This window comes from Salmo trutta, chromosome 19, assembly GCF_901001165.1.
Source record: "Salmo trutta chromosome 19, fSalTru1.1, whole genome shotgun sequence".
Taxonomy (NCBI): Eukaryota; Metazoa; Chordata; class Actinopteri; order Salmoniformes; family Salmonidae; genus Salmo; species Salmo trutta.
The window spans coordinates 29,275,305-29,397,200 of NC_042975.1; the positions used below are offsets into that span (position 1 = coordinate 29,275,305).

The window sequence follows — 121,896 nt, forward strand, 5'->3', positions numbered from 1 at the left end:
CACATTTTTGTCATAGTAACACCTCATAACAAGACATGGTATCAATAATGATTCCCCAAATAGCAGCTTCTTGTCAATGGTGGGGTTCGTTTTGCATGGCCAGGTGCCCCAGGTGGGCGGAGTTTGGTCATTTCAGATCATTCCATTCAGTGATGCCAACTTAGCAATTTTGTTGCTAGATTTAGCAACTTTTCAGACTACCCTGGCAACTTTTTTTTCAAACAGCACCTAGCAACAAATTTAGCTACTTTTAAACATTTATTTGGAACTTTTAGCAAATTTTGAAAAGTGACTCAAACGCTAAAATGCACGCATTTTCCCTCTAAATGACACAAAAACTATTTACTCTGTCACACACAGTCACAACACACGTGCCTGGCAGCAAAAGTGCATTGTGAGTGACATCAGCAGCAGGCGCTCAGCTCGTGCACAGGCAGCAGTAGGCCAGCAGCAATTTCAGCAAATTGCAAATCATTGTTGGCTGACTGCAGCAGCAGTAGCATGGGTTCGACGAGCCAAACCCAATGAATATAGTTGGTCACGAATGTTTGATCTTGAACAGAACTTACAACATCAATCAACATGTCTCAATCAAAATTGTACAGCCAGAAGTACAGAAAAGAGTGGGAGTCTGTACCTGAACAAATGTCAAATCTTGTTTTTTCCGAGATGGCCAGTCAATTTGAGTAACGTTATTGTGTATTCTACGTAATGACGCAGTTTTACATTATCACGCAATGACATCAGAACGTCATTTAGCAACTTTTAGCAACAAATCAACCTGCCTCTAGCAACTTACCCTGAAAATGAATTGGCAACACTGATTCCATTGGTCCTTAAGTGAAACTTCACCCACCCAGGGTACCGGGCCATGCAAAACAAACTCCACCGTTGTTGCTAGCTATCTGATCGTTCAGAATCACAATAACACATGGTCTCCTGCCCCATTCAAGCATGCACATCGTTTTCATGACATTGTCAGCTAACACTCTCAATCACATAACGTTGGAAATACACATTGAATAAATCCTAAAATCAATCCAAAACCAGCCAAGTGTGACCCTCTTCGCACACTACATAGCACTTGCACTTGACTGGCAGACATGTTGAGGGGTTAAACAAAGATTATTCACTCTTTTCAAGCCATAGCATGTTTAATATTTTCCCCGGTTTTCTATTTCTGTCAGGAAAAACATTCCACTCACATCCACCACCGCACCAGTCAGAGTTGTGACAACTCAATCTGTGTTATGTCTTATTACATGAATCATAGATGAACTCTTGAACTACAGAATATGGGGGATTTACATGGATACAGCAGCCCTCCTCCCTTCCGCCCATGTCACAAGCTCACAGTGGATTTGAGCAATGCTCTGGGAATCAAGGTAATTTGCTGAACATCAAAGCAGGGGAAATGTTAGCATCATTATCCCCAAGTGGCAGGCCATTTACATCTGATTGACTCGCGTACGCTAAAATCCATTACCAGTGTTAATTCTGTGAGGGCTAGGCATTGAGCCGCCTCTGATAACCAATTAGTCAGAACTATTCCTATCTCAAAGGATAGTCCTGTGAGAGTGACCAGGGGTCATGTAAACAAACCAATGCTTTGTTGGAGACATATTCTTTTGATTAACGCCCGAACACAGTCAAGGTAAATTGAACCAGCATTAGCTAAACTGACTAAGTGTGGATGTGGATGCGGATGTGGCAGGGCTTGCAAACTCTTACAGACTACAAAGGGAAGCACAGCCAAGAGCTGCCCAGTGACATGAGCCTACCAGACGAGCTAAATAACTTCTACGCTCGCTTCGAGGCAAGTAACACTGAAACATGCATGAGAGCATCAGCTGTTCCGGACGACTCACGCTCTCCGCAGTCGATGTGAGTAAGACCTTCAAACAGCTCAATATTCACAAGGCCGCTGGGCCAGACGGATTACCAGGACGTGTGCTCCGAGAATGCGCTAACCAACTGGCAAGTGTCTTCACTGACATTTTCAACCTCTCCCTGTCTGAGTCTGTAATACCAACATGTTTCAAGCAGACCACCATAGTCCCTGTGCCCAAGAACACTAAGGTAACCTGTCTAAATTACTACCGACTCGTAGCACTCACGTCTGTAGCGTTGACATGCTTTGAAAGGCGGTCATGGCTCACATCAACACCATTATCCCAAAAACCCTAGACCCACTCCAATTTGCATATTGCACCAACAGATCAACAGATGATGCAATCTCTATTGCACTCTACACTGCCCTTTCCCACCTGGACAAAAGGAACACCTATGTGAGAATGCTATTGACTACAGCTCAGCGTTCAACACCATAGTGCCCTCAAAACTCATCACTAAGCTAAGGACCCTGGGACTAAACACCTCCCTCTACAACTGGATCCTGGACTTCCTGATGGGCCGCCCCCAGGTGGCAAGGGTGGGTAACAACACAGCCGCCACGCTGATCCTGAACACGGGGGCCCCTCAGGGGTGCGTGCTCAGTCCTCTCCTGTACTCCCTGTTCCCTCATGGCCAGGCACAACTCCAACACCATCATTAAGTTTGTTGATGGCACAACAGTGGTAGGCCTGATCACCGACAATGATGAGACAGCCTATAGGGAGGAGGTCAGAGACCTGACTGTGTGGTGCCAGGACAACAACCTCTCCCTCAATGTGATCAAGACAAAGAAGATGATTGTGGACTACAGGAAAAGGAAGACCGTGCACACCCCCATTCTCATCGACGGGACTGTAGTGGAGCAGGTTGAGAGCTTCAAGTCCCCCCCCCCCCCCACACTGCTGCTATTCTCTGTTATTAGCTATGCATAGCCACTTTAATAACTCTACTTACATGTACATAATTACCTCAATTACCTCGACACCGGTGCCCCCCGCACATTGGCACATTGACTCTGTACCGGTACCCACTGTATATAGCCCCACTATTGTTATTTTCTGCTGCTCTTCAATTATTTGTTATTCTTATCTCTTACTTTTTGGGGGATTTTCTTAATACTGCATTGTTGGTTAAGAGCTTGTAAGTAAGCATTTCACTGTAAGGTCTACACCTGTTGTATTCGGCACATGTGACAAATACAATTTGATTTGATCTGATAATGTGATGCTTGGCATGGGACTGGCGTTACTGGCTCTCCTAGAGATTTCCAAATGTCTAAACAAACGCACAACCCAGAAGTCACGCCCTGATCTGTTTCACCTGTCCTTGTGCTTGTCTCCACCCCCCTCCAGGTGTCGCCCATCTTCCCAATTATCCCCTGTGTATTTATACCTGTGTTCCCTGTCTGTTTGTTGCCAGGTCGCCTTGTTCGTTCAAGCTTACCAGCATTTTTCCTGTCAGCGCCTATCGTTTCCCAGCCTCTCTTTGCTAGTCCTCCCGGTTTTGACCCTGTACCCGCCTGCCGTCCTGTACCTTTGCCTTAACCTGGATTTTCGACCCCTGCCTGCCTTGACCTGTCTTTGCCTATCCCTGTTGCTACAAAAAAACAGTGTTACTTCGACAGTCTGCATCTGGGTCTTACCTTGATTCCTGATAAATACATCAGTCTGGTCTGTGCAGTGTACAGGGTGTTCTTGAGGTGTCCTCTAATCACTGAACCTGTCATGTAATGGGTAGGATCAGGAGAAAAACATGTATTTTTTTTTATTCAGGGGAGAACAAATAATCAAAAGGTGAGGGACTTACATGTTTCAGTTAGATCTTGAAGCATTATAATCACTATCTTTTGGAGAGACCATATTCTGTGTGGACAGGAAGAATGACTAATAATAGGTTACACTAAGCATTTTCAAATCATAGCTTGATGAAATACGCAATAGCACAACAATGATGTAATTACATGTCCTTCTCCATTCATGCTTCACATTTCATGGTTTCCGTGCATGTTGCATGTTTGAGTACCATACATTTCTAAGCAAGTATGTATAAATAGCCAAACAATATTGCACACTCGTGTGTCTCTTCGTCAATGTATGAAGACATGTAATCAATATATGCAATCTCTTTGAACCAGCAATTGAAAATCCCCTTGAACCAACACAGGAATCTGATTACTACCCATAGGGAGCTGTCATTTCCATAATACACAATAATTTGGTGCTGCTGAAATGCTCCTAACCAAGTGAACCCATTCTATAAAAGACACAGGGCTGCATGATTCCAATGGAAATACAAATACAGCACAGAGCAACATATGTGTCACGGTTGTCGTCTGGAATGGAGGACCAAAACGCAGCAGGAATGTGGATGCTCATCTTGATATTTATTTGAAATCAAAGTGAACACCAAAAGAACAAAACAACGAACTCACGAACAACAAAACAGTCTTGTAAGGCCCACACAGGCAAAACAAGAAACAATCTCCCACAAACACTAAACCAAACACATACCCATATATAGGAGTCTCAATCAGAGGCAACGAGAAAGCACCTGCCTCCAATTGAGAGTCCAAACCCCCATTAACCTAAACATAGAAATACAACTAACTAGACTAAACATAGAACTACATTAACATAGAACAGTGCCCAAAAACCCCGGAATACATAAATCAAATACCCTTCTACAAAACCACCACCCCGAACCACATAAAACAAATACCCTCTGCCACGTCCTGACCAAACTACAATAACAAATAACCCTTATACTGGTCAGGACGTGACAATATGTGCTCTTTTGTCTTCTATACTTGGGTAGTTGCCATTTAAAAAATATATTTCTTCAAAAATTTAAGAAAAAAACATATAGCTGTAATAAACTATGTCTAAACAACTCAAAATGTTATATGGCCTCCATAAATGTTGAGTTTATATCCATTTTAATGAAGCATGTCATGCATTAGTGCCTTTAATTTGTCCTCTGGTGTGACATCATTAATGTTCATATAATGCAGGGATGTCAAACTCATTCCATGGTGGGCCTAGTGTCAGCAGGTTTTTGGATTTTCCTTTCAATTAAGACCTAGACAACCAGGTGTGGGGAGTTCCTTACAATTTTGTGACCTTAATTCATCAATCAAGTACAAGGGAGAAGCGAAAACCTGCAGCTACTCAGCCCCTGTGACACCTGTGATATAAAGGTTTAATGACAAGACAATTATTTTTTTACTCATTATTTAGTTATTTATGTCTTTAAATAAGTAATCATATTCTGGCATTTCAAATGAAAAACATAGAATTTCCTTGTATAATCATGATAACCAAGTGTCTTGCTATTACATTTTGGGTAAGATTAACAGTAATATCACTAAACCTAGTTAAAAAGCAATTATCTTATATGTGTATTATTTTTATGTTACCTACCTCATGCTTAAGACAACACTTTTTTTCCTTTAATTTATTGGTGTCACCCCATGGGACGTTATGTCACCCCATGGCACATTATGTCACACCAATGGACAATACACCACAGGCAGTAAAATTTGACTTTTAAAACATAATTAATGACACTTTCAGAAGTTTCTGACCACTGTAAAAATGCTTCTAAACATCAGTTCTAAACATCAGTGATGGATCTTCATTAAAAGATTTGAAGTGTACTCATTCCAATTACAGGGCCTTGAAAGAGTCCTGTATTGTTATTTTACGTCACTACCTCCCCAACTCGAGAGTGGATTTGTGTGCCTGCTGCCTTTCTTAGATGTGCTACCCATTTCTCAGGCTCCCTCTCCAGAATTGAACTTTAATTCCCTGTTACCCGTGGTCACCATGGTTGGTATAGAAACTACCATTGAAAGTTGATAGGGCAGACAGTGCCAGGAAGGGTCACTAAAAGCGGCTGGGGCACCTGAAAGTACCCCATATGGGTTTTGGGTCTGATAAATGCACGTGTCCCTGAAGGTCAGCACTTGTTGGCATATCTTAGCTCTAGCATTTCCACAGTTATCTAAATAACATTGGAGCGATCAATGGAACAAAAACTGATTTAATGAGCCATTCAGAGTTACACTGTACCCACCATGTGTACTAAGACATGCATGGCTTAATCTTTGGGACAAGAGTATGCTACTGGCAGGATCAAGCAGGTAGCCCACAACAAAATGGAGGTTTACCTGGGCGCACAGCGAGGAGCAGGGGCACAGTCCTCCATTGATAGGGGAGACCCAAGCACAAGTGTGCGGACCCAGTGGTAGGCCCCGACCTACCCATAGCCAAGCTGCTCGAGAGGTGTTCTCTTGGTGGGTTTTTTGAGCATACAGCACGACAGAACCAACAACAGGGTTTGAGAAACGAAGTGTGTCTCTGATATCAGAGTGTTATAGGATGGTGCGCGCCCCAGGCATCGTTGCCTAGGCATGCCATGCCCTCCCCCGGAACGCTATCAGAGGACCACTGAGACAGACGGGTCAACTGGGTCTTGCTCGGAGTGAGGCCGGCCGGGCATATTGGAGAGCAGGGGGGTAACAGGCTCCAAAAGAGGCACAGCTGATGGGGGCCCTCCCAGGGTGTATCACCTTGATCAGTCAGGAGGAGTGAAACTGGTAGGACAGAGAGAGAGGGGGACCAAGGGGATGGATTGTCTAATGCAGGGAGTGAGAACCAGGAATGGGAGCACCACAGACAGCCCCCATTTTCTGCCTGTACCATCTCTAGGGCCAGGTTAAAAAAAATGACCCTCCACAGAGGGCAGAGACAGATTCAGAGGTCACCGTAGGAATGGTCACCTGCCGAGTGTGAGAAACAAGACTTGGGAGAATGAAAACATAAATATTGCACTCAGAAACACATAAAAGAATCACAATTGCAACAGGATGCAATTAGGTCTAATGCAAGTAAGTGTTATTTGATTTTTTTGAAACTAGTCTAAAAGGGTCATTATAGAAGTTTATTAATGGGTTATGTCCCTCGGAGTGACAGCTATTTTCTCTGGTGTGACACCATCTTCATGTCACACCAAGGGATAAAAGCTGTCAAACCGTTGGAAATCTCAGGCTGTATGGTCGATTTTGGGCCTTATTGTTAACATTAAGCCTTCCATATGATTTCACCACAACATGTTTTCATTGCTTTTTATTATTTTCATATATACTATACATTCAAAAGATATCACACCCAAGGACTAAGAAATGTACCCCTTTTATGGCAATGGCAGAGAAGTGTAATATTTTGATAAATATTTCTAATAAAGCTTACAATCTGTTCAGGCCATGTACTCCTGCCATGTAGTTTGTAATTCCTTATTGCAAGAAAACCCTCCCCAGCGCAATAGTCCCCTAGTTTACTCATGATAATACCAAATAGTTCTGATTGATTACATTTTGTCCACTTGGTGTGACACAATTCTATAAGTTAACAATGAGACCGCAGTTGGGCACCATTGTTTCTTGAAATACATTTCTGTGTACAAAAGTACTTTTTTCTGACTGGGCATTGGACACTGCACTGCGGTCATATGAAATTGCCTGTTGTTTGGACCCTGGATTGTAATTTCACAACAGCACATTCGATCAAACTGCAGCTTTCCTTTATCAGTTGATGGCATGATGCCAAATGTGTAGAATTGTATATCATTATTACCTTTTCAATCATTAATACCGTACAACAATGCATGCTGATTTTGTGATATGAGAAATATCTTTAAAATGCTGAGTAGACAAAAAGCTTTCTGACATTTACAAAGAGAAAGATAATTTCATCTCAATGACTTGCCAGTCTAATAAATGCGGGTCAGCACAAATGATGTAAAAAAAAATGTTAATTGTTGAATTTATATCCCTCTTTTGATTCGGCGACATCTTGTGGTCATCTTAAGGTCTTCTGCCATTCAAGACACATGTAAGGGATGAGAGAGGATCATTTTAGGCTTCTCCTTACAACATTTCCAGGTGTTTAAAGGCCCACTGCAGATGTTATCTCAATATTAAATCATTTCTGGGTAACAATTAAGTACCTTACTGTGATTGTTTTCAATCAAAATTGTCAAAACAATAGCTTTTTTTTTTTAGCAAAATACATTTCTCAAGCAAGAATTTGGCTATGACTGTCTAGGAGTGGTTTGAGTGTGGTCTGAGTGGGGAGGGGAAAACGGAAAACTAGCTGTTATTGGCAGAGAGGTTTGGAATTCTCTTTCTTGGTATCACCTCAGTGTTACTGACTGCCCGATCTCGTTGGTAGTGGACCTTGCTAGCATGTAAAATATCTGCAATTGTGTGACGTACCTGACTAGGTACCTTTAACAAGTGAGGCTGTTTGGCAGCAGTTCTTCCATTGTCAATTTGCTACCTAACAAGATTCTACATTACTTTTCATGTGTTATTGCGTGTCTCACTGCTTGTCATCTCCTTTCCAATGACATCAGTCACCAGGCATGCCAAAACTCCATCCAATCAAAACAGGCTGTCGGAACTAGAAGCACAAGCATTTCGCTACACTCGCATTAACATCTGCTAACCATGTGTATGTGGTTAGCAGATTGCAGGCGGTTTTTAACACTAAAAGGGCATTATCATCAATTTCGCTGTATCGCATTAGTAGATAGGCCTACTCACACTACTATCAGGGCAGGTCTGCCGGTTTTGACTAGCAGAAGTCACTTTTCGTGGCAGGTTAGGAGAATTAACTTGGCAGGTTAGGAAAAAGGTTAGGGTTCGGTAAAATTGGTCCCAACGCAACTCAAACATATCTAGCTACAACCAGGCCTGCCCTAAGAACAATCTTGGTTTCCACTAATGCGATGCAGCACCAATTTCACAATTTTACAGTTTTATTCTAACCTCCTAATGTGGAAATATATATAACACATGAAAAACACGTTATTGACTGCACGGGCCTTTAACACACTTTGGTTTTGATACTGTAATGACCTGACTAGATCATAAAGGAACAATTGTCCAGACAGAGAATTGAGTTTACGAATTGACGGTTTATTAACCCAACTTTACACAGGCTACTGTTTGGCCGTAGCCCACGCCAAATACATGAAAGATACCCCACAAACCAACCGTGACATTCTCTTGTGAAAGCCAGACGTAAGAGAGAGATCAATGGCTAAACCCGGTCTTAACTTCCAATGCTCCATCCCCCTGCCCAACCCCCCCTCCACGCTACTCCGCCAACCACCAGGATGCCCGGCATCAGAACATTCCAGGCATTCCCGTGATTGGCAGATAGCAGGTTGATTGGTTTGTCGAACCCCGCGAACACTGGTAAGTACAACACAACCCACTAATAGCCTAACACATAACACACAGCTGTCTGTGCGGGACGCTGCAATACATTTGCCTAGGAAAAAAAAACCACACGATTCAATACATGATTTACAATTACCAATAGAAATGCTTGAATTACAATGTTACATTTAATTTCGGAGAGTATATTTTACATTATCATTAGCCCGCTAATTTTGCCACGAATAAATTGCATTGAAGTGGCTACATAATTGCAAATGTACATTTTGTCAATCTGAGTGACTCCCACTTTATTGTCACCAAGAGACCATGAGAGTAACTTTCAACTGTTCTACAGGTATGTAGGTGATCTAATAGAACATATTGTGTTGTTGCAATATAATTAGGTAAACTGGTTGGAATTCAAAGATTTATTATCATTATTCACTACAAAGAGTGCAAAAGTCTGTCCTTGTGCTCCCAACTACGATATTGGTTCACTCCCCCTAGCGGAAGTGCCCGCAGCTTCAACATTATATCGTTGGTTTGTTCAGATTGAAAGTTGTCCACCTGGAAGCAGTTGGGAGAACATTGTAGACAGTTTTTCTCACATTTATTCTGGAGAGATGAGGCGAAAAGAAAAACGACTACTGCAGTTCGCAGGGTTGCTTATAGCGGCTCTTCTTTTCCTGCCGAACGTTGGTCTGTGGTCATTATACCGAGACCGAGTTTTTGAGAACTCGCCAGAAATAGTGGAGGGACCGGGTGGCATCCCTCAATTACAGGTAAGGTTGGCTCGTGCACCGTTTGCCTGGCTTGCGCTGCAACTGAAAAACCTATTGGTATCACCTCGGTGTTGCTGACTGCCCGATCTCGTTGGTAATGGACCTAGCTAGCACGCATGTAAAATATCTGCAATTGTGTGATGTACCTGACTAGCTAGCTTAACATTTCGCTAGCTCGACCATGTGAGGCAGTTATTCCGTTGTCAATTTGCTGCCTAGCAAGTTTCTACATCCCCTTTTCATGCATTATTGCGTGGCTCACTGCTTGTCATCTCCTTTGCAATGACATTAGTTTGTTAGCTAGTTACGCTACATTGTTTTTTTTGTGGGGCATGTTGTCTCTAATGTCGAACTTTCAGAAGAATGTGGGGGGATAATGCCAGCTAGATACTGTACGCTGGTGGATGTTGAAAAGGCCACGTAGCAAAGTCTGGAACTATGCGTTGTAACTTGTAACACTGCTAGACTTCAGGAAGTCTATGTGAACGACTAGGTTGTTGACCTAGCGCAAATATGCTGCGGTCTTAAATGTCTTTCTGCTGGGTCGGGTGTTAGAACACGCGCTAGCCTGTTGGCTATTCTTGCACTGTTATTCGGGGTATTGTGGTGTGAAACAACAGTTTGTTTTCACCATCCAACTTGCACTTTATTGAACCGGTAGCTATAGTCAGAGAACGAATTAAATGCTACACAGTCCAACTTTTCCCTGTAAATGTACAGCTTTAGGCCTATACTTACACCAGAGTTTCCAGCTTAATACTGTAATTTTGCTTTACAGCAGAGATGCTGTAATATATTTTACACTACTATGTTCCTTACGGTAAAACATTACAGCTCTACTGCTATAAATGTACAGGGATGCTGTAATGTGTAAGGAACATATGCTGTAATATATTTCACAGTACTATTTTGCAAAAGTCAGTTGTATTAATGATGTAAAATAAATGTATGGTATTTTACTGTGAATTCTACAGTGTTGTTGAAATTACAAAAGTCTTAGTGTATGTTGGGAAACGGAATATTGCAACTTCCTATTTGGAAGTGATACTGTTTTGATTTGGATACTATCATCAACCATGGGACCAGACTGTACAACGCCACTTGGGTAGTTTGTACAGTCAGTATTATGTGGGGAGTGTTAAAGTCCCAGTGCAGTCAATAACGTGATTTTCCTGTTTTATATATATTTCTACACTGAGGTAATGCTGTGAAAATGCTGATATGATCATGCCCATTTAGTGTAAGAGCTGTTTGAAAAGGCCGTCTGAAATTATAGCCTGTTTTGGTGGGATGGAGTTTTGGCCCACCTGAATTGGCAAATAGACCAATAAGAAAGATGAGTTCCAAACCTCTCTGCTGATTTAACAGCTAGTTTTCAGTTTTCCCCTCCCCACTCAGACCACTCCCAGACAGTCCTAGCTAAATTCTTGCTTGAGAAATTGCGCTTTGCTAAGAAGCTATTTTTGTTTATTTTTACCATTTTAATCTAAAACAATCACAGAAGGTACTTCATTATTACACAGAAATGATTTGATAATGAGAGAAACGACTGAATTTAGCCTTTAACATTACAGGGGGAAAAAATGAATATTCAAAGGCAATTACAACTAGAGGTAGGCCGATTTAATCGGATGGGCCGATTAATTAGGGCCGATTTTCAAGTTTTCATAATAGGTAATCAGCATTTTCCCCCCACTAAGCACAAACCAGATGCGATGGCATATCGCTGCAGAATGCTGTGGTAGCCATGCTGGTTAAGTGTGCCTTGAATTCTAAATAAATCCCAGACAGTGTCACCAGCAAAGCACAATCACACCTTCTCCATGCTTCAGTGGGAACCACATATGTGGAGATCATCCGTTCACCTACTCTGCATCTCACAAAGACACAGCGGTTGGAACCAAAAATCTCAAATTTGGACTCATCAAATCAAACTTTATTTGTCACCTGAACTGAATACAACAAGTGTAGACCTTACTGTGAAATAAACAGCGAGTAGCAGCGTACAAAACAATGGGGGGGGGAGTCAGATTTACACCGGTCTAATGTCCATTGCTTGTGGTTCTTGGCCCAAGCAAGTCTCTTTTTATTGGTGTCCTTTAGTAGTGGCTTCTTTACAGCAATTTGACCATGAAGGCCTGATTCACGCAGTCTCCTCTGAACAGTTGCTGTTGCGATGTCTGTTACTTGAATTCTGTGAAGCAGTTATTTGGGCTGCAATTTCTGAGGCTGGTCAACTCTAATGAACTTATACTCTGCAGCAGAGGTAACTCTGGGTCTTCCATTCCTGTGGCAGTCCTCATGAGAGCCAGTTTCATCATAGCGCTTGATGGTTTTTGCGACTGCACTTGAAGAAATGTTCAAAGTTCTTGAAATTTTCCAGGTTGACTGACCTTCATGTCTTAAAGTAATGATGGCCTGCCATTTCTCTGCTTATTTGAGTTGTTCTTGCCATAATATGGACTTAGCCCTGTTTTGTGAAATACCATCTTCTGTATACCACCTCTACCGTGTCACCACACAACTCAATTGCATTAAGAAGGAAAGAAATTCCACAAATTAACTTTTAACAAGGTACACCTGTTAATTGAAATTCATTCTAGGTGACTACCTCATGAAGCTGGTTAAGAGAATGCCAAGAGTGCAAAGTTGTCATCAAGGCAAAGGGTGGCTACTTTAAAGAATCTCCAATAAAATATTTTTTGATTTGTTTAACACTTTTTTTCTTTTTTTTGGTTACTACATGATTCCATATGTGTTATTTCATAGTTTTGATGTCTTCACTTATTCTACAATGTGGAAAATAGTACACATAAAACCCTTGAATGAGTAGGTGTGTCAACTTTTGACTGGTACTGTATGTGTGTGGCAAATTTTATTTCAGTTCATATTTAATTACTTAACATGCCTTTGCATAGTCCTTTTACTTCCTAACATAAGGTTTCTACAAGCAAGCGGACCTGCTGAGGTTACTACGTTTTTGAAGATTGTGTTCATATATATATATATATATATATATATATATATATATATATATTATAACCAGTTGATATTAGTTTCAATAAATTAATCTTAAATGGCACTTGTTTTTTATTTTTTATTGACTGAATAATATACAGTGCATTCGGGAAAGTATTCAGACCCGTTTGACTTTTTCCACATTTTGTTACGTAACAGCCTTATTCTTAAGTGGATCAAAAATATGTCATCAATCTACCAATGTTACCCCATAATGGCAAAGCGAAAACAGGTTTTTAGAATTTTATTTGCCAAATAAAAAAACAAAATACCTTATTTACATAACTATTCAGACCTTTTGTTATTAGACTTGAACTTGAGCTCAGTTGTTTCCTGTTTCCATTGATCAATCTTCAGGTGTTTCTCCAACTTGATTGGAGTCCACTTGTGGTAAATTCAATTGATTGGACATGATTTGGAAAGGCACACAGCTGTCTATATAAGGTTCCACAGTTGACAGTGCATGTAAGAGCAAAAACCAAGCCATGATTTTCAAATTACATGGAAAAATGGTGCCGGAAGAAATGGCAGCAATTTTACGGGCGCCCAACCAATTGTGCTATTATGTGGGGTTTTTTCACGTTATTTGTTATTTTGTACATGTGGAAAATAGTACACATAAAACCCTTGAATGAGTAGGTGTGTCAACTTTTGACTGGTACTGTATGTGTGTGGCAATTTTAATTTCAGTTCATAATGTTTCTGCAACCATATCTTACGGCAAACAAGAGCTTCTGGATATCAGGACAGCGATCACTCACCTCGGATTAGACGAAGATTTTTTTCTTCAATAAGCAGGACGCACAGGACATACTCAACACCCTCAAGCCAACATCCCAGTTATTTGCAAGAGGAAGATACGCAGGCACAGAGGACACCGAGCGGGAAGCCTCGTTAGGATCCGCCGACGGCGAGTGGGAAAGCTGCCGTTACCGTCAATATTACTCGCCAATGTGCAATTATTGGACTAAATTAGACGAGGTACGATCACGAATATCCTACCAACGGGACATCAAAAACTGTAATATGCTACATTTCACGGAATCGTGGCTGAATGACGACATTGATATTCAGCTAGCGGGACATACGCTGCACCGGCAGGATAGAACAGCACTCTCCGGTAAGACGAGAGGGGGCAGTCTGTGCATATTTGTAAACAGCTGGTGCACGAAATCTAAGGAAGTCTTTATATTTTTCTTGTCACAACTTCCGCCGAAGTCAGCTCCTCTCTTTGTTCTGGCGGCGTTCGGCGGTTGACGTCACCGGCTTTCTAGCCATCGCCGCTCCATTTTTCATTTATCCATTTGTTTTGTCTTGTTCCCTGCACACCTGGTTTTCATTCCCCAATCACACTACATGTATTTATTCCTCTGTTCCCCCTCATGTCTTTGTAATTGTTTTGTGTTACGTGTCAGTTTTGACACGCTAGACTGGTGTTCGTTTATTCCGTGTTTTAACACGAGGTATGTTTATTTGTTTGAACATAATTATTGTGACTGTTTGCGCGTTTTGCACTTTTGGCATTTGGCTGGAGGTTTCGACGCAGTGGTTTCTCCTGCCTTAATAAATTGTGCGCCTGTTCACAACTCTCTGCTCTCCTGCACCTGACTCCGCTCCCAGTACGCACACCATTGACATTTCTCGCCTGAAGTAGAGTATATTGTGATAAATTGCAGGCCACACTACTTGCCTAGAGAGTTTTCAGCTATACTTTTCATGGCTGTTTATTTACCACCAAAGACAGATGCTGGCACTAAGACCGCACTGTCAGCTGTATAAGGAAATAAGCAAACAGGAAACCACTCACCCAGAGGTGGTGCTCCTAGTGGCCGGAGACTTTAATGCAGGGAAACTTAAATCAGTTCTACCTCATTTCTATCAACATGTTAAATGTGCAACCAGAGGGGAAAAAATTCTAGATCACCTGTACTCCACACACAGAGATGAGAACAAAGCTCTCCCTCGCCCTCCATTTGGTAAATCCGACCACAACTCTGTCCTCCTGATTCCTGCTTACAAGCAAAAATTAAAGCCGGAAGCACCAATGACTCAGTCTATAACAAAAAAGTGGTCAGATGAAGCAGATGCTAAACTACAGGACTGTTTTGCTATCACAGACTGGAACATTTTCTGGGATTCTTCCGATGGCATTGAGGAGTACACTACATCAGTCACTGGCTTTATCAATAAGTGCATCGAGGACGTCGTCCCCACAGTGACTGTACGTACATACCCCAACCAGAAGCCATGGATCACAGGCAACATTTGCACTGAGCTAAAGGGTAGAGCTGCCGCTTTCAAGGTGCGGAACTCTAACCCGGAAGCTTACAAGAAATCCTGCTATGCCCTGCGATGAACCATCAAACAGGAAAAGCGTCAATACAGGGCTAAGATTGAATCATACTACCCCGGCTCCGATGCTCGTCTTGTGTGGCAGGGCTTGCGAACGATTACAAACTACAAAGGGAAGCACAGTCGCGAGCTGCCCAGTGACACGAGCCTACCAGACGAGCTAAATTACTTCTATGCTCGCTTCGAGGCAAGCAACACTGAAGCATGCATGAGAGCATCAGCTGTTCCGGATGACTGTGTGATCATCGTAGCTGACGTAAGATCTTTAAACAGGTCAACATTCACAAGGCTGTGTGACCCGACGGATTACCAGGACATGTGCTCCGGCCATGTGCTGAGCAACTGGCAGGTGTCTTCACTGATATTTTCAACATGTCCCTGACCGAGTCTGTAATACCAACATGTTTCAAGCAGACCACCATAGTCTCTGTGCCCAATTACACGAAGGCAAACTGCCTAAATGACTACAGACCCGTAGCACTCAGGTCCGTAGCCATGAAGTGCTTTGAAAGGCTGGTAATGGCTCACATCAACACCATTATCCCAGAAACCCTAGACCCACTCCAATTTGCATACAGCCCAAACACATCCACAGATGATGCAATTTCTATTGCACTCCACACTGCCCTTTCCCACCTAGACAAAAGGAACACTTATGTGAGAATGCTATTCATTGACTACAGCTCAGCGTTCAACACCATAGTACCCTCAAAGCTCATCACTAAGCTAAGGATCCTGGGACTAAACATGTCCCTCTGCAACTGGATCCTGGACTTCCTGACGGGCAGCCCCCAGGTGGTGAGGGTAGGTAGCCACACATCTGCCACGCTGATCCTCAACACTGGAGCCCCCCAGGGGTGTGTGCTCATTCACCTCCTGTACTCCCTGTTCACCCACGACTGCATGGCCAGGCATGACTCCAACACCATCAAGTTTGCAGATGACACAACAGTGGTAGGCCTGATCACCGACAACGACGAGACAGCCTATAGGGAGGAGGTCCGAGACATGGCCGGGTGGTGCCAGAATAACAACCTATCCCTCAACGTAACCAAGACTAAGGAGATGATTGTGGACTACAGGAAAAGGAGGACCGAGCACACCCCCATTCTCATCGATGGGGCTGTAGTGGAGCAGGTTGAGAGCTTCAAGTTCCTTGGTGTCCACATCACCAACAAACTAGAATGGTCCAAACACACCAAGACAGTCGTGAAGAGGGCACGACAAAGCCTATTCCCTGTCAGGAAACTAAAAAGATTTGGCGTGGGTCTTGAGATCCTCAAAAGGTTCTACAGCTGCACCATCGAGAGCATCCTGACGGGTTGCATCACTGCCTGGTATGGCAACTGCTCGGCCTCCGACCGCAAGGCACTACAGAGGGTAGTGTGTACGGCCCAGTACATCACTGGGGCCAAGCTGCCTGCCATCCATGACCTCTACACCAGGCGGTGTCAGAGGAAGCCCCTAAAAATTGTCAAAGACCCTAGCCACCCCAGTCATAGACTGTTCTTTCTACTACCGTATGGCAAGCGGTACCGGAGTGCCAAGTCTAGGACAAAAAGGCTTCTCAACAGTTTTTACCCCAAGCCATAAGACTCCGGAACAGGTAATGAAATGGCTACCCGGACTATTTGCATTGTGTGCTTCCCCCCCCCCCCCCCAAGCCTCTTTTACACTGCTGCTGCTCTCTGTTTATCATATATGCATAGTCACTTTAACTATACATTCATGTACCTACTACCTCAATTGGCCCGACCAATCAGTGCTCCCGCACATTGGCTAACCGGGCTATCTGAATTGTTTCCCACCACCCGCTAACCCCTCTTTTACGCTACTGCTACTCTCTGTTCATCATATATGCATAGTCACTTTAACCATATCTACATGTACATACTACCTCAATCAGCCCGACTAAACGATGTCTGTATGTAGCCTCGCTACTTTTATAGCCGTGCTACCGTATATAGCCTCGCTACTGTTACTTTTCACTGTCTTTTTACTGTTGTTTTTATTTCTTTACTTACCTATTGTTCACCTAATACCTTTTTTGCACTATTGGTTAGAGCCGGTAAGTAAGCATTTCACTAAGGTCTACACCTGTTGTATACGGCGCACATGACAAACTTTGATTTGAAATGAATTGTCTAGAGCTCTGAGACAGGATTGGATGATCCATCGCATCTCCCAAAAACATTTTCAACATCTGTAAAATGATAGTCTAGAAACTAAAGCTTTGGTTGTCTTCCTCTCAGGGTTCCTCATCTCTCTGGACCTCCTCAAAGTCCACCTCTTGAACATCAGACTTTGATGCCTCATCTTCATGGTCACTTTCCAACCTTGTTGAGGATGGCTCGTTGTCAGGCTCCAAAAGCTTCAAATTTGTCCGGGTGGCCACCAATTTTTCAACCCTTGTATTGGTCAGCCTGTTGCGTGCTTTGGTGTGTGTGTTCCCAAACAAGGACCAATTGCGCTCGGAGGCGGCTGATGTTGGTGGGATTTGGAGGATGATGGAGGCAACGGGGGAAAGAGCCTGAGATCCACAAAATCCCTTCCACCAGGTGGCTGATGAGATATGTTGGCACGACTGCCATATTGCATCTCCATTCCAAAGCCCTTGCTTGGAATTGTACTTCCAAGAACCTTGCCCTCATCCAGGCCAAGATGGCGAGACACGGTAGTGATGACACCATAGGCCTTGTTGATCTCCGCACCAGACAGGATGCTCTTGCCAGCATACTTGGGGTCCAACATGTACGCTGCGGCGTGAACAGTTGAAGTTTGAAGTTTACATACACTTAGGTTGGAGTCATTCACTCGTTTTTCAACTACTCGACAAATGTCTTGTTAACAAACTATAGTTTTGGCAAATCGGTTAGGACATCTACTTTGTGCATAAGTAATCTTTCCAACAATTGTTTACAGACATTATTTCACTTATAATTCACTGTATCACAATTCCAGTTTACATACACTAAGTTGACTGTGCCTTTAAACGGCTTGGAAAGTTCCAGAAAATGATGTCATGGCTTTAGAAGCTTCTGTTAGGCTAATGGACATCATTTGAGTCAATTGGAGGTGTACCTGTAGATGTATTTCAAGGTCTACCTTCAAACTCAGTGCCTCTTTGCTTGACATCATGGGAAAATCAAAAGAAAATCAGCCAAGACTTCAGAAACAAATTGTAGACCTCCACAAGTCTGGTTCATCCTTGGGAGAAATTTCCGTACGCCTGAATGTACCACGTTCATCTGTACAAACAGTAGTACGCAAGGATAAACACCATGGGACCATGCAGCCGTCATACCGCTCAGGAAGGAGACGCGTTCTGTCTCCTAGAGATGAACGTACATTGTGAAAAGTGCAAATCAATCCCAGAACAACGGGACAAAGGACCTTGTGAAGATGCTGGAGGAACCGGTTATAAAAGTATCTATATCCGCAGTAAAATGAGTCCTAAATCAACATAACCTGAAAGGCTGCCCAGCAAGGAAGAAGCCACTGTCTCAAAACCGCCATAGAAAAGCCAGACTACGGTTTGCAACTGCACATGGGGACAAAGATCGTACTCTTTGGAGAAATGTCCTCTAGTCTGATGAAACAAAAATAGAACTGTTTGGCCATAATGACCATCGTTATGTTTGGAGGAAAAAGGGGGAGGCTTGCAAGCCGAAGGACACCATCCCAAACGTGAAGCACGGGGGTGGCAGCATCATGTTGTGGGGGTGCTTTGCTGCAGGAGGGACTGGTGCACTTCACATGGATGCATCATGAGGCAGGAAAGTTATGTGGATATATATTGAAGCAACATCTCAAGACATCAGTCAGGAAGTTAAAGCTTGGCCGCAAATGGGTCTTCCAAATGGACAATGACCCCAAGCATGCTTCCAAAGTTGTGGCAAAATGGCTTAAGGACAACAAAGTCAAGGTATTGGAGTGGCCATCACAAAGTCCTGACCTCAATCCTATTGAAAATTTGTGGGCAGGACTGAAAAAGTGTGTGCGAGCAAAGAGGCCTACAAATCTGACTCAGTTACACCAGTTCTGTCAGGAGGAATGGGCCAAAATTCACCCAACTTATTGTGGGAAGCTTGTGGAAGGCTACCCAAAACGTTAGACCCAAATTAAACAATTTATAGGCAATGCTACCAAATACTAATTGAATGAATGTAAACGTCTGACCCACTGGGAATGTGATGAAAGAAATAAAAGCTGAAATAAATAATTCTCTCTACTATTATTCTGACATGTCACGTTCGTAAAATAAAGTGGTGATCCTAACTGACCTAAGACAGGGAATTTTTACTTGAAATAAATGTCAGGAATTGTGAAAAACTGTGTTTAAATGTATTTGGCTAAGGTGTATAACTTCCAACTTCAACTGTATGTGCTTCAGGCAGAAGTCTTCACGCTTGTTGATGTATTTCAGAACCGAACTGAAGTTTCCTCTGCTTGGAGCAACAGTGAAGTGGGCAGGGCAGTATGGATTTCTTCACTTACACCTGCAAGCAGAGTCTGAACATCAGACAGGATGGCATTGTCTCCCTCAATCCGTGCAATGGCTACTGCTATAGGTTTCATGCTACTTACCACTCTCTCCCAAAAATAGTGGCAAGAAAAAGTATGTGAACCCTTTGGAATTACCTGGACTTCTGCATAAATTGGTCATACAATTTGATCTTATCTTTATCTAAGTCACCACATTAAACTAACACAGTCTGCTTAACTAATTACACACAAACAATTTTACGTTTTCATGCCTTTTATTGAACACACCATTTTTAAACATTCACAGTGCAGGGTGGGAAAAGTATGTGAACACTTGGGTTTAATAACTGTTTGACCTTCCTTTGGCAGCTATCACCTCAACCAAACGTTTTCTGACAACGGCCAGGAGGAATATTGGACCATTCCTCTTTACAAAACTATTTCAGTTCAGCAATATTCTTGGGATGTCAGGTGTGAACTGCTCTCTTGAGGTCAGGCCACTGCATCTCAATCGGGTTGTCAGGACTCTGACTGGGCCACTCCAGAAGGCATATTTTCTTCTGTTGTTGATTTACTTATGTGTTTTGGGTCGTTGTCCTGTTGCATCACCCAACTTCTGTTAAGCTTCAATTGGTGGACAGAGCCTTACATTTTCCTGCAAAATGTCTTGATAAACTTGGGAATTCATTTTTCTGTCGATGATAGCAAGCTGTCCAGGGCCTGAGGCAGCAAATGAGCTTCAAACCATGATGCTCCCTTCACGATACATTAAAGTTGGGATGAGGTTTTGATGTTGGTGTGTTGTTCCTTTCTACCAACTCAACTTTAGTTTCATCTGTCCACAGAATATTTTTCCAGTAGCACTGTGGAACATCCAGATGCTCTTTTGCTAACTGCAGACGTTCAGCAATGTTTTTTTTGGACAGCAGTGGCTTCTTCCGTGGTGTCCTCCCATGAACACCATTCTTGTTTAGTGTTTTACATATCGTAGACTCGTAAACAGAGATGTTAACCTGTTGAGGACAGACGTTCCGCTAGCGGAACCCTGTTCCGCCTGCGGAACCCCTAGCCAATGGCCAATGGCATCGCACGGCGCGAAATACAAAACCAACTAAAATACCACAATTCAATTTTCTCAAACAATCAACTATTTTACACCATTTTAAAGACAAGACTCTCGTTAATCTAACCACATTGTCCGATTTCAAAAAGGCTTTACAGCGAAAGCAAAACATTAGATTATGATAGGAGAGTACATAGACACAAATAATCACACAGCCATTTTCCAAGCAAGCATTTATGTCACATAAACCCAAACCACAGCTAAATGCAGCACTAACATTTGATCTTCATCAGATGACACTCCTAGGACATTATGTTATACAATACATGTTTTGTTCAATCAAGTTCATATTTATATCAAAAACCAGCTTTTTACATTGGAATGTGATGTTCAGAACTAGCATACCCATCAAACTTCCGGTGAATTTACTAAATTACTCATGATAAACGTTGACAGAACACATAACAATTATTTTAAGAATTATAGATACAGAACTCCTTTATGCAATCGCGGTGTCAGATTTTAAAATAGCTTTTCGGCGAAAGCACATTTTGCAATATTCTGAGTACATAGCTCGGCCATCACGGCTAGCTATTTTGACACCCATCAAGTTTGGGGCTCACTAAACTCAGAATTACCATTAGAAAAATTGGATTACCTTTGCTGTTCGTCAGAATGCACTCCCAGGACTTCTACTTCAACAACAAATGTTGTTTTGGTTCCAAATAATCCATAGTTATATTCAAATAGCTCTGTTTTGTTTGTGCGTTCAGGTCACTATCCGAAGGGTGACGCGCATTTCGTGACAAAAATGTCAAAATATTCCATTACCGTACTTAGAAGCATGTCAAACGCTGTTTAAAATAAATTTTTATGCTATTTTTCTCGTAAAATAGCGATAATATTCCAACCGGGCAACGTTGTATACATTCAAAGGCTGAAAGAAAAAAATTGAGTAGTCTCGTGAATGCGCATCTCAGTCTCACTGTCCCCAGGCTGACCACTTACAAATTCTGCTGCTGTTCTTTTGGCCAAAGACAGCAGACACCCCATTCCACTTTCTGGCGGCTTTAGAGAGCCAATGGAAGCTTTAGAAAATGTCACGTTACAGCACAGATGCTGTATTTTCGATAGAGATGCAACTGAAGGACAACAAATTGTCAGACAGGGCACTTCCTGTATGGAATCTTCTCAGGTTTTGGCCTGCCATATAAGTTCTGTTATACTCAGACACCATTCAAACAGTTTTTTAGAAACTTTGGAGTGTTTTCTATCCAAATCTACTAATTATATGCATATTCTAGTTTCTGGGCAGGAGTAGTAACCAGATTAAATCGGGTACGTTTTTTTATCCGGCTGTGAAAATACTGCCCCTTATCCCAAAAGTTAAGAGATTTCCTTAAGTCTTTAGCTGACACTCTAGGATTCTTCGTAACCTCATTGAGCATTCTGCGCTGTGCTCTTGCAGTCATCTTTGCAGGATGGCCACTCCTAGGGAGAGTAGCAACAGTGTTGAACTTTTTCCATTTATAGACAGTTTGAACATCAAGGCTTTTAGAGATACCTTTGTAACCCTTTCCAGCTTTATGCAAGTCAACAATTCTTAATATTGGGTCTCCTGAGATCTCTTTTGTTCGAGGCATGGTTCACATCAGGCAATGCTTCTTTTGAATAGCTAACCCAAATTTTGTGATTTTTTTTTTTTTTTTTATTAGGGCAGGGCAGCTCTAACCAACATCTCCAATCTCGTCTCAATTAAAAACACATTTTTTATAATTTGACCTTTTATTTAACTAGGCAAGTCGGTTAAGAACAAATTCTTATTTTCATTGATGGCCTAGTGGATTAACTGCCTTGTTCAGGGGCAGAACGACAGATTTTTACGTTGTCAGCTCAGGGATTCGATCGGGCAACCTTTCGGTTACTAGTCCAACGCTCTAACCACTAGGCTACTTGCCGCCCCTCAATGATTGTACTCCAATTCACTTTTGAAGAAGTCATTAGCCTGGGGGTTCACATACTTTTTCCAACCTACACTGTGAATGTTTAAGTGATGTATTCCATATAGACCTGAAAAATGCTATCATTTGTGTGTTATTAGTTTAAGCAGACTGTGTTTGTCTGTTGTGACTTAGATGAAGATCTAATTTAATGACCAGTTTGCAGAAATCCAGGTAATTCCAAAAGGTTCACATACTTTTTTTTGCCACTGTACATCATCCAGGAGGATCCTCTTGATGGGGATGTCCATATCGGCAGACTGTGATATGGCCATTTCTTGGAGAGACTCCTTCACCTCCAGGAGACTGTCAAACATGATGACAACACCACCCCAACGGGTGTTGCTGGGCAACTCTTATTCTTCTCACTTTGCTTGGTGAGGTAGATTGCTGTTATAACTTGAGGACCCTTCACATACCTAACCATTTCCTTGGCATTCGACCACCCATCAGAGATGATTGCAATACAGTCTGCTTTCTCTATGATTTGCTTGACCTTCATTTGAACGCTGTTGAACTCTGCATCCAGCAAATGAGTAGATAAAGCATGTCTGGTTGGAGGGGTGTATGCTGGGCGAAGAACATTCAGAAATCTCTTCCAATACACATTGCCTGTGAGCATCAGAGTTGAACCAGTTGCATACACAGCTTGAGCAAGACATTCATCAGCATTTCTCTGACTACGTTCCTCCATTGAGTCAAAAACACTTCTGATTCCAGGAGGACCATGAGCTGTTGCTATCAATAAGGTGTCTAATTCATCATTTTCACCTCGAATAGAAGTAGAGGGACTTTTGTCAGAGGTTGCTTGTTGTGAGCGACCAGGGAACTTTATGCACTTGGCCAGATGATTCTGCGTCTTTGTTGCCTTCTTCACATATGATTTGGCACAGTATTTGCAAATGTACACAGCTTTTCCTTCTTCATTAGCTGCAGTGAAATGTCTCTACACATCAGATAGTGCCCGTGGCATTTTCCTGTAAAGATTAGAAAAAAATGAGTTTAAAAAAAATCCATGTACAGATAAATAGTTAAGCAGTTAGATTAAACAAATTCTTTGTAAGATAAATGTTTTAAAATGAAACATGTATGGAAACCCACATGGTAGCAAAATCTAACTAAAATTGTTAGAAATTGTTAATTATTTAAACACATTTTGCTGTAGGCTACTATTTCCTAGTTAACAAAAAATCATGTCTGTCATAAAAAAATATATTCACCCCACCCAGTATTGTAATCAAAACTTACCAGAAAGCGTGTATTCCTTTGCTCAGACAGTGTAGTAGTGTGGGCTCAATAGCAAGTCATTAGTGTGCAAGATCTTGAGAATCAGCTGTACACGTGATGGAAGAGTGCACTGCACATGTGATGGAAGAATGCACTGTGCATGCAGAGGGTTGCAATTCCATTGAATTGGGGAAAGTTTAACCAAAATATGGCACAAGACCTAGAATTGCATTGTGTATCCCACAAAAAAGGTTCACTGTTTTATAAGCTAACTTTTTAAAAATGAATTTAAGCAAAATTCCCGGGCTTACTTCCCATGGACAAATTCGGGAAAGTTTGCGGAAAGTTTCCGACCCTTGGCAACCCTACCTTATACTGGGGCGAAGGTTCACCTTCGAACAGGACAACGACCCTAAGCACACAGCGACAAGTCTCAATGTCCTTGAGTGGCGCCGTCAGAGCCCGGACCTGAACTTGATCGATAATCGCTGGAGAGACCTGAAAATAGTTGTGCAACAACGCTCCCCGTTCAACCTGACAGCTTGAGAGGATCTGCAGAGAAGAATGGGAGACACTCCCCAAATACAGGTGTGCCAAGCTTGTAGCGTCATAACCAAGAAGATTCGTGGCTGTAATTGCTGCCAAAGGTGCTTCAACAAAGTACTGAGTAAAGGGTCTGAGTACTTGTGATATTTTGGTATTTGTTTTTATTTTGATACTTTTGCCAACATTTCTAAAAACCTGTTTTTGCTTTTTCATTGTGTGTGTGTGTGTGTGTGTGTGTGTGTGTGTGTGGATTGATGAAGGAAAAACAATTGAATCCATTTTAGAATAAGGCTGTAACGTAACAAAGTGGAAAAACTCAATGGGTCTGAATACTTTCCGAATGCACCGTATACTGTCAGGCAAGGAACCACCAGCATCCCTAGTCATAATCTTGATGTCTATCTGTACAATGCACTAAGTACATTTCTCAGCCAATGCTGTTGATACAATATATTTTCTCAACCATTTGGTTTTAGGGATGTTTGGTTCTTGTTGTAGTATGCCTACTCTGAGTCACTCTTCACCAGTGAAACTTGAGATGCATTTTTTTTATACTGCAGAAATGCTTCAGTCAGACCTACTAATTTAGTCTGGCCTGATCCACATGGTTGTTTCTGATTTTGCTTTTCTACAGACCAAGATGACTGCTTGGCTACAGAAAAGTACAGATCGGCCATAACATATTGTGCTCGGGTTACTTTCATTGGCAGTTCTCCTAAAGATAGCCTAATCCTTTAGGAATCATGGGAACGGAAGACCTCTTCAAAATACACAGAAAACGGGGGAAGAGGGATTGATTCACTCTTTCTGACTTTTCTCACATACTCCGAGATCAGAGGCAAAATGTCTTCTTCTAGCACATCAGAGGAAGGATTTGAACAGAGGCATTCCTGTTCTTCAAGCACGTTCACAGACACTGAACTGTTTGAAGATTGAGATGCTGTCTTTGTCAGAGTTGCTGCGTTTCATGCTCCACTAGACCACGGCTTCTTTACAAACTAGAGGTCGACCGATTTTTTTTTTTTAAATTTTTTTTTTTTAATGATTTTTCAACGCCGATACCGATTTATTGGAGGACCAAAAAAGCCGATACCGATTTTTAAATCTGCCTATTAAAAACTTTTGTATTTATTTGTAATAATGACAATTACAACAATACCGAATGAACACTTATTTTCACTTAATATAATGAAACATGTTTAAATAATGCAAAAACGTGTTGGAGAAGAAAGTAAAAGTGCATTATGTGCCATGTAAGAAAGCTAACGTTTAAGTTCCTTGCTCAGAACATGAGAACATATGAAAGCTGGTAGTTCCTTTTAACATCAGTCTTCAATATTCCCAGTAAGAAGTTTTAGGTTGTGGTTATTATAGGACTATTTCTCTCTCTACCATTTTGTATTTCATATACCTTTGACTATTGGATGTTCTTATAGGCACTTTAGTATTGCCAGTGTAACAGTATAGCTTCCGTCCCTTTCCTCGCCCCTACCTGGGCTCGAACCAGGAACACATCGACAACAGCCACCCTCGAAGCATCGTTACCCATCGCTCCACAAAAGCCGCAGCCCTTGCAAAGCAAGAGGAACAACTACTCCATGTCTCAGAGCGAGTGACGTCACCGATTGAAACGCTACTGGCGCGCACCCCGCTAACTAGCTAGCCATTTCACATCGGTGACACCAGCCTAATCTCGGGAGTTGATAGGCTTGAAGTCATAAACGGCTCAATGCTTGAAGAATTGCGGCGAGCTTCTGGCAAACACACAACAGTTCTGTTTGAATGAATGCTTACAAGCCTGCTGCTGCCTACCACCGCTCAGTCAGACTGCTCTATCAAATCATATACTTAATTATAATATAATAACACACAGAAATACGAGCCTTTGGTCATTAATATGGTCGAATCTGGAAACTATCATTTCGAAAACAAAACGTTTATTCTTTCAGTGAAATACGGAACCGTTCCGTATTGTATCTAACGGGTGGCATCCCTAACTCTAAATATTGCTGTTACATTGTACAACCTTCAATGTTATGTCATAATTATGTAAATTAATTACGGTGTTTGTTAATAATAAATGGACTTCACACAATTCGCAACGAGCCAGGCGGCCCAAACTGCTGCATATACCCTGACTGCTTGCACGGAACGCAAGAGAAGTGACACAATTTCCCTAATTATAAGAAATTCATGTTAGCAAGCAATATTAACTAAATATATAACTAAATATGCAGGTTGAAAAATACACTGCTCAAAAAAATAAAGGGAACACTAAAATAACACATCCTAGATCTGAATGAAGGAAATAATCTTATTAAATACTTTTTTCTTTACATAGTTGAATGTGCTGACAACAAAATCACACAAAAATAATCAATGGAAATCCAATTTATCTAACCACGGAGGTCTGGATTTGGAGTCACAATCAAAATTAATGTGGAAACCACACTACAGGCTGATCCAACTTTGATGTAATGTCCTTAAAACAAGTCAAAATGAGGCTCAGTAGTGTGTGTGTGGCCTCCACGTGCCTGTATGACCTCCCTACAATGCATGGGCATGCTCCTGGTGAGGTGACTGATGGTCTCCTAAGGGATCTCCTCCCAGACCTGGACTTAAGCATCCGCCAACTCCTGGACAGTCTGTGGTGCAACGTGGCATTGGTGGATGGAGCGAGACATGATGTCCCAGATGTGCTCAATTGGATTCAGGTCTGGGGAACGGATTCAGGTCTGGGGAACGGGCGGGCCAGTCCATAGCATCAATGCCTTCCTCTTGCAGGAACTGCTGACACACTCCAGCCACATGAGGTCTAGCATTGTCTTGCATTAGGAGGAACCCAAGGCCAACCGCACCAGCATATGGTCTCACAAGGGGTCTGAGGATCTCATCTCAATGCCACCCCACACCATGACTGACCCACCGCCAAACCGGTCATGCTGGAGGATGTTGCAGGCAGCAGAACGTTCTCCACGGCGTCTCCAGACTCTGTCACGTCTGTCACATGTGCTCAGTGTGAACCTGCTTTCATCTGTGAAGAGCACAGGGCGCCAGTGGCAAATTTGCCAATCTTGGTGTTCTCTGGCAAATGCCAAACGTCCTGCACGGTGTTGGGCTGTAAGCACAACCCCCACCTGTGGACGTCGGGCCCTCATAACACCCTCATGGAGTCTGTTTCTGACCGTTTGAGCAGACACATGCACATTTGTGGCCTGCTGGATGTCATTTTGCAGGGCTCTGGCAGTGCTCCTCTTGCTCCTCCTTGCACAAAGGCGGAGGTAGCGGTCCTGCTGCTGGGTTGTTGGCCTCCTCCACGTCTCCTGATGTACTGGCCTGTCTCCTGGTCGCGCCTCCATGCTCTGAACACTACGCTGACAGACACAGCAAACCTTCTTGCCACAGCTCGCATTGATGTGCCATCCTGGATGAGCTGCACTACCTGAGCCACTTGTGTGGGTTGTAGACTCCGTCTCATGCTATCACTAGAGTGAAAGCACCGCCAGCATTCAAAAGTGACCAAAACATCAGCCAGGAAGCATAGGAACTGAGAAGTGGTCTGTGGTCACCACCTGCAGAACCACTCCTTTATTATGGGTGTCTTGCTAATTGCCTATAATTTCCACCTGTTGTCTATTCCATTTGCACAACAGCATGTGAAATGTATTGTCAATCAGTGTTGCTTCCTAAGTGGACAGTTTGATTTCACAGAAGTGTGATTGACTTGGAGTTACATTGTGTTGTTTAAGTGTTCCCTTTATTTTTTTGAGCAGTATACATACTTGTGTATTGATTTTAAAGAAAGGCATTGATGTTTATGGTTAGGTGCAACGACAGTGCTAAATCATCACCCGTTTGGCGAAGTAGGCTGTGATTCGATGAGAAATTAAGAAGCACCGCATCGATTATATGCAACGCAGGACACGCTAGATAACTACACATGGTTGATGATATTACTAGTTTAACTAGTGATTATGTGAAGATTGATTGTTTTTTATAAATGTAATGCTAGCTATCAACTTACCTTGGCTTCTTGCTGCCCTCGCGTAACAGGTAGTCAGCCTGCCACGCAGGCTCCTCGTGGAGTGCAATGTAAGGCAAGTGATTAGAGCGTTGGACTAACAAGGTAAAAATCTGTCTTTCTGCCCCTGAACAAGGCGGTTAACCCACCGTTCCTAGGCCATCATTGAAAATAAGAATTTGTTCTTAACTGACTTGCCTAGTTAAATAAAGGTGAACAAAAAACAAAAAAAACGGCCGAATCAGTGTCCAAAACTACCGATTTCCGATTGTTATGAAAACGTGAAATCGTCCCTAATTAATCGGCAATTCCGATTAATCAGTCGACCTCTACTACAAACTACTGGCGGGCGGCAAAGCTGGGTTCTGATTCTCATTTCACACATTTCTGTTTTTCCCATTATATTTCAGTCACTGGAGGCCAATTTTTGAAATGTGCAACTTTTTATTACCACGAGCACACTCAGGGGCCTTAGACCGCTGCGCCACAGCTAAGGCATCTGGTCCGATTCCAGGCTGTATCACAATCGGCTGTGATTGGGAGTCCCATAGGGCGGTGCACAATTGGCCCAGCGTCTTTGGGATTTGGCCGGAGTAGGCCGTCCATTGTCAATAAGAATTTATTCTTATCTGACTTGCCTAATTAAATAAAGCTAAATTTAAAAAAGGAGAAGAGTATCATGTTACTGGTAGTCTCTCACTGGTAGTCTCAACTTTCTCTAATTGCAAATTAAAGAACTATTTGGAGTTACTCAGCACTTGGTTGTGCGATATTGTTATGGATGTCTAATGTTAATGAGGAAAATAGTCGATGATCTTGTTCACTCATGCAGTTGCTGGATGAGTTAAAAGTTGGCAAAATGTTTGAAGCACTGCTTTTGTAATCAAATAAATCGGTGCTTCAACATAAAAATTATTAAAACTCATTCATGCATTATTATGATTTACCTCTGTTAATTTCCTTTTCCATTTTGCCGTTTGAGACAAACACAGGCAAGTGATCCTCCCATTGATTTCCTCTTAAGCGAACTGCTCATTGATTGCTGCAGTGTGACCTGCTGTAGGATGGCCTGCCCTGCACCGCCCCACCCAAGAGTGGGGCGTCATGAAGATTAAGCCTCAGCGAGACACTGATTTTCCTGGGTGTTACGTAAGCCACATCTGTCCCTCCACATTACAGCATCGCAGATGTGGAGCCCACCATGTGAATAAAGGAGAAGAGATGGGTTACTCGAGCGCACACTGAATTCTGCTTACTGTCCCTGCCATTCAGCATGCAAGGATAGCGGGCGGGAGATGCTTGTGCCTTAATGGAGGGGACTGGAGGAGAGTGGACTGAAATGGCTTTTTAGACAGAGCCTGGTGCTGATGTGGAGGAAGGAAGCCATGAAATGACAGGGGCACAGTAGGTTCTGTGTAGGAACATACAGACTGCACTTAGTGCTGGTATTACCTTGCCTCAGCAGTTAATGTTTTACCATATTTCTCTGATTTTATTACCCTGCTGCCTCCTCCAGACATGATAATAAGGACGGAGCTTATTTGAACAGCACTTCTCTCCGATGGGATTGGGGTGGTGCCAGAGAATACTCTGATCATGGCGGTATCCAGCAGAGCTGTAAGTTATGGCTGTGCCCTAGACACTGACTGCATATTTCTCACATTGAAATGTAAATGGTCCTGACCTGGTAGCATGGTGGTCTGGACCAGTCATCAAGAGGATGAGTAGGCCTTCCAGTTGTCAGTGGCCTAATGATCATATGGTGATGGGAAAACATGGGCCTAATTGTGCAGCAAGAGACATTGGGAAGAGACTTTGAGTCAGCAAAGGATCGAAGTTCAGAGGTTATATCTGGTCAATATCTCTTGACTGACAATCCTGTAAGACCATTCTCTCACCATACTCTGCTTTTGTCCCAGTCTCCCGAGGGTGCAGCGGTCTAAGGCACTGCATCTGTGCTAGAGGTGTCACTACACACCCTGGTTCGATTCCAGGCTGTATCACAACCGGCCATGATTGGGAGTCCCATAGGGCGGCGCACAATTGGCCCAGCGTCGTCCAGGTTAGGGTTTGGCCGGGGTAGGCCGTCATTGAAAATAAGAATTTGTTCTTAACTGACTTGCGTTGTTAAAATGAAATACAATTATAATAGAGATGGTGGAGAGGCCGGTTGACAGATATTGTAATTTCAGCATATCCTGGGGACTAGATGATAAGGGGGACAGCTGTCTGATAGGGTTGGCTGTGTGTATATTGCTTGCAGCGTCTGCCAACCTGAACCTGTGGTTAAATTGACCTCAGAATATTACAGTACTGCAGCCTGGTTGAAGTAGACTTGCTGCTTTAAAACCCACCCTTTTATTAGGGTGGCCCCAGCCTCAACCTAACAGCAAGCACCCCTGTAGCTAGCTACCCATTATTTTGAGTACATGCTTTTGTGTGTACTTACAATAAGTATTTTGGCGCAGTGTGCGGTTCACTTGTCTGTTATTGTTTGGCATGCGTGTACAGAAACAAAGCTTGTGGTCAAATGAGCGTAACGGGAAAGCATTTGCACTGAACCTGAGTCCCACAGGGCTGTCTGGGATTGAGTCGGCTGGGCAGTGGAGGAGATGAGAGGAGAGATTCTGATCAGGGCCAGGATGGGGCGGACTGACTGCAGGCATAGCTGTCAGTGTGAAGCAGAGTAAATACTGTAGGGAGTCAAAAACAGGTAGTTATCCTGTTTGTGAGGTACTAGGAGTTGGAACCTGCATAAGTAAAGTGGAAATATTGTGTTTTCAAATGACTAGGGCCTTCCAAACCCTTATGACAATTCAGCTCAACAGTCCTCTTTTTGAATATCATTCTTGGGATTTTCCTTGGTTGCACTGAGCAGATTTTTTAGGACTAAATTGTTAATGAGGGACTCATTGCCTCAAGACTCAAACTCACACCCGTCTTATTATTTTAGTATGCCGTATGAGTATGCTGTATGTTGCATGAGGGTCTTTTGATTGTAAAAAGGAATGTTATATGAATGTACACTGAAAGAATATCCATTAGTTGCCACTTGCCAGTATGATGCTTTGGTAGAAATGGTGGGAGTTTGTGTCCCTTTCATTCCATCGCTCTTGGCCCATCTGAAACCATTTGTGGTGTTATATCAAGATAATCTTGATCCTCTATTGTGGTGGCTTTCTTTGCAAGGTGTGTTGTGCTAGATATGATCTACTGACCTCTGGTGCTGCTGTACTTCCTCTGTGTCAGTGTATAGCCTGGCAGGCAGAACCACACCAGCTCTTTCCCTCTCACCACCTCCCTGTGTGTGTCCAAGCATTTGAGTGTGACTTGCCTTCAGGAGTATGAAGGCAACAACCCCTCCCACCCCTATTCTCATTTCCACTTCCAACAGACTGGAACAGCGAGGGGGAGAGAGACAAACCAAGATACTGAGCGTGCCTGTGGAAGGCCTGGCTATGGCAGTGGATCTCTGTAGACACAGCCCAGCGGGGCCTGCATGATGTCTCCTGCTGGGAGCTGGGGCTGTGTGGGGGGCCTTGCTAGGATAAAAATACCTAAAGGGGGGGTCTGAGTGCCTCACTGTCGGTTCCTGCCTATGGAATGTAGGCTTGGAACAACCTCAGTCTCACACCAGTCACTTTCCTCTTGGCTGAGCTCGGTTGAACTCATTTTGGGTCAAAAGTTCACTGTGCGCCACACTTTGAGAGAGGACTATAGCTTAAGGCCATGGTAACAGTTTACAGTGAGTGCACTTTGTTGGCAGGTGTTTTGGATCTTGTTGACTATCAGGGAGGTGATCTGCAGAGTGCAGACTTCCTTGGTTGGTTTATTTGTCTGTGAAAATGTTGAGGGGAGGCAGCTGATTGTATCTCAGGAGGGCATGGCTGTGCTGCGTCTGATCCATCTTCATGTGGGAAAGCAGAGCTCAGCCCTCACCCAGCAGGTGCTATGGAAACAGAAAGGCAAGTATTGACCGGCGGTTCTCTGATTCCCATCCTCATAGAGAATGCATGGGCAGTCCTTCTCTTATCAGGCCCCTGGTAGTAAGAGCTCTCTTCCAAATAAAGACAATCCAATAACACTCTTTCTCTCAGTCCTGGGGATCTGGCTGCGGAACTCAATCTGTTTACTAATCCGTACCTCCCGAAGACGGTTTTAATTATTTGGATGCTATACAGGTTCTTCCCCTACACAATAGATTTGATTCCAGCTCGAGGATAGGCAAGCGTTCTATACCAGATACCTGCCCATCGTCCTCGCAAGCACAGCCCCAAACTCAACAAAAGTAATTATTGCCTTGATAACCTCTGCATAATGTTAATGATTGCATTTCCGTTCAAGATTCCTAAATAGATTTTAGATTCCATTGTCTAAGCTCATGCTTAATGTCAGGGCATGTATACACATTTGCGAAATGAGGACAAACACAGTTTTGATGTAGACGTCCTAAAACCTGAGGCATATTTCTTGCACTTGTTTTTGAATAGTGATTGGTACATTTGTGGTGTTCTTCAGGATGAAAACCATTTCAAGCACACTGTTCAGATTCTCCAGACTTTCACGCTTCACTTGTGTATTCTGCTAATGTGCGTTCATTTGGTACGAATGGACAGAATATACAAATCAAACAAGAGTTGGTCGCTAGCTTTGTTTGACAGGCATTTGATGAAGACAAATATTCAGTTGTGTCCACGTCTGTCCAACTGGTGTCTTCTGCAGTTTTACATATTTTATTGAGGACTACAGTGGTCCATCTTTCAGAGCTCCATCTTAACACAGTTCTGTTCTCCCCATAGTTGAGCTAAGCTGAGGGGGTTGGCAAGGCTTAGTCCTCATCCTTCTGGGTTGTGCGTTTGTTTAGACATCTGGAGATCTCTAGGAGAGCCAGTAACGCCAGTCCCATGCCAAGCATCACATTATCAGAACAAATCAAATTGTATTTGTCACGTGTGCCGAATACAACAGGTGTAGACCTTATAGTGAAATGCTTACTTACAAGCCCTTAACCAGCAATGCAGTATTTAAGAAAATACCTTTAAAAAAATTAAGATATAAAAATAACTAATAAAAGCGTTGCAGTAAAATAACAGTAGCGGTGCTATATACAGGGGGTACCTGTACAGAGTCAATGTGCGGGGGCACCGGTGTCGAGGTAATATGTACATGTATGTAGAGTTATTAAAGTGACTATGCATAGATAATAACAGGGAGTAGCAGCAGCGTAGAAGAGGGAGGGGGGGGGGGCAATGCAAATAGTCTGGGTAGCCATTTGATGACATACCACAAGAAGCAGGACAACCAGAGGAGCCAGAGCCAGAGTGTGCGTCTGCATGTGCATGTATGAGACTGTCTTGCATCCAAAATCTGGAACTCTGAACGATTTGAGTTCTATGGTGTGACGGAGAGCCCAAGCAGAGGACGCAATATCAACCCCAGCCCTCAGTGCCACTCATAATCTGGTGTTTGAGATTAACGATGGACCACAGCTGGATGGAAATGAGGTTCGATTGTGATTCAGAGAGGGTGGTCCATAATCTTCAAATCCCTCCATTTACAGACCTGGCTAAGGTCACTGGGACCAGCTCTCTGATGCTCATCCAGTGAGCAGCCTCTGACAGCCAACTGCACCGTGCCATGCCACGAAGCTGTTCTGTCTGACTGGATGTCTGACCAGTCTTTTGTTTTGCTAGTTATTTCAGCCCTGAAGTGTTATTTGCCTGTTGCAAATTATAGGCGGCCGCTGCTGCTGCCTTACCATTTACTGATTAATGACAGGATGCAGTCGACACACACTTTACTTTATACATAATATTTCCTCCCCACACAGATACGATTTGCTAGGAACAGCCATCGGATGAGTAGACCATTAAGAGGGTACATTGAAGTTAATTAATGATCACTCAGCCTGGTAAAATGGGCCAATGTTTTTTACCACTCTGCTTTTAGCCAAATTTGTGCTTGATTGCAAATGCATCATGGACCGTTACTTATAAAGACTGAGTGCAGAACGAGAGATACGTCTGAGCGTTGCCCTATTAGTGTGTTTGTGCTGTGCCTTGAATACTGATGGAATGGAAAAGAGCCTGTGTTGAAACGAGTTTCTGCCTGCGTGGAGTCTTCTGATGGTGTTGATTATGACGGTAGTGGGCCTCACACTGATGTTCAGCGGTGGAAAGGATGCTTGTTATGCCTTTGTATAGTAAGTCTGGGCCAGTGCACGCATAGTAGGATGAGTAATGCTAATGTGCTCTAATGTGAAAAGGGGGATCCGACTGCTGTTGGGTAATGTAATGTTTGGTTTCATTTCCCTTACTTTAGTATTCAGTAGTTACAACAGCTTTTCTGGGTATGATTATGCCATTGCTGGCATGTTTGTTTTCTTCTGAGGTCCACAGTGGAGCTCTGTCTTCAACTGAGTAAGAGGGTATAGGAGGGCCACAAACCACCTTTCTCTCATTATCTCTTTGGCCTTAACGCTCCTTCCAGCTCTGTTTATCCCTATTCCCCCCCCCCTCTTTATATGTCTACCCCCCCACCTCTATCGTTTCTCATGTCACTACACATACCGTGAAAAGTTTTCCGAAGCTCCTTGTCTTGTTTCCGAAGGTCTTGTTAGAGCAGCAAGCCTCCGTGGAATATCATAACTCCGTGTTCTGACATTTTTATCAATAGGAAATGCTGAGGCACAATCTTGCTTCTGAGGAGGAGGAGGAAGCACAGATCGACTTGTCGGTCCTCGTCAGTGAAGAGGGGAAAGGCTCTCGTCGTAACATTTTGAGAGCGGCTCTCTTGAACTGAGGCTTGATCTCAGTGCCTGCCTCAGTACAGAAGTGTGACAGTGAGTCTAAGCTGGTGATTAATAAGGTTACCTGTCCGTCAGAGATGATTTTCTCTGCTTGCTGTGTGTCTGTGAGGATGAAGTAAATCTCAACATACAGTGGCAGTAGGGCCGCCAGATGCATACACAGTGAGACATGCAAAGCTTTTGAAGAGAAAGGAAGTATTTCACTACAAATCTATTATTGTTTTTAATTGGTGTTTGTGCCAGTGAACAAGTGTCTGTTCTGCATGTAGCCTAGGCCTACTGTTATCAACCTGCTTACAAAGCTGATCTGTGGTCAAACTGCTTTTATCCTTGTCAGAGGCATTGTATCAATCTATCATAATGTAGGCCTAACCCTGTAACATAAGGCCTGTGTAATTTGCTGTGCAGTGAAATCATGTCATGATGGATTGGATCTATAATGGTATATACATACAGCGCTTTTCACTACAGATGTAGTATCTTTAATTAAAGACAGTTGGTTACAGCAGGAAAATAATCATCACATTTCCAGCAACAGGAAATGTGGATAAGAATTGACATTTTTATATTGGTTGAAATATTTTTTCTGATATTTCAAACTGGAAATTACAAACTTCATAAGCCCTTTTAAAAGTAAAATACACTACAAGGTTTACATTTTCTGCGTTGCAGGAAAGTTATCTTGCAACAGGGTGATCAAATTAAGATCCAACATATTTAGGTTTCAAAAAGTGTGTTACATTGTTGTCTTGGCCTAACTCACTCCATCCCCCACCAATGTAGACCTTTTAATAATCTTGTTCCAGATTGTTAAATTGAAGCTTACTTTTGTTAGCGTGTCTACATTTTATCAGCTCTGGTTGAGTGTTTACTGCCATTCAATGGGTTTGAGTGGCCTTGCCTCTCATGCCTCTCCCTCTGGCCAGGGAACATGTAGAAATGGACATCAGGCCAGTGTGCAGTCCCCCAGGTGTATTGACGTCAGCTGTTTGACAAATAGATAAGTACGCAGCTCTGACATAACCTAACCAGGAGCACTACGACTCAGTACTATAGCCTAATTACCCCCCCCCCCCCCCCCCCACACACACACACACACACACACACACACACACACACTGCCCAACAGTTTTAAACTTTTACGTAGGCCTTTGATGTATAATCGGTTTGACAAATAGGCCTAGACTAGATAGTAGTAGCCTACATACATACATACATACATACATACATACATACATACATACATACATACATACATACATACATACATACATACATTGCAAATACAGTGTACCCTGCCCCAACCCCGAATACCAAGAAGTTGTATTTGTGTGTTTGTTTCTCATCACAGTGATATTACTTAGCAGACTGATTTGAGTAATTAATTGAGATCCATGCAATTTGGCTTTCAATTTACATGAACAATGTTTCACTAATTGCAACCTCCCATTGAGCTAATTATTTCCCCATTGTGTTGTGATCCAAATTTGTGACATCTGCCGCCTAAAAGGGATCATTTTTAGACCAAAGGCGATGACTTGGATTAATGGCCAAATCACTGCATGCATTTTTCAGTGGAGTAGAAAAGTGTGTGCGTTACCTAAGTGAAAACGAGCATGTGCGAGCCTTGGGATTGATATTCTCACAAGGATACAAGCTTGAAATGAAATGTTATACATTTCCATTGTGTGAACTTTGTAGCACTGAGTTTTTTTTTAGTAGTTTTACTGCTATGTATCCAAAATTCCTTGTTCTTCCATAGCTAAACCCAAGTGATGGATTGAATTGTACCTAGCTCATCTTTTCTGCTAGGGATTTTGTGTGTAAGAAGGACCGTGTGTGTCTGTCTATTTCAGAGCGGTCCATTGACTCTAGTCTGACCCAGTGCTAACCTCACTACTCTCTCACCTCGTGGCCGATGGACATCCTACCTGACACCAACTGTGATCCCTCCTCCCTTACTGAGATGGAATTGAGACATTGTGAAGCAGAGTGTTTCCCCATATGCATTTAGCAGATATTTAATATTGTCTTTAGGCTAACTCTTGTGTGAAATTAGTTTCAGGCTGACTGGTGTAGTTTGTTTCCCCTTGCTCATCAACTTTGATAGTCAAGAATATGTTTAGCATTATTCTAAAAGCCTACTGCAACACGTAGCATGTTTTTGTTTCCCTTACAATAAATGTGATATAGTTATAGTAAATACAACCGTCCTGTAACAGCTTCTTTTTACAAAGTAAAAGGTAAGAGAATGGTACCAACCTGCAAGGCGCGTGGTTAAGATATTAACATGAACACCAACGCTAATAAATAGGCATAACACAAACTCATCGCCCATTCATCCATCTGTGATTCATTCAGTAAGGAGAGAGAGAGAGAGAGAGAGAGCCGCATTAGTGCCTGGCTGGGTACCAACTTCCTACACCGCATTGTCTTGGCAGGTTAAATTGGGAATAGGTGTGGGGAAAAAACAGGTAAAAAGGCTCTAAATACTTGATTTCAAAATTGTGACAAATGAGCAATGTAAAATACAAACATTTAGGAAAAGTCAGGGAAGAAGCAGGACGTTTTTGTTGTTGAGATTATTATTATTTACTAAATCAAATGTCAGTGGCAATTGGCCTATGCCAGTTCTAGTGTTAAAGTCAAATTCGTTTTTCTATACTTGTGTTCCTTCATTCCCATTTTCCACTTCTGCTCTGCTCTCAAGCCTCTGAAAAATGCTGACCAGCATAGCAGCACGTAAGGCCCAGCTCTTGCATTTAATTATAACTGATGGCAAAACAAATCCCATAATGATTATTGGTAATGGTTGTGTGTTTGCAAGGTTCTCTGCTGTTGAAATGGACAACTGTTTGTTTATTTCCTTGTATGGTTATGTTTATGAATATGCTCTCAATGTGATGTAGACCTACTAATATAGCTACTTGAGCATCACGCCTCACAGGCTCTGGTATAAGGGTTGCTGGTTAGTGAGGTGTCCTGATATGTGACCCTCTGTTCCCGTTGTGTGTGTCCTGCATGTGATGATGCGTTTGACCCTCTGTACAGTATGTGTGTGATTCCCTCTGTGTGTGGGTGTATGTCCTGATGTTTGACCCTCTGTTCCTGTGTGTTTTGGCAGGGAGTAAAAGTCAGGCCCCAGAAGGATGCCCAGGTGGGGCGGGACGGCGTGCGGAGGAAGGACTGGCACGACTACGAGGCAATCAGGAGAGATGCTGCTCGCTCTGGTAGGACAGAACTTCAGGAAATCCCTCGCACACACTCACTCCCCTTTTAGTTTGAGGTTTGAAGCCCACAACTATACTGCAATAACAAATGATTCCACACAAGGCATTATATGTTTGTAGGAACATGAGCTTTTCAAAGGTTTTGATTCTAGCACAACGACTGTAGGCTATTAAAACTAATGTGGTCGACGGACTGCAAGACATTTCTAATGTCCTTATGGTTCATTCAGCAGGTACTGTACCTCAGACAGAAGGGATTTTAGCTGACACTAAGTCCAGGTACTTTCACTGTCTGTCAGAGAAAAGCAGATCATTACTGGCTAGAACACGACAACAGATGGATGGACCAAGGCATTTCAACCTAAGTTGACATTATCTTTGCACTCATGTCTGTTCTGTTCTCTCTGCGCGTGCGTGCAGGTAACGGGGAGCAGGGTAAGCCCTTTCCTCTGAGCGACACTGACCGGGTGGACCAGGCCTACAGGGAGAATGGGTTCAACATCTTTGTCAGCGATAGGATCTCCCTCAACCGCTCTGTCGCAGACATCCGGCACCCAAAGTGAGTGCGTGTTTCTCTTTAATTTACCCAGCTTGTCAACTCCACATTCCTTCAAAGGGATAAGTATAGTTTAGTCACCGTTGTTTCTTGGGCCCGACCGAAAAATCGGTTGACAGATATTATCAGCCGACATTAGCCTTACAAATTTTTATGTGAATCTGTCTTTATTCCACAGATAAAGCATTGATATTATACACATAGAATAAACAAATGCGTCTGCTCATTTACGGTAATTTTTTAAAATGTTCAATGGTTGCCTGAAGAGGGTGCTCTGAGTTGCTCATTGAACATAATTAAGCCCTAAGTAACAATGTGAGAGAGAGTCTGCATGGTTTGACGGTGAGTAGCTTGCCGTAGTCCGCGTATTTGAATATGTAAATAATAAAAAGTACACTTCACCAAGCAGCCAGCCCTGTCTTCATCACATTCTCCCTTAGTTAACATTAGCTTAGCTATCTAGTTAGCAAGGTAGTTAGCCAAGCTAGCTAGCAATCTGTGCTACTTATATGCTAACACTGGACTGGCGCAAAAGTGAACACTCGTCCATGGTACACAAATAACATGATTACTGTCTGGGCCTATTATTTTATACAGTGGGCTTATTTAGTTAGTTTTCCAAAATATGCTATCTGCAAAAAAGCAAGACAGTTGTCGCAGCTCTATCATTCAGGCCATTATTTGCATTCATGAGTTAAGAAGCTAACGTTACCAAAACAGCCCGGCAAGCATTTGCCTGCATGAACATTTTCAGTCATCAGCGCATGCCATTTGCAGTTGCAATCTATAGAAAATACATATACATTTTCTGTAAGAAAACATTGTCGTAATGAACAGCTAACCTGTGTTGTAACGTACACTCATTGCGAGGTTGCCATAAAGTGTTAGTTTACATGACCTTTGACTGTAAATACTGTAGTAAATCTACTCGAAACAAATGCTGACGATGACACCTAGTGGTGAGATTCCGAACGACATGTTACTGCTATTCAATGCTTATTTGTGACTCGCCACCTGGATTCGGTCTTATGTAACAACATTTGAAGTGGTGTTTTTTATATTATATAAAAGTAGACTCAGAGCTACAAAATGGTATATCATACGCTGCATTTGAGAAACAATGGGAAAGTAATTCTGCTTTGAAAGCTGATCAACTTGTAAACTCACTTTTGAGAAAATCGCCTTTTGAATGTTTTGCTATCTAGTGAAGAGCTCTTCTTTGTCTACACCCATTCAGCATCGTTCACACCCTTACCCATCTCGTTTCGCTCTCTAACATGAAAACAGCCTAACCAGCCTTGCTGGCAACAATTTAATTACGCTTTTGTGCTGACGTTTACTGACACCGGGTGTTGTACACACGTCACATCGTAACATTAGCTAACGAGCCAGCCAGCCAACGTTAGCTAGTTAACCTCTCTGGGGTATGTGGGACGCTAGCAGGGCGACAAATTCAAAACAACAAAAATCTCATAATTCAAAGTTCTCAAACATACAACTATTATATCCCATTTTAAAGATACACTTCTCGTTAATCCAACCACATTGTCTGATTTCAAAAAGGCTTTAGGGCGAAAGCATAACATTAGATTATGTTAGGACAGCGCCGAGACAAGAAAAACCACACAGCCATTTTCCAAGCAAGGAGAGTCGTCACAAAAAAACAGAAATACAGCTAAAATGAATCACTAACCTTTGATCTTCATCAGATGGCACTCATAGGACTTCATGTTACACAATACATGTATGTTTAGCTCGATAAAGTTCATTTTTATATCCAAAAACTCAATTTTACATTGGCGTGTAATGTTAACCTCTCTAGGGTATGCGGGACGAAATCGTCCCACCTACGTAACAGCCAGTGGAATCCTGTGGCGCGTTATTCAAATACCTTAGAAATGCTATTACTTCAATTTCTCAAACATATGACTATTTTACAGCATTTTAAAGACAAGACTCTCGTTAATCTAACCACACTGTCCGATTTCAAAAAGGCTTTACAACGAAAGCAAAACATTAGATTATGTCAGCAGAGTACCCAGCCAGAAATAATTAGACACCCATTTTTCAAGCTAGCATATAATGTCACAAAAACCCAGACAGCTAAATGCAGCACTAACCTTTGATGATCTTCATCAAATGACACACCTAGGACATTATGTTATACAATACATGCATGTTTTGTTCAATCAAGTTCATATTTATATCAAAAAACAGCTTTTTTACATTAGCATGTGACGTTCAGAACTAGCATACCCCCCGCAAACTTCCGGTGAATTTACTAAATTACTCACGATAAACGTTCACAAAAAGCATAGCAATTATTTTAAGAATTATAGATACAGAACTCCTCTATGCACTCGATATGTCCGATTTTAAAATAGCTTTTCGGTGAAAGCACATTTTGCAATATTTTAAGTAGATAGCCCGGCATCACAGGGCTAGCTATTTAGACACCCAGCAAGTTTAGCCTTCACCAAACTCCGATTTACTATTAGAAAAGTTTGATTACCTTTGGTGTTCTTCGTCAGAATGCACTCCCAGGACTTCTACTTCAATAACAAATGTTGGTTTGGTCCCAAATAATCCATAGTTATATCCAAACAGCGGCGTTTTGTTTGTGCGTTCAAGACACTATCCGAAAGGGTAAATAAGGGTTACGAGCACGGCGCATTTCGTGACAAAAAAATTCTAAATATTCCATTACCGTACTTCGAAGCATGTCAACCGCTGTTTAAAATCAATTTTTATGCAATTTTTCTCGTAAAAAAGCGATAATATTCCAACCGGGAATCTGCGTTTAGGTAAATAGACGAAAGAAAATAAAGCACGGGGTCGACTCGTGCACGCGCCTAAGCCCATTATCCTCTGATCGACCACTTGCCAAAAGCGCAAATGTGTTTCAGCCTGGGGATGCCTCGATATCATTCAGCTTTTTCCCGGGCTCTGAGAGCCTATGGGAGCCGTAGGAAGTGTCACGTTACAGCAAAGATCCTCAGTCTTCAATAAACAGAGACGAGAAGAACAAGATCTTGTCAGAGAGGGCACTTCCTGTAAGGAATCTTCTCAGGTTTTTGCCTGCCATATGAGTTCTGTTATACTCACAGACACCATTCAAACAGTTTTAGAAACTTTAGGGTGTTTTCTATCCAAAGCCAATAATTATATGCATATTCTAGTTACTGGGTAGGAGTAGTAACCAGATTAAATCGGGTACGTTTTTTATCCGGCCGTGTAAATACTGCCCCCTAGCCCTAACAGGTTAAGAAATGTTTGGCCTCCCAAACCTCCGGTGAATGAGCACATCAATTTACAGAAATACTCATAAACGTTGATAAATTATTCAACAGTTATTCAAATTATTATAGATACACTTCTCCTTAATGCAACCGCTGTGTCAGATTTCAAAAAAGTTTTACGGCGAAAGCAAATTTTGCAATAATCTGAGTACAGCGCTCAGATATCAAAGCAAGCCATACAGATACCCGCCATTTTGGAGTCAACCTTTGATCTTCATCGGAATGCACTCCCAGGAATCCCAGTTCCAGAATAAATGTTTGTTTTGTTCGATGAAGTTCATCTTTATGTCCAAATACCTCCATTTTGTTCGCGTTAGGTTCACTATTCCAAATGTAAGGCACGCGCTTACTAAGTCCAAACTAAAAGTCAAAAAAGTTATACTACAGTTTGTAGAAACATGTCAAATGATGTATAGAATTAATCTTTAGGATGTTTTTATCATAAATCTTCCATAATATTCGAACCGGACGATTCCTTTGTCTTCAAAAAAGAAAAGGAACACAGCTAACTCTCACAGGAACGGGCGCCACTGAGCTCATGTCATTTTCTCACTCATCTACTTCCAGGAGCTCTTGTTCTCTCCCTATTCACAGTAGAAGCATGAAACAACGTTCTAAAGACTGTTGACATCTAGTGGAAGCCTTAGGAAGTGCAAAATGAACCCCAAGTCACTTGAAAAACTACAAACCTTAGATTTCCACATTTCCTGGTTGGATTTTTCTCAGGTTTTTGCCTGCCATATGAGTTCTGTTATACTCAGACATCATTCAAACAGTTTTAGAAACTTCAGAGTGTTTTCTATCCAAATCTACTAATAATATGCATATCCTACCTTCTGAGCCTGAGTAGCAGGCAGTTTACTACGGGCACGCCTTTCATCCGGACGTCAAAATACTGCTCCCTACCCTAGAGAAGTTAAACAATAAACAGTGCTGGGAGCTAACCAACCATGTTCAATGTTCACTAGCTAACATTAGGCTCTAACTAGAACAGCACAAGGCTCTGGGAAATTAATAATATCACTTAGGGAGCCAGCCAGCTAACGTTAGCTAGCTAGCTAACAGTACACTTTAGCTTAAGACGTATAGCTTTCTAGCTAGGTGAACAATGTAGCTAGCTAGGTAAACAAAGTGTAAGTTCACACATGTCACACAACGTATTAGCTAATGAACCAGAAATCTAACAGTAGCTAGTCAAACAACAATGAACAGTGCCAACAATGCCACAGTGCTGGGAGCTAACCAACCATGTTCAATGTTAGCTAGCTAACATTAGGCTCTAACTGGAACAACAAACGGCTCTGGGAAACGAATAATAACGTCAGGTAGGGAGCCAGCCAGCTAACGTTAGCTTGAAATGAAGCCATTTATCTGTCAAAATTAGAAAACGTGTAATATCTGAATGTAACGTTAGTCTAGCATTAGCTAGCTATCTTACCTGTATACATCATCGTGCGTGGACGCGTCTCCCTGTCAGGAATGCCATACCACGGTTGCTCTTAGTTTGAAGATGAAATCCGGAGACCGGTGTTTCCTCCATCTCTTTAGCTATCATACTTTAATTCCGCTGATTTTTCAAAACTTGATCCTCCAGGAAGTGGAGAGCCACACGTATGCAGCTCCACCACACAATACATTTTTTTTTAAAATCAGCATTTGATAGGATTACCAACACAAGCTTCTGACAAGCTTCTATGGCAGACCAATCCGAACTCCTCTCTCGGCATGTCCAGCCCACTCATTATCTCAGCCAATCATGGCTAGTGGAAAGGTTGCCAGCTTTTTCTGTGGCTTAACCAACAAGGCTCGTAATTTAACAATTGTATTTGTATTTACAGATGGCATACGAGTGTGTTAAGGCAAATGAAAGTTCACATGTTCAAGAAGGCATTTCTGCTCAAAAACGCATTTTGATAAAAAAATATTTTTGATATTCAAACGGCTCTCCTGTTAAGTTGTGACATTCTACATATGCCTAGTTTCCTGAATCTGGTCACATTTGTGAACTGCAGTTTCAGATTTACTTTGAGACTATGATTTAAAAACGTAATCTGGCCAGTGACCCTTTGTGGTGGTTTAGCATATAGAGGATCTAGTTTATTTTTGGTAGAAATCCTGTAAACCACAAATAAAATGTTCTTAAATTCAATACATTTTTATATTTTGTTGAAAGCATCATTCAGAATATCTGTTTTAATCCTTTCACACAAAAATTTTATAAACCTAGGTCTGTTTTTTTCATTTCACCTCTAAAACAAAATATCGGCCGATTATATTGGCCGATATTTTGCTTCCCTAAAATGGGAATTTGCTTCCCTAAAATGGAATTCGGACCCAAAAATCCCGTATGGGTTGGGCTCTAGTTGTTTCACATGCTCCTGATGATGCAAAATGCATATGAGCATTAAGTGGAAGGTGCATTTCATTCATATTTGAAGATGTAGCTACTTTCCTCAAGCTATTGAGTATATTTATATGCACACTAATAATGTAATATTAAACTGATTGTGGCAGAAGGCCTAGTATGGCATTAGTCATCTAAACACCTTATTCTGCTTATCTTAATCGGTGTAAGGTCAAAATCGAAGTAAGCATATGCCAATTAAAACACCTGGTTTTCTGAGCAGTCTTTCAAATTATTAGTATATTTAATCAGCGTTCCAGTGGTGTATTTGATCAGTGCATGGGCCAGTACCATTAGTGCAAGCCTCCCTCTTATGCGCTTGTGAGTTCTGGAAATGTTTATATACTGAAATATCAATGCAACAATTTCAATTATTTTACTGAGTTACAGTTCATATAAGGAAATCAGTAAATTGAAATAAATTCCTTAGGTCCTAATCTATGGACTTAACTGGGCAGTGGTGCAGCCATGGGTAGGCCTGGGAGGGCATAGGCCCACTCACTTGGGAGCCAGGCCCAGCCAATCAGAATTAGTTTTTCCCACACAGAAATACTAATCAGTTTCATCAGCTGTCCAGGTGGCTGGTCTCAGACGATCCTGCAGGTGAAGAGGCCGGATGTGGCGGTCCTGGACTGGCGTACTTACACGTTGTCTGCGGTTGTGAGGCCAGTTGGACGTACTGCCAAATTCTTTAAAACAATGAAGGTGGCTTATGGTAGAGCAATTAACATTCAATTATCTGTCAAGAACTCTGGTTGACATTCCTGCAGTCAGCATGCCAATTGCACACTCCCTCAACTTGAGACATCTGTGGCATTGTGTTGTGTGACAAAACGGCACATTTTAGAGTGGCCTTTAATTATCCCCAGCACAAGGTGCACCTGCATAATGAACATGCTGTTTAATCAGCTTCTTGATTTGCCACACCTTAGTACACAAGGGGGCACATTAAAAAAAACGAATTGCAAAGATGGGCAATCCAGCTCATGAAGTTATACATATACAGGTAGGAGATACCAAATGTCATTTTTGGTGAGTTTGGACATTTTACAGCGACTGAACAAACAACATAGTGCAAATTAACAAAGTTTTGACGTATGCTTGTCTGAAGGAAGAACAGTACTGGCTCTGGAGCAGCATGTGTAGGCTACATGCTGTGTTTGTCTGGAGTCGCTAGGGCAATGAGCCTGCCTGTTCTACTCTGAGAGGAGAAGATGGACTGAGAACGAAGAGGAGAAAAAATGCAAGGAAATCAAGATGGTGGCATCTGTACAAATAACGAATCCAAAGGGCTTTGACTTCTCAAACACGGCTGAAAGCTGTGACAATATGATGCCCTGTCACCTTATTAATTCATCCACTTACTTAGATTAACTAGCAAATGAAAGTTGGGGGTCGCGTTAATGCAGAATTTGGTGTTTTTCACGCAGGAAACAAAGAATGCATAAGAAATATCTTGCAGATGTAAAATGCTTCTTATTGTAATTTATGCTCTAAGACAAATCTCGGGCTTCAGTTGCACTTCTCCACTCCGATGAGAATTCACTAACAGGCATTCTATCAGCAGACAGCGCTCTGACTGATGTGTATCTACAAACAAATCCGTGACTGGCTCAACTGTTCTGTGGAACTAGGGTAAGCTTCATAATGTAAAACAATAACAGATTTGATTGATTTAGGATCCCTATTAGCCGATGCCAATGGCGACAGGTAGTCTTACTGGGGTCCGACACATAACGAAAAAAACTTTACTATATATTTAACAATATTAACGTGTGTGTGTGTGTGTGCATCTATCAGTTACACATGCATTTCAGTACTTGCACACAACAATTAGGTCACATGGGGAGAGGCGTTGTGCCATGATCAATGTTCCTTCCAATTTTTCTGGGGCACTGAGCATATTTTTGGTCTTGTGAGTGGAAACTTGAAGGTTGTGAGAATTTTGTGCAACTTCCGGCGCGCATTTACAGTGAACACTGAAGCTGTAGCCTTACAGTTTTATTGGCTACTGTTTGAGCATAATGTAGGCCTACCAACAAAACCAATAACATTTTCACATGGAAATAGCTTTTGAGTTCTATGGTGGCCTACAGTAGCCTGTATGTGGTGTTCAGTGCAGTCCTACATGGCATAACTTCTTTACTTTGTCTGTAACACCATGGGCCAAATAGGTGACTGTACATTACATTGTTTATATGATGTAAGAATGTTTATATGATGCAAGAAACCACTTTAGAAAATATAATGTATTATTATTACCGTACAGAGAATTAGACAATGTAGGCTACCTGCCTGAAAATACAACACTTCCCCTTTTTTTAAATTTAGACAAGCTTTTTACCTGACTGGCTTTTCAAAGACAGCTTGACATGTAGCTTACATGTTTTGTGCTCCTGTAGGAAGCAGTAACTCCCCATTGCTGACCTACAGTCGAAGTTGGAATTTTACATACATTTAGGTAGGAGTCATTAAAACTCGTTTTTCAACCACTCCACACATTTCTTGTTAACAAACTATAGCTTTGGCAAGTCGGTTAGGACATCAACTTTGTGCATGACACAAGTAATTTTTCCAACAATTGTTTACATGCAGATTATTTCACTTATAATTCACGGTATCACAATTCCAGTGGGTCAGAAATGTACATACACTAAGTTGACTGTGCCTTTACACAGCTTGGAAAATTCCAGAAAATTATATGATGTCCATTAGCCTGTCAGAAGCTTCTAAAGACATAATTTGAGTCAATTGGAGGTGTACCTGTGGATGTATTTCAAGGCCTACCTTCAAACTCAGTGCCTCTCTGCTTGACATCATGGGAAAATCAAAAGAAATCAGCCAAGACTTCAAAATTGTAGACCTCCACAAGTCTGGTTCATCCTTTGGAGCAATTTCCAAACACCTGAAGGTACCACGTTCATCTGTACAAACAATAGTACACAAGTGTAAACACCATGGGACCACGCAGACGCCATACCGCTCAGGAAGGAGACGTGTTCTGTCTCCTAGAGATGAACGTACTTTGGTGTGAAAAGTGCAAACCAATCCCAGAACAACAGCAAAGGACCTTGTGAAGATGCTGGAGGAAACGGGTACAAAAGTATCTATATGCACAGTAAAACGAGTCCTATTTCGACATAACCTGAAAGGCCGCTCAGCAAAGAAGAAGCCACTGCTCCAAAACCGCCATAAAAAAAATCTAGACTACGGTTTGCAACTGCACATGGGGACAAAGATCGTACTTTTTGGAGAAATGGCCTCTGGTCTGATGAAACAAAAATATAACTGTTTGGCCATTATGACCATCGTTATGTTTGGAGGAAAAAGGGGGACGCTTGCAAGCCGAAGAACACCATCCCAACCGTGAAGCACTGGGGTGGCAGCATAATGTTGTGGAGGTGCTTTGCTGCAGGAGGAACTGGTGGACTTCACAAAATAGATGGCATCATGAGGTAGGAAAATTATGTGGATATATTGAAGCAACATCTCAAGACATCAGTCAGGAAGTTAAAGCTTGGTCGCAGATGAGTCTTCCAAATAAACAATGACAACAAAGTCAAGGTATTGGAGTGGCCATCACAAAGCCCTGACCTCAATCCCATAGAAAATCTGTGGGCAGGACTGAAAAAGTGTGTGTGAGCAAGGAGACCTACAAACCTGACTCAGTTACACCAGCTCTGTCAGGAGGAATGGGTCAATTCACCCAAGTTATTGTGGAAAGCCTGTGGAAGGCTACCCGAAATGTTTGACCCAAGTTAAACAATTTTAAAGGCAATACTACCAAATACTAATTGAGTGTATTTGAACTTCTGACCCACTGGGAATGTGATGAAAGAAATAAAAGCTGAAATAAATCATTCTCTCTACTATTATTCTGACATTTCACATTCTTAAAATAAAGTGGTGATCCTAACTGACCTAAGACATGTAATTTTTACTGTGGGACCTTATTAAATAGACAGCTGTGTGCCTTTCCAAATCATGTCCAATCAATTGAACTTACCACAGGTGTACTCCAATTTGTAGAAACATCTCAAGGATGATCAATAGAAACAGGATGCTCAATTTTGAGTCTCATAGCGAAGGGTCTGAATACTTATGTAAATAAGTTATTTATTTTGAATACATTTGCAAAAGATTCTATAAACCTGTTTTCGCTTAGTCATTATGGGATATTGTTTGTGGATTAATGGGGGGGGGACTATTTAATCATTTTTAGAATAAGGCTGAAGGGTAACGTGGAAAAAGTCCAGGGGTCTGAATACTTTCCGAATGCACTGTATACCGACGTGTAACTGCCAGTAGAGAATAGCTTATGTTCCCTAAGCTTGTTCAATGGCGTTGTATAAAGACATTTGGGTCTTAGTATCCAGGACCTTTTGGCTTCTTCTGGGTACATTTCCCCTAGTCTAATTTCAGTGAGTAGAGCCTCTGCGGAATGGGCTGCTGCCTGCTCAGTGCTCTTAACAGTCCCTAGCCATCTCGCTCCAAGCAGCCCATTGATGTTCCAACAGCCATGGGAATGACAGGTTGGCCCCTTAAGAGGAATTTAAGGGTCCGATCTGGCAAATTTGTGGCTTGTTAAATAACGTGTAATGAAGCGGTGGCTTACTGCTTGCCCGTTGCCGCAGTCACTCGCCCAGTCTCTGTGGCTGGCATCTCACTTTCCCTATTATTTTTTTTACGCTGCTCTACTCCCTTGCTCTGTCCATAGGAGCCCTGCTAAGGAGTCTGGTTAGGGAGTAGGGTTAGGCGGTATCCACATTTTCATATTGTTATGCCGTCCTTCTCTCACTCTGGAATTTATTATCGGTTTAGTACACAAGGGGGTAACAAATGCAAAAAAATGGGTGTCACCAAAAAATGCTAAAATTAGCACAAGTAATAGTGTATTTCCATGGCGACTGCTAGCTAAATATGCTAACGAGTGCAAATGTATTTAAAAAATGGTTTTACAAATAATCCAAAGACAGGCAATCCAATTCATAAAGTTATACGTATATAGGTAGGAGCTACCAAATGTCATTTTTTGTTGAGTTTGAACATTTACAAGCATTTTAAACATTTTAAATAAACAACATTTTGAGGAATGCTTGTCTGAAGGAAGAGCAGTACTGGCTTTCCAGCAGCATGTGTGGAGTCTGAAGTAGCAAGGGCAACGGGCCTGCCTATTCTGCTCAGAGAAGAGGCATCTGACTAATTTTGTACATAAGTTGCACTTCTAAACTCAGATGAGAGTTTCAGCACACAGTGCTTGGACTTATGTAGGTATTTTTCTCTGGTAATTTTCTTGGTCTAGCCAGCCTATTTATCTCTGGTAAAATGCAAGAGTAACTTAAAGCAAAACGTTAGAATGTAGCCAGCTACATTTGCTATGATAGGCCTAAACATTAGAAATATGATGTCCATGCATCGTTTTTGCAAAAAAGGCCTTGCTTTTTTTTTATTGTAAGCTCATTTACTCATGTGGCTGCAAGCCAAGTAGCGTTGCAGTTCTGTTTATCTGATGAAAATGAAGCTATTTTTTTTGCAGAATGTGTGGGAAAGAGAACTAGTTGCACATCCCAAAAACACTGGTTTTCAGTATAGAGCGCGACCTCTGTCAATACACAGCTGGACTCACCGTGCTCCCCCAGTTGTGCTATTTACTAACAAACACGTGACTGGCTCAACTGTTCTGGGGAACTACAGTAAGCTTCATAATGTAAAATACTGTGATAGGTGAAATGATGAACGCGATCTGCTTTATCTCCTAACGCTTTGCACAAGTTGACTGCAGGGTTTTACAAAAAAAAATGCTACAAATATTAAAATGTATTGAAAACGTCAAAAATAGTTTCAAAGTTATTGAAAAACCATCCTGTGGCTATTTCCAATACCCCAGTATACCGCCTTCGCATATTAGGGAGCAATAAGCTATTTCACTCTCTCGTTCTTTTTGTTCCTCTTTCTCACCCTCTCTCCCGCTTTCTGTCTCTCGCAGCACTGTCTGTGGGACCTGGGACCCTCTCTTTAGTGAAAAAGTGAGGGATGATGAAGAGGATGCTGTGGCAGGAGCTTGGCCTTCTGACAGCTGAAGTGCCACTGTGACAATCGTCTGTCAGGCCCATCACTCTGTGTCAGTTAGACCAATCAGGTAGCCACACCTGCTCTCCCATATCTAATCGGTGGTCCTGTCTGCCCTGGAGGCCCGCTCCCGCGTGGTGACAGTCATGTTGTCACCACTGGAATTGCAGAGTGGATATCTGGTCTTGATACATTCAATGTCTTTGTTTCGCTGTGACAGTATTCCAATGAAGGAAGCCACTAAATTCCATTGCTCCAGCGATACAATGCAAGGATATGTGGGTGTGCTCGTAATTGGTCTGAGTTGTCTCAATGTTTTGCAACAAATTAGATTTGGGCTAGTGCTATGCTCTAGCTCTCATTTTACTAATGAACCAGAAACTGCCGCTTTCATTATCTGCTATGATTACTTCAATATAGTAATCATATTATATAGCCTAATATTGTGATATCATTACTGTGTATCATTGCGTCCGGTTACATTTGTGTGTCATGAATACTAGGCCTACATGATAATACTAAAGTATTGTTGATCTCTCCAGAAGATAACTTTTGTGCAACACCAGGGCCTGTCATCATAAAGAATCTCACATTATGAGTGATCTAGGATTAGGTCCCATCCGGCCATGTAACGTTATTCACTATGCTCTTAAAAGCTAAAACTGATCCTCATACTCAGACACTTTATGAAGACCAACCCTGCACTACAGCCCCTCAGTAGTCACTCTATTTGCTTTTTGGCAATTGCTGTTTGTTGCTTATTATTTTATTTGCCTGTTTTTGTGTGTGTTTAGCTGTAAACAGAAGCTGTATGGGGAGAAGTTGCCCAACACCAGCATCATCATCCCATTCCACAACGAGGGTTGGTCGTCCCTGCTCAGGACAGTACACAGCGTGCTCAATCGCTCGCCCCCTGAGCTCATCGCTGAGGTCATACTGGTGGACGACTTCAGTGACAAAGGTACGCGCGCGCGTGTGTGTGTGTGTGTGTGTGTGTGTGTGTGTGTGTGTGTGTGTGTGTGTGTGTGTGTGTGTGTGTGTGTGTACTACCATTCAAAAGTTTGGGGTCACTTAAAAATGTCCTTGTTTTTTTTGGTTCATTTTAAAATAACATCAAATTGATCAGAAATACAGTGTAGACATGGTTAATGTAAATGACTATTGTAGCTGAAAACTGCTTTTATTTTTATGGAATATCTAAAGAGGCCCATTATCGGCAACCATCACTCCTGTGTTCCAATGGCACGTTGTTAGCTAATCCAAGTTTATAATTTAAAAGGCTAATTGATCATTAGAAAACCCTTTTGCAATTATGTTAGCGCAGCTGAAAACTGTTGTTCTGCTTAAAGAAGCAATAAAACTGGCCTTCTTTAGACTAGTTGAGTATCTGGAGCATCAGCATTTGTGGGTTTGATTACAGGCTCAAAATGGCCAGAAACAAAGAACTTTCTTCTGAAACTCGTCAGTCTATTCTTGTTCTGAGAAATTAAGGCTATTCCATGCGAGAAATTGCTAAGAAACTGAAGATCTCGTACAACACTATGTACTACTCCCGTCATAGAACACCGCAAACTGTCTCTAACCAGAATAGAAAGAGGAGTGGGAGGCCCCGGTGCACAACTGAGCAAGAGGACAAGTACATTAGTGTGTCTAGTTTGAGAAACAGATGCCTCAAATCCTCAACTGGCAGCTTCATTAAATGGTACCCGCAAAACACCAGTCTCAACGTCAATAGTGAAGAGGCAACTCCAGGATGCTGGCCCTCTAGGCAGAGGTTTTCTGGCCAGTGTCTGTTCTTTTGCCCATCTAAATCTTTTATTTTTATTATCTGAGATATGGCTTTTTCTTTGCAACTCTTCCTAGAAGGCAATCATCCCGGAGTCACCTCTTCACTGTTGACGTTGAGACTGGTGTTTTGCGGGTACTATTTGATGAAGCTGCCAGTTAGCTAACACAACATGCCGTTGGAACACAGGAGTGATGGTTGCTGATAATGGGCCTATGTAGATATTCAAATAAAAATCAGCAGTTTCCAGCTACAATAGTCATTTACAACATTAACAATGTCTACACTGTATTTCTGATCAATTTGATGTTATTTTAATGGACAAAAAAATGAGCTTTTCTTTCAAAAACAAGGATGTTTTTAAGTGACCCCAAACTTTTGAACGGTAGTATGTATACATACATACATACATACATACATACATACATACATACATACATACATACATACATACATACATACATACATACATACATACATACATACATACATACATACAGTACCAGTCAAGTTTGAATGCACCTACTCATTCAAGGATTTTTCTTTATTTTCACTATTTTCTACATCGTAGAATAATAGTGAAGACATCAACACTATGAAATAACACATGGAATCATGTAGTAACCAAACAAATGAAAATATATTTTGATATTCTTCAAAGTAGCCACCCTTTGCCTTGATGACAGCTTTGCACGCTCTTGGCATTCTCTCAACCAGCTTAATGAGGTAGTCACCTGGAATGCATTTCAATTAACAGGTATGCCTTGTTAAAAGTTCATTTGTAGAGTTTCTTTCCTTAATTATTAATGCTTTTGAGCCAATCAGTTGTGTTGTGGCAAGGTAGGGGAGGTATACAGAAGATAGCCCTATTTGGTAAAATACCAAGTCCATATTATGTCAAGAACAGCTCAAAGAGAAACGACAGTCCATCATTACTTCAAGACATGAAGGTCAGTCAATGCGTAACTTTTGAAGAATCTTAAATACATCATTTTGATTCGTTTAACACTTTTTTTTTTCTTTTTTTTTACTAATTTACATGATTCCAAAGGTGTTATTTCTTAGTTTTGATGTCTTCACTATTATTCTACAATGTAGAAAATAGTAAAAATAAAGCAGAACCCTTAATTTTTTCTTTATTTAACCAGGTAGGCCAGTTGAGATCAAGTTCTCATTTACAACTGTGTCCTGGCCAAGATTAAGCAAAGCAGTGCGACAAAAACAACACAGAGTTACACATAGAATAAACAAACGTACAGTCAATAACAAAATAGAAAAATCTATGTACAGTGTGTGCAAATGTAGTAAGATTAGGGAGGTAAGGCAATAAATAGGCCATAGAGGTGGAATAATTACAATTTAGCACTGGATTGATAGATGTGCAAGTAGAGATACTGGGTTGCAAAAGAAATGTGGTAGTTGGGTGTGCTATTTACAGATGGGCTGTGTACAGGTACAGTGATCGGTAAGCTGCTCTGACAGCTGATGCTTAAAGTTAGAGAAAGGGAGATATAATTCTCCAGCCTCAGTGATTTTTGCAATTTGTTCCAGTGATTGGCAGCAGAGAACTAGGAGGAAAGGCGGCCAAATGAGGTGTTGGCTTTGGGAATGACCAGTGAAATATGCGTACTACGAGTGGGTGTTGCTTTGGTGACCAGTGAGCTGAGATAAGGCGGGGCTTTACCTAGCAAAGACTTATAGATGACCTGGAGCCAGTGGGTTTGGCAACGAATATGTAGCGAGGGCCAGCCCACGAGAGCATACAGGTCGCAATGGTGGGTAGTATATGGGGCTTTGGTGACAAAATGGATTGCACTGTGATAGACTACATCCAATTTGTTGAGTAGAGGGTTGGAGGCTATTTTGTAAATGACATCGCCGAAGTCAAGGATCGGTAGATAGTCAGTTTTACGAGGGTATATTTGGCAGCATGAGTGAAGGAGGCTTTATTACGAAATAGGAAGCCGATTCTAGATATAATTTTGGATTGGAGATGCTTAATGTGAGTCTGGAAGGAGAGTTTACAGTCTAACCAGACACCTAGGTATTTGTAGTTGTCCACATATTCTATGTCAGAACCGTCCAGAGTAGTGATGCTAGTCGGGCGGGCAGATGCGGGCAGCGGGCAGCGATCGGTTCAAGAGCATGCATTTAGTTTTACTAGCATTTAAGAGCAGTTGGAGGCCACGGCAGGAATGTTGTATGGCATTGAAGCTCATTTTGGAGGTTTGTTAACAGTGTCCAAAGAAGGGCCAGATGTATACAGAATGGTGTCGTCTGCGTGGAGGTGGATCAGAGAATCACCAGCAGCAAGAGCAACATCATTGATATATATACAGAGGAAAGTGCCGGCCCGAGAACTGAACCCTGTGGCACCCCCATAGACTGCCAGAGGTCCGGACAACAGGCCCTCCGATTTGACACACTGAACTCTATCTGAGAAGTAGTTGGTGAACCAGGCAAGGCAGTCATTTGAGAAGCCAAGCCTATTGAGTCTGCCGATAAGAATGCGGTGATTGACAGAGTCAAAAGCCTTGGCCAGGTCGATGAAGACGGCTGCACAGTACTGTCTTTTATTGATGGCGGTTATGATATCGTGTAGGACCTTGAGCGTGGCTGAGGTACACCCATGACCAGCTCGGAAACCAGATTGTATGGTGGAGAAGGTACGGTGGGATTCGAAATGGTCGGTGATCTGTTTAACTTTGCTTTCGAAGACTTTAGAAAGGCAGGGCAGGATGGATATAGGTCTGTAACAGTTTGAATCTAGAGTGTCTCCCCCTTTGAAGAGGGGGATGACCGTGGCAGCTTGAATGAATGAGTAGGTGACACACCTACTCATTCATTCAAGCTGCCACGGTCATCTGTGCTGACTCACTCGCAGGCACCGGCATGCAAGGACTGAGACCTCAACGCGCACACAAACAAAACATACCCAAATGCTTCCTCAGTGTACAAGTGACTCATTTGTTTACTAGTGTGTCGGCTGTTTGCAGAGGGCTATCCTGCGGTCATTTTATTAATGAGGCTTAGACTACCGCAGCTGAGCACTTCTCTTCCAAGCCCCTCTCATCCTCCACCCTGCCTTCATCACACAATGTTTAATTCATCTTTAATTAGCTCCCGCTGCCACCGCCACCCTGGCCTCATTGACGGATGTGTTGACCATCTCCACTTTAGGAATTAATTGTTCAGTGCCTTTGCGGTAGAAGCAAAGAGATGGAATGACGTGGGGTCCTCACTGGTTCACTTAATGTTTTTATAAGTTTAATTCTTCAAAACCAATATTGCATTAATTTACATTACTCTTATATTTTTATTTGTTGTGTGTCAGTGGGGAGGGATTAATCATATGGGTTAAAATCCCTGTGTAGGGCCTCCCGAGTTGTGCAGCTGTCTAAGGCACTGCATAACAGTGCTAGGGGCATCACTACAGACCGGACTTTGATCCCGGCTGTATCACAACCGGCCGTGATCGGGAGTCCCATAGGGCGGCGCACAATTGGCCCAGTGTCGTCTGGGTTAGGGGAGGGTTTGGCCGGGGGGACTTAGCTCATCCCGCTATAGCAACTCCTTGTGGCGGGCCGGGCGCCTGCAGGCTGACCTTGGTCGGTGCAGCTGGCTTCCGGGTTAAACATGCAGGTGTTAAGAAGTGCGTTTTGGCGGGTCATGTTTCGGGGGACGCATAACTGGACCTTCGCCTCCCAAGCCCGTTGAAGAGTTGCAGCGATAAGACAAGATCGAAGTTGGGGGGTAAAATACCACAAAGAATTATCCCTGTGTTGCAAGATTTCCTGCCCAAACTTTCTCCTGACATATTTCAGAATTCACTTTCTGTCTAGATAGAATATTGAGCATGTCTTTGTTATAGGGGAGCGGAATAGGCAAGGCTATAATGTGATCTGCAGTGTCTTTGGTAAAGTACAGACTGTAAAAGCTATAGGCCACATACTATATAGACTTTTAAACGTGGGGTTGCACAGAGCATGCAATGCTGCTTGACTGCACACTGTATGGCTCCTTCTGGCACAGTGCTGTGGAGGAGTCATATTTGCTCAGGAAAAATGAACAAATTATTTTGCTAATGCTGTCCAGGGTCCGATTCCTATTCAGTCCCATAATCAATCCAGGTCGAGCGCCCCTTCTTCCCCTCCAGGGGAATTAGGAACTTAGACGTGGCTGCAGCAAATTGCTGTTTCCCCCACCGTCGGCCTCTTTTAGGAAACCCTGTGGTTCGCTGCCTGCTGTGTTGGGGCTTTGCAGTGTGGGAAACCCTGTGGTTCACTGCCTGCTGCGTTGGGGCTTTGCAGTGTGGGAAACCCTGTGGTTCGCTGCCTGCTGCGTTGGGGCTTTGCAGTGTGGGAAACCCTGTGGTTTGCTGCCTGCTGCGTTGGGGCTTTGCAGTGTGGGAAACCCTGTGGTTCGCTGCCTGCTGCGTTGGGGCTTTGCAGTGTGGGAAACCCTGTGGTTCGCTGCCTGCTGCGTTGGGGCTTTGCAGTGTGGGAAACCCTGTGGTTCGCTGCCTGCTGCGTTGGGGCTTTGCAGTGTGGGAAACCCTGTGGTTCGCTGCCTGCTGCGTTGGGGCTTTGCAGTGTGGGAAACCCTGTGGTTCGCTGCCTGCTGCGTTGGGGCTTTGCAGTGTGGGAAACCCTGTGGTTCCAGCGTGTTGCCCTTTCACTGCCACAAAGCCTTGGCCCATGGTGGGGTAGACCGGGTTGCCACAGTTCCCGTGTCTACAGCGCAGAAATTCAATACTTTTGCCGCGTGGTGCAATAGCCGGCCCAAACCGTTCCTTCGGCTTGACGGGAACGTCAATGAAATCTGCTTCCTCCTTGTCCGAGAGGCTGTATAAGTTGGGCATGCAGTCTCCGTCTGTGTGCGGTCGAGGGAAAGTCCCTACAGTGCACGTAAGACTCGGGGTTAGCGAGTTCTGCCTTTGCGTGCTCAGGCCCCAAGCAGGCGATACACGAAGAGTGTGTGTCCTTTCCTGCTATTGTAGCCCTGCATCAACATAGGCGTACCGGTGCTGGTGCAGGAGCCCTGCTCGGTTCTCCCTGTTCAGGGGCAGCAGGCTCCATGGCTACGAGAATAGTATTCCTTGGGCAAAAAGTGTAGGAAGGAATGCTGGTGTGGTTAGCTTGCTTTCCAGAGAGCTAGCCAAGTTCAGCTTGATCCTTGCAACATTGGCTAAGAAAGTCTTGAGCGTTTATTTCGTGGGCTAATAGCCTATCTAGCTAGCACAAAGCTACCCGGCGAAAGTGTGTGCTTTCTTGGTCTTACGTCGAGAGAGGTAGCAATTCTACCTTTCCAGGTAGAAATTATATTTAGTTCAGTGCTAGCCTAAGGAAACTGCATGGTGGCAGGGTTCGAGTTCAGGGTGGTATTCTCCCACCACCATGGAGCCGTGAGGCTAATCCTGTCGGTTTAGTTAAATTGACAATCAGCAGTTGTAACATCCATTTTTGGACTCCTAAATTCATGATATCTACCAATTTGATTCTTGAAGAATATAACTTAGAAATGCCTCATGAGCTTAGTTCAACTGTCGTGCCCCAGTTGTACACCAGTTGAACTACTGTAGCTAGGTAGCCTGTAGTAATTCATTTATTTGGAAGAATGCACATTTTGTTTAGGTTTGGTTACAATTGGCTTAGCTGGTTATAGGAAATAAAACAATGTAGTACTATTGATGAAACACATGGTAGGTATGTGTTTGTTTGTAATCAACATACTGGTAGCTATGGTAATTATATCCTTGTGTACATATTATGTAATTACAGCAGTACACAACAAACTGCTGCGTCATCTAGACTGTTTTCAGCTTGTTGTATCACAAGCAATGTTTGATCATTTCTATTTGTCTTCTGACAGCTACATTTTGCATTTTTCAACCAGAACCTTTTTCTTCCTCTTCAGTAAGTCACTGCAAAGTCAGTCTTTTGTTGTTGGACTTCTCAGTGTAACTTCCATTCTGCGTATGTTCTCTGTATCAAACTGTTTCCCTCACCTCATCACGAGATTTTCTATTTGAGTATAGGTGTGCAGAGTGCAAAACTCATGAATAGGAGATACACAGACAGTCCCCTCTTTGCCCGCTTCTCCCGTCCTCTGTAACATTTCTTTCTCCGTCTCTCTCTGTGGCTGTTAAACCTTGCTGTCTCGCTCTCTCTCCCTCTCTCCCTCTGTCTTTTCTGCCCACGCTCACCTTGTGTTGCCAGGTCTATCTTGTGGGCAGCTCTAATTTCATGGAGCAGCTCAGGCGTGAGGTCTGAGTCACAGATAGCGTGCGAGCGACACTTGCTCTCTCTCTTTTTTCCATCCATCTCCTCTTCCCACCCTTAGGGAGGGGCTCTGTTTTCACGCTTCATCCCCTTCCCCTCTCCTTCCTGGACACGCAGTTTGGTGGACACATGAGATGGAAGGGGCCTGGTACTGCGGTGGAATGGCTGTCAGTCACCTCAGGAATGCGTTAAAAAAAACGGCTAGGTCCTTTGGTCTCTGACAACCTGCAGGGTGGCATTGGAGCCCTGTGTGCTTGAACTCCGTGCCTACTGTTTTCATGCAGCATTTGTCATTGAGCAGAAGTGATTTCACGGTGCAGCAGCCAGAACAGCGCTCAGCACAGGAAGTTGTTCTGCCTGTCAGAGACTATGCAGAAAGTTGTCGAGTGGGTTGTCAGGGCCATACAGGGAGGATGCCGGACAGAGCTGAGGGCTTTGTGCACAGTCATTGGTCTGTGTGAGGTCGATCAGCTGATCTCTTTCCCTGTCACATATTGCTTCATCATGTTCTGCTTTTGTAGGGATCAGCAAATCCCCTCAGATCGCGCTAAGGGTTTCCATTTCTCTCACGATTTCACATGTTTTAAACTCATCCCCCGCAGCTCCTGTCAGAAAAGTGGGCCTCGCTTTTCTCCAAGTTGACATGGCAACCAGACTGCCACACTATATTCTCCCATGGGGTGATGCTGTCAGGCAGCTGTTTGACTGATGGCCCCCACTGGCCTTCTCCCATAAGCCATTTCCATGGAGATTTCCCCCTAATTGATTTAATCTATCCAGATTGGTCCATCTCCCCCCTGTTTAAATCACATCGGATCTATTTCCTGTCTGTGACATGGGGCTTTAGTGCCACAACATCAAATATGTTTATTTGTCACGTGGGGCAACGTCATTGTAAATAAGAATTTGTTATTAACTGACTTGCCTAGTTAAATAAAAAAAATGTGCTGAATACAACAGGTGTAGTAGACCTTAACGTTATTTGCTTACTTACTACAAGCCATTAATCAACAATGCCGTTTTAAGAAAATATTATACTATATTTACAATGAAATAACAATAATGAGGCTATAAACAGGGAGTACCGGTACCGAGTCAATGTGCGGGGGCACAAGTTATTTGAATTTGTACATGAATTTGTACATGTAGGTAGGGGTAAAGTGACTTGGCGCTCCGGTACTGCTTACCGTGCGGTAGCAGAGAGAACAGTCTATGACTTGGGTGGCAGGAATCTTGGACAATTCTTTGGGCCTTCCTCTGACATCGCCTAGCAGATAGGTCCTGGATGGCAGGAAGCTTGGCCCCAGTGATGTACTTACTACCCTCTGTAGCACTTTATGGTCGGTTGCCGACCAGTTGCAATACCAGGCGGTGATACCGGTCAGGATGCTCTCGATAGTGCAGCTGTATAACTTTTTGAAGATCTAGGGACCCATGCCAAATCTTTTCAGTCTGTTGAGAGGGAAAAAAAGGTGTTGTCATTCCCTGTTTGGACCATGATAGTTTGTTGGTGATGTGGACACCAAGGAACTTAACTCTCGACCTGCTACACTACAGCCCCGTCGATGTGAATGGGGGTGTATCCGGCCGTCCTTTTCCTGTAGTCCGCGATCATCTCCTTTGTCTTGATCATGTTTAAGGAGAGGTTGTCCTTGCACCACGCTGCCAGGTCTCTGACCACCTCCTGAAAGGCTGTCGCATCGTTGTGGGTGATCAGGCCTACCACCGTTGTGTTGTCAGCAAACTTAAAACCTCTTAGGGCTAGGGGGCAGTATTTTCACGGCCGGATGAAAAACGTACACAATTTAAACAGGTTACTACTCTGTCCCAGAAACTAGAATATGCATATTATCAGTAGATTTGGATAGAAAACACTCTGAAGTTTCTAAAACTGTTTGAATGGTGTCTGTGAGTATAACAGAACTCATATGGCAGGCCAAAACCTGAGAAAAAGTCAAGTGGGAAGTCTCGTGCTTGTAGTCCTTTCAAGTGATTGCCTTGACTGTATACAGTGACTTAGGGTTAATTTTGCACTTCCTAAAGCTTCCACCAGATGTCAGCAGTCTTTAGAACGGTGTTTGAAGATTCTATGGTAAATTTGAAAGGAATACCAGCTGTGGTAAACTGGTGTCCCATTATAAGGCATGGGCTCAAGTCACATGCAATGACTTGGGAGCGAGCTGAGTTCATATTCACTCCTAAAGAGAACGGATAGGTCCGGTTGGTATTTTATTTAAGGTATATGATAAAAACAACCTAAAGATTGATTCTATACATCGTTTGACATGTTTCTACAAACTGTAGGATAACTTTTTTGACTTTTCGTCTGGACTAAGTAAGCACGCGCGTAGTGGATTTGGATAGTGAACCTAGCGCGCAAACAAAATGGATTGTTTGGAAATAAATATGAACTTTATCGAACATTTATTGAGCTGGGATGCCTGGGAGTGCCTTCTGATGAAGATAATCAAAGGTAAGTGAATATTTATAATGTAATTTCTTAGTTTTATTGACTCCAAGATGGCGGGTTTCTGTTTGCTAGTTGTTAGTGTCATCTGAGCTGTACTCATGATTGCAAATTGTGCTTTTGCCGTGAACCTTTTTTGAAATCTGACAAAGCGGTAGCATTTAGGAGAAGTATATCTATAATTTTGTGCATAACACTTCTATATTATCAATGTTTACGATGAGAATTTACGTACTATGTGTGCTCATTGTGCTCAGTCACCGGAGGGTTGGAGGGGAAACATTTCTCAACATTACGCGGCAATGTAAAATACTGTTTTTGGATCTAAATATGAACTTTATCGAGCAAAACATACATGTATTGTGTAACATAATGTCCTAGGAGTGTCATCTGATGAAGATCGTCAAAGGTTAGTGCTTCATTTAGCTGTGTTTTGGGTTTTTGTGATGCATCTAGTTGCTTGGAAAATGGCTGTGGTGTTTCTTGTGAAGTTTATGTCCTAACAATCTAATTTTATGCTTTCCCTGTAAAGCCTTTTTGAAATCGGACAATGTGGTTAGATTAACGAGAAGTTTATCTTTAAAATGGTATAAAATAGTTGATTGTTTGAGAAAATGGAATTATGAGATTTTAGCTGTTTTAAATTTGGTGCTCTGATTTTCCACTGGCTGTTGTCAAAATCAATCCCGTTAACCGGATGAGAACGGGAAGGGGTCACCAACAGGTTAATGATAGTGTTGGAGTCATGCTTGGCCACGCAGTCGTGGGTCAACAGTGAGTACAGGAGGGGACTAAGCACGCACGCACCCCTGAGGGGCTCCCGTGTTGAGGATCAGCATGGCAGATGTGTTGTTACCTACCCTTACCACCTGGGGACGGCCCGTCAAGACGTCCAGCATCCACTGGTGTTGAACACTGAGCTGTAGTCAATAAACAGCATTCTCACATAGGTTTTGTCCAGGTGGGTAAGGGCAGTGTGAAGTGCGATTTGAGATTGCGTCATCTCTGGATCTGTTGGGGCGGTATGCGAATTGGATTGGGTCTAGGTTTTCCAGGTTAATGGTGTTGATGTGAGCCATCAGCCTTTCAAAGCACTTCATGGCTACCGACGTGAGTGCGGCGGGCGGTAGTCATTTAGGCAAGTTGCATTCGCTTTCTTGGGCACAGGGACTATGATTGTGTGCTTGAAACATGTAGGTATTACAGACTCGGTCAGGGAGAGGTTCAAAATGTCAGTGAAAACACTTGCCAGTTGTTCCGCGCAAGCTCTGAGTACACGTCCTTAATCCATCTGGCCCCGCGGCCTTGTTGATGTTGACAGGAGCGTGTAATCACAGTCATCCGGAACAGCTGGTGCTCTCATGCATGCTTCAGTGTTGCTTGCCTCGAAGCGAGCATAAAAGGCATTTAGCCAGTCTGGTAGGCTCACGTCACTGGGCAGTTCGCGACTGGGTTTCCCTTTGTAGTCCGTAATAGTTTGCAAGCCCTGCCAGATCCAACGAGCATCAGAGCCAGTGTAGTAGGATTCAGTCATAGCCCTGTATTGACGCTTTGCCTGTTTGGTTCGTCTGAGTGCATAGTGGGATTTCTTATAAGCGTCCAGATTAGAAAGGTCAGAGACCTGGTCATGTGGTGCCAGGACAACAACCTCTCCTTCATCGTGATCAAGACAAAGGAGATATTTTTGGACTACAGGAAAGGAGGACCGAGCACGCCTCCATTGTCATCGACGGGGCTGTAGTGGAACTGGTTGAGAGCTTCAAGTTCCTTGGTGTCCACATCACCAACAAACTATTATGGTCCGGGATATAATTATGGTCAGATTTTTCAAATGGAGCGCGAGGGAGAGCTTTGTATGCGTCTCTGTGTGTGGAGTAAAGGGGGTTTCCTCTGGTTGCACATGTGACATTCCGGTAGAAATGAGGTCAAACGGATTTAAGTTTGCCTGCATATACCGGGACTCAATATGAGCACATAACGAGACTCATTGTGCCAATAAAATGTCCCTCTGTCTAAATAGGGCTTTATTTTATTGGGGATTGCTTGAAAACTCGGCACCAGGAGTTTCCAACTGATGATGGAGCCCCATTCATCTCGACGGGACTGCAGCGAGACCACTGCTCTCGCCATGCGGCGCTATGTGATGGAGGCCTGTCATTTGCAGATTGATCATTCAATTACTTGCTCACACGGGCCCAATGGGATCAATTGAGTGAATGGCTCCAATGCATCAGACCCCCCATCCACTTACCCTTCCTCACCAACACCACCCCCACGCCGCCGTCCGTCCGCACCCTGACACATGCACCTCTCTCTTCGTGTTGTCGTCCTTTATTTTCTCTCCCGTTCTCCACTGACACTCAATCACTTGTCATTGCTTTCTGTCGATTGAGCCAGAGCACCAGTTACCCTAGTTGTAGCTTTCTTCCTGAGAACAGCAGGATAATAAACAAAAACAAGAAACGTCCCTTTTTCAGGACCCCGTCTTTCAAAGATAATTCGTAAAAATCTAAATAACTTAAGATCTTCATTGTAAAGGGTTTAACCTCTCTAGGGGAGGTGGGCCACACTATTCAACAGCCAGTGACAAATCAGAGCGCCAAATTTAAAACAACAAAATGTCATAATTCAAAGTTCTCAAACAGGACCATTTTATAGATACACTTCTCCTGAATCGAACCACGTTGTCCGATTTCCAAAAGGCTTTACAGCGAAAGCCAAACATTAGATTATGTTAGGAGAGTACATAGACACAAAAAACCACACAGCCATTTCCAAGCAACTAGCATGCATCACAAATACCCAAAACACAGCTAAATGCAGCACTAACTTTGATGATCTTCATCAGATGACACTCCTAGGACATTATGTTATACAATACATGCATGTTTTGTTCAATCAAGTTCATATTTATATCAAAAACCAGCTTTTTACATTAGCATGTGATGTTCAGAACTAGCATACCCACCGCAAACTTCCGGTGAATTTACTACATTACTCACGATAAACGTTGACAAAATACATAATTATTTTAAGAATTGTTAAGAATTAGAATTAGATACAGAACTCCTTTATGCAATCGCTATGTCCGATTTTAAAATAGCTTTTCGGCGAAAGCACATTTTGCAATATTCTGAGTACATAGCTCGGCCATCACGGCTAGCTAATTTGACACCCACCAAGTTTGGGACAACCTAAACTCAGAATTACTATTAGAAAAATTGGATTACCTTTGCTGTTCTTCGTCAAAATGCACTCCCAGGACTTCTACTTCAACAACAAATGTTGTTTTGGTTCCAAATAATCCATAGTTATATCCAAGTACCGCCGTTTTGTTAGTGCGTTCAGGTCACTATCCGAAGGGTAACGCGCGAGCGCATTTCGTGACAAAAAAATTCAAAATATTCCATTACCGTACTTAGAAGCATGTCTACCGCTGTTTAAAATATTTTTTTATGCTACTTTTCTCATAAAATAGCGATAATATTCCAACCGGGCAACGTTGTATTCATTCAAATGCTGAAAGAAAAAATTGAGACGTCTCGTGAATGCGCATCTCAGTCTCACTGTCCCCAGGCTGACCACTTACAAACAGAGCTCTTGTACTTTGCCCAGAGACAGCAGACACCCCATTCCACTTTCTGGCGGCTTCTGAGAGCCAATGGAAGCCTTAGAAAGTGTCACGTTACAGCACAGATGCTGTAATGTCGATAGAGATGCAACAGAAGGCCAAGAAATGGTCAGACAGGGCACTTCCTGTATGGAATCTTCTCAGGTTTTGGCCTGCCATATAAGTTCTGTTATACTCAGACACCATTCAAACAGTTTTAGAAACTTTGGAGTGTTTTCTATCCAAATCTACTAATTATATGCATATTCTAGTTTCTGGGCAGGAGTAGTAACCAGATTAAATCGGGTACGTTTTTTTATCCGGCCGTGAAAATACTACCCCCATACCACAACAGGTTAACCTCTCTAGGGTAGGGGGCAGTATTTGCACGGCCGGATAAAAAACGTACCCAATTTAATTTGGTTATTACTACTGCCCAGAAACTAGAATATGCATATTCTTTGATTTGGATAGAAAACACCCTAAAGTTTCTAAAACTGTTTGAATGGTGTCTGTGAGTATAACAGAACTCATATGGCATGCAAAAACCTGAGAAGATTCCTTACAGGAAGTGCCCTCTCTGACCATTTCTTGGTCTCCTACACTCTCTTTATTGAAAACTGAGGATCTCTGCTGTAACGTGACACTTCCTACGGCTCCCATAGGCTCTCAGAAGGCGGCAGAACGGTGAATGATGCCTTTGCAGGCCATGGCTGAAAAACAGTAGCGCATTTGGATATTGGTCGATCAGAGAACAATGAGACTGGGGGTGCGTGCACGAGCCGACACCATGTTTTGAACGAAAACAGGGTTTCCCGGTCAGAATATTAGCGTTTTTTTACGAGAAAAATCGCATAAAAATTGATTTTGAACAGCGGTTGACATGCTTCGAAGTACGCTAATGGAATATTTTTTGTCACAAAACGCGTCGGGCGCGTCACCCTTCGGATAGTGTCTTGAACACACGAACAAAACAGAGGATATTTGAACACAACTATGGATTATTTTGAACCAAACCAACATTTGTTATTGAAGTAGAAGTCCTGGGAGTGCATTCTGACGAAGAACAGCAAAGGTAATCCAATTTTTCTTATAGTAAATCGGAGTTTGGTGAGTGCCAAACTTGGTGGGTGTCAAAATAGCTAGCCCGTGATGGCGAGCTATCTACTCAGAATATTGCAAAATGTGCTTTTGCCGGAAAGCTATTTTAAAATCGGACATAGCGATTGCATAAAGGAGTTCTGTATCTATAATTCTTAAAATAATTATGTTTTTTGTTAACGTTTATCGTGAGTAATTTAGTAAATTCGCCGGAAGTTTGCGGGGGGTATGCTAGTTCTGAACGTCACATGCTAATGTAAAAAGCTGGTTTTTGCTGACATAATCTAATGTTTTGCTTTCGTTGTAAAGCCTTTTTGAAATCGGACAGTGTGGTTAGATTAACGAGAGTCTTGTCTTTAAAATGGTGTAAAATAGTCATATGTTTGAGAAATTGAAGTAATAGCATTTCTAAGGTATTTGAATATCGCGCCACGGGATTCCACTGGCTGTTGAGTAGGTGGGACGATTTTGTCCCACATACCCTAGAGAGGTTAAACACTGTTTCCCATGCTTGTTCAATGAACCATAAACAATTAATGAACATGCACCTGTGGAACGGTCATTAAGACACTAATAATTTACAGACGGTAGGCAATTAAGGTCACAATTATAAAAACTTAGGACACTAAAGAGGCCTTTCTATTGACTCTGAAAAACACCAAAAGAATGATGCCCAGGTTCCCTGCTCATCTGTGTGAACGTGCCTTAGGCATGTTGCAAGGAGGCATGAGGACTGCAGATGTGGCCTAGGGCAATAAATTGCAATGTCCGTACTGTGAGACGCCGAAGACAGACCTACAGGAAGACAGCTGATCGTCCTCACAGTGGCAGACCACGTGTAACAACACCTGCACAGGATCGGTACATCCGAACATCACAGGATGGCAACAACAACTGCCGGAATTACACCAGGAACGCACAATCCCTCCATCAGTGCTCAGACTGTCCGCAATAGGCTGAGAGAGGTTGGACTGAGAGCTTGTAGGCCTGTTGTAAGGCAGGTCCTCACCAGACATCACCAGCAACAACGTCGCCTATGGGCACAAACCCACCGTCGCTGGACCAGACAGGACTGGCAAAAAGTGCTCTTCGCTGACGAGTCACTGTTTTGTCTCACCAGGGGTGATGGTCGGATTTGCGTTTATCGTCGAAGGAATGAGCGTTACATCGAGGCCTGTACTCTGGAGCGAGATCGATTTGAAGGTGGAGGGTCCGTCATGGTCTGGGGCGGTGTGTCACAGCATCATCGGACTGAGCTTGTTGTCATTGCTGGCAATCTCAATGCTGTGCGTTACAGGGAAGACATCCTCCTCCCTCATATGGTACCCTTCCTGCAGGCTCATCCTGACATGACCCTCCAGCATGACAATGCCACCAGCCATACTGCTCGTTCTGTGCGTGATTTTCTGCAAGACAGGAATGTCAGTGTTCTGCCATGGCCAGCGACGAGCCCGGATCTCAATCCCATTGAGCACGTCTGAGACCTGTTGGATCGGAGCGTGAGGGCTAGGGCCATTCCCCCCCCCCCCCCCCCCCCCCCCCCAGAAATGTCTGGGTACTTGCAGGTGCCTTGATTGAATAGTGGGGTAAAATCTCACAGCAAAGAACTGGCAAATCTGGTGCAGTCCATGAGGAGGAGATGCACTGCAGTACTTAATGCAGCTGGTGGCCACACCAGATACTGACTGTTACTTTTGACCCCCCCCCCCCGTTGTTCAGGGACACATTATTCCATTTCTGTTAGTCACATGTCTGTGGAACTTGTTCAGTTTGTCTGTTGTTGAATCTTATGTTCATTAAAATATTTACACATGTTAAGGTTGCTGAAAGTAAACGCAGTTGACAGTGAGAGGATGTTTCTTTTGCTGAGTTTATATCAACAGGTTTTCCCTGCACTATTGCATTTTGATTAAACAATTTTACCCAAAAATATAATTTCCTAAATATTCACTTGCTGAAGGAAGAAGTCAGTATGGAGCCTAGCTAGATACAATCTTCAGTGTGAGATGTAATTCAGGACATTATATAGCAGGGTTGTTGTGGCTGAGACGGTGCAGAACATTCCCTTCTGTGTTGTTAGAGTTTAAATGTAATATACGATTATCTAATCAACACAGTCTAGCACTGGACAATTATTTTCCATGGAGGGCCACATTAGAATATATTTTTGCCATCGCGGGCCAGAATCATAATAGAGGTTTATACATCATTTGTATGACTGTGTTGAGAGATATATCTACTGTAAATCACGTCCAGATATGCAACTTTTTTACTTGCACAGAAATAAACCACATCCATGTTCTCCTTTTGGTAGGTATTTTCAATATTAAACATGCATTGAACTACATGGAGGGAAAGTACACTGCATTCAGCCCCACGGGCAGAACTCTTGTTAACGGGTATGCACAAAAATGCAAGAAAAAGAGGGCGCTCAACATTATATTTAAACTACTCAATCAGTGTGAGGAGTGAAGTCTGATGGGCATTGACTAGAGCAGTGAAGTCAGGTATAGTTTCTGACGTTGCTATGCACAGGATTGCTGAGAGGTGAGAGTCAGTAAGGGATGATCTGTGCCTTGACTTATATTTCATCACTGAAAATGTCTGTTCACATACATAGGTTGACCCAAACAGTACAAACATCTGAGCATGATTCCTAATCTTTGGAAAGTTTTGTTCATCGAGAGATGCATAGAACCTCGTCAGTGACATTGTTTTGAATAGTTCTCAAATCACTGCATCAGACTGAAGATCGATAAGTTCAAGTTGCAGGTCAGTGGGTGCGTTATCCACATTGAAGTTGAAAGGAGAGGAAACCAACAGCATGTCATTTTCCAACACTTTGAAATCCTCAAAACAATGGGAAGTCACCGTTCAAAGCACACAGCAGCAATGTATACTTCTCCCTGGTCATCTGTTAGGGAACAGACTAGTAATGTCGGAAGATGGGTGAGATGGTTGGCTTCTGCTTGGAGGGTCAGAAGGAGTAATTTTCCCTTGAAGGCTTTGACAAGGCTGTACATCTGATGTGCAAAAAGGCCCTTCCCTTGGAGTTTTGAATTCAGTTCATTCATTAGGGTCATGATGTCCACGGTGAAGGCAAAATCAGCCAACCATTCTTTATCTTGCAGTTGTGGGAAATCCACGTATTTTCCTTGTTGAGTTTTTGCAATTGAATCTCCAACTTCAGGTCCCACACCATTTTAAGCACCTGTGGTGGTTAATTTCTTTACTATCAAATGAGGAGAGACAAACTTATCACACAAGTCAGAGTTAGACTTAAACTAAATCTTTATTCACTTATTAATAAGGGAGCAGGTCAATACAACACACACAAAGTGAACCGATTGAGTGCTCTACAATAATGATGGCTGGTCGATGAATCACTCTCAGATGATTTGTTGAGAGCCCCGAGACAAAAGTACAAAGGTCTTTTATAGCAAATATGCACCCCCTTCAGGATACATGACAAACAACAGATGTATGGAATGGGTCACAAGGTTAACCTTTTGAGGATAGGGGGCAGTATTGAGAATTTTGGAAAAAATATGTTCCCATTTTTAACTGCCTCCTACACCAACTCAGAAGCTAGAATATGCATATTATTGTTCAGGTTTGGATAGAAAACACTCTGAATTTTCTAAAACTGTTTGAATGGTGTCTGTGAGTATAACAGAACTCCTATGGCAGGCAAAAACCTGACAAGGTTTCAAGCAGGAAGTACCCTGTCTGACAAGGAGTCGTGCGTCTTGCATCTTTTTATTGAAAAGTAAGGATCTTAGCTGTAACGTGACAATTCCCAGGGCTCCGATAGGCTCTCAGAGCCCGGGAAATAACTGAAGGTTTACGAGGGAGCCTCAGGCTGAAACACATTATCACCTTTTGTAAGTGGCTGCTCCGAGGACCTTTGAATGAGGCGCGTGCACGAGTCGCTCCTGAGGAGAAATTTTATTCGGCTGTTTAGGCTCAATGCATACTCCCGGTCGGAATATTATCACTTATCTACGAGTTAAATGGCATAAAAATTGGTTTTAAACAGCGGTTGACATGCTTCGAAGTACGGTAATGGAATATTTAGACATTTTTGACACGCCAATGCGCCATGCGCGGGACCGTGAAGAAGCATTCTGATAGTGTCTAGAACTCACGAACAAAACGTCGCTGTTTGGATATAACGATGGATTATTTGGGACCAAACCTACATTTGTTATTGAAGTAGAAGTCCTGGCAGTGTATTCTGATGAAGAACAAGCAAGGTAAGAACATTTTTCTTATAGGAAATGTGATTTTGGTGGAGGCTGACCTGGGTGGGTATCTAAATAGCTAGCCCTGTAATGCCGGGCTATGTACTTAGATTATTGCAAAATGTGCTTCATCCGAAAAGCTATTTTAAAATCGGACATATCGAGTGCATAGAGGAGTAATGTATCTATAATTCTTAAAATAATTGTTATGCTTTTTGTGAACGTTTATCGTGAGTAATTTAGCAAACTGTTATTAAATTCCCCGGAAGTTTGCGGGGGTTATGCTTTTTCTGAACGTCACATGCTAATGTAAAAAAGCTGGTTTTTGATATAAATATGAATTTGATTGAACAGACATGCATGTATTGTATAACACAATGTCCTAGGTGTGTCATCTGATGAAGATCATCAAAGGTTAGTGCTGCATTTAGCTGTGGTTTGGGTTTATGTGACATGATATGCTAGCTTGAAAAATGGGTGTCTGATTTTTTCTGGCTGGGCACTCTGCTGACATAATCTAATGTTTTGCTTTCGTTGTAAAGCCTTTTTGAAATCGGACAGTGGGGTTAGATTAACGAGATTCTTGTCTTTAAATAGCTGTAAAATAGTCATATGTTTGAGAAATTGAAGTAATAGTATTTCTAACGATTCAAAAATCGCGCCACTGGATTTCAGTGGCTATTACGTAGGTGGGACGAGTTCGTCCCACATGCCCCAGAGAGGTTAAGACTAGTATGAAAGATACTGTCTGCTGTGAATTATAAGTATCTGCTGTAAAAACAGTTCTCTTTGTGTAGAGACCAAGGTCTGGCCCTGGGGTCATCTCTCCCTGGTACCTTATAGAACAGAAACATTACCTCATGCTCTGGAATGCGGTCTCTAGGTTTTATCACCCAAAAGACATTGTAAATCTCCTGCCAGTGTTATCTCCCAGAGGCCCACTTTCAGTTCACACAGACACAATAGAGTTATAAGAACCCTCTATTCTGTTGCATAAAACAACCATTTGATGCAATAAAAGTATTATAACATCATCTTGCAAATTTGCTCTCACACACCTTCCCCAAACTCAGCCGTCTCACGTTTGTGTGGTAGGGGAGATCTACATGGCCCGACTCTCTTCCAACAGTGAGACAAACTGCATGTGGTTTAAAGATTTTGCTCTTATGAAGTTGACCACTTTAGTGACTGTATCCACAACATTGCTCATTTTCAGAACACATTTACAAGGCATCTCCTGATGAATAATGCAATGCAGGAAAATAATTTTCTGATCTGGGTTCAGCTCAGCTACTTGATCTTGTATAGTTTTCAAAAGGCCAAAGTCTGGGGTTATGCCTCGTAAGAATATCAACAACTGCACTGTGTCACGTGCTCACTGCTCTCATCCAGGGCCAAGGAGAAATGGGTGAAATCCTTTACCTTGTATTTCAGCTGTTGTTCCATATTCTCTGCAATGTCCTAAACAGGCTGTGTAACTGTTCATCTTGACAGGGAAACATTTTCAAACAGCTCTTGTCGGGGCAAAGTATTGCTGCAGAGTCAATTAAACAATCTTCAATGAATTTGGCCTCAGCGAATGGCTTGCTACGTTTAGCAATTTTGTGGGACAGTACAAAGCTAGCTCTCGCCATTCCGTCGTTTGCTGAATACAGTTTTGTGAAAAATCCTTCCTGCTTTTGCAACGGAGAAAGCAACTCTTTTGATGCACTTGTCCTCTGTTCAGAATACATATTCCTATATTTCTCTGCATGCTTTGGCTGGAAGTGTCGGGACAAGTTGTAGTTTTTCAAGACAGCGGTGCTCTCTTTGCACACTAAGCACACAGCTTTCCCTAATACCTCAATAAAGAAACATTTTGATGTCCACTCTTGCTGGAACACCCTACATTCATTGTCTACTTTCCTTTTCTTTGAAATCTTGAACTCATTTTTGCGCAATTTCTAGCTAGCTACTATTTGTAACTGACGTGTGTCAGCCTGTCAGTCACTGTCTGTCCTCATGCAGTTATTTATACGTGCCTTCAAAATAAATTTCCCACAATCGGTGGGAGTTTAATTTTTTTTTATTTTTTCACCTTTATTTAACCAGGTAGGCAAGTTGAGAACAAGTTCTCATTTACAACTGCGACCCGGCCAAGATAAAGCAAAGCAGTTCAACACATATAACAACAGAGTTACACATGGCGTAAAACAAACATACAGTAGAAAAATAAGTCTATATACAATGTGAGCAAATGAGGTGAGATAAGGGAGGTAAAGGCAATAAATAGTCCATGGTGGCGAAGTAAATACAATATAGCAATTAAAACACTGGAATGGTAGATTTGACAGTAGATGAGTGTAGAAATAATGGGGTGCAAAGGAGCTAAATAAATACAGTAGGGGAAGAGGTAGTTGTTTGGGCTATTTATAGATGGGCTATGTACAGGTGCAGTGATCTGTGAGCTCATTACACAATGGCAAGAATTCATTGGGCTTTTAATTTGAATAACAAATGTTTTTCAAAACTTTATCGCAAATTTTTTGATCTTAGCATGATTCCGCGGGCCGTATTGAATCAGGTCGCGGGCCGCATACGGCCCCCTGGCCGGCCTTTTGACCTGGCCTAGTCTTGCAGCATCCGCCTCCCATCTCCCTGTTCCACAGACGGTGTGTTTAGGTAGTCGGTAGAAATACTGTCCGACCTGCACTAACACATCTGGGAAGATGACACTGGGATGGCCTCCATATTGCTCTGTGGCATCTCCGTTCTGTCAACAACCTGTCATCACCATCAGTCATAACCAACCCCAAATAAGGCTTGGGCGTTGTTGTGAACTTGTTTTTCTCCCCCTACATAACACGACTGATCCTGTGTCTGATGACTTAAACCCTGGCATGCTCACCTCCCATTTCTAATAATCATTTAGCAACAGTGAATTAAGGGGAGGTTTTATGATTGTGTGCCCTCTGCCAGAGACAGCTGGCAGCAGGGGTGGAGCCACTTTGAACTTTATCACACCCTGTGAAATCTGTCAAAGGGTGAGAGTGGGAGGAAGAGATGGAACAGGGAAATGAAGGTGAGAAACATAAGGGAAGAGAGACTTGGTGATGGAGTGAGAAACTTCGCAAACCAATGGAGAGAATGTGAGAGCGAAATGGAGGAGTTGAAAAAAGACTGACTGCAAGGGGAGGTGATGGAGAGATGGAGAGAGAACGACAATAGTAAGAGTTTATAGATAGAGGTGATGGAGAGCTAAGTGGCGGTGCACACGCTGTGGAGATGTGTGGCCAGCATGGCCTCCACGGTGTGGCAGAAATGCCCTGAAGATGGCCAACCCTGCATTATTAATACCAATTCGTCTGTCTGATGCCTGCCTTATGCCTCCGCGCTTTGACTAATTATCGGGCTTAGCTGCTTGCATGGGGGGATTGTCTCGATCTTCATTAGGCTCTAATTTAATTTTCCCTAACACACCTTATACAAGGTTGGTGTGTTTGTTTGGCCCAAGGGCTGCAAGGGAGGTTGTGGTGCCCGTTCATGTATACCTGTTTGCTCGATAGAGTAAAGCCGTATTCATTGCTGCTCTTTAACAGAAAGTTATGTCTATTAAGCAGTTAACCACTTATCTCAATAAGTTGTCTTATCGGCCCTCAACCAATCATGCTATTTTGTTTTTTCGCGTTGTTCGTAACTTGTTTTGTACATAATGTTGCTGCTACCGTCTCCTATGACCAAAAAGAGCTTCTAAACATCAGAACTGGGATTGCTCACCTCAAACTGGACGAAGAGTTTTTCTTCAATGAGTCGGACACGAGGGATATACTGTTGACACCCGACCAGGCCCCTATCCCCGTGATTCGCTGGAGAAGGAAACGGCGATTCCGAGGCAAAAGATCAGGTTGCCTTGTGAGGACCAGGTGACGAGTGGCTAATCTGCCCTTGCCCTCTGTTCTGCTAGCTAACGTTCAATCGCTAGAAAATAAATGGGAAGAACTGAAAGCATGTATATCCTACCAACGGGACATTAACCTCTCTAGGGCAGGTGGCACCAAATCGTCCCACCTACGTAACAGCCAGTTGAATCCTGTGGCGCGATTTTCAAATACCTTAGAAATGCTATTACTTCAATTTCTCAAACATATGACTATTTTACAGCATTTTAAAGACAAGACTCTCGTTAATCTAACCACACTGTCCGATTTCAAAAAGGCTTTACAACGAAAGCAAAACATTAGATTATGTCAGCAGAGTACCCAGCCAGAAATAATCAGACACCCATTTTTCAAGCTAGCATATAATGTAACAAAAACCCAGAAGACAGCTAAATGCAGCACTAACCTTTGATCTTCATCAGATGACAACCCTAGGACATACAATACATGCATGTTTTGTTCAATCAAGTTCATATTTATATCAAAAACCAGCTTTTTACATTAGCATGTGACGTTCAGAACTAGCATACCCCCCGCAAACTTCCGGCGAATTTACTAACAATTTACTAAATTACTCACGATAAACGTTCACAAAAAGCATAACAATTATTTTAAGAATTATAGATACAGAACTCCTCTATGCACTCGATATGTCCGATTTTAAAATAGCTTTTCGGTGAAAGCACATTTTGCAATATTCTAAGTAGATAGCCCGGCATCACAGGGCTAGCTATTTAGACACCCAGCAAGTTTAGCCTTCACCAAACTCCGATTTACTATTAGAAAAGTTTGATTACCTTTCCTGTTCTTCGTCAGAATGCACTCCCAGGGCTTCTACTTCAATAACAAATGTTGGTTTGGTCCCAAATAAACCATAGTTATGTTCCAACAGCGGTGTTTTGTTCGTGCGTTCAAGACACTATCCCAATGGTAAATAAGGGTCACGCGCACGGCGCATTTCGTGACAAGAGATTTCTAAATATTTCATTACCGTACTTCGAAGCATGTCAACCGCTGTTTAAAATCAATTTTTATGCCATTTTTCTCGTAAAAAAGCGATAATATTCCGACTGGGAATCTGCAATTAGGTAAACAGCCGAAAGAAAATACAGCACGGGGTCGACTCGGGCACGCGCCTAATTCCTTTGTCCTCTGATCGGCCACTTGGCAAAGGCGATAATGTGTGTCAGCCTGGGGCTGCCTTGATATCGTTCAGCTTTTTCCCGGGCTCTGAGAGCCTATGGGAGCCGTAGGAAGTGTCACGTTACAGCTAAGATCCTCACTCTTCAATAAACAGAGACAAGAAGAACGACTCCTTGTCAGACAGGCCACTTCCTGCATGAAATCTTCAGGTTTTTGCCTGCCATATGAGTTCTGTTATACTCACAGACACCATTCAAACAGTTTTAGAAACTTTAGGGTGTTTTCTATCCAAAGCCAATAATTATATGCATATTCTAGTTACTGGGCAGGAGTAGTAACCAGATTAAATCGGGTACGTTTTTTATCCTGCCGTGTAAATACTGCCCCCTAGCCCTAACAGGTTAAAAATGGTAATATTTTGCTTCACCGAGTCGTGGATGAACGACGACATTAAGAACATAGAGTGCATAACCCGCCAGCTCTATCGGCAAGACAGAACAGCAGCCTCTGGTAAGACACGGGGTGGGGGCCTATGCATTTATGTAAACAACAGTTGGTGCACGATATCTAAGGAAGTCTCAAAGTTTTGCTCGCCTGAGGTGGAGAATCTTATGATAAGCTGCAGACCTCACTATTTACCCAGAGAGTTTTCATCTGTTTTTTTCGAAGCTGTCTATATACCACCACAGAGCGAGGTTGGAACTAACACCGCACTAAATGAGCTGTATTCCGCCATAAGCAAACAGGAAAACGCTCATCCAGAGGCGGCATTCCTAGTGGCCGGTGACTTTAATGCAGGGAAACTTAAATCAGTTTTACCGAAGTTCTATCAACATGTTAAATGTGCAACCAGAGGTAAAAATAAAATCTAGACTACCTCTACCTCTACTCAGCACACAGAGACACGTACAAAGCTCTCCCTCGCCCTCCATTTGGCAAATCTGACCATAACTCTATCCTCCTGATTCCTGCTTACAAGCGAAAATTCAAGTGGGAAGCACCAGTGACTCGGTCTATAAAAAGTGGTCAGATGAAGCAGATGCTAAACTATAGGACTGTTTTGCTAGCACAGACTGGAATATGTTCCAATGGCATATCAGTCACTGGCTTTATCAATAAGTGCATTGAGGACATTGTCCCCACAGTGACTGTACGTACATACCCCAACCAGAATCCATGGATTACAGGCAAAATTCGCAATAAGCTAAAGGGTAGAGCTGCGGCTTTCAAGGAACAGGACTCCAACCAGGAAGCTTATAAGAAATCCCGCTATACCCTCCGATGAACCATCAAACAGGCAAAGCATCTATACAGGACTAAGATCAAATCGTACTACACCGGCTCCGACGCTCGTCGGATGTGATAGGGCTTGCAAACTATTACAGACTACAAAGGGAAGCACAGCCGAGAGCTGCACAGTGACACAAGCCTACCAGACAAACTAAATAACTGCTATGCTCGCTTCGAGGCAAGTAACACTGAAACGTGCATGAGAGCATCAACTGTTCCAGGTGACTGTGATCACGCTCTCCGCATCAGATGTGAGTAAGACCTTTAAACAGGCTAACATTCACAAGGCCGCAGGGCCAGACGGATTAGCAGGACGTGTACTCCGAGCATGCGCTGACCAACTTGGAGGTGTCTTCACTGACATTTTCAACCTCAGGAGTCTGTAATACCAACATGTTTCAAGCAGACCACCATAGTCCCTGTGCTCAAGAACACTAAGGTAACTTGCCTAAATGACTACCGAACCGTAGCACTCATGTCTGTAACCATGAAATGCTTTGAAAGGCTGGTCATGACTCACATCAACACCATTATCCCAGAAACCCTACACCCACTACAATTTGCATACCGCACCAACAGATCCACAGATGATGCAATCTCTATTGCACTCCACACTGCCCTTTCCCACCTGGACAAAAGGAACACCTATGTGAGAATGCTATTCATTGACTACAGCTCAGTGTTCAACACCATAATGCCCTCAAAGCTCATCACTAAGCTAAGGACCCTGGGATTAAACAGCTCCCTCTGCAACTGGATCCTGGACTTCCTGACGGGCCGACCCCAGGTGGTAAGGGTAGGTAACAACACATCCTCAACACGGGGGCCCCTCAGGGGTGCGTGCTCATTCCCCTCCTGTATTCCCTGTTCACTCATGACTGCACGGCCAAACACAACACCATCATTAAGTTTGCTGATGACACAACAGTGGTAGGCCTGATCGCTGACAACGATGAGACAGCCTATAGGGAGGAGGTCAGAGACCTGACCATGTGGTGGAAGGACAACAACCTCTTCCTCAACGTGATTAAGACAAAGGAGATGATTGTGGACTACAGGAAAAAGAGGACCGAGCACACCCCCATTCTCATCGACGAGGCTGTAGTGGAGCAGGTTGAGAGCTTCAAGTTCCTTGGCGTCCACATCACCAACAAACTATCATGGTCCAAGCACACCAAGACAGTTGTGAAGAGGGCACGAGAAAACCTATTCCCCCTCAGGAGACTGAAAAGATTTGGCATGGGTCCTCAGATGGTCAAAAGATTTTACAGCTGCACCATCGAGAGCGTCCTGACGGGTTGCATCACTGCCTGGTATGGCAACGCACATTGACTCTGTACCGGTACCTCCTGTATATAGCCCCGCTATTGTTATTCATTGCTGCGCTTTAATTATTTGTTTCTCTTAACTTACTTTTTTTTAAATTTACATTTTTGGGGTATTTTCTTGACTGCATCGTTGGTTAAGGGCTTTTAAGTAAGCATTTCACTGTAAGGTCTACACCTCTTGTATTCGGCTTATGTGACAAATAAAATTTGATTTGAAGGAAGGCTTTTTAGCAGCCCCTGGAGATGGCATTACTGTTCGTTTTGTCTGAGACTCATTTGTCATAACTTCTCCTTTTGTATTTTTTAGGAGTTCTTTCAGGAGCCTGGGCTGCTGTGTTTATGCATGCGCTCGTGCAGGCCATCTGTAGTCGATGATGTGAGAATGTTTTCATTAAGCTGTAATTTTTTCAGTAATTATTTTGGGGCGAGCTAGTGCTGCTCCCTGCGGAGCCCTGGCTCATTAGCATCTAATGGTATAAATGATAATATGTGCCATTTAGCAGACGCTTACACATGCGTGCATACATTTTACATATGGGTGATCCCGGGAATCGAACCCACTATCCTGGCGCCATGCTCTACCAACTGAGCTACGGAGGACAACCATCTCAAAATAACTGTTGAGAAGTTGGATGGCTTAATGGAGTCATTGTTGTCATCCTAAAAATATATATATATATATTTTAATAGCCCTACCCTGGAGAGCAGAAGGCCCATTTCCTGCTGTTCTGCTAATAGGAGCAGCTCTGGGGAGAGGGAGACTTCAATCAGGGCACCAGCCGAATGGTTAAAGCAGCCCGCTGGTGACCCGAAGGATGTTGGCTTCACTGTTCACTCTTTTTAATGGGGAGCAGCTGTCTTACCCCTACAGCAAAGTACTTTGCCTCAATTGCCCCAGTTTAAAAAAAAAAAAACTATCTTCGTAATGAGTTTGTGGATGGAAAATCTTTTCTTTTTTATTGTGCTAAGGAGGATAAGTCGCCCTGGATGAAGGGAGGCAGATCTCTGCTAAACAAATTAATGATAAAATGCATTAGAACACATATCTTCCCACTCCTCTGCTCAGAGTTTGGGCTCATGAATATTTCATTGACACATTTTTTCTCTTAGCTGGAAATAATATTTAGAAAATGAACAAACAGGGATTTGAGTATCTCAACTGGTTTGAACTCGGAGCGGAGCGCCACAACTTTGTTCCTTTGCGGCTTCAGAGGTTCAGAATTGTGGAACTCGCCATACGTCCTCAGACTTGTTAGTCGTTTGAGACTGTGTGAGAGTTTGGGAGGGAATGTGTGAATAAGAGAACAGTTGTGGCTGACTGAAAGGTAACGGGGCCAGGACGTCTTCAGGTTCTTTGAGCTAACTAGCTCTGTGAGGTATTTTTACCCTTCAACACACACTGTTCCTGTGCAAACATTTGTCACTCCATTCCTGTTAGAAACGCTACTTATCAGGCTGGTTTCTATGATTTATTGTACACCTGTGTGTAGTCAGTGCTCATCTGTAAAATCTCTTATCATATCCCCACTACCTGTTTACTCCCTGTGTATTTCCCTCAGTACATGGGGTCATCCAAATCCCAGAATAGGGAGCCTTTCATACTCTCCCAAGCCCATCATCCTTACAGACATAACTTTTAATGGTGGCCACACAAAAAATCCTTAGCAAATCATAGCAGCATGCCCAGGGAGAGGGGAGTGTGATGAAGTTCAGAAGGACACTTGATTATTTTGCTGGAGGAATAAATTCCGGGCCCCACTGCAGTCTTTTTGGTGTGCTGCCAAGCGCCTGGGAATGAATCCACCACCTCAGACAGATCCTCCCTGGGCCATATTGCCTCCACTGTAATTGGAAGCTAATTGAATTAAAAAAGTGCATTAGGAGAACATGGCTGTGGGACTAGAGGTTGTCTCTGCTACTGATCATGTGTCCCCAAATGTACTATACTGTCCCTGTCTTTCCCATTCCCAGATGTCTCCAGACCACAGCAGTTAAAATCAAAACACTCAGTTACTTCACACTGTAACTCACTGGATGGAACCAATACATTTGTTTTTGTTAGTTTATGCTTCATGGTGTGGTGGCTAATTTCTGCATTACCAAATGAGGAGAGTTACAAACTTCACACACCAGTCAGAGTTATACTTAAAACTACATCTTTAATAATTAAGATGCTTTTTGCAAAAGCACTTGACCTTCAATGATGCGCTATCTCTAATGAACCATTGAAAAAGTGATTACACAAAAGTACAAAGATCTTTTATACCCAAGATCCACCCCTCTCAACGTACATGACGAACAACAGATCTTAGGAACTGTTCGCAAAGGGACCTTATACTTTAGAAAGGAGTATCCCTTAGCCAGATAACATTCGCTATAAATTATCGTTCAGTTTGGTCCCTAATGACGAGGTTCTAATCTCGTTCCTGGTACTTCATAGTACAGTTGGTAGAGCCGCGTGGCTCAGTTGGTAGAGCATGGTGTTTGCAACGCCAGGGTAGTGTGTTCGATTCCCACGGGGGACCAGTGCGGGGAAGAAAAAAAAATGTATGAAATGTATGCATTCACTACTGTAAGTCGCTCTGGATAAGAGCGTCTGCTAAATGACTAAAATGTAAATGTAAAAACACCATCTCATCCAATGGCATATATCAATTGACAACTCTAGATACTCCCATCTCAAGTAAACCCCCTCTTGACTCCACTCCTGGACAAGCTCACTGAGGGGAGTGAGGTTCTAGGTCATACACTACCCCAGGATAAGTGCATTATCAAAGAGGACATACAATGGTCCAGACACGGCCATACACCTTCCCCCAATGGAAAAGGAGGGAGTGACTTGCGAACAGACATTGTGGAGACAAGTAATTGGTTCCCCATTAATCACGCCATCCCTTCACATGGTTTAACAGATACATTCACATATGAAGACAATGTTTCATTCTGTCCTCTTCAGGGACATGTAAAAGACAAGCCTGACCTCTCCCCTCTCTGGGCCCCAAGTGACTGAGCCCCAGCAAAGGGAAAAGTGCAACTAAAAGACACCAGAGTCCAAAGGGATACTTTCTAATGACAAGTATCTCACATAAACATATTATGCTAATAAAACATCTTAATTATCTATGTTACCCAACTAATTCTGATTCATCCGCCACAATGGTCATGAAGTTGGTAACTTCTAAGTTACTGGGTAAGAGTGTTTACTGATTTTGGCACTTGACCTTCTTGCTATTTGTTACATAAGGAAAACAGTCATCCCCACACAATGCATGTTGCTTCTGTGTACACTGTGTTGTAAAGTTGTTTTGAAAAGGGTAGGTTGGTTTAAATTCACAACATGAGTGCATTTGGCATATCAAGGTTGTGTGACTCTGTTGTAGCTAAAGCTGCACATGACTCAAGGGGTCCTTTTATAGACTTGACATTACCAAACTTTTGATATGCTGAAAGACACCACTAAAACCATATAGGCTTCATTAGCAATATTAATCATTGTGAATGTTTAGCCTTTTTGAGCCCCACATAATTGCTGCTGCTTGCGTGACTTGCTTCTCTCATGTTGTTGCGTTCATTCAATTAGCTGTTTGGGGAAATGTGACATGTTCCCTAAAGCAGAAATGTATATTTGAGGCGCTTGATAGTAAACGCCTCATCTGTACCGTAAAATTATTCATGTCGATGAAGTCACAGCCCCAATCATATTCCCTGTCCCACATTTAATAAAGTCTAATGTTTTTGCCGAGCAGGGTGCCGCTCATTCCACGGATGAATCATCTTCTCGCTCATTCCACAGATGAATTTCCTTCCCAATTTGAGTAAACCGGATGAGTCTTCGGGATAATTTATGCACTTATTAACCATTCATAATTTGACCCCGTAACCTTTTCCCTTAGTCACTCCACAATGCAAATGTTCGTTGTCTAATCACAGGATGTCTGGGGGAGCATGAAGTAAAGTTTGTGTCAGCGTGCTTCAGTCAAAAATCAATCTCATAATGGTTGATTCATAACCTGTGATTTATTGACGGTGCATATGGGGGGACCTGCCCTCATCTTCCCTCAGTCCTTGTTCCAATGTCAAACTAGAACTAAATCTGGAATATTCTAACAGCCTAGTACGTTGCTAAACCAAATGCAAATGTAATTGAGTATTGACTTCAAACGTTGTTGCTGTGCCCACCATATGGCGTTTTTGTTTCTCCCGGACCTTTATCTGTTGTTGTTGCAGTGTTGTTCTACCACCGCCCAGGTGTTTCACTGGCTGATCGTGGGGGTTGTGTAACAGATGGGAACTTGAGGACTTTGGTGATTCAGATATTTGATACTGCGATCCATGGAGATGGTTTTTAATTTGGTCACTGCAGGTTCCCTAAAGAGCTGACAGCAGACAGTCTCACTACCCACAACACATTCTGCCAAAAAGATAGTGGGGGAGGTGGGATAAAGATGGAAAGCTGGAGAAAGTGAGAGTGAAAGATTGAAAACTGGAGTGAGAGGTAAAGAGAGAGGTGGAGAAATGAGAGAGCGCCAGATTGAGAAACCTGGCCCAGCTGTCACTTTGGATCAAGTCTACCCTTCCAGAGCATTGGGCAGCCAAAAAGACGAGCCCCGGACCAGTGAGAAATCAGACCGAGAGGTTTAAGCACATTTTGTGAGCCACTTTTAGTAGCCCAGCAACCGTTTTAGAAAAAGTTTTGAAAGGGTCATTGCTTTTCCCCCGATCTTTGGAATCCAATTTGTGGCTGCCAGGAAGGGGAGGCCAGTGACAGACTCCCATTTGTAATGCGTGGCCCTTGTTGCCTAGTGTCTGGGGGGAGCAGCCCAGGTGATATATTTTTTTTTATATACCCAGTAATTTTGTGGAAGAGCCTCCTTTTTGATCCACAGGGTCCCAATATGAAATTATTCTGTTTGGCTGGTCCATTTATCAGGCAGTGTTGGAAATGGTCCCCCCGGCATTGCCTTCCCATCCTCTGCAATTCATTACGTTGTATTACTTTTATAGTAGGTATGATTCTGGGGCCCTTCTTCCAATTCCAGCCCTGACGGCCGACACAAATGCCTAATGTGATGCATTATCATTTTTCTCTACTGCCGCCGCTACCACCGTGTTTGAATGAATCTGGCTTTAGTGCTGACTGTTAAAATGCTGTTCACCTGATTGCGGAGAGTTTGGTGGTGGATGTCTCTCTCATTCCCTCCTTTCTTAAGCTCAGCCATTGTGTCCTCCCATAAAAGGTTGTCTGTTAAAGGGGCCTCGTGCTTTGTGCTTATATTGTACAAGGCCCAGGGTAAGGCCATTTTAATGAAAAGAGGAGTGTTCTATGTGCACAGTGAGTGGTTACAGTTCTATTCACACTCAACAGGACCTGGGCAAACCCTTTATATCAGCAGCCTCTGTGAACTTAAAAATCTATAAACTACCATTATATGGACACTTTACCAAATAAAATGACTCAAGGTCCCTCCCAGTTAAGATTGTTTGTAGCAAAACAACTTCTAAATGCAATGAACCTGCCATACATCCAGTTTTCCAATAACTAATAAAGGGTATAGATAGAAATGCGGTATGTACTCATGTAAAACACACAACTTCAGCTTTCACCCTATAAGTATCACAGTTGTCAGAAGGAATAACTCAGTAATGTGTCTGGGCACTGCTGAGAGAAGGATAGTGAAAGAGAGGGGAAATGAGGGAGAGGGAACGTGGGAGAATCCGACTGATTTAATTACTGGCCTGCTTGAGTATAATGAAGAAAGGATATGGGGCTCTCCTCTGTGGCTGGAAGAGGGGGGTGGGGGGCAGGAGATTTTATGGAAATTTGCCTGCAATCGCCTTAATCCATTATTTGAGGGCCTTAATGTGAATTTGATGTCATCCGTGTCGAGTTAATTCGGTTGCACACATAGATGTTTATTATGTCTCCACTCGGCACAGCCATAAGAGGACTGGCCACCCCTCAGAGCCTGGTTCCTCTCTAGGTTTATTCCTAGGTTCTTGCCTTTTCTAGTTAGTTTTTACTAGCCACCGTACTTCTACATCTGCATTGCTTGCTCTTTGGGATTTTAGGCTGGGTTTCTGTATAAGCACTTTGACATCTGCTTTGTAAAAGGGCTTTATAAATACATTTGATTTGATTGTCTTTCTGTTACACACTGACCTTGAACAACAAGTCCATATAAGTCATGTTATATTATCCAGTCAGAATGGCCAGGTTGTTATTGTAATAGAGAATGTTTTCTCTCAACTGAATGTAGGTCTAGATTTAACTTGCCTGATATTTTTACATTTTTATTGAAATGCATATGGGATGGGAATTGGGGAACTTCGTTTTTTTTATAGCATTTTCTTCAGGAAGATTTGCTGTTTGACATGTCAGAGGAAGTGAATAAAGGCTGTGTCCCTGCATGTAATGTTTTTTTTATTATTATTGACTTGTCACAACTAACTTGATGTCAGGCCTGAAGATTTATTAACTCCTATTAGAGTGGATTGATTTATTTTTGAGGCGGTGTAGCTACTGCTCTGAAGATAGATTTGAGATTGGGAGAAACGTATTGAAAAAACACAGCTACCAATAACTTGTTTTTCTTCCTTCTATGCGAGAGTTCTTCTTGAGGCTATTTTCTCCTCTATGCATTACATCTATAAAGGAATGGTTAAATACCTTTTATCACAATTAAATATGTCCTCTTGTGCTTAAAACATTGCTAATATGTCAGTAATTGCCTTACTAAAGATACTCACTGAAGGGTGAATGCAACAAAAGAATCTATGTGAGTTCTGTGCTGTAAAAGTCTTAAGCATTGACTGTAAAAGAATAAGGTCTCGAGGGATGAGTGTGTGCACATGTTTGTTGAAGTAGCCATCCATGTCGTTTATACCTGTGCACTTTTTCTTCATATTCAAGTATAGAAGCATGCTTTTGTAAGCAATCGCACTGCAGTGCTTCAAGGTCTTCTGTGGTCATGTCTTCATGGGTATCGTTCCTCATAAACTACTCTCCATGCCCTGGCCATGAATTGTGCTCATGAAAAACAATGCCCTCGGAAACATGACCGAGGCAGACACAGAAAACTAGGTTAATTACAGCCGTAGCCAATCAGTGGTTGAAAGCTTGTAAAGCTAACGTCATGGCACATGCAAACTACTCACTTGCAAAATACACTTATTGAAAAATATCTTAAGCAGGCTCCGTCTAGCTAGCTACCAATTTTGTGTCTGGTGGGGACGTTTACGCCAGGGGGTTCCATCATCATGATGATGTGGTCGGTGACAGTTTGCTTCTTGAAAGTCCAATATCTTGAAAACTTGACTGCTCACATTGAAAACATTTTAGGACTGTATAAACAGTGGAGTTTCCCATTAAACGGTTATGTTACTTTCATGGTGGTCTTATCCATAACTGACAGTTATGGTAATTATACAATGGGTGGGTCTAATCCTGAATGCTAATTGGTTAAAACTGCATTCCAGACGGTGTCTATTCCTCAAATTACCACCGCTTAAATCTATGAAGTTAAAATGCTTATTTACTCTCTTCAATCTAACGGCGTAATCCACTGTCTCATCAACCCAGCCAGGCAAATTATAAACTTGATCTCCACTATAAAAAGCATCTACACATTATCTCACATTTCTTTTAGGCTGTCTGTCTCCGACATTTGTTTCAATATTCAAATTTCGATCTCCAGATGTTCCATAGTAATGAACGTGTCAGGATGAGGCAGGGAGATTTTCTCAGCCAGTAGAAATCATGAATCAGCATAATTTTGGGGGATATTTATACAAAGACCTATCAATAGAAAACAGGTCAAATGAAACAAAGTGCAGCCAGCTTGTCTTTCCAGCTTCAGTTTGATGTGACTGTGTTAGCTGTGTTGTTGGCTAGCTCCTCTAAACAAAAGTGTCCTATCCAAATAAATGTCACTAGAAAACAGTTTATGCAAATTATATATATAATATATATTTGTAATAATGACAATTACAACAATACTGAATGAACAATGAACACTTTTATTTTAACTTAATATAATACATCAATAAAATCAATTTAGCCTCAAATAAATAATGAAACATGTTCAATTTGGTTTAAATAACGCAAAAACAAAGTGTTGGAGAAGAAAGTAAAAGTGCAATATGTGCCATGTAAAAAAGCTAACGTTTAAGTTCCTTCCTCAGAACATGAGAACATATGAAAACTGGTGGTTCCTTTTAACATGAGTCTTCAATATTCCCAGTAAGAAGTTTTAGGTTGTAGTTTATTATAGGACTATTTCTCTATACCATTTGTATTTAATATACTTTTGACTATTGGATGTTCTAATAGGTACTTTAGTATTGCCAGCCTAATCTCGGGAGTTGATAGGCTTGAAGTCATAAACAGCGCAATGCTTGAAGCATTGCAAAGAGCTGCTGGCAAACGCAGTAAAGTGCTGTTTGATTGAAAGCTTACAAGCCTGCTGCTGCCTACCATCACTCAGTCAGACTGCTCTATCAAATCATAGACTTAATTATAATATAATACACAGAACTACGAGCCTTAGGTCATTAATATGGTCAAATCCGGAAACTATCATTTCGAAAACAAAACGTTTATTCTTTCAGTGAAATACGGAACCGTTCCGTATTTTATCTAACGGGTGGCATCCATAAGTCAATGTTATGTCATAATTAAGTAAAATTCTGGCAAATTAGTTTGTAACGAGCCAGGCGGCCCAAACTGTTGCATATACCCTGACTCTGCGTGCAATGAACGCAAGAGAAGTGACACAATTTCCCTAGTTTAATATTGCCTGCGAACATTAATTTCTTTTAACTAAATATGCAGGTTTAAAAATATATACTTCTGTGTATTGATTTTAAGAAAGTCATTGATGTTTATGGTTAGGTACATTCATGCAACGATTGTGCTTTTTTCGCTAATGCGCTTTTGTTAAATCATCCCCCGTTTGGCGAAGTTGGCTGTCTTTGTTAGGAAGAAATGGTCTTCACACAGTTCGCAACGAGCCAGGCGGCCCAAACTGCTACATATACCCTGACTCTGCTTGCACAGAACGCAAGAGAAGTGACACAATTTCCCTAGTTAAAAGAAATTCATTTTAGCAGGCAATATTAACTAAATATGCAGGTTTAAAAAATATATACTTGTGTATTGATTTTAAGAAAGGCGTTGATGTTTATGGTTAGGTACACATTGGTGCAACGACAGTGCTTTTTTCGCGAATGCGCTTGTTAAATCACCCGTTTGGCGAAGTAGGCTGTCATTCAATGACAAATTAACAGGCACCGCATCGATTATATGCAACACAGGACAAGCTAGATAAACTAGTGATATCATCAACCATGTGTAGTTAACTAGTGATTATGTTAAGATTGATCGTTTTTTTATAAGATACATTTAATGCTAGCTAGCACCTTACCGTGGCTCCTTACTGCACTCACATTAGCCTGCCACGTGTCATGGAATATTGCTTCAGAAATATAACACTCTTACGAGAACTTGTGAATTCAATATAGACTTTAATACAGAGTAGCAAAGCCGAGCCCTTCCATGGAAGGACCCTATTACACACATAACAGAGCTGAGCCCTTCCATGAAAAATAATAAATTCTCATATTACAGAGTCCTGCCTTTTATAGGACTCTGTCTTTGCATAACGTATAGAGTCCCCTCCCTCTATATGAAAATAGCTTCCCTTGACCTTTCTCCATCTCAGTTCTTGCTTGTTAACGCCCACATCTGACAGCTGTATAGGTTACAATGGTAGCAGGCCCTGGTCATATATGTTCCATTCCTTATATGGCTATTCTGTCTCAGCTCTTCAAAGTGGACAGCCTAAATGCTGCTAATAATGGAAATGTAATCATAGTCATGAGTTTTGCTCCCACACACGCAGTCTCCTCGTGGAGTGCAATGTAATCGGCCATGATCGGTGTCCAAAAATGCCGATTACCGATTGTTATGAAAACGTGAAATCGGCCCTAATTAATCGGTCGACCTCTAGACTGAACGACTGGGTCGCGTCTCTGGCAACCGAACCAATCGAACGAACAACCAGCCGGCTTGGGTAGCAACCCTAGATTTGTGTTGGGACTAAAAAACTTGAGCTGGCGCACACCCAGAGATAATTATTTTATGTAGAGGTGCTTACTAACAGCGAATAAACTTTATAAGCTATAAAAATGAGTCATGTGGTAAATCACCAACGTTTCGGCATCGCTGTGCCTTCTTCAGGGTGAAACGTTGGTGATTTACCCAATAAATGACTGGGAGTTTATATATAGAGAGTGCAACAATTTGTTTTTATATCTTATGGTAACACGTTGTATAAAAGTTATAATGCCCTCGAAGCTGGTGTTTGGAGGATATATTGGAACTCAACTTCATCTTGGGCCTAACAACACCCGTGCCAATATATCCTCCAAACACTGGCTTCTTGGGCATTATCACTTAATTGTGCCAGACCTACTGTGTGTTCCTCTGACTTTGTGTGTGTTTGAGTACGCGTGAATTCATGTCTGTTCTTTTGTGTTGATAGGTCTGTCCTTCAGTGCTCCTGGAGGCCTTACTAGAGGGATGCAGTGTGTGCATATGTGTGTCTGCATGCATGTTCATCTGACTGTGTTGTAACCCCCCTCTCTCTCCTGTATCTCTCCCTGTAGAGCACCTAAAGGGGTCTCTGGAGGAGTACATGGTGCGGCTGCCCAAGGTGAGGATCCTGCGCACCAAGAAGAGGGAGGGTCTCATCAGGACCCGTCTGCTGGGGGCGGCGGCTGCCAATGGAGAGGTCATCACCTTCCTGGACTCCCACTGTGAAGCCAACATCAACTGGCTGCCCCCGCTGCTGGGTGAGTCATCCTGTTAGAGCACACTGCGCAATGATTTGCTATGTAGTTTCTTTCTGGTCATTCTGTGGTAGATGAATATACTAGAATATGAATTACTCATCTGTACAATGTGCCTATTACCTTGTCCGAAGGGGGCAACATTTTAACACTGTTTGACTTAGGCCGTATACCGATTTCTGTCTGGCTCTCTTTCTCCCCACTCATGCTCTATCTCTTAGACCGTATCGCCGACAACAGGAAGTCTATCGTGTGTCCGATGATCGACGTAATCGACCACGACAACTTTGGCTACGAGACGCAGGCGGGCGATGCCATGCGAGGGGCGTTTGACTGGGAGATGTACTACAAACGCATCCCCATCCCCCCGGAGCTGTCAAAAGAGGACTCTAGCGAACCCTTCGAGTGAGTCACGTGACCAGACAACATATCAGGACCCAACAAATCAGCACATTTAGAATGATCCCATTTCTAGACACCAGATACAACACAGTTTGAGTCAACTCATTTTCTGTGTGATTTACAGTGCAGTAGCATGAAATGAGACGTGGGTTAGATGGACTGACAGAGAACATATTAGGGGGCAAACGTCCATGCTGGCCTCGGTGTGAAAGCCTCTAAATCCCTCCATGCTCCATGCCTGATGGGCAATATGCTCCCCTCCCCTTTCATTGAAAGATGATACAAGGATTCTCTCGGCTCCACACTTGTGAGCACTCCCTCAGAGGTCAATAGACTGAAATTGGGAATATCGGTTTTGCAATTTGAAGTAAAACTAAATTGTGACTGAATATTCATGGTCGATTTAAATGGGATTCTAATTCTTGCAGAGCGACACAAGATAGTGTGATGAAAATTTGAGGGGAGGGTGGGAAGGAGGGAGGGGTGGAATAGAAACGACGTGGTGCCAGTGAGGGAGCAACCTCAGCTGAGCAGTCCTCTTCTGATAAATGCTTTACATAAGACATCCCTTTGTCTCCACAGTGTCACTCTCTGACCTAGGAGAGCTGTGTTTTCTCTGTTTAGTTAGGTCAGGGTGTGATAGGTGGGTGGGCATTCTATGTTTTGTGTTCTATGTTTTGGCCGGGTATGGTTTCCAATCAGAGGCAGCAGTCATTCGTTGTCTCTGATTGGAAGCCATACTTAGGCAGCCTGTTTTTCCCTGTGTTTTCGTGGGATCGTGTTTTTGTGCAGCTGTGTTTGAGCAGCCCCAGAATGTCACGTTTGTTTCAGTTTCACCTGTTTCTTGTTTTGTTCGGGTTCACTAATAAAATATGTGGAACTACCGGCACGCTGCGCCTTGGCTGATTTATGACAGGGAATTCGAAGATAGCACTCGTGACAGAAGATCCCACCAAATGAAAGCCATGCAGCGTGCGCTCACCAGGAAGACGAGCGGGACCAAGCAGTGTGGATCAGAGGATTGGACCTGGGAAGAGATCCTGGATGGGGCAGGACCTTGGACAAGCCCGGGAGTGTATCGCCACCCGCCGGAGGGGATAGAGGCAGTGATGGTGGAACGGCGATACTGGGAGGAACGGCTAAGAAAGCAACAGGAGGCCGAGAGGCAGCGCCAAAAAATGTTTTGGGGGGGCACATGGGTAGATTGGCTAAGGCGGGTTTAAGACCTGAGCCAACTCCCCGTGCTTACCGTGGGGAGCGAGTGACTGTTCAAGCACCGTGTTATGCGGTGGTGCGCACGGTGTCGCCCATGTGCACTCACAGCCCGGTGCAAGCACCTCACCGCTGTCGTGCTAAGGTTGGCACTCAGCCAGCTTGGAGTATGCCCGCTCAGCATTCCTGTTCTCCAGTGCGCCTCCATAGCCAAGTACGTCCTGTGCCTGCCCCGCGCACTCTCCCTCCAGTGCGCCTCCCTAGCCCAGTACGTCCTGTGCCTGCTCCTCGCACTCTCCCTCCAGTGCGCCTCCCTAGCCCAGTACGTCCTGTGCCTGCTCCTCGCACTCTTCCTCCAGTATGCCTCCATAGCCCAGTACGGCCGGTGCCTGCTTTGAGCACTCGGTCCTCAGTGCGTCTCCCCAGTCCGGTGAGACCTGTTCCAACTCCACGAATAAAGCCTCCAGTGATAATCGATGGTCCGAAGCCTGTAGAGATGATTCATGGCACGAAGCCTCTAGTGACGATCCATGGCCCGGAGCCTGTAGAGATAATCCATGGCAAGAAGCCTGTAGGGATTATCCATGGTCCGGAGCCTGTAGGGATAATCCATGGCACGAAGCCTGTAGGGATAATCCATGGCCCGGCACCTGTAGAGATGATCCATGGCACGGAGCCTCCAGTGATGATCCAGGGCACGGAACCTGTATTGATGATCCAAGGCATGGAGCCTGCAACAACGCTCCTCAGCCCGGAGCCTCTGGCGACGCTCCCCAGTCCGCAGCCTCCGGCGACGCCCCCCCAGTCCGCAGCCTCCGGCGACGCCCCCCCAGTCCGCAGCCTCCGGCGACGCCCCCCCAGTCCGGAGTCTTCGGCGACGGTTGGCGTTCCAGAGCCTCCGGCGATGATCCATGGTCTGGTTCCTCCGGACACACAGAAGCGGGGGTGGGGGGGGGGGGGGATCAGTGGGCGGGGGGTGCTACGCCCAGAGCCGCCGCCAATTATAGATGCCCACCAGGACCCTCCCCATTAGGCTCAGGTTTGCGGCCGGGAGTCCGCACCTTTGGGGGGGGTACTGTCACGCTCTGACCTAGGAGAGCTGTTTTTTCTCTGTTTAGTTAGGTCAGGGTGTGATAGGTGGGTGTGCATTCTGTTTTGTGTTCTATGTTTTGGCCGGGTATGGTTTCCAATCAGAGGCAGCTGTCATTCGTTGTCTCTGATTGGAAGCCATACTTAGGCACCCTGTTTTCCCCTGTGTTTTCGTGGGATCTTGTTTTTGTGCAGCTGTGTTTGAGCAGCCCCAGAACATCACGTTTGTTTCAGTTTAACCAGTTTTTTGTTTTGTTTGGGTTTACTAATAAAATATTTGGAACTACCGGCACGCTGCGCCTTGGCTGATTTATTACATTTACATTTTAGTAATTTAGCAGACGCTCTTATCCAGAGCGACTTACAGTAGTGAATGCATACATTTCATACATTTTTTTTTTTCTGTGCTTTTCCTGCGATTTATGACAGGGAATTCGAAGATAGCACTCGTGACACACGGCTACCTACCTTCCTTATCTGTGCGGCGCAGCCTCGGGATTAACGCTGTTGAATGCCAAAGACTTCTGCCATTTGAATGCCCCCAAATTGATGTAATTCAGCATACCAGACATTAGAGCTGGGAATTTCCAGGGACCTCACGATACGATAACATGATACTTAAGTTCCGATGCGATATGTATTGCGACTATCACGATTCTATATGTATTGCAATTCGATAATGCGATTTCATTGCAATTTGATGTTCCAAACATATTGCTCACTATATGTCTGCTGCAGAGAGACAAGGGAGAGCATGAGAAAATTTGTTTTGATCAGTCATAGAAATGAAAGTGTAAAACATGTTGACTTGCTATTTAAAAAGATGGAGAACAAGCTATAGGATGAACATTACCAGAGTTTTGGCGCCAGTACAGCCGACTAGCTCTAGCTAACACTACCTAGCAGAATCTTTTTTTTTCCCCCCAATCGTTACTTGGAGTCAAAGTTTCAATATAATATCTTCCAAAATAATATTGCGACATGTAACTATCAATTTTTTCACCCCCCCCTCCCCCATCACTTCCAGACTCAAACCACTTGCCCTTGGAAGAAAAAAATCAAAACAGAACTTGGCTTTTGCCATCCTAGATACTTTTCATGAGGATTGGGAAGCCCCGGAGTGCTCTGAGCTCCCAGCCTTCCACTGTCTGCCCTGTTTCCTTAATTGATCATTCTAACGGAGAAGTTTAGGACCCGGATATCTGCCTGCCCGGCTCTCTTACGAGTCACTCGAACATCTAACTTCTCTCTCCCCTCCAATATCCATCCAGAGAGGGTTCATCTCTACCTCCAATTTAGAGTTGAAGGGGGCCGCTAGTTGCCATGACAGCCTGTGGTGTGTATGTGGAGACTGTAGCCTGCCTGTTTAATAGTCTCATTGTCTCCCTCTGACAGCCCTTCCAGTCAGGGACACGTCTCCAGTAATAAGGATGCCATTCAGGGTCCCCCCAAATTCTGTACAAATCCTGTCTGCCTGGTTTGTCAATTAACCTACTACGTTCATAATTACCCCTCTGCAACTGATTTATTAGAACCCCATCAGATAAGTTTGAATGTCATGAGAGTGACAGCACATCAAATCACGGAGGGGCAAATGACTACTACCATTTTAGCCCCAGTTGAATACACACATAACGAAGACTTACCAAACTATGCATCTCTGACACACGCCTGACCTCTGACACACACACACACACACACACACACACACACAAGTTTTGACATGAGTATGTTTTTCCTTGGGATTCTCAACAAGATTTCAAATCAAATTTTATTTGTCACATGCGCTGAATACAACAGGTGTACGTAGACCTTACAGTAAAATGCTTACTTACAAGCCCATAACCAACAATGCAGTTTTAAGAAAATACCCCCCCAAAAAAGTAAGAGATAAGAATAACAAATAATTAAAGAGCAGCAGTAAATAACAATAGCGGGGCTATATACAAGGGGCACCGGTGTCGAGGTAATTGAGATAATATGTACATGTAGGTAGAGTTATTAAAGTGACTATGCATAGATAATAACAGAGTAGCAGCGGTGGGGGGCGGGGGGGGTGCAAATAGTCTGGGTAGTCATTTGATTAGCAGTTCAGGAGTCTTATGGTTTGGGGGTAGAAGCTGTTTAGAAGCTTCTTGGACCTAGACTTGGCGCTCCGGTACCACTTGCAGTGCGGTAGCAGAGAGAACAGTCTATGACTAGGGTGGCTGGAGTCTTTGGACCCATGCCAAGTCTTTTCAGTCTCCTGAGGCAGAATAAGTTTTGTGTCCTCTTCACAACTGTCTTGGTGTGGTGTGCTTGGACCATGTTAGTTTGTTGGTGATGTGGACGCCAAGGAAGCTCTCAACCTGCTTCACTACAGCCCCGTCGATGAGAATGGGGGCGTACTTGGTCCTCCTTTTCCTTTAGTCCACAATCATCTCCTTTGTCCTAATCACGTTGAGGGAGAGGTTGTTGTCCTGGCACCACACAGTCAGGTCTCTGACCTCCTCCCTATAGGTTGTCTCATCGTTGTCAGTGATCAGGCCTACCACTGTTGTGTCATCTGCAAACTTAATGGTGGTGTTGGAGTCGTGCCTGGCCGTGCAGTCATGAGTGAACAGAGGTTACAGGAGGGGACTGAGCATTCACCCCTGAGGCGCCCCCGTGTTGAGGATCAGCGTGGCGAATGTGTTGTTACCTACCCTTACCACCTGGGGGCGGCCCGTCAGGAAGTCCAGGATCCAGTTGCAGAGGGAGGTGTTTTGTTCCAGGGTCCTTAGCTTAGTGATGAGCTTTGAAGGTACTATGGTGTTGAACGCTGAGCTGTAGTCAATGAATAGCATTCTCACATAGGTGTTCCTTTTGTCCAGGTGTGAAAGGGCAGTGTGGAGTGCAATAGAGATTGCATCATCTGTGGATCTGTTGGTGCGGTATGCAAATTGGAGGGGATCTAGGGTTTCTGGGATAATGGTGTTGTGAGCCATAACCAGCCTTTCGAAGCATTTCATGGCTACAGACATGAGTGCTACGGGTCTAGTAATTTAGGCAGGTTACCTTACTGTTCTTGGGCACAGGGACTATGGTGGTCTGCTTAAAACATGTTGATATTACAGACTCAGACAGGGAGAGGTTGAAAATGTCAGTGAAGACACTTCCCAGTTGGCATGCTCGGAGTACACGTCCTGGTAATCCGTCTGGCCATGCGGCCTTGTGAATGTTGGCCTATTTAAAGGTCTTACTCACATCGGCTGCGGATCACACGGTTATCCGGAACAGCTGATGCTCTCATGCATGTTTCAGTGTGACATGCCTTTAAGCGAGCATAGAAGTTATTTAGCTCGTCTGGTAGGCTTGTCACTGTGCAGCTCTCGACTGTGCTTCCCTTTGTAGTCTGTAGTAGTTCACAAACCCTGCCACATCCGACGAGCGTCGGAGCCGGTGTAGTACGATTTGATCTTAGTCCTGTATTGAAGCTTTGCCTGTTTGATGTTTCGTCGCAGGGCATAGAGGGATTTCTTATAAGCTTCTGGGTTAGAGGCCCGCTCCTTGAAAGCGGCAGCTCTACCCTTTAGCTCAGTGCGAATGTTGCCTGTAGTCCATGGCTTCTGGTAGGGGTATGTACGTACAGTCACTGTGGGGACGATTTTTATTCAGCGCCACTTGAGGGAAACTATCCTACTGTACAGTGGAAATTGAGTTTTATTGTGTTTGTGTTTAACATTATGAGTTGAGTATGGTGCTTATTATGCCAGTCAGGTTCCACCGTGGCGTTGATGGTTTAATTGTTTCTGTGTTCAGAGAACCCCCGAGAAAGCCTGCAGTTAACTCCCAAATTGATGAGTCTGGTTGAGTAATAAAGCCTTCAACTCGCACAAACAGTCTATAAAGACGGTTATTAACAGCAGGCCTGCCATAGCAGTCACCTTTCCACACTGACTTACATGTTTTGATTTATCATTCATGAGAATGAATATCTTCCTGTCCTTTTGGCTGGTCTGCAGCCAGTGATTGATTGAGGAACAATGTCATCATGTTGGGGTATGAGTGTGACATGTATTGGTGTTGTCTTACACCCCACCCCCGCTTTTGTCCATCAGGTCCCCTGTGATGGCTGGCGGACTCTTTGCCGTGGACAGGAAGTGGTTCTGGGAGTTGGGAGGATATGACACGGGACTGGAGATCTGGGGAGGAGAGCAGTACGAAATCTCTTTCAAGGTAAAACGCCACAATGACAATGGGCCCTAAGATGGCAAAGTTGTTTTTGGGAAGATGCCCTTATTGACTTACAGCAGTGTTCTTTGATCTTTAGTCCTGGAGATACACAGGGGGTTCAGGCTTTTGTTCCAGCCCAGTACTACTGTAACACTTCATAATAAAGGGCTTGATAATAATTTGCCCAATAGGTGCAGTGAAATGTGTTGTTTTACAGGGTCAGCCATAGTACTACAGCACCCCTGGAGCGTATTAGGGTTAAGTGCCTTGCTCAAGGGCACATCGACACATTTTTCACCTTGTCGGCTCGGGTATTCCAATCAGTGATCTTTCAGTTGCTTGCCCAATGCTCTAACCGCTGAGTCAGGTGTGTCAGTGCTGGGCTGGAACAAAAGGTTTGCACACCCCGATTGAAGAACCGTCACACCATCAACAAGCTGAAGCCACCGCTGCCAAGTTTTTATCAGAGCTCATTAACTAACTAGCTTTAAGGCAATGGTGGAAGTTAGTATTCAGATTTCACCTCATGTTTCAATCATTCTGGTTCAAATCCGCTCTGCTGCTCGGAGAACTCCTACATCCATCATACTCAGAAACCATATTAGATTATGCTTTAGAGTTCTGCCTCACTATGAATTATTCCATAGGATGCCATTTATTATGCGGACTCTCGCTGCATGTAAAGCACTAGTCTCTCCACTGTCTCCCAACTCCGGCCCTCCCTTTCCCCTTTGGAGCTAAAGTTTTTTGGAAAGCTCATCAAAATAATTAAATTGTGGTTTTAAAACCACAAGGCTCTTACAGACTCACTTATATTCAGCTCACTGATACTGCCAGTGTTCGTAAAAGTCAGCAGAAAGTTGAAGTGGCACTCCTCTGCTTGGCTAAATACTGCATTAGAACATGAAAACCTAGGTGAAGTTTGGGGAGGGTGCAGCTCAACCCATCCTCTCATCAAATTAGAGGTTGATTTGCCGTCTGGACCCTTGACAGGTCTCAGCCCTGGTCTGGGTATAAAAGTCCAAAATGTTAGAAGCGACCCTTCATTTAGATAATTCTGTAGCCTTTTACCAATGTAATGCTGTCTCAACTGTTGGAATTCAGAGAGAAGCGGATAATAAAACCATGGCAGAGACTAGAGAATATTCTCTTCATTGCTGTCAGATAATACTTTGGTAACACAGCCAGTGAATTTCTTAGTAAGTTGTATTTTGAAACTTTCTAAGCTACATCAGGGTTTTTGTTTGCCAGATCTTCTGAATTATGTACAGTTGAAGTCGGAAGTTTACATACACGTAGGTTGGAGTCATTAAAACTCGTTTTTCAACCACTCCACAAATTTCTTGTTAACAAACTATAGTTTTTGCAAGTCAGTTAGGACATCTACTTTGTGCATGACACAAGTCATTTTTCCAACAATTGTTTATAATTCACTGTATCACAATTCCAGTGGGTCAGAAGTTTACATACACTAAGTTGACTGTGCCTTTAAACAGATTGGAAAATTACAGAAAATTATATCATGGCTTTAGAAGCTTCTGATAGGCTAATTGACATAATTTGAGTCAATTGGAGGTGTACCTGCGGATGTATTTCAAGGCCTACCTTCAAACTCAATGCCTCTTTGCTTGACATCATGGGAAAATCAAAAGAAATCAGCTAAGCCCTCAGAAAACAAATTGTAGACCTCCACAAGTCTGGTTCATCCTTGGGAGGAATTTCCAAACATCTGAAGGTACCACGTTCATCTGTACAAACAATAGTACGCAAGTATAAACACCATGGGATCACGCAGCTCAGGAAGGAGACGCGTTCTGTCTCCTAGAGATGAACGTACTTTGGTGTGAAAAGTGCAAATCAATCCCAGAACAACAGCAAAGGACCTTGTGAAGATGCTGTTGGAAACAGGTACAAAAGTATCTATATCCACAGTAAAACGAGTCCGATATCGACATAACCGGAAAGGCCGCTCAGCAAGGAAGAAGCCACTGCACCAAAACCGCCATAAAAAAGATTGTACTTTTTGGAGAAATGTCCTCTGTTCTGATGAAACAAAATAGAACTGTTTGACCATAATGACCATTGTTATGTTTGGAGGAAAAAGGGGGATGCTTGCAAGCCGAAGAACACCATTCCAACCGTGAAGCACGGGGGTGGCAGCATCATGTTGTGGGGGTGCTTTGCTGCAGGAGGGACTGGTGAACTTCACAAAATAGATGGCATCATGAGGCAGGAAAATGATGTGGAAATATTGAAGCAACATCTCAAGACACCAGTCAGGAAGTTAAAGCTTGGTCGCAAATGGGTCTTCCAAATGGACAATGACCCCAAGCATACTTCCAAAGTTGTGGCAAAATGGCTTAAGGACAACAAAGTCAATGTATTGGAGTGGCCGTCACAAAGCCCTGACCTCAATCTGATAGAACATTTGTGATCAGAACTGAAAAAGCGTGTGCGAGCAAGGAGGCCTACAAACCTGACTCAGTTACACCAGTTCTGTCAGGAGGAATGGGCCAAAATTCACTCAACTTATTGTGGGAAACTTGTGGAAAGCTACCCGAAACATTTGACCCAAGTTAAGCAATTTAAAGGCAATGCTGCCAAATACTAATTGATTGTATGTAAACATCTGACCCACTGGGAATGTGATGAAAGAAAAAAAAGCTGAAATAAATAATTCTCTCCACTATTATTCTGACATTTCACATTCTTAAAATAAAGTGGTGATCCTAACTGATCTAAAACAGGGAATATTTACTAGGATTAAATGTCAGGAATTGTGAAAAACTGAGTTTAAATGTATTTGGCTAAGGTGTATGTAACTTCCGACTTCAACTGTATCTACTGTTGCTAATGGGAATCCTGAGGTGTTTTTGTGATACTGTAAGTATGGTTGTTTTATCTAAAACCAAAGACAAGCGAGAGGTAACCACAAAATTCAAATAACTCCGAATAGCGTTTTACTTTTGCAAAACCCACCTCTCAGTTGACAAACACATACATATGCTAGGCCCCGCTGTGGGCAGAGAGAGAGAGAGATTGAGGTGTGCCTTATTAAAGATCATTGACTGTAGTGTGTGTGATAGGTTCTGTATTATCGGCTGCCCACCCTGCTCTGTATCACAGTTGTTTTAGAGGTCATCAGTAGAGGTGGAGGGATCAGCAGTTCTGCACTCTAATCCACTGGCAGCACTATGCTACAACTCTTGATCCCACTTTCTCAACAAAAAAAACCCAGAAATACCTTATTTACATAAGTATTCAGACACTTTACTATGAGACTCGAAATTGAGATCCGGTGCATCCTGTTTCCATTGATCATCCTTGAGATATTTTTACAACTTGATTGGAGTCCACCTGTGTTAAATTCAATTGATTGGACACGATTTGGAAAGGCACACAGCTGTCTATAAAAGGTCCCACAGTTGACAGTGCATGTCACCGCAAAAACCAAGCCATGAGGTCAAATGAATTGTCTGTAGAGCTCCGAGACAGGATTGTGTCGAGGCACAGATCTGGGGCAGAGTACCAAAAAATGTCTGCCGCATTGAAAGTCCCCAAGAACATAGTGCCCTCCATCATTCTTAAATGGAAGAAGTTTGGAACCACTAAGACTCTTCCTAGAGCTGGCTGTCCGGCCAAACTGAGCAATCCGAGGAGAAGGGCGTTGGTCAAGGAAATGACCAAGAACCCTATGGTCACGCTGACAGAGCTCTAGACTTCCTTTCTGGAGATGGGAGAGCCTTCCAGAAGGACAACAATCTCTGCAGCACTCCACCAATCAGGCCTTTATTGTAGAGTGGGCAGACGGAAGGCACTCCTCAGTAAAAGGCACATGACAGACCGCTTGGAGTTTGCCCAAAGGCACCTAAAGGACTCTGACCATGAGAAACAAGATTCTCTGGTCTGATGAAACCATGATTAAACTATTTGGCCTGAATGCCAAGCGTCACGTTTGGAGGAAACCTGGCACCATCCCTACAGTGAAGCATGGTGGTGGCAGCATCATGCTGTGAGGATGTTTTGCAGGGGCAGGGAGACTAGTCAGGATTGAGGCAAAGAGGAACGAAGCAAAGTACATAAAGATCCTTGATGAAAACCTTCTCCAGAGCTCTCAGGACTTCAGACTGCGGCAATGGTTCTCCTTCCAACAGGACAATGACCCTAAGCATTCAGCCAAGACAACGCAGGAGTGGCTTCGGGACAAGTCTCAATGTCCTTGAGGGGTCCAGCCAGAGCCCGGACTTGAACCCGGTTAAACATCTCTGAGAGACCTGAAAATAGCTGTGAGGCGACACAACGCTCCCCATCCAACCTGACAGAGCTTGAGAGGTTCTGCAGAGAAGAATGGGAGAAACTCCAAATACAGGTGTGCCAAGCTTGTAGCGTCATACCCAAGAAGACTCGAGGCTGTAGTCTTGTGCCAAAGGTGCTTCATCAAAGTACTGAGTAAAGGGTCTGAATACTTACGTAAATATGATATTTCTGGGGGTTTTAAAAATATAAATCAGCAACAATTTTTAAAAACCTGTTTTTGATTGGTCATTATGGGGTCTTGTTTGTAGATTGAGGGGGAATAACGATTTAATCAATTTTAGAGTAAGGCTATAATGTAACAAAATGCGGAAAAAGTCAAGGGGTCTGAATACTTTCCAAAGACACTGTATTTTGTATTCCCCTTATGTATAAGGTTGTAATTGGGGGTATGCTAATCTGATCCTAGATCTGTTGTTAAAGAGAACGTGTATATAGTATAATGCCAACACCAGTATGTGGCTCTGGATACTGCCACCTCTTGCTGTCTAATTAGCCTACCACCTGACAGAGACATGCAAAACGTGTAATTGATTACTCGCGCAACCTTAATTTCAAAACGTTTTAATTTATTTGATGTCCTTGAGCGATTCAAAGTATCAGAGTAATTGCAGAAGATGCAGAGTATTTTGGCATCATCTCTAACTCCTCATTGCCGCTCTGCCAAAATGTCCCGTTGTGGGTTAACCACAGCTCCACAGTCGTACCAGTGACCTCATTCCAGGGTCAGTCAGTAGGTGTATCCCCTCCTCAGCCTGGCCTCCAGAGCCTCTACTGTGTGTGACATCTGTGTGATGTGTGTGTGCACGTGTTACACTTGCATGCGTACGTGCCTCCTTCCATGCCTCTACAAGTTGTAATGTATATTTAATGCTCTGTTGGCCTTCTTTTGTGAACGCCAGGGCTCACCTGCCCAGACCCAGACGCCATTTAAACATTCATGTGGCAGTAGCCCATCTAACAAGGAACCTTAGTCAGCAAAAACTAAAGTATTTCCTCCCTTTCTTTTTTTAAATGTATTTTATTTCACCTTTATTTAACCAGGTAGGCTAGTTGAGAACAAGTTCTCATTTGCAACTGCGACCTGGCCAAGATAAAGCGTAGCAATTCGACACATACAACAACACAGAGTTACACATGGAGCAAAACAAACCTACAGTCAATAATACAGTAGAAAAATAAGTCTATATATGTAATAAACAAAACATACAGTCAATAATACAGTAGAACAAAAGAAAACAAGTCTATATACAGTGAGTGCAAATGAGGTAAGTTAAGGCAATAAATAGGCCATGGTGGCGAAGTAATTACAATATAGCAATTAAACACTGGAATGGTAGATGTGCAGAAGATGAATGTGCAAGATACTGGGGTGCAAAGGAGCAGATAAATAAATACAGTATGGGATGAGGTAGGTAGATAGCCCATCTGTAAACAGCCCATCTATGTACAGGTGCAGTGATCTGTGAGCTGCTCTGACAGCTGGTGATTAAAGCTAGTGAGGGAGATATGTGTCTCCAGCTTCAGAGATTTTTGCAGTTCGTTCCAGTCATTGGAAGCAGAGAACTGGAAGGAAAGGCGGCCAAAGGAGGAATTGGCTTTGGGGGTGACCAGTGAGATATACCTGCTGGAGCGCATGCTACGTGTGGGTGCTGCTATGGTGACCAGTGAGCTGAGATAAGACAGGGCTTTACCTAGCAGAGACTTGTAGATAACCTGTAACCAGTGGGTTTGGCGACGAGTATGAAGCGAGGGCCAACCAACGACAGCGTACAGATCGCAATGGTGGGTAGTGTATGGGGCTTTGGTGACAAAACAGATGGCAATGTGATAGACTGCATCCAGTTTGTTGAGTAGAGTGTTGGAGGCTATTTTATAGATGACATCACCGAAGTCGGGGATCGGTAGGATGGTCAGTTTTACGAGCGTGTGTTTGGCAGCATGAGTGAAGAATGCTTTGTTGCGATATAGGAAGCCTATTCTAGATGTAATTTTGGATTGGAGATGCTTAATGAGTCTGGAAGGAGAGTTTACAGTCTAACCAGACACCCAGGTATTTGTAGTTGTCCACGTATTCTAAGTCAGAGCCGTCCAGAGTAGTGATGCTGGACGGGTGAACAGGTGCGGGCAGTGATCGATTGAATAGCATGCATTTAGTTTTACCTGCGTTTAAGAGCAGTTGGAGGCCACGGAAAGAGAGTTGTATGGCATTGAAGCTCGTCTGGAGGTTAGTTCACACAGTGTCCAAAGAGGGGCCAGAAGTATACAGAATGGTGTCATCTGCGTAGAGGTGGATCAGAGAATCAGCAAGAGCAACATCATTGATGTGTACAGAGAAGAGAGTCGGCCCGAGAATTGAACCCTGTGGCACACCCATAGAGATTGCCAGAGGTCCGGACAACAGGCCCTCCGATTTGACACACTGAACTCTATCTGAGAAGTAGTTGGTAAACCAGGCGAGGCAATCATTTGAGAAACCAAGGCTGTTGAGTCTGCCAATAAGCATGTGGTGATTGACAGAGTCGAAAGCCTTGGCCAGGTCGATGAATACGGCTGCACAGTAATTTCTCTTATCGATGGCGGTTATGATATCGTTTAGGACCTTGAGCGTGTCTGAGGTGCACCCATGACCAGCTCTGAAACCAGATTGCATAGCGGAGAAGGTACGGTGGGATTCGAAGTGGTTGGTAATCTGTTTGTTAACTTGGCTTTCGAAGACCTTAGAAAGACAGGGTAGGATAGATATAGGTCTGTAGCAGTTTGGGTCTAGAGTGTCACCCCCCTTGAAGAGGGGGATGACCACGGAAGCTTTCCAGTCTTTTGGAATCTCAGACGACACGAGAGGTTGAACAGGCTAGTAATAGGGGTTGCAATAATTTCAGCAGATAATTTTAGAAAGAAAGGGTCCAGATTGTCTAGCCCGGCTGATTTGTAGGGGTCCAGATTTTGCAGCTCTTTCAGAACATCAACTGAATGGATTTGGGAGAAGGAGAAATGGGGAAGGCTTGGGCGAGTAGCTGTGGGGGGTGCAGTGCTGTTGACTGCAGTAGGGGTAGCCAGGTGGAAAGCATGGCCAGCCGTAGAAAAATGCTTATTGAAATTCTCAATTATAGTGGGGTTATTGGTGGTGACAGAGATTCTTATCCTCAGTGCAGTGGGCAGTTGGGAGGAGGTGTTCTTATTCTCCATGGACTTTACAATGTCCCAGAACTTTTTGGAATTTGTGTTGCAGGAAGCAAATTTCTGCTTGAAAAAGCTAGCCTTAGCTTTTCTAACTGCCTGTGTATATTGGTTTCTAACTTCCCTGAAAAGTTGCATATCACGGGGGCTGTTTGATGCTAATGCAGAAGGCCATAGGATGTTTTTGTGTTGGTTAAGGGCAGTCAGGTCTGGGGAGAACCAAGGGCTATATCTGTTCCTGGTTCTAAATTTCTTGAATGGGGCATGCTTATTTAAGATGGTGAGGAAGGCATTTAAAAAAAATAACCAGGCATCCTCTACTGACGGGATGAGGTCAATATCCTTCCAGGATACCAGGGCCAGGTCGATTAGAAAGGCTTGCTCGCTGAAATGTTTCAGGGAGCGTTTGACAGTGATGAGTGGAGGTCGTTTGACCGCTGACCCATTACGGATGCAGGCAATGAGGCAGTGATCGCTGAGATCTTGGTTGAAAACAGCAGAGGTGTATTTAGAGGGCAAATTGGTTAGGATGATATCTATGAGGGTGCCAGTGTTTACGGCTTTGGGGTGGTACCTGGTGGGTTCATTAATAATTTGTGTGAGATTGAGGGCGTCAAGCTTGGATTGTAGGATGGCTGGGGTGTTAAGCATGTCCCAGTTTAGGTCACCTAGTAGCACGAGCTCTGAAGATAGATGGGGGGCAATCAGTTCACATATGGTGTCCAGAGCACAGCTGGGGGCCGAGGGTGGTCTATAGCAGGCGGCAACGGTGAGAGACTTGTTTTTAGAGAGATGGATTTTTAAAAGTAGAAGTTCAAATTGTTTGGGTACAGACCTGGGTAGTAAGACAGAACTCTGCAGGCTATCTCTGCAGTAGATTGCAACACCGCCCCCTTTGGCCGTTCTATCTTGTCTGAAAACGTTGTAGTTAGGGATGAAGATTTCTGAGTTTTTGGTGGACTTCCTAAGCCAGGATTCAGACACGGCTAGGACATCCGTGTTGGCAGAGTGTGCTAAAGCAGTGAATAAAACAAACTTAGGGAGGAGGCTTCTAATGTTAACATGCATGAAACCAAGGCTATTACGGTTACAGAAGTCATCAAAAGAGAGCACCTGGGGAGTATTTACATTACATTTAAGTCATTTAGCAGATGCTCTTATCCAGAGCGACTTACAAATTGGTGCATTCACCTTATGATATCCAGTGGAACAACCACTTTACAATAGTGCATCTAAATCTTTTAAGGGGGGGGGGGTTAGAAGGATTACTTTATCCTATCCCAGGTATTCCTTAAAGAGGTGGGGTTTCAGGTGTCTCCGGAAGGTGGTGATTGACTCCGCTGTCCTGGCGTCGTGAGGGAGCTTGTTCCACCATTGGGGTGCCAGAGCAGCGAACAGTTTGGACTGGGCTGAGCGGGAACCGTGCTTCCTCAGAGGTAGGGGGGCCAGCAGGCCAGAGGTGGATGAACGCAGTGCCCTTGTTTGGGTGTAGGGCCTGATCAGAGCCTGAAGGTATGGAGGTGCCGTTCCCCTCACAGCTCCGTAGGCAAGCACCATGGTCTTGTAGCGGATGCGAGCTTCAACTGGAAGCCAGTGGAGAGAGCGGAGGAGCGGGGTGACGTGAGAGAACTAGTAGGAGTAGGAGTGGAGCTAGGCACTGCAGGGCCTGGATTCACCTCTACATCACCAGAGGAACAGAGAAGTATGAGGTTAAGGTTACGGCTAAAAGCTATAAGAATTGGTCGTCTGTGACGTCCGGAATAGAGAGGAAAAGGAGCAGGTTTCTGGGGGCAATAAAATAGCTTCAAGGTTTAATGTACAGACAAAGGTATGGTAGAATGTGAGTACAGTGGAGGTAAACCTAGGCATTTAGTGATGATGAGAGAGATATTGTCTCTAGAAACGTCATTGAAACCAGAAGATGTCATAGCATGTGTGGGTGGAGGAACTGAGAGGTTGGATAAGGTATAATGAGCAGGGCTAGAGGCTCTACAGTGAAACAAGGCATATTGACATTAAGGAGAGGCATGCTTAGCCGAGTGATCAAAGGGTCCAGTGAGAGTTAGATAGCTAGCCGAGCCATAGGTAGCAAGCTGGTTGAAGATGGAGGAGGTCTGTTTTTAGCCACCTCGTGCGATTCCGTCTGTAGATTAGGGGGGTTCCGTGTGGTAGGGGGGACCAGTCCAATTGGCAAAATAGTTAGTTATAGTGGCCCAAGAAAATTGTCCGATAGACCTATTCAGATAGCAGCCGCTAAGACGGCTAACGATTAGCGGGCCTCAGATGGGCATTCGGGTTACGTCGCGACGGAGGGGCCAGTTAGACAACTCCCTTGGTGGTCCAGTCGTGAAGGCCCGATGGGGCTCCGCATCGGCAGTAAAACGGGTCCGCATAGGTGATTGTAGCCCAGGAGAGGCTGATGGAACTCTTCAGCTGGCTAGCTCCGGAATAATTTATGTTAACTCCGGGACCAACGTTGCCAATAGTCATTCAGGTAGCAGCTAGCTAGCTGCAAGATCCAGGTGTAAACGTCCATAGCCTGCGGTAGAAATCCGGGGATATGGAGAGAGAATTGGTCCGGTAAGCTCTGGTCTGAGTCGCTCTGTACAAAAATTGGCGATAGCTTTTCGAGCTAATGGATAGCTGAGGACCGCTAACCGTGGCTAGCTGAACTCCAACGTTAGCCAGTGAACTGGCTAACCTCTGGCTAGCTTCTGTTGTGGATTTCAGATTTGAGGTAAATAATACTTTTATTTTTTAAATTGGTGAGGCGGGTTGCAGGAGTGTTTTGAGGTTGAGTTTTTAGAGAAAAAAAAAATATGTAAAAAGATATGCGAAGAAAATATATATATATACATACACACACACACACACACACACACACACACACACACACACACGGGACACGACAAGAGGAAGACAAAGGACGTTTGAACTGCTACGCCATCTTGGGAATAGCTTGTGCCTTGGCTGGAATAATACATTATGGCCTTTCAAAGTTGATGGTACAAAAAAACGCATGTTTTTTTCTTGGTATTATATTTTACCAGATCTAATGTGTTATATTCTTCTACATTAATTTCACATTTCCACAAACTTTAAAGTGTTTAATTTCAAATGGTATCAAGAATATGCATATCCTTGCTTCAGGTCCTGAGCTACAGGCAGTTAGATTTGGGTATGACATTTTAGGCAAAAAAAGTTTTTTAAAGTGGCGGATCCTTGAGGTTTTTTAAGTGAGGCACACACAAATGATGGAGGATTACAAATCAGAATGAGGAGCTGCCACGTGATGGTGCCTCCAACAGCCACTTGTCCCTTTCAGGCCTGCAGCACAAAGTTCACAGTAGACTTGTTTTGGCCCATGGCTCAAAGCTTTCACCTAACCCAGAAGAGTCAACCTGAAGTATGTCACATTCACACAGTGACATTTCAGGCCTGCCTTTAGCATCATGCTGTCTTCTACTGTCAGGTTTTCCTTCCGTCTTAGCCATATGTCTGTCCAAAGAGGCCCATGAGGCATTTATAATAGTCTTGTTCTCTGTATAGTGATGTCACTGTATAGCTATTGTGCCTCCCTGCTACCTTTATCCATCATCCCTCTTAGAGAACAACCGATAATCGTCCGAGCCGATATATCAGGCCGATATTGGACTTTTCTAGTCTATCGGCCGTCGGCCCTTCTCTATCGACTTAGCCGATAGTCCCTTTACACAGCAAAGCTGCTACTATGCCAGCCGCCCCTCACCGCCTGAGCCATGAGCACTGAACAATGCCAAGGAATGTCTATGTGGGAAAATCAAATCAAATGTATTTATATAGCCCTTCTTACATCAGCTGATATCTCAAAGTGCTGTACAGAAAACCAGCCTAAAACCCCAAACAGCAAGCAATGAAGGTGTAGAAGCACGGTGGCTAGGAAAAACTCCCTAGAAAGGCCAAAACCTAGGAAGAAACCTAGAGAGGAACCAGGCTATGAGGGGTGGCCAGTCCTCTTCTGGCTGTGCCGGGTGGAGATTATAACAGCACATGGCCTAGATGTTCAAATGTTCATAAATGACCAGCATGGTTAAATAATAATAATCATAGTAGTTGTCGAGGGTGCAACAAGTCAGTAACACAAGAGTAAGTGTCAGTTGGCTTTTTCATAGCCGATCTTTGAGAGTATCTCTACCGCTCCTGCTGTCTCTAGAGAGTTGAAAACAGCAGGTCTGGGACAGGTAGCACATCCGGTGAATAGGTCAGGGTTCCAGCAGGTCTGGGACAGCAGGTCTGGGACAGGTAGCACGTCCGGCGAACAGGTCAGGGTTCCATAGCTGCAGGCAGAACAGTTGGAACTGGAGCAGCAGCACGGCCAGGTGAACTGGGGACAGCAAGGAGTCATCAAGCCAGGTAGTCCTGAGGCATGGTCCTAGGGCTCAGGTCCTCCGAGAGAGAGAAAGAAAGAAAGAGAGAGAATTAGAGCATATTTAAATTCACACAGGACACCAGAAAAGACAAGAGAAATACTCCAGATGTGACAGACTGACCCTAGCCCCCCGACACATAAACTACTGCAGCATAAATACTGGAGGCTGAGACAGGAGGGGTCAGGAGACACTGGCCCCATCCGATGAAACCCCCGGTCAGGGCCAAACGGGTAGGATATAACCCCACCCACTTTGCCAAAGCACAGCCTCCACACCACTGGAGGGATATCTCCAGATATCTCCATATCTCTAATAAGCAGCAGAAAACTAGCTCATTCTCCAACAGACACGTGCGGTATTAAGAAATGGATGAATTGGCACAGTGACCAAAATCAAACTCCTGTTGCAAATATTAGTTTAGTTAATTCACTAATAAATAAAGCTTATGTCGACATGTCCGAACATGCATGCAATAAGCAAGCTAGCTAAGCAGATAGCTATGTTACCTTTTAGCAAAGATTACGACAACTAATCCTTTCATCTGCGGTGTTAGTTTGCTAGCTATGTTAGCTACTATGCTATCTAGCTGGCTAGATAGACATGGTGCTAAGATATCAGATAGGAGCTAATAACCAATATAGCTAGCTAACATTAGCTGGTTATCATTTTGCACATGCACCATGTTCGGGAACAAGCAATCTGACTGGCGATGTAAAGTTATCTATTTACTGGTGTGCTGATCTGACCAACTGCAATCGTATCCGTAAATTCACAGTTGCAAGTCGGATTAGATGATTGTCGTAATAGGGAAAGGAGAAACTCTTTTAAAATGCCTAAATAAATGTTGGCCATAAAGCTTGCCAGCTTGTAATCCTAAAAAAACATAAATTAGTTAGTTTACTTAGGTTTCGTTCAGCCATTCCTATGGGGAAAGAATAGGGTTTTGGGATTTCTGTTGAAAATTGCGTTTGAGGTTAAAACAGGCTTAGAAGATCTTATTTTTTGTTCTGTGACATATCAGTCAGTTTAACAAGACATTTATGAATTATAAAGCCTTTGTGCTTTTTTGGATTACATAAATGTTTTAAAATTCACAAAGTGATGTTGGTGGATGAAGATTATCTCATAGAGCAAAACGTGTAAGATCTCTTAAACCTGTGTTTACCACAGACCTTACTTTTGGCATTTTTTTTTTTTTTAAACGCCAAAAACTAAATTTTCCCATAGGCTTTGTCCAACTAATATTTCCTACCCTCTCTCTCCTTGTTAGATATTATGCACATTTATGGCTTGGTAGCAAATGTCATCGCCGTTGAGCTAGTTCTCATAGGAACAGTAAACGGCACCAAGTGATATGAGCGATGAAGGGAGATGTGTAAAAGGGAGCTGAGTTACAGCCTCTCTCTATCCAATCGTAGCAGTAGGATCAAGTTACAACCCGCCCATTTCTTGACAAATGTCTAAACTAGCCAATTGAGTTGTTTCGAATTTTGTCCTGGCACCTGAGATGTTTAGGGATGCGTCCTGACAGCTGGAAAAATATACTTTTTCCCGATCACAAATCATGTTACGTTGGGGCTATTTGAATTGAAAATATGTTATTTTATATTCTCAAACAGCAGTGCCTATATGTCCTTCCATACAGGCGTGACATGCTGGAGTGATGCTTCTATGCAAATGTTGTTGATCAGTAGGCTAATGTAAGTCCCAAATGGAAGGAAAACAGATTGTCATCTGAAGCACCATAGACTCCACTGATCAGCCTAAACATGCTCAATCACTCAATCCATGCACACACTCCTTTTGAATATTCATTCACCTGTATTGTGTGTAGGCCTATGCCATCTTAATTTACCCAGTTTATCAAGAGATTTACAATTCAAATAAAAGTATTAACATTATGTTATGTACTTAGATTGGTAACAAAAAAAAAAAGTAAAATGTATTGTTTTTGATTTTAAAATGAATGCCTACATGACTGTCTGGGAAATATTATGATATTGAATATCGCCCTAAAATATTGTCCATCATCCTCCTTGACCCCAAAAATCGGTATCGACCCTAAAAAATCCATATTGGTCTTTCTCTAATCCCTCCCTCTGGAACCACTCTCTTTCTCCCTCCCTGCTTTCCTAGTACCTGTCAGCCTCTCATGTCCTCATACTGTTTACAGCTGCACACCACAGGCACACACTGACACAGGAGACACACACACTAATACTGCAGTGATGCCCTGACCCCCACACAGCTGGCTGTGTTAAACCTCTCTCCTTCTACCTCCCCCGCCCTCTCTCGCTGTCTCGCTCCATAGGTGTGGATGTGTGGCGGGCGTATGGAGGACATCCCGTGCTCCAGGGTGGGTCACATCTACAGGAAGTATGTCCCCTACAAGGTCCCTGGTGGGGTCAGCCTGGCTAGGGTGAGTGTTGGTTCCTAAACCCACCTTTTCCTCTTTTCTCCTCTAGAAAAGGATTTACAAAGAAAAACAAACTACAGTATATCATGCAGACCTGCTAACATGTATGCATTTTGTGTACCATGCACGCAATTTGAGGTTCATCTACGCTGGTATATCAATCTTGCTACTTTGCTAAGTTGAGGCATGTTTTTTTATTTGTATTGTTTATTAAGCTTACTGCCCGGCTTTTATGTGCACTTGCCCTAATATGTGCGGGGTTCTGCCGGTTCTTGCATTTTTTCCCCCACTCGTTAAATAGCCTGACCAACAACATCTCTGCTCCTGAATGTGTGTATATGTGTAGCCTATTTAGCGGGCGGCACATGCTTTGATATCTGCGAGCACTATGACTAGCAAGGAAGCGTGCAGTGTTGCGGTAGTTCAGTGTGCGCTGTGCGTGGATAGAAGTGAGAGCTTTTCCGCTAATACCGTCCTTCACAAAGTTATGTTAGACTTAATTAATCAGTATTTGATCTGTCCTCCTTTATATTACTGTATGTCAACAGTAGGCTGCTAATGATGTGATAATAGCCTAGTCAGTTCACCAATGACAACAAGGCATATTAAATGAATTGTAGACCTAACTGAGAAGGAAGATTTGATGGACTGGATCACGTATGGAGATCTGAAACAAGCTCATATATTTAGGCCTAATTCAGTTTTGTATTCCAAATACAGTAGACTACTACATTGCATCCAGTAATTGAATGATTCAAGCCAGTTCACATTTTCACAAGACTATCCACATAGAGACACATTATAATAATCATTACCCCTATTTTAACTTAGAACAATGTGAAGGAGTCATTGAGACCGCCTCAAAATTAATCCAGGATCAAACACTAGACTACTGTGTTGGCTACATTGTTTGATATAATTTAAGACTTGAGGTGTCAGGAAATGGCAGTTACAGGTTTTTCAAACATGCAAAATGCTTCAACTACCTCGCCCCTACCTGACCGTAGGCCTACATCAGCACCACCGTGTCAGAAAATCATAGGGAGAACCCTGATTTTACATTTAAACTTATTTCTACTTAGTTACTGAAAAGCACCATAACTGTCTATAGCAGGGATCATCAATTAGTTTCAGCCGGGGGGCCGGAACATAAATACAACGAATTTGTAGAATGTAAATTGACCGCAAGAATCCCAAACAGATATAATATTTGACTAAAACATAATTATTTCTAACCTTGTTTACGTTTGTATACGATCATGTGTCTCTATTATGCGTCGGAATACTTGAACAGATTTTCTAAATTAATATCACTTGGAGATAATTTTCTGCTGTTTTTACAGTCTTATGTCCAACAAGTGCTTTTTTTTGTTAAATTGAATTTAAAAAAAATATTTTGCTCAGAACTTGGGGAGGCCAAATAAAACCACCCACGGGACACCAGTTGGGGCACCCTGGTCTATAGCCTATCATTCCTACAGATCCAGTCTTCTGCCAAAATCATTATTGGGTCCAAAAAATGAGCATTTGCCTATAATTTGATCGGTGTGGGTGTCACATGCCGTCATGTGGTCCGCGAGTGCCGCCGCAGCGCTGAAGTGGTACTCATACAGATTCTTCAAGGTTGGCAGGTCTGTATATGGAACATTTATTGCAGAATTTGTTCTCCTAGGTGTCTAGTAAAGAGAGCATTTATCTCCTCTGCTGAGTTTTTCTGCCGTAGTTGGATCCTCAATGATACACACACACACACCTTTATATTGCAGCCCCACACCCACTCATCACACCCATCAGGAATGCTGTGACTGAATCGATAGGTGTCCCGCTGTGGGAAGGTGAGGAGGGTTTGACGTGAATGTTGAGTGTGTTCCACAGTCAGCAGTGCAGTGGGAATGAACGATTTAAGAATGTCCTCTTCTTTCTGGTGGTGAACTGATTTAACCTCCTCATGCCTCGCCTGGCGCTGTGTTTTAACAGCTTGAGCATTCAGAAAAAAACGAGACTCGGAATAATAAACGCTCAGCTTTTCTGTTTTTCCCTGCTTTTCTCCACCAAGGTGTCTGTCGTCCTTTGTTCTTGTGATATGGCCCCTTGTCGTTTTTTTTGCCCCCAAAATACACAATGCTAGATAAGTGACCTTGATTAGGAATGCACTGTAAAGAAGCTTAAGAGGTCTGCAAGTACGGAATCTTTAGATCTTTTGATGCTTCTGTACTGAATGAGAACAATACTGAACAAAAATATAAATGCAACATGCAACAATTTAACTGAGTTACAGTTCATATAAGGAAATCTTTCAATTGAGAGAGAAAAATAATTAGGCCCTAATCTATGGACTGGGCAGGGGTGCAGCCATGGGTGGGCCTTGGAGGGCATAGGCCCACCCACTTGGCAGCCAGGCCCACTCACTTGGGAGCCAAGCCCAGCCAATCAGTAGTTTTTCCCCACAAAATGGCTTTATTACAGACAAAAATACTCCTCAGCAGGTGACGAAACCGGATGTTGGTGGTCCTGGGCTGGCGTGGTTACACGTGGTCTGTGGTTGTGAGGCCGCTTAGATGTACTGCCAAATTCTCTAAAATTACGTTGGAGGCAGTTTATGGTAGAGAAATGAACATTCAATTCTCTGGCAACAGCTCGGTGGACATTCCTGCAGTCAGCATGCCAATTGCACACTCCCTCAAAACTTGAGACATCTGTCGCATTGTGTGACACAACTACACATTTTAAAGTGGCCTTTTATTGTCCCCAGCAAAAGGTGCACCTGTATAATGATCATGCTGTTTAATCAACTTCTTGCTATGCAACACCTGTCAGGTGGATGGATGATCATGGCAAAGGGGAAATGTTCACTAACAGGGATGTAAACAAATTTGTGCACAAAATTTGAGCGAAATAAGTTTTTTCTGCCTACGGAAAACTTCAGGGATTTCTTTTTTCCAGCTCATGAAACATGGGACCAACGCTCTACATGTTGCGTTTTATATTTTTGTTCAGTATATTTTCACATTCTTCAGAAACCTTTTGGAATGCAGCTGAAACCGTCCATTATGTATGCTGATCCCTGCCCAAACCCTGTTTTAGCTTGGTCGGCTGTGTAAGTGAAACCTATTGGCCTGTTCGTTGGCTTACTTTTTAGCTTGTATTCATGCAGCGTGGGGGAATAGTCTCTCAGATGAAGAATGCCTGTTCTGTCTATGAGGGAGAAATGTTAATGACTGTGGATTGGGGTCAGTTGTTAATAATGTATTTCTTCAGAAAGAAGATGCACCAACAAAGACACAAGAACCTTTCCTTAGAAAAGGCCTCCAGTTTTGTCTACAATCGTTCAAATCAGGGGTTCTGTTAGTCGGTAATAGCCAGCTTTTGGACAAAAATAATAATAATAATGGAAAGCCAATAAATAAAACTGCCACCGGCTAATTGTGCAGGAGAAGAAGAAAAAATCCCATTACAAAATAATACATTTTAGCCTATTCATTTATGGACATAACAGTTAATGTAAATACATTTGACTCCATGTTTATTTGCCTATTTGTTAATTTGCATACTTTTTTAAAGTTAAATCAACGGCAATTTAATTCCACAACATTATGCAAATTAACCTATAGACCAATAAGCGTGGCCGGCCAAATGTATTTACATCGACTGGTATGTTAATCAATTAATAGGCTAAAAAGCATTATTTTGCAATGGGATATTTTTTCTTCTACTGGACAATTAGCTGGTGCCAGTTTTTTATTTATCGGCACAGCATACAGATAGTCTGAGCGGAAAATAACTCATTGCGTTTTAATGTTTTAGTTTTAATATAGCCTAGGCCTACCGGTTGTATGAATTTGGGATTAATCACAATTGTCCTAGAGTCTTTATGGAATAGGCTATTTATTTCTCGCACAGAATGACAAGCTGACCAATTAGAATAGGTCACTTTTCTACAATGGGGATATTAGATTGACATAGTGATTTTGCTGTTCGTTACTCGTCTTGTTGGCTGAGGAAAAGTAAATGTGGACAGTTATTTTAACATCTTCAAAGTGCGCCTCGGAATTTGGTAAGAAGGACGCACGCCCGTTGCATGTTAAGATTAATAACAGTCGAAATGTGATTTTCTGTCATTTATGCACCCAGTGCATATGGGTCTGGTTAATATCTCAAATGTCAAATTAAAAGGCTGCCGGTCAAATGTCCTGCGCCACATTTTCCTAACGGAAACGCTGGTTCAAATGCATACATAATACCTGCATTCATATTGATAGATTTTCTGTAACACGGTGCCGAAAGAATGAAAATGGTGAATGATTGTGAGGTGAATATTGTACCTAAAATAGAAAGTGCCAATTAAGCACAGCTCTATGTGTTTAGCATCATCCTGGTTTCGCTGTGTTCCTTTTTGAAGTGGAGCTCAGAGAAAAGGGTGGAATTCAGTCACAGAGGAGGCATGAATTATTGCTGGCCTGTGGCGCTGCTTCTTTTTTTGTGCACACGTCGCCCTTTTTGCTCTCGCCTCCCCCAAAACTTCCCTGCAGCTGCCTCTTCTAGACCCCACCCCCCCTCATCAGCACCACCCCAGAGGCACAGCACCCACACCCCCTCCCACACAGCTCCTCATCGCCACTGGCATTCTTCCAGGTGTGCTGATTAACCAGCTCGCCCATCCCTCCCAAACCCAGCCGCCATGCAAGCAGATGGTGCCAGTGAACTTCTCCTCACCTGGAGAGGAGTTAGCCAACAGAGTTTGGCTTGGAGCTGTGCTTTCTGTGCTGCTCGGTGTATGTATGCCCTATAGCAGGAGGATGTGCTCACTAACTGTAACTCCCATCCAAACAGTCTGGCTGTGAGTACCTGGATTCCTAATAGCAGTTATCATTGGCTTTACTCTCTGCTGGTCGTAAGTTTGTTTTATCCACTTCTATTAGAAGGGTAATGGTTATGTAAAACGAAACCTCTCCTTGACTTGAAATGAGGATGTATTATAAGAGACGAGGCCATCTAGCAGTCAACGAGGCCCCGAAGGACTGGTACCCTGCATCCATCCCTCCCCTATAGTCATTGTGGAGCAACAGTGCTTTTTCTGATCTCCCTTGGTCTCTGTACAGAACCTGAAGCGAGTGGCCGAGGTATGGATGGATGAATATGCAGAGTACATCTACCAGCGGAGGCCAGAGTACAGGCACCTGTCAGCAGGAGACATGACAGTGCAGAAGGACCTGAGGACCAGCCTCAACTGTAAGAGCTTCAAGTGGTTCATGACAGAGGTGGCCTGGGACCTACCCAAGCACTACCCACCTGTGGAGCCCCCTGCTGCTGCCTGGGGAGAGGTACAACACTCATCTATTAGTGTCTTCCGAGAGGCATGCCAACAGCTAGAAGGAGAGAAAGTTAAGAGATAGAGATAAGAGTGAGAGAAGGTTAGATTAGAAAGAGAGCAAGAAAGACAGACAGACAGACTGTCTGGCCTATGACAGCCAGGTGTCACTGTCACTTCAGCCATCAGAAGGTCAAGCTCCTGCCACAGTATCCTCTTCGTCATTACTCATCACTCACTTTTTCTCTAAAGAGAAAAGCTGACAGAGTTCTGAGAGATCCAGACAGCCCTAGACAGTGGTTAATAGTATGACTAGTATTGAATGATGACTGTTAATTTCTGTCTTTCTCTGTTAACCTGTTTGTCTGCCCCTGTGTGCGTTATAGCTGCGCAACACAGGCAGTGGCATGTGCATGGAGAGCAAACACTTTTCGTCTGGGTCGCCTGTCCGCCTGGAGACATGTCTGAAGGGGCGGGGTGAGGCCGGGTGGAGCCATGGACAGGTGAGGAGTTTAGTAGACACCACTGAATACAGACATCTGTCTGCTGTGAAAAGCGCTAGTTTTCCTGTAGTTTTGCATACAGAACTTAATTTTGTACTGTGTACAGACAGCACTCTGCCTTCATAAGCACTACACGTGCACGCACACACTGGCACACACACATACACGCTGGTGTGCACACTAATTTACACACACAACTTTATAATCGCTACTGTTCTAATGGAGCCACATTTATTCCCCTTGTTATCCAAAATATGTTTTAGCAGAGCTCATAACCAAACGTTGATGGATGGCCATGTTTTCTTATTTTCTAGGTTGCCTGCTCTGACACTGCTTTGACAGTTTAATTAAAGTCATTTAAAGAGCTGCTGTTTAATCTCTGTCATGGTTGCAATTTGTATTCAAAGCTGGGATGACAAACAGCATGGCTACAGTCCAAGTCAGGGCCTTTTGAATGTGACAGCAGAGGAGCCCCTTTACAAACAACTCTTCTGTCCCCCATGAGTGAACGTGCCTGGGGGAGACCGATGTGTGAACTCCCTTGGAAGGTTCTCTTCAACCCTGGTTCTGAAGACTCACAGGTTGTGCAGGCTTTTGTTCCAGCTTATTACTAACACACCTCTAAGTTTTGATAATTCATTAAATCAGGTGTTAGTACTGGGCTAGAACAAAAGCTTGCTCTGGGGTTCTCCAGGACCAGGAGTGACACTGGCTCCAAGAAGAGAGGTGGAGGCCCGTCTCTGGAGGTGATCTGATCCAGGTTGTCTCTGCCCTGTCCAGGTGTTTACGTTTGGCTGGCAGGAGGACATCCGGGTGGGGGGCCCCATGCACACTAGAAAGGTCTGCTTCGATGCCATCTCCCACAACAGCCCTGTCACCCTGTACGACTGCCACGGCTTGAAGGGTAACCAGCTGTGGCGCTACAGGAATGTAAGGTCTCTCTTTCTCTCTCACACACACACACACACATCATTTTTTCATGTATGAAAAAGACAAGTTTGTGAGTTGGTTGTGATTCTCTTCTTTGCTCCAGCCAAGCAGCAGTCTTCAAGATGTATTTTTGATCATTTGTATTTCCTTTTCCTTGTGATAAAATGCCACAGGCTGCTTGCTAAGGCAGTTTCTTCCTAGATAATTTTTTTTTTTTTTAAATGACATTCAGCTTTTAAAGGGATACTTTGGTATTTTGGCAATGAATGCCCTTTATCTACTTCCCTTGAGTCAGATGAACTTGTGGATACCATGTTTATGTCTCTCCGTATAGTTTGAAGGAAGTTTGCCAACTATCGTTTGCGCAATTGCTAACTAGAGTTGGTGTAATGACTGGAAGTCTATGGTAACAGCAAGCGTGCTAGTTGTTACCATAGACTTCCAGTCATTGAGCTAACGCAGTTAGCATTGGCTCGCGAAACTACCTCTAACGTCCTTCATACTGGAAGCAGAGACATAAACATTGTATCCACGAGTTCATCTGACTCTGGGGAATAAATAAAGGGCTTCATTGCCAAAATCCCAAAGTATCCCTTAAAGCTGTGTACCCAGTTAGAAAAAATTATTCCTCATTTTCCATGCAGGTTATTCAATATTTTGATATTAAATTACCTCTTTGGGAAATATTTTCAGTTAAATGTACTGTAACTAAATATATCATTACCATCTCTCTCCTCTTTTCTCTCCCTCCATCTCTGTAGGATAAGAGTTTATACCACCCCATCAGTAACAGCTGTATCGACAGCAACCCCACAGAGAGGAAGGTGTTCATGAACACGTGTGACCCCAGCGTCCCCAGCCAGCAGTGGGTGTTTGAGAAGACCAACACCACCATCCTGGAGACGTTCAACCGCAATAGCAACTGACACCTGTAGGGGTCAGCACTGAACCTGAATACCACTCACTCTGGAACTGTGTTCTTTCACTAAGACAGAAGTGGGATGTTGTTACTCTAAAGGGGTCAAGGGTGGAAGGAAGTGAAGGGGGGTCAGCACGGTCATTCTGGCGGTGGTCCATCTCATTTCTGCTTCTCTGTGCCTCTCCCAGACGACTCTGCCCATACGTCCGTCTCCATCACCCCGCGTGAGTGTGTCTCTTGCTAAGTCACTTTCTCTCCATTCCCCTCATGTGCCGCCCCTGCTCTGACAGCCCCCCCCTGAGACTCCCGCTGAGCCAAGCCCAAACTGACACACTGAAGCCAGCCAGACACAACCACTCTGAAAAGCACCTTGTGTTGATTCTTGTTTTTGTTTTCTTGTTATGCTCACTTGGCTAGCATTTTCTCTTTCTTGGTTTCCCCTCTATAGCATTGATTGAAAGTGGAGTTGCGCAACATCTGTCCAAATGAAGAGGGGTAAGAAAAGCCTAATCTTTTAGGACGTGTATTTTGTTTTAGATCTGAATGAATAATACTTTAGTAGCAGCACTTTGTCTCAGCACTCTTATCTATTCGAAGGACTGTGATTTGATGCCAATGATTTGTCCATAGAGGGAACTGTAAGGACTACTATCATCAGTTTATTTTTGTCCCATCACCTGAACAGAGGCTCCCGCTGCCTTCTGGGATCAACCCCAGCAGTCTCTGGAATGACCTCATCATGAAACACATGGAGGTCAGCAGCACTGAGACAGTAGAAAGACCATGCTGGCTTCTCAAACGCATCAGGAGTGACTCTAGACTGGTTTGCCCGGGGGGCATTATAGGTGGTTTAGATGCATTAAGCACTTGCAATGATAAACTTGAATGAAAATCATAGTGCCTTGCTGGATGAGAGCAGAAGTAAATACGGCCTGGTCTGACTCGGCCTGGCCTGGTGCCCTATTCCAGTCGTCCTCCTCCTACACGGTCTCAGACTGACTGACAGATGAGAGAGAGAGGCAATCTGAGGTGACACTGGCTCTTAATGGATGGGGTTCTGCAACAGTAATGTATTTGTAATGTTAGTTTTTCTTCAGCTATTCACTATGTGTTCTCCTGCCTTTAAAAGTTAACAGCTTCTCTGAAAAGACCCTCTTTATGTTCATGTAATGTCACCAACATGCCAATTTGTTATGATCAACAGACCCAATAGTTTGTCAAGATCTACATTGGACATTCCAGCATTGATTAGTATTGATTTCCTGTTCTTGTTGTGCGTTTAGATTTTATAGCGTTATGACTACTTACTCAGCACTTGTGGTTTTTTTTTTCAGTTTTGTCTTGGCTTAGCCAATGAGTTGTTTGTATATCAAATGCAATTCAGTTTTGACCTGGATGTTGTTCAGAAAGACTGCTTATATTGCCTGCTGTGTAGTTATGTTCCATTCTTTGTGTGTGTTTGTTGTTCCCCTCTTTTCCTCTGAAATAATTCCAAGGTAGAGCGCTTGTTTAGCCTTAGGTGTTTGTCTGCTGCAAAAAAAGTTATTAGGGCAAAACATTGTCACCTTAAGGCAAAGCGGGATGTGATATGCATGATGCAATGATCACACCCTTCATCAGTCAAACTCTCATCCTACCCCTTTCAGAAATGGATATAAATCAAATTAGCATAAAAAAACAATGTAGCTTTTTGTTGTTGTTTGATGGAACTAATTTGAGTACACTACTAGCCTGTAGCGTATGTGTTGTAGATTTTGACTGGCCAAGTGAATCATCAAATGGTTGACTCAAACAACAGCATTCTTCCATGCATTGTGGAGAAAATGTATGGAATTTCAACAAGAGATCCATGTGGCACATTAGTATGAGATGCTGCACAATGAGGCTTTAGTTGTGAAGCATCTTTGTTGCCCAGTCATGTAACACTGTATGTTCTTTCTCCTTATCAAACTGAAATGTAGCTAGGACTGGCTGGGGAATGCAAAGTTGGTTACTTCCATTGGTTTCCCTTTCCAAAAATGTTTAGTTTTGTCCCGGCAAGTAAGCATCATGTATGGAAGAACAAAGCTTTTAAATATTATGATAAAAATGGCCGAATCTAAGTTGTGTAACTTTTTCCAAGACAAAATATTAATTTTCCAATTATTCCAGCTAAATACATTTCACAATTATGCTTACAGAATTATTATATCTGTACCAGAGTTGTAATTTAAGCTGATTAATTGTCTCATCTTTTACACTAATAGTGTAAATGGTAAAATCCTTAACACAGTTTAAATTACCATCATAGAACTAAGACTGTAATTCAATCATACCCGCACTGCGGAAAACAGTATGGTAAATTTGACAATTTCCATTAGGTGAAACATCAAACCCGATTTTGATTTAGTCCTGCTTTTTCTCTTGATGCATTGTTTGATATTCTCTTTCAAATGCTCCACCGGTTGGTCCATGACTCCCAATGTGCTCACTGCTCTCCCGATGCAAGAATGATGGGTCGAAACATGTTTATGTTCAAACAATGAAGTTTATGCAGTAAAGTTATGTTTGTGTCTGAGGGAATATAAACAGGGTTGTTTGACCTGTGGACATATATTCATCTTGCAAAGGTGGTAAGAATCCCCCAAGTCCATGGCATTTTATTGTTCAGTTTGGAACAAGGATATTTGCAGTACATTGACCCTGTCAATTGCACATGTAAAAGGCATTTGATTGTCATATGATTTATAACTTGGGATGGAGGTGGTGAAACCTTTTTTAAATTGTGGTTTTAAATATTTTATACAGTGCAATTTCTTTTCATGATCTTGTTTTGAATTAAATAATCAGCTAAAAATGTGAAGACAATTTAATGTCTAAAGGCCCAGTGCAGTTAAATGTGATTTTCCTGTGTTTTAAATATATTTCCAGACTGAGATGGAATAATACTGTGAAATGATAATGCCCATTTAGCGTAAGAGCTGTTTGGAAAGACTGCTTGAAATGCCAGCCTGGTTTGAAGGGATGGATTTTTGCCCTGCCTGGCAACATCATCAGGCGGTATAAGTTAATATAACAGAGTTTCAAACCTCTGCCAATAACAGCTCGTTTTCAGGTTACATTAGGCTAGTCCAATTGGGCCCTCACTCAGACCAGTCCTAGCAAAATTCTTACTCGAGAAATTGCTCTTTGCTTAGAAGACATTTTTTTATTACAATTTTTCACCATTTTAATTCAAAACAATCACAGTAAGCTACTCAATTGTTACCCAGAAATGATTTGATATTGAGATAAAAACGGCTGCATTGGATCTTTTTTAAAGTTGCAATATGTAGCTTTTTGGGCAACCAGACCAAATTCACATAGATCTATAACTCACATTTCTATCATTCTACTTGAAAGCAAGTCTAAGAAGCGGTAGATCGGTTCTATGTGTGCTATTTCTATGCTTCCCGTTAAGTTTTGTTTTTCGTCTTTTACGTTTGGTTTTGTACACCATCTTCAAACAGCTGAAACGACAACATGTTTGGTTATGGAACTGAAATTGGGCGAACTATTAGAGTTTTAGCAACCTGCATACTGCAACTTTAAGACCATTGTTGGTCATTCACAAAATGCTGTGTACATGTTTGTGCAATTTTGATGTGTACATTTTCATAGATATCCAATATTTTTTTCCTACTGACAATGACTGTAAAGGTATTTAACACACCGTGTACAACTAAACTGGAATTGTATATTTTTTGCTGAAAATAAAAATGTTTATATTTGAATTATGGGTTGTATTGTTTTTGGGGGGCTTAAACTGAGAGAATACTTTAATTAAATAACTTGTTAAGTCATGTGTATATGTAGCAATCAAATCCCATCTAGAATTATGTAAAACAAGGACATGCTGATCATGAAAATATACATTTTTTTTCTCCAATTTAAATAAGTAAAATAATACTGCAATAAATTCACCATATGTGGCCAATGGTTGGTATTATTTGGAACCACAAGCAATAAATGCAACCATAAACAAAACAAATGCACAAGTTTAGTTGAG

At 43.0% G+C, this 121,896-nt stretch overlaps 1 protein-coding gene across 5 annotated transcripts; it reads left to right on the top strand.

Moving 5' to 3' along the window:
- Window positions 1-9,616: 9,616 nt before the first annotated feature.
- On the top strand, window positions 9,617-121,621 carry LOC115154303 (polypeptide N-acetylgalactosaminyltransferase 10). Of its 5 annotated transcripts, XR_003867865.1 has the most exons (14): window positions 9,617-9,900; window positions 38,545-38,650; window positions 39,071-39,209; window positions 51,773-51,939; window positions 88,811-88,996; window positions 89,215-89,398; window positions 95,776-95,893; window positions 110,105-110,212; window positions 115,309-115,530; window positions 115,904-116,020; window positions 116,801-116,950; window positions 117,712-118,093; window positions 118,318-118,364; window positions 118,555-121,621. XR_003867865.1 is itself a non-coding variant. In XM_029700382.1 (12 exons), exons 1-12 carry the CDS (start codon window positions 9,742-9,744, stop codon window positions 117,874-117,876), a joined length of 1,821 nt encoding a protein of 606 aa, XP_029556242.1. In that variant the 5' UTR covers window positions 9,617-9,741; the 3' UTR covers window positions 117,877-121,621. The 5 variants fall into 5 exon arrangements, 2 of the variants coding, with proteins under 2 accessions (XP_029556242.1, XP_029556243.1); XR_003867863.1 differs by having other exon boundaries at window positions 117,712-118,364; XR_003867864.1 differs by having other exon boundaries at window positions 118,318-121,621.
- Window positions 121,622-121,896: the final 275 nt, after the last annotated feature.

Coding starts and splice junctions, on each gene's coding strand:
- LOC115154303 (XM_029700382.1), top strand. CDS start 9,742: ATGAGGCGAAAAGAAAAACGACTACTGCAGTTCGCAGGGTTGCTTATA. Junction 51,940..88,810: donor GGACGACTTCAGTGACAAAG/GTACGCGCGCGC, acceptor CTCTCCCTGTAG/AGCACCTAAAGGGGTCTCTG. Junction 116,021..116,800: donor CCGGGTGGAGCCATGGACAG/GTGAGGAGTTTA, acceptor TGCCCTGTCCAG/GTGTTTACGTTTGGCTGGCA.